We start from the raw sequence: 133226 nt of genomic DNA, 5'->3' as shown, positions 1-133226 counted from the left end.
ATGATCTAAAGTAGAAAGTGAATAAGCAGGGGTTTGTCCACAGGGACTTGGAGGGAGCTATTGTTGTTTTCCTAGAGATTTTTGTGTTTTGTTAAAACACAACTGAGATGTTTTGGTGTAACTGAATTAGTGACAGAAAGTAAAGTAAATGTGATAGTGAAGCAAAGGTAACTGGAAACAAAACCAAATAAACCAAGGCTGTTAGCCAAGGGCAGGGAGGAGAAGAAGTAACAAAACAGTTAAAAAAAAAAGGAAAGAAAAGCAAAGCCAAGGCAATGGCTTTAGGCATTCATCTAGAGTGGGAAGAGAACTAGCTTGCTCATTGTCACTAGTGAGCACTAGTTTCTCCCCACTACTCAATCAACACAATGCACTGAGATTTCTAGCCTAACATTCCACTAAACTAACATTACATGGAACACCAACATTTAACAGGAACAACACATATTAACAGGACATATGTAAACAACATTTAACATTAACAGGAACATATGTAAACAACATTTAACATTAACAGGAACATCACACATTGAACAGGATCAACACAACATGTAAACTACTAAACAGGGAATGAAAATTGCAAAACAAGAACCCTAAAAATTAACAGTGAAATTAAAATTGAAATTAAACCTAATTGGTAACTTGGCTAGTCCAAGAACACCCTTCACTCGTTCTACACCATGAGCTATTTATACTACAAAAGCCCCAATAATTTCCAAACCCTAAAATTAAAATTAGGTATTTAAATTCCGAAATTGCTCACCAAATCCGCTGAATTGGTGGTGACCCATGCCTCTTTTCTTCTCTCTCGGTCCTTCTCTGCCTCCAATTGCGTCAATTTCTCCCTAATTCGAGATGTTTTATCAACCCTCACCTAGGTCAGTTGGTGAGAGGAGTTAAAGCAACTCGGCTAGGGGGATGGTGTGGTGTCGGGTGATGATGGTGAAGAAGTGATGGCGCTGCAGAGGTGAGGTGGTAGAGATGGTGGAGCAGGTGGTTTGTGGGAGAAGATGGTGGAGTGATTTGGGGGGAGCGTCACTGTTGCAGAAGAGGGGAAGAAGATGGATTCGATGGTTTTGGGAGAAGGGTGTGTTTGGCTAATGGGTGTAGGGTTCGGTCCCTATGGTGTGTAGCGGGATCATCGAGTTAGATGTTTGGCGAATCTCGACCGTGGGATATGGAGATGAAAGATCAATCTGACGGTGAGATGAAGTGGATCCTGTAGCGACCGTTGGATTATACAATACAACAAAATTAACGACACCAGATGGAGTTAGGTGTTGTAGTGTTTTGCAGGGACTTCAGATTTTGATGCACGATGAAGAAGCGACCATTGGATGATGAGATGGATCCAATCTAACGGCTGAGAATGGAGGCGGGTATGGATATAGAAAATGGGTTTGGGTAAGGGTTTTGGGCCTTGGGTATGCCAAGCCCATATCTTCCTTAAGAACAATTCTTCCTTCTTGAGCCCATTTCCAGCTTTTTGGACGTGCGCTCCATTCTTTGCGGCTTCCTTGCGTAATTCCTCCCGGCTTTTCACTACTTTTCTGCTCTTTTTGCTCCGCAAGTCATCCGAACTTTATTTATTACCTAAAAATGCAAAATTAAGTAAGAAAAATATTTATTCTCGAAAACAATGAAAATACAGAATATGGGATAAAATGTAGAATTAATGCACAAAAGATGAGTTAAATGCCAACAAAAAGGGATAGATATACAATATTTGGCACTCATCAAATACCCCCAAACCTGAATTTTACTTGTCCTCAAGTAAAGCAAAACTAAGGAAATCCTAACTATACCACTGTCGCTGGTCTCTCGAATGCATTTAGCGTATGCACTAAGCCTTTTAAACCACTAAGTGTCCCTAGTGGACGAGTGAAGTCTCGTGAAGGTTTACCAGAGGTGTGCCTACAAAACCTAAGGACAAAAATAAGCTCATATTCCATCAAATGTGACATGTGCAAAAACAGTTAAGCTCACAGCAAAATGGAGATGTCAATCTAGCTATCGAAGGCACAATCCTAGCACTGATAACAAAAAAAGACATGTGATAAGAGTGTAAAGTGTATCTACACATGTGTAAAGAAAGATCTGAAGTTATGACTACTATCACCAAGAGATAGTTTCTCATGCTAAGAACCGAGGTCGAAATCTAGCTAGCTGTCCGGACTTTACGAGAATTGTGAATGAGTTGGAGGTATTTCACAATTACTCGCGTTGTACATCAATGGCATACACCCTCCTTGCTTATTATAATGAAACAACAAAATGACTATTTACATGACTCTTATTTACATTGACTATTCTCTTTTTATTTTTGGAACAAGAGATGATGGAATTGATAAATACTTGATTTTTTTTTTATTTTTTTATTTTTTGTATTTTTCTGATTTTTTTTTTTTCTGATTTTTTTTTTTTTTTCTGAATATATACATCGTTTTTGTTTTTTTTTTTTTTTTTATGCAAAGGAAACACTTTTGATACAAATACAAAAGGAAAAAAAAGATTACATGACACTTTGCAAGAGGTAGCCCTTTTTGATGCACCCAGTTAAATTCGATGGTTGTCTTTCTTAATGTAACCTCCACCTTCTATCCCAACCAACCAAAGAACAAGCTAGTCAAGTTTCGTTCAGTATTCTAAAGTGATTGGCAATCGTAACTTCCTATCAAACACCTTGAAGATCGAGGCCATACATGTATTGGTAGATCGTGCGCGTGCAAATTTCTTATCACTATGTGAATTGTGCTAGAATCAGGGTGCCTAAATATCTAGACTAAGACTCCTAATAAAAAACATATTTGCACAAGAGTCAACATTTCAAGGTAAATGAGCTCCATTTTTTATGTTTTTTTTTTTTTTTTTAATTTTTAATTTTGATTTTTCAATTTTGGAAATTTTTCAATTTTTCAAAAGATGGGTGTTTTGTTCAATATATAGTATCGGGTATCTACTCTACACCCCCCAAACCTAAACTAAACATTGTCCTCAATGTTTCAAAATATGGAAAGAATTAAAATGCAACATATGGAAAGGGACATGCTGAGTAGAGTAAAAGGAGAGAATACCCGATTTCGGCGAAACAGAATTAAAACTCCGTTATTCAAGGCAAAAATCCAACATATTTCAGCCGAGATCATATTGGATTAGCAATATATACAAAAGGAACAAAAGGATTTTTTTAAAATTTTTATCTACTGGATTATATACAAAAAATTCACCATACACTAACAATCTAAAGAGTTGAGGATCAACCCAAAAGACAAAGTGTTGAAACATAGACAGTTTCAAAACACTAAAATTGGACTGAAATGAGAGCGAGAGTGAAAAACCGGATGAATCACCCCTAAACCTAAATTTTTCAACAGGTTTACTTTTAAGCACAAAATCTAACAATTTTAGGGGTGCAGGATTCACAAGGTCTAACTGAAAATGGACTTTGTTTGGGATGGACAAACATGCATATTCCAACTGTGGCTCCTTAAAAGTATTGTATTTAGATGCAAAATATTCCAAGAGGACTTGAGAGGCACACAGTTCCAATCCTAGGTTGGGAATCTTCAGAAAAGTTGGTTTAAAATTTTTGTTACAAACCAAATCTAGGTTGGGTGGAATAATCTCAATTTGTGACTTAGGCAAGAAGGTGACATCTAAGTTTCTCACATGCATGAGATCAAAAGTACCAATATTATCAGTCACATCAGCATTTTCTAAATCATAATCAAGTTGTGTAGCATGCTCATCATCACAACACAATTTCACAAGTCCAAATTCAGAATCATGGTTATCCGAAATATCCAAATTAACATCAAAAGAAGCAATATATTGTGGCTTAAGTATGGAATCAGACACATCAACTATATTTTCATGCATAGGATCATTAGTGTCAACAGGAGATTCAACATTACCTAAGTCATGCTCTTCACAGGATAACTGCACAATATCTAAATCAGTAGCCTCATCACATGTATATGGAATACTAGAAGAAACATCATTCATGAAGGTCGGGGCAGAAAAGCCTAATGTATTTGAACCCAAAGGTTCCATAACATTTTCAGCATAGACATGTTCTTCTAATATAACATCATCATAATCATCATCATCACAAATACATGAAAATCCTACTTTGTCAAAACCATTAGTGTTTTTCGTCCATACATCTGCCTCTAAAATAGGTGAATATGGATTGACATTTTCAGCAATAGGGTATGAAACACTATATCCAGAATTAAGCTCATTGGGAAAATCAACATCTGACTCATGGTGATTACCCATATCATGTGGCATGGTCCTAGTTTCCCTATAGGTTTCCCACTGATGGGTTTTCTCTGCAACTTCAGCTAGAAATAACCATGCATCGTCCACAGTTTTATCAATGAATTCACCATTACACATAGATTCAACCAAGGCTCGAGACTTAAAGTCTAGTCCCTCATAAAGAATGGCGACCAGTCTCCACTTCTCGAGGCCATGATGAGGACACTCAAACAACAAATCATTAAATCGTTCAAAATAATGAAAAAGTGTTTCTCCATCTAACTGGACAAAACAATTAATACTTCGACGAATAGAGATGGTCCTATGATGTGGAAAGAACTTTCTGACAAATTGATTTGTGAGTTGGTCCCAAGTGGTGATTGACTGCGGTCTCAAACCGTAAAACCATGTTTTGGCCTTTTCCTTTAAAGAAAAAGTAAACAAACGCAATTTCAAAGAGTCTTCGGATATATGGTCAGGTTGTAAAGCCCGGACAATTTGTTCAAACTCTCTTACATGGTTATAGGGATTCTCGAATCATAACCCTCGAAATATAGGAAGTATTTGTATCATGCTTGCGTTTAGTTCAAATGGGCCATCATCTGGGGTAAGACGATACATGATAACTGGCTTATTATATTAGGGTACATGTATTCATGGAGACTACGGAGTTTATTCACACACTCGCCCATTTAAAAAAAATTTGGTTTTAATGGGTTTTCAAAATTTGGTTTTTTTATGGGAAAATTTTGGTTTTGATGGGAATGAAAAACATTTGGTTTTTAAGGAGGGAGAAAAATTTTGGTTTTTGAAATTAGGAGCAATTATTTATTTTTATTTTATTTTTTTTTTTTTTTTTTGTGTTGGGTTTTGAAGCCCAAATTTTAGTTTAAAAGAAACTACAAACCTAACAAACAACTAAATTACAAGCCCAAATAAAGAAAAAAATAAAAATAAAACTAATTATTACAAACCCACAAAAAAAAAAGAAAATAAAAATAAAACTAAAATTATTACAATCCCAAATAAAGAAAGAAATAAAATTAAAATAAAAAAAAATTATTACAAGCCCACAGATTAAAAATGGAAGCCCACAGGTTGGGTTCTCTTAATGGGTTTAGGCTTACCTTTTTAGCACAGCCCAGCTGCTCTGATATTGTTGCAAAAACCCAGTTGGGTTTTGGTTCTTTTCCTTGGTGGCGTCCCAGCAGAGGAAAAACAGGTTCAGAACAGCAGGTCCAACAGCAAATGAAGTGAAGCAGATGCAGATGCAAATGCTATGCAGTGAAATGCAAAAATAGCTAATAAAACAACAAGAAAAACACAGCACCAATCCCCGGCAACGGCGCCAAAAAACTTGATAGCTAAGGAATTAAACCTAAAACTATGGTTATATTTACACCTGCAAGTGCACAGGATCTAAAGTAGAAAGTGAATAAGCAGGGGTTTGTCCACAGGGACTTGGAGGGAGCTATTGTTGTTTTCCTAAAGATTTTTGTGTTGTGTTAAAACACAACTGAGCTGTTTTGGTGTAACTGAATTAGTGACAGAAAGTAAAGTAAATGTGATAGTGAAGCAAAGGTAACTGGAAACAAAACCAAATAAACCAAGGCTGTTAGCCAAGGGCAGGGAGGAGAAGAAGTAACAAAACAGTTAAAAAAAAAAGGAAAGAAAAGCAAAGCCAAGGCAATGGCTTTAGGCATTCATCTAGAGTGGGAAGAGAACTAGCTTGCTCATTGTCACTAGTGAGCACTAGTTTCTCCCCACTACTCAATCAACACAATGCACTGAGATTTCTAGCCTAACATTCCACTAAACTAACATTACATGGAACACCAACATTTAACAGGAACAACACATATTAACAGGACATATGTAAACAACATTTAACATTAACAGGAACATATGTAAACAACATTTAACATTAACAGGAACATCACACATTGAACAGGATCAACACAACATGTAAACTACTAAACAGGGAATGAAAATTGCAAAACAAGAACCCTAAAAATTAACAGTGAAATTAAAATTGAAATTAAACCTAATTGGTAACTTGGCTAGTCCAAGAACACCTTCTATTCGACACCCTTGTGTTCAATTTATACAAAAAGGGACCTATGAACCCTAAATTAAAAAACCTAATTTTACAGACCTAGGGTTTGATTTTTTTTTTTACCTAATTTGATTGACAGGTCTTCACCACATCGTCGAGCCATGCTTTATCTCTTTTCTTTCTCTCTCGGTCCTTCTCTGCCTCCAATTGCGTCAATTGCTCCCTAATTCGAGGTGTTTTATCAACCCTCACCTAGGTCAGTTGGTGAGAGGAGTTAAAGAAACTCGGCTAGGGGGATGGTGTGGTGTCGGGTGATGATGGTGAAGAAGTGATGGCGCTGCAGAGGTGAGGTGGTAGAGATGGTGGAGCAGGTGGTTTGTGGGAGAAGATGGTGGAGTGATTTGGGGGGAGCGTCACTGTTGCAGAAGAGGGGAAGAAGATGGATTCGATGGTTTTGGGAGAAGGGTGTGTTTGGCTAATGGGTGTAGGGTTCGGTCCCTATGGTGTGTAGCGGGATCATCGAGTTAGATGTTTGGCGAATCTCGACCGTGGGATATGGAGATGAAAGATCAATCTGACGGTGAGATGAAGTGGATCCTGTAGCGACCGTTGGATTATACAATACAACAAAATTAACGACACCAGATGGAGTTAGGTGTTGTAGTGTTTTGCAGGGACTTCAGATTTTGATGCACGATGAAGAAGCGACCATTAGATGATGAGATGGATCCAATCTAACGGCTGAGAATGGAGGCGGGTATGGATATAGAAAATGGGTTTGGGTAAGGGTTTTGGGCCTTGGGTATGCCAAGCCCATATCTTCCTTAAGAACAATTCTTCCTTCTTGAGCCCATTTCCAGCTTTTTGGACGTGCGCTCCATTCTTTGCGGCTTCCTTGCGTAATTCCTCCCGGCTTTTCACTACTTTTCTGCTCTTTTTGCTCCGCAAGTCATCCGAACTTTATTTATTACCTAAAAATGCAAAATTAAGTAAGAAAAATATTTATTCTCGAAAACAATGAAAATACAGAATATGGGATAAAATGTAGAATTAATGCACAAAAGATGAGTTAAATGCCAACAAAAAGGGATAGATATATACAATATTTGGCACTCATCATTAGCATCATCTTCTCAAATCACAATTGCAGGAAGTGCAACTGATTCCTTATGTCACTCTTGTCAGTTGGAAAACAGCAATAGGTTACCTTTTCAAGATTCAAACAAGACAACTACATCACCATTTGAAGTTGTTCATTCTGATGTGTGGGGACAGAACCAATTGTCTCTAATTTGGGGTACAAATATTGTATACTCTTTGTGGATGACTTCAGTAAGTTTCACTGGATATATCTCATGACCAAAAGAGATGAAAGTGTTATATTCCTTCAACACTTTAAGAAGTTGAATGAGAATCTCTTTTCTACAACAATCAAATAATTTCAGACAGATAATGCCTGTGAGTTAGTAAAAGGGAAGATGAAATCCTTTCTTGATGACTCAGGCATAGCACTTTGTGCCTCATGTCCCAACACTCCTCAACAGAATGGGTTAGATAAGAGGAAGCACAGATATAAAATGGAGATGGGCAACATAATGATATTTCAAGCCTGAATTCCTAAGCAGTTCTGGTATGATTCCTTCCTTGCTGCAACTTTCATCATCAACATAACCCCTTCAAAGCTGCTTGAGTATAAAACACCTTATGAGATCTTGTTTCAAAAAGTCCCAGATTTTTCTATCCTCAAGGTGTTTGGGTGCACTTGCTATCCTTTTCTTAGGCCAAATAGACATGATAAATTAAGTCCAAAATCATCCAACTGCACTTTTATTTGATACAGCCCCATGCCTAAAGGGTACAAATGTTATGAAAATGCTACCAAGAAGATATTCATCTCTAGGCATGTGATTTTTGAGGAAAATATTTTTTCTTTTTGTCATTGCACATCTACATCACCTACAGATGTTGTGGAAATGGTCACTTTGTCATTGTATAACTACCCAATGCCTCGTGCAGACTCAACACCACCCTATGACTTTGAATCCTTAGTGTCTGAGCCACCAAAAGACCCATCTTTACCTATCATTACACCTGAGCCTGCACACCCACCTGTACATCATATGACCACCAGATCTCAACTTGGCATTGTAAAACCCAAGTACCTATCGGAATTTGTCATTCATTACACTATCACTTGGTAGGCTTCTAAAAGAGTATAGAAATTATCCCCGGCAACGGCGCCAAAAACTTGGTAGGCTTCTAAAAGAGTATAGAAATTATCCCCGGCAACGGCGCCAAAAACTTGGTAGTCCCCGAAAAGGGTATAGAAATTATCCCCGGCCAAAAACTTGGTGGGCCCGGAGATATGTATAAAATTAAGCGTAATAAAAACGGGGGCCTACAGTAATACCGCAAGTGCACGGTCGTCGGTTGTAGCTCGTGCAAGTACGGGTCGATCCACAGAGACTGGGTGTGTTTTGGAGTTTCTAGCTATTTTGGGTTCTAAATTTGCTAATGGGCTTTGAATACCAAAGGGGTCTTGAATATCAATGGGCTTTGAATACCCTTTGGAACTGTTGGGCTGAACTGAGCTTGGGCTCAGAAATGTGGACTATGGGCTTTAGGTCTTAAACAACTGGGCTTTGGTTAAGCCTGAATTGGATTGGGCTCAGCTTTTGAAGTGAGCTTTGGGATCAGTTGGTTTTTGCCTTTGCTTGGCTGCAGGAAGCAGCAGCAACAACAACAACAGCAGCTGCAGGAGGGCAAGAGCAACAGCAGCTACAGGAGAAAGAAGTGGCAGCAACAGCTGCAGCAGTGCAAAGAAAGAAGACTGCAGCACAAAAGAAACAGCAACAGCAACTGCAGCAGAACAAGTGACAGAGAAGGCAATGTAGCAGCAGAAGTGGCAGAGCACAACAGCACAAGGCCAAGAAGAAGGAAAAGCAGTTAACAGGAAAAGGAGTAGCAGCAGGGGAAGCAAATAGTATAAGGCAGCAGTGCAATGCAGCAAGGCAAAGGCAAGTGCACAGCAAGGCCAAGGAAGGCAGCAGCAACAGAGTTGCAGCAAGCCAAGTGCAGTAACAAGAAAAGAAGTAGCACAAGCAAGGAATAAAATGCAAACAAAATGAACATGGAAGTAAAACAGTGACAGAAACAAAGAACAAAGCAACTACAAGCATAAAACAGTGCAAGATGAACCAAGGCCTAAGCCAAGGGCAGGGGTGATAAAGAAACTGAAATGAAGCAAGGCTAAGCTAAGGCAAGATTATAGGCAAACAAATAGAATGGGAAGAAAACTAGCTTGCTATGAGCACTAGTTTCTCCCAATGCTCAATCACAGTACAACCTAAGCATACAACAAGAATGGCAAGAAAATCATCTTGCTATGAGCACTGATTTCTTGCCATTGCACAATTAGTTCAAAGCTTCACAGATGTATCTAGCCTAGCATTCCTTCAAATTAACAGTGACAAAGCAATGAGGATAACATGTAAACAAGAACATCACACATTAACAGTAAACAACACTAACAGGAATTGAAAACAAGAAATTGAAACATATACATTTAACATGAGCACACTAACAGGAAAATAACACTTTTAACATATGCAGTGAAACTAAAATGGAACATTAACATGAAAACCTTAACAGAACATAATGAACATGAAATTAAATTGAGCTGAAATTGAACATTTAACAGGACATGAAAATTAACAGAACTTAGCAGTTCTGGATGCAGGCTAATCCCAACATAACTATTACAACACACACATAAGGCTATTTATAGTCACAGACCCAAACTTCTCAAAATTATAAAATTAGGGTTTATAGAAAAATCCCCAAATTTCAACAGTGAAATTAGCTCACCTAAACGTCAAATTGACGCCGACCCATCCCTTCTCTGACTCCCCTGTATCACTCCATGCCTTCAATTTCAACTCTATTTCACCTAATTTGTCAATTTCACCTCTAGGGTTCCTGACATGGGAGAGGCGTGAATTGAAAGTGATTAGGAGGACATAGAGTGTGGTGAAAGTGGAAATAATGATGTGGGTTAGGGTTGTTGTGGAGAGCTGGTGGTGTTTGGTGGCGTCAGGGAGTGGTGGTGATGATGGTGGTGCGGCAGTTGCAGGAGGTGGCTCTGCAGAGGGGTACGGTGGAGAAGAAAGTGGCTCGACTGGTTGGGAGAGAAGGGTGTTTGGTTAGGTGGATGGGTTCGGTCGCTAGGGTGTTAGGCAGGTTCATCGAGTTCGATGTTTCGTGAGATGGGCCGCGAGATGCGAAGCTGGTAGGTGAATCAGACGGTGATGCGGAGTGAAGCTTGTAGCGACCGTCAGATTTTTTGATACAACGAAATCAACGATGCCAGATGGAGTTAGGTGTTGTAGTGTTAGGCGGAGATATCAAACTTTGATGAACAGCAAGGGAGCGACCGTTGGATTCAACTACCATCTAATCTGAAGGCTTGGAAGTTCAGCGCTGTGGTGCTCGGCAGAGACATCAGATTTTGATGCTCTATGAAGGAGCGACCGTCGGATGATTCTGAGAACTGATCTGATGGCTGAGAACGGAGGCGCTTTTGTGTGTAGAAAATGAGGTTGTGCGCACCATTCTTCGCGGCTTCCTTGCGTAATTTCTTCCGGCTTTTCACTACTTTTCTGCTCTTTTCGCTCCGTGACTCATCCGAACTTTATTTATTACCTAAAAATGCAAAATTAATTAATAAAAATATTTATTCTTGAAAACAATGAAAATACAGAATGTGGGATAAAATGTAGAATTAATGCATAAAAGATGAGTTAAAATGCCAACAAAAAGGGATAAATATATACAATATTTGGCACTCATCAAATACCCCCAAACCTGAATTTTACTTGTCCTCAAGTAAAACAAAACTAAGGAAATCCTAACTATACCACTGTCGCTGGTCTCTCGAATGCATTTAGCGTATGCACTAAGCCTTTTAAACCACTAAGTGTCCCTAGTGGACGAGTTGAAGTCTCGTGAAGGTTTACCAGAGGTGTGCCTACAAAACCTAAGGACAAAATATAAGCTCATATTCCATCAAATGTGACATGTGCAAAACAGTTAAGCTCACAGCAAAATGGAGATGTCAATCTAGCTATCGAAGGCACAATCCTAGCACTGATAACAAAAAAAGACATGTGATAAGAGTGTAAAGTGTATCTACACATGTGTAAAGAAAGATTTGAAGTTATGACTACTAATCACCAAGAGATAGTTTCTCAGGCTAAGAACTGAGGTCGAAATCTAGCTAGCTGTCCGGACTTTACGAGAATTGTGAATGAGTTAGAGGTATTTCACAATTGCTCGCGTTGTACATCAATGGCATACACCCTCCTTGCTTATTACAAAAAACAACAAAATAACTCTTTACATGACTCTTATTTACATTGACTATTCTCTTTTTATTTTTGGAACAAGAGATGATGGAATTGATAAATACTTGATTTTTTGTATTTTTCTGATTTTTTTTTTTTTTCTGAATATATACATCGTTTTTTTTTTTTTTTTTTTTTTTTTTGAAGGAAACACTTTTGATACATATACAAAAGGAAACAAAAATTACATGACACTTTGCAAGAGGTAGCCCTTTTTGATGCACCCAGTTAAATTCGATGGTTGTTTTTTCTTAATGTAACCTCCACCTTCTATCCCAACCAACCAAAGAACAAGCTAGTCAAGTTTCGTTCAGTATTCTAAAGTGATTGGCAATCGTAACTTCCTATCAAACACCTTGAAGATCGAGGCCATACATGTATTGGTAGATCGTGCGCGTGCAAATTTCTTATCACTATGTGAATTGTGCTAGAATCAGGGTGCCTAAATATCTAGACTAAGACTCCTAATAAAAATACATATTTGCACAAGAGTCAACATTTCAAGGTAAATGAGCTCCATTTTTATGATTTTTCATTTTTTAATTAATTTTTTTTTTAATTTTTATTTTTTGGAATTTTTCAATTTTTTCAAAAAGATGGAGTTTTGTTTTCAATTATGGCAAATTATCATGGTATCTACTCTATACCCCCAAACCTAAACTAAACATTGTCCTCAATGTTTCAAAATATGGAAAGGATTATAATGCAACATATGGAAAGGGACATGCTGAGTAGAGTAAAAGGAGAGAGAATACCCGATTTCGGCGAAAGCAGAATTAAAACTCCGTTATTCAAGGCAAAACTCCAACATATTCGGAGTCACAATGGATGAGCACAAAATATATACAAAAGGAATTTTAACTAAGAAAATTTGGTTTTTAATGGGATTGGACTTTTTGGGAAAAATTTGGTTTTGTCGGGAGACATTTGGAAAACTTTGGTTTTTATGGGAGAAATTTTTGGTTTTTGAAATTGGGAGCAAAAGAAAATTTTGGTGTATTTTTTTTTTTTTTTTTTTTTTTTTTTTTTTGAAGAAAGAAAGAAAATAAAGAAAATAAAATTTGGTTTTTGAAATGGGAGCACGCCCACTGTTGGTCCTCTAATGGAATGGAAGCTGCGGCCTACGAAAATCCAAGTTTTAATTTTGAAAGTTTAATTTGGCCCAGTTGGTTAAGGCCCGACGTTTGTTTTAAAACTTTGGTTTCGAGGTCCACTCTTGAGTGGAAACAAGCCCACAATCGGTTATAAGCTCAGCTGGGTTTAAACCCAGAATCCAAAATACAAGTCCAATGGAAGAATTTAAACAAGCCCACAAAAATAAATACAAGCCCAAAAATTAAACAACAAGCCCAAAAATAAATTATTACAAACCCAAAATAGAAATAAAAAGCCCAAAATTGGGTTAATTATTACAAGCCCCAATTAAAATTTGGAAGCCCACAGGTGGGTTCTCTTAATGAAATGGGTTTAGGCTTACCTTTTTAGCACAGCCCAGCTGCTCTGATATTGTTGCAAAACCCAGTTGGGTTTTGGTTCTTTTCCTTGGTGGCGTCCCAGCAGAAGAAAAACAGGTTCAGAATAGCAGGTCCAACAGCAAATGAAGTGAAGCAGATGCAGATGCAAATGCTATGAAATGCAAAAATAGCTAAGAAAAACACAGATAAAACACAGCACCAATCCCCGGCAACGGCGCCAAAAACTTGGTAGGCTTCTAAAAGAGTATAGAAATTATCCCCGGCCAAAAACTTGGTGGGCCCGGAGATATGTATAAAATTAAGCGTAATAAAAACGGGGGCCTACAGTAATACCGCAAGTGCACGGTCGTCGGTTGTAGCTCGTGCAAGTACGGGTCGATCCACAGAGACTGGGTGTGTTTTGGAGTTTCTAGCTATTTTGGGTTCTAAATTTGCTAATGGGCTTTGAATACCAAAGGGGTCTTGAATATCAATGGGCTTTGAATACCCTTTGGAACTGTTGGGCTGAACTGAGCTTGGGCTCAGAAATGTGGACTATGGGCTTTAGGTCTTAAACAACTGGGCTTTGGTTAAGCCTGAATTGGATTCGGCTCAGCTTTTGAAGTGAGCTTTGGGCTCAGTTGGTTTTTGCCTTTGCTTGGCTGCAGGAAGCAGCAACAACAACAGCAACAGCAGCTGCAGGAGGGCAACAGAAACAGCAGCTACAGGAGAAAGAAGTGGCAGCAACAGCTGCAGCAGTGCAAAGAAAGAAGACTGCAGCACAAAAGAAACAGCAACAGCAACTGCAGCAGAACAAGTGACAGAGAAGGCAATGTAGCAGCAGAAGTGGCAGAGCACAACAGCACAAGGCCAAGAAGAAGGAAAAGCAGTTAACAAAGGAGAGAAAGGAGTAGCAGCAGGGAAGCAAATAGTATAAGGCAGCAGTGCAATGCAGCAAGGCAAAGGCAAGTGCACAGCAAGGCCAAGGAAGGCAGCAGCAACAGAGTTGCAGCAAGCCAAGTGCAGTAACAAGAAAAGAAGTAGCACAAGCAAGGAATAAAATGCAAACAAAATGAACATGGAAGTAAAACAGTGACAGAAACAAAGAACAAAGCAACTACAAGCATAAAACAGTGCAAGATGAACCAAGGCCTAAGCCAAGGGCAGGGGTGATAAAGAAACTGAAATGAAGCAAGGCTAAGCTAAGGCAAGATTATAGGCAAACAAATAGAATGGGAAGAAGAAAACTAGCTTGCTATGAGCACTAGTTTCTCCCAATGCTCAATCACAGTACAACCTAAGCATACAACAAGAATGGCAAGAAAATCGCTTGCTATGAGCACTGATTTCTTGCCATTGCACAATTAGTTCAAAGCTTCAAGATGTATCTAGCCTAGCATTCCTTCAAATTAACAGTGACAAAGCAATGAGGATAACATGTAAACAAGAACATCACACATTAACAGTAAACAACACTAACAGGAATTGAAAACAAGAAATTGAAACATATACATTTAACATGAGCACACTAACAGGAAAATAACACTTTTAACATATGCAGTGAAACTAAAATGGAACATTAACATGAAAACCTTAACAGAACATAATGAACATGAAATTAAATTGAGCTGAAATTGAACATTTAACAGGACATGAAAATTAACAGAACTTAGCAGTTCTGGATGCAGGCTAATCCCAACATAACTATTACAACACACACATAAGGCTATTTATAGTCACAGACCCAAACTTCTCAAAATTATAAAATTAGGGTTTATAGAAAAATCCCCAAATTTCAACAGTGAAATTAGCTCACCTAAACGTCAAATTGACGCCGACCCATCCCTTCTCTGACTCCCTGTATCACTCCATGCCTTCAATTTCAACTCTATTTCACCTAATTTGTCAATTTCACCTCTAGGGTTCCTGACATGGGAGAGGCGTGAAATTGAGTGATTAGGAGGACATAGAGTTGGTGAAAGTGGAAATAATGATGTGGTTAGGGTTGTTGTGGAGAGCTGGTGGTGTTTGGTGGCGTCAGGGAGTGGTGGTGATGATGGTGGTGCGGCAGTTGCAGGAGGTGGCTCTGCAGAGGGGTACGGTGGAGAAGAAAGTGGCTCGACTGGTTGGGAGAAGGGTGTTTGGTTAGGTGGATGGGTTCGGTCGCTAGGGTGTTAGGCAGGTTCATCGAGTTCGATGTTTCGTGAGATGGGCCGCGAGATGCGAAGCTGGTAGGTGAATCAGACGGTGATGCGGAGTGAAGCTTGTAGCGACCGTCAGATTTTTTGATACAACGAAATCAACGATGCCAGATGGAGTTAGGTGTTGTAGTGTTAGGCGGAGATATCAAACTTTGATGAACAGCAAGGGAGCGACCGTTGGATTCAACTACCATCTAATCTGAAGGCTTGGAAGTTCAGCGCTGTGGTGCTCGGCAGAGACATCAGATTTGATGCTCTATGAAGGAGCGACCGTCGGATGATTCTGAGAACTGATCTGATGGCTGAGAACGGAGGCGCTTTTGTGTGTAGAAAATGAGGTTGTGCGCACCATTCTTCGCGGCTTCCTTGCGTAATTTCTTCCGGCTTTTCACTACTTTTGCTCTTTTCGCTCCGTGACTCATCCGAACTTTTTATTACCTAAAAATGCAAAATTAATTAATAAAAATATTTATTCTTGAAAACAATGAAAATACAGAATGTGGGATAAAATGTAGAATTAATGCATAAAAGATGAGTTAAATGCCAACAAAAAGGGATAAATATATACAATATTTGGCACTCATCAAATACCCCCAAACCTGAATTTTACTTGTCCTCAAGTAAAACAAAACTAAGGAAATCCTAACTATACCACTGTCGCTGGTCTCTCGAATGCATTTAGCGTATGCACTAAGCCTTTTAAACCACTAAGTGTCCCTAGTGGACGAGTTGAAGTCTCGTGAAGGTTTACCAGAGGTGTGCCTACAAAACCTAAGGACAAAATATAAGCTCATATTCCATCAAATGTGACATGTGCAAAACAGTTTAAGCTCACAGCAAAATGGAGATGTCAATCTAGCTATCGAAGGCACAATCCTAGCACTGATAACAAAAAAAGACATGTGATAAGAGTGTAAAGTGTATCTACACATGTGTAAAGAAAGATTGAAGTTATGACTACTAATCACCAAGAGATAGTTTCTCAGGCTAAGAACGAGGTCGAAATCTAGCTAGCTGTCCGGACTTTACGAGAATTGTGAATGAGTTGGAGGTATTTCACAACTCGCGTTGTACATCAATGGCATACACCCTCCTTGCTTATTAAAAAACAACAAATAATCTTTACATGACTCTTATTTACATTGACTATTCTTTTTATTTTTGGAACAAGAGATGATGGAATTGATAAATACTTGATTTTTTGTATTTTTCTGATTTTTTTTTTTTTTTTTGAATATACATCGTTTTTTTTTTTTTTTTTTTTTTTTTTTTTGAAGGAAACACTTTTGATACATATACAAAAGGAAACAAAAATTACATGACACTTTGCAAGAGGTAGCCCTTTTTGATGCACCCAGTTAAATTCGATGGTTGTTTTCTTAATGTAACCTCCACCTTCTATCCCAACCAACCAAAGAACAAGCTAGTCAAGTTTCGTTCAGTATTCTAAAGTGATTGGCAATCGTAACTTCCTATCAAACACCTTGAAGATCGAGGCCATACATGTATTGGTAGATCGTGCGCGTGCAAATTTCTTATCACTATGTGAATTGTGCTAGAATCAGGGTGCCTAAATATCTAGACTAAGACTCCTAATAAAATACATATTTGCACAAGAGTCAACATTTCAAGGTAAATGAGCTCCATTTTTATGTTTTTCATTTTTTAAATTTTTTTTTTTAATTTTTATTTTTTTGGAATTTTTCAATTTTTTCAAAAAGATGGAGTTTTGTTTTCAATTATGGCAAATTATCATGGTATCTACTCTATACCCCCAAACCTAAACTAAACATTGTCCTCAATGTTTCAAAATATGGAAAGATTATATGCAACATATGGAAAGGGACATGCTGAGTAGAGTAAAAGGAGAGAGAATACCCGATTTCGGCGAAAGCAGAATTAAAACTCCGTTATTCAAGGCAAAACTCCAACATATTCGGAGTCACAATGGATGAGCACAAAATATATACAAAAGGAATTTTAACTAAGAAAATTTGGTTTTTAATGGGATTGGACTTTTTGGGAAAAATTTGGTTTTGTCGGGAGACATTTGGAAAACTTTGGTTTTTATGGGAGAAATTTTTGGTTTTTGAAATTGGGAGCAAAAGAAAATTTTGGTTGTTTTTTTTTTTTTTTTTTTTTTTTTTTTTTTTTTTTAAGAAGAAAGAAAATAAAGAAAATAAAATTTGGTTTTTGAAATGGGAGCACGCCCACTGTTGGTCCTCTAATGGAATGGAAGCTGCGGCCTACGAAAATCCAAGTTTTAATTTTGAAAGTTTAATTTGGCCCAGTTGGTTAAGGCCCGACGTTTGTTTTAAAACTTTGGTTTCGAGGTCCACTCTTGAGTGGAAACAAGCCCACAATCGGTTATAAGCTCAGCTGGGTTTAAACCCAGAATCCAAAATACAAGTCCAATGGAAGAATTTAAACAAGCCCACACAAAATAAATACAAGCCCAAAAATTAAACAACAAGCCCAAAAATAAATTATTACAAACCCAAAATAGAAAAATAAAAAGCCCAAAAAATTGGGTTAATTATTACAAGCCCACAATTAAAAATTTGGAAGCCCACAGGTTGGGTTCTCTTAATGAAATGGGTTTAGGCTTACCTTTTTAGCACAGCCCAGCTGCTCTGATATTGTTGCAAAAACCCAGTTGGGTTTTGGTTCTTTTCCTTGGTGGCGTCCCAGCAGAAGAAAAACAGGTTCAGAATAGCAGGTCCAACAGCAAATGAAGTGAAGCAGATGCAGATGCAAATGCTATGAAATGCAAAAATAGCTAAGAAAAACACAGATAAAACACAGCACCAATCCCCGGCAACGGCGCCAAAAACTTGGTAGGCTTCTAAAAGAGTATAGAAATTATCCCCGGCCAAAAACTTGGTGGGCCCGGAGATATGTATAAAATTAAGCGTAATAAAAACGGGGGCCTACAGTAATACCGCAAGTGCACGGTCGTCGGTTGTAGCTCGTGCAAGTACGGGTCGATCCACAGAGACGGGGTGTGTTTTGGAGTTTCTAGCTATTTTGGGTTCTAAATTTGCTAATGGGCTTTGAATACCAAAGGGGTCTTGAATATCAATGGGCTTTGAATACCCTTTGGAACTGTTGGGCTGAACTGAGCTTGGGCTCAGAATGTGGACTATGGGCTTTAGGTCTTAAACAACTGGGCTTTGGTTAAGCCTGAATTGGATTCGGCTCAGCTTTTGAAGTGAGCTTTGGGCTCAGTTGGTTTTTGCCTTTGCTTGGCTGCAGGAGCAGCAAGCAGCAGCAACAACAGCAACAGCCTGCAGGAGGGCAACAGCAACAGCAGCTACAGGAGAAAGAAGTGGCAGCAACAGCTGCAGCAGTGCAAAGAAAGAAGACTGCAGCACAAAAGAAACAGCAACGCAACTGCAGCAGAACAAGTGACAGAGAAGGCAATGTAGCAGCAGAAGTGGCAGAGCACAACAGCACAAGGCCAAGAAGAAGGAAAAGCAGTTAACAAAAAGTAGAGTAGCGCAGGAAGCAAATAGTATAAGGCAGCAGTGCAATGCAGCAAGGCAAAGGCAAGTGCACAGCAAGGCCAAGGAAGGCAGCAGCAACAGAGTTGCAGCAAGCCAAGTGCAGTAACAAGAAAAGAAGTAGCACAAGCAAGGAATAAAATGCAAACAAAATGAACATGGAAGTAAAACAGTGACAGAAACAAAGAACAAAGCAACTACAAGCATAAAACAGTGCAAGATGAACCAAGGCCTAAGCCAAGGGCAGGGGTGATAAAGAAACTGAAATGAAGCAAGGCTAAGCTAAGGCAAGATTATAGGCAAACAAATAGAATGGGAAGAAAACTAGCTTGCTATGAGCACTAGTTTCTCCCAATGCTCAATCACAGTACAACCTAAGCATACAACAAGAATGGCAAGAAAATCAGCTTGCTATGAGCACTGATTTCTTGCCATTGCACAATTAGTTCAAAGCTTCAAAGATGTATCTAGCCTAGCATTCCTTCAAATTAACAGTGACAAAGCAATGAGGATAACATGTAAACAAGAACATCACACATTAACAGTAAACAACACTAACAGGAATTGAAAACAAGAAATTGAAACATATACATTTAACATGAGCACACTAACAGGAAAATAACACTTTTAACATATGCAGTGAAACTAAAATGGAACATTAACATGAAAACCTTAACAGAACATAATGAACATGAAATTAAATTGAGCTGAAATTGAACATTTAACAGGACATGAAAATTAACAGAACTTAGCAGTTCTGGATGCAGGCTAATCCCAACATAACTATTACAACACACACATAAGGCTATTTATAGTCACAGACCCAAACTTCTCAAAATTATAAAATTAGGGTTTATAGAAAAATCCCCAAATTTCAACAGTGAAATTAGCTCACCTAAACGTCAAATTGACGCCGACCCGTCCCTTCTCTGACTCCCCTGTATCACTCCATGCCTTCAATTTCAACTCTATTTCACCTAATTTGTCAATTTCACCTCTAGGGTTCCTGACATGGGAGAGGCGTGAAATTGAGTGATTAGGAGGACATAGAGTTGGTGAAAGTGGAAATAATGATGTGGGTTAGGGTTGTTGTGGAGAGCTGGTGGTGTTTGGTGGCGTCAGGGAGTGGTGGTGATGATGGTGGTGCGGCAGTTGCAGGAGGTGGCTCTGCAGAGGGGTACGGTGGAGAAGAAAGTGGCTCGACTGGTTGGGAGAGAAGGGTGTTTGGTTAGGTGGATGGGTTCGGTCGCTAGGGTGTTAGGCAGGTTCATCGAGTTCGATGTTTCGTGAGATGGGCCGCGAGATGCGAAGCTGGTAGGTGAATCAGACGGTGATGCGGAGTGAAGCTTGTAGCGACCGTCAGATTTTTTGATACAACGAAATCAACGATGCCAGATGGAGTTAGGTGTTGTAGTGTTAGGCGGAGATATCAAACTTTGATGCACAGCAAGGGAGCGACCGTTGGATTCAACTACCATCTAATCTGAAGGCTTGGAATTTCAGCGCTGTGGTGCTCGTCAGAGACATCAGATTTTGATGCTCTATGAAGGAGCGACCGTCGGATGATTCTGAGAACTGATCTGATGGCTGAGAACGGAGGCGCTTTTGTGTGTAGAAAATGAGGTTGTGCGCACCATTCTTCGCGGCTTCCTTGCGTAATTTCTTCCGGCTTTTCACTACTTTTCTGCTCTTTTCGCTCCGTGACTCATCCGAACTTTATTTATTACCTAAAAATGCAAAATTAATTAATAAAAATATTTATTCTTGAAAACAATGAAAATACAGAATGTGGGATAAAATGTAGAATTAATGCATAAAAGATGAGTTAAAATGCCAACAAAAAGGGATAAATATATACAATATTTGGCACTCATCATCACTCATCCTCTACATTTTGCATTTACCTCAAATATTATCAATACTTATGAACCCAAAACCTTTAAGACGGCTGCTACCAAAACCTGAGTGGGTTACAACAATGGAGAATGAGTATGGTGCTTTAGCGAAGAACAACACTTGGGTACCTATTCCATATGATCCGTCAATGAATATACTTGGTAACAAATGGGTGTACAAGGTAAAACTCAGGTCAGATGGGACTCTAAAAAGGGTCAAAGCCAGGATTGTTTCAAAAGGGTACCATCTGCTGGATGGTATTGACTATCATGAAACCTTCAGCATTGTCATCAAGTTTAAAACTGTCAGAACCATTCTTACTATTGGAATGACAAATGGGTGGTATATCAACCAACTTGATGTTTCAAATTCTGTTCTTCATGGTGAATTAAATGAAGTTGTATACATGCAACAACCAAAAGGGTTTGTAAATGCAGATAATCCAGATTATGTTTGAAACCTCAGAAAATTACTATATGGGTTGAAACAAGCACCTATGGCTTGGTTTGAGAAGTTTAGTGGATTTCTAATCTCATATGGGTTCATCATGAGTGATTCAGACCACTCTTTGTTCACTTATTTCTCTGGCATTGATATTCTGCTTCTTCTTTTATATGTTGATGACATCCTTCTTATAGAAAATACAAAACCATTGATAGACAGATTCAAGTCAAGGTTGAGCTCAGATTTTTCACTGAAAGACTTGGGAGATATTCACTATTTCTTGCTTATTGAAGTTGTCAAGTCCCCAAGCAACAGCTCCTTACTACTCAGTCAGACTAAGTACACACTTGAGTTGCTTGAGAAGACAAACATGCTGGATTCCAAACCTTGTTATACTCCAGTCACAAGTTGTACAAGATTATCTTGTCATGATGGTGAACCTCTCTCCAATCCAGCAGAGTATAAAAGCATTGTGGGTGGACTTCAATACTTGACTCACACAAGGCCTGATATTACTTTTGTTGTCAACTATGCTTCCCAATTCATGCACTCTCCAACTTCTAAGCACATGATGGTGGTTAAACGTATTCTCAGGTACCTGAAATCCTCCATTGGGTCTGGCATCACTATCACTTCAGGGGGACATCACACAAATTTTAGGCTACTCTGACTCAGATTGGGCTGGATATCCATATACCAGGAGATCCCCCACTGGTTTCTGTGTTTTTCTGGGCTCTACATTGGTGCCTTGACAATCTAAGAAATAACCTACCGTTTCCAAATCATCCACATAAGCAGAATACAAAGATCTCTCCATTGTTGCTTCCGAAGTCATGTGGCTAGTTGGGCTTCATGGGGAACTGAACATTGCAGTCACCACTCCTCATCGCTTGTTCTGGGATAATATTGGTGCTCGTGCTTTGGCCGTGAACCATGTCTTCCATGATCGAGAAAAAAATACATTGTGATGTCCTATCACTATGTCAGAGACTTGGTTCAAGCTACAACAATAGATGTTGAGTTCATAGCTTCTTCTCTACAACTTGCATATATTCTTACCAAGGGACTCACTTATCAAGCCTTTGACAATCTCCGTGACAAACTAACGCATTTCTGCAAGAAACTTGCTTCAGTTTGAGGGGGAGTATTAGAGATAATCACTGTGTCTTTTACTTACCTACTGTAAAGAGGAAGTCTTGTTCACTCCTCTCTATCTGTTACTTTTTTTACTTTTCGTTAGTTGTTTTCTAGCTAACATGATACTCGATGATTTATCCTTTATGATTTCTAGTCTAGCAGAGTCATATTTAATCTTTCCTTGTAAGGTCATTTTCATCATCTCTGAATAATAATTATTACAACTTATCATCTTATCATTAATACTTCTTACAAGATCGATGTATTTTGTTGCTTAAACTTTGACTCGATCTGAAAACTTTTTTCTCAAACTTTTCTGCAAACGCATCTATCGTTTTATGGACAAAGTTGCAAAGTGCATGCATGATCATGTACAAGACATAAAGGATCCATGTCAAAAACAAAATGGGATGAATATACAAGAATGAACTCGTGATCATCGAACCATAATTTGAGAATAATGAATAGTCTTTTAGTTGAACAAGGATCAGTTCGTATCTTTAAAAACCTATTTATAGATGAGGTCCTGGACTCCGTTGATTGAGAAGAATGCTTTCGAGATTAAGGAATGCGTTTTCTTTTGGGGTTTTAAAGATGTTTTTTGGTTTTTGATCTACTGGGTTCCTTAAAACCTTTATTTGGCTATGTTTTGATCTACTGGGATTTGAGTTTCCTTGTAAAACCTTTATTGAGCGATGATTAATTGACATAGATTTTGATAATAACCTTGCGGGATCTTTAGTTTTCCATGTAATGTAGGACTAATCTCAACACACCTCCAAAAAATTATTAAGGTTATGTGACATCCTCCTCTTTAAGGATGGTTTAGTCGGTCGTTGTTCTCATCTCTTGTAGGTTGTGGTGTTGTTGGTAGTAGAGGTGTAAATTGGGTTATGCCAACACGAGCACAGCCCAGCCCAACACGTTAAAATTTGAGCACAGCCCAGCACAACACGTGATTAGCTCAGCACGTCCCATCATGTTAGTTTCGTGGGCTGTACTGGGTTAGCCTAATTGGCACAGTGGCACAGCACAGCATGCGGCACGGATAAGCGCGTGGCACAGCACGACACAACACGTTAAGAAAGCACGTCATAATATGCATAAAACACTACAAATTACATCACATTTTGTGTATATTTCATAAGAGAGTGTTTATTCTAGTCAATTTTTGACATTTGATCATCGTTATATTGACTTATTTTTATAACAACTCATAGAATACCTAAATATTCGAAAAACATAAAATAAATGTGCCCGACCCAGCACAGCACGGCAAGTCGTTCTCTGCGGCACAGCACAACACGACACACATCACGCTAAGCACGTGGCTTTGTGGGCTGGGTTGTGTTGTGCTGGGCCGACACGTTTTACACCTGTAGTTGGTAGAGACAATAATGAGCTTGTGGTGGGTGGTCTTGCTCAATCCTACAATGATGGAATTTTGGGGTGTTACCTATGCGTTTTGGATCGCTCAACTTAGGGGATGACCAAAATTTGGTTAGAGTGTGATCATAGTCCTTGAAACTTGATTCTTATTATATTTCATTTTTTTCTCGACTTCTCTTAAATATAGGTCACATTTTTATTAACTATAACCCAAAAAGTTAAAAATTAAATGACACTGAGGCCAACTGTCAGCCTTCCGAATTCCTTAAAAAAAATCCAATAAAAGGAACGCCAACTGCATTTCAAACTTAAAGTCGATAGAGTCCAAGTACCCTCCAAATTTTATACTATATAAACTTCCCCCACTCCTGTCATCCGTACCTATCCCCTGCACAACTGTGTAACTCTTTCTAGTCCGGAGATACTCGCACAAAAACACTAAAAAAATGACTTCTTCATGTTCTAAAACGATGATAATCTCGAAATGCACAATAAAACCAGATGAAACATCAACCATGAAAGATCTTAAACTCTCTGTTTCTGATCTTCCTATGCTTTCATGTCATTACGTTCAAAAAGGAGTTTTATTATCTCGTCCAAGTAACATTCCTTTGGATTCTGCTCTAATTCCTCTTCTCAAACTTTCACTCTCTAAGACTCTCTCTCTCATTTCCCTGCTCTTGCCGGTCGTATGAAAACGGATTCTTCGGGTTTCTTATACATCGATTGTAATGATCAAGGTGTCGATTTCATCGAAGCTAATGCAACACATTTATCAATTCGTGATATTTTACCACCAGCATCAGATACTAAGAATAATGATGTACCTCAAGTTGTTAAAGAAGAATTGTTTACTTATAATGGAGTTGTGAGTTATGATGGTCATTTCTGTTGAGATTATTAGTCCCACATTGTATGGGCAATTAAGATCATGCGGTTTATAATCTCTTAGGACCTCTCCACTCATTGCCAATTGGTTTTGAGTTGGATGCCCGTATACTAACATGAGATTATTAGTCCCACATTGTATGGACAATTAAGATCATGCGGTTTATAATCTCTTAAGACCTCTCCACTCATTGCCAATTTGTTGTGAGTTGGATGCCCGTATCACAGCCAAGCCCTGTATGAGACGTGAGACCCAGTAAGATCCAAGAAGGCAGGGAAACCATACAGCGGTCCATATAAGTGTGCAGCTACTCCACTTGTTGCCAATTGATTTTGAGTTGGATGCCCGTATTCTAACATGGTATCAGAGCAGGCTATTTGTGTCGTGTCAGTTGACCGCACCTTTACTCCGCGTCACCCGATTTATTGTCCACGTGTTAGACCCGACGAGGCTACACGTGAGGGGGCGTGTTGAGATTATTAGTCCCACATTGTATGGGCAATTAAGATCCTGCGGTTTATAATCTCTTAGGACCTCTCCACTCATTACCAATTGGTTGTGAGTTGGATGCCCGTATCACAGCCAAGCCCGCACCTTTACTCCGCGTCACCCGATTTATTGTCCACATGTTAGACCCAACGAGGCTACACGTGAGGGGACGTGTTGAGATTGTTAGTCCCACATTATATGGGCAATTAAGATCCTGCGGTTTATAATCTCTTAGGACCTCTCCACCAATTGCCAATTGGTTGTGAGTTGGATGCCCGTATCACAGTCAAGCCCTGTATGAGATGTGAGACCCAGTAAGATCCAAAAAGGCAGGGCAACCATACAGCGGTCCATATAAGTGTGCAGCTACTCCACTTGTTGCCAATTGGTTTTGAGTTGGATGCCCGTATTCTAACAATTTCAAACCTTTAGTTGTTGTGCAAGTAACCGAATTGTGTGATGGTGTTTTTATTGGTTGTGCCCTTAATCATGCCGTTGCAGATGGTACATCTTTCTGGAATTTCTTTAATACTTTTGCTGAGATTACCAAAGGTGTTAATAAAATTCCGAAACAGCCTGATTTTACTCGAAACTATGTGAAAGATTCTAAAGCTGTTCTTCAGTTTCCTGATGGAAATCCAATGGTAACATTTGATGCTATGCTCCAATAAGAGAAAGAATTTTCCATTTCAGTAGAGAATCAATTCTGAAATTGAAATCAAAAGCCAATGATTTCAAGAATGGGTATGAGAACGGGAAGACGGCGGCAAATAATCCGACAGTGGAGATTTCATCGTTTCAATCATTAAGTGCTCAATTGTGGAGATCAGTGACACGAGCAAGAAAATTTCCAACATCAAAACTAACGACATTCCGAATGGCAGTTAATTGCCGTCACCGGTTAGAACCACGTATCGATCCGTTATATTTTGGTAATGCTATACAGAGTTTCCCAACCACTGTTCCTATCGGTGAATTGTTATCAAGAGATTTATGGTGGAATGCTGAAATATTGAATAAAAATGTGAGGTCACATAATCATGATGCAGTGGTACACGGAGTAGAAGAATGGGAGAAGAACCCATGTTGTTTCCCACTAGGAAACTTTGATGGTGCATCAATAACCATGGGAAGTTCACCAAGATTTCCAATGTATGATAATGATTTTGGTTGGGGTCGACCATTGGCTGCACGTAGTGGTAAAGCTAATAAATTTGACGGAAAAATATCGGCTTTTCCAGGAAGAGATGGTGGTGGAAGTGTTGACCTTGAAGTTATTTTATCACCTGATACTATGTCAGGTCTTGAAAATGATATTGAGTTCATGCAGTATGTAACAACAGATGATATGCTTTGATTTTGCATTTCGCTTTTAATTGTTCTTGTTCTCGTTAGACAAGAAAATTTAAAAAATAAATTTAATATATTCTTTAAACAATTTCTTTTTCCTTGTCATATATATCATGTCTATCTAAAGACTTAAAGACCTAGATAAATAAAGCTCCCACATTAATCGTGAGAAAACCCTCTATTCCTATTGGCCGAAATAAGGTTTTTTTGAGTTTTGTGAGAGAATTTTGGTGAGGACATTTGACAACATATGATTGGTTAATTAACAAAGTAAACAAAGGAAAACGTTGTAAAAGATTGGATTTGGAAGTCGATGACCTACCGTATTAGGACTCAATGTTACGTTAGGAACCAAAAACTTTACCGGGAAAGTGTAGAAAACCTAACTAAAAACGGAATTTTGAAACTCTATAATACTAAAGCGTATTAGATACCAAGATTTAACTTCAGCGTATGAATACCTCCTCTTTTAAGTTCTTTATTTCTCTTTTTAAGATCAGAAACAAACTACTTCGCCGGACAGAATTCAAAAATATGCTACATATTCATTTAAAAACGAATAAAAGAGTTTTCAAAAAGAAACATGTAGAATTGCTAGGAGCTTGAGACTATATCAACAAGCCCTTTTATGTGGCATTAAGATCAAGATCGACAATGGAGAAACACCGATAAGAAAGGCTGAAAGGGTGAAAAAAGTGCTGTCATGGCAACAGAGCCTTGCATAAAAGGTTTGTATTTTTCAGTGTTGCAGTATGGAAATAATTAGTGAAAGAAAACAAATATAAGTACGGTGTATTGGTATTCTGAGTATAAAATCATACTCATGGTGTACCTGGGATATGCTGGAAAATACAGATGCAATTTGTAATTCTTAACATACGGATATCGAGTCTCTAAGCATGATTGAGGATATTTAAATCTACAAGCAGCTGAGTACTTCTACATGGGTCCCAAAGATTACGACAGTAAACAACAACAAAAGGGGAACTTACTGGTATGTACAGCTCCAATAGTTTGCATTCATAGTGTACCTAGAATTTGCTGGAAAAGACAGGTGCATGTGTAATTCTGAACACACTAATCTCAACTCTCTAACCTTGATTAAGGATATTTAAATCTACAAATAGTTGAGTACTACTACATAGGTCCCAAAAATTACGATAGTAAACTGCAACAAATGGGAAACTCATTGGTACGTAGAGGTCTAATAGTTTGCATTCTATGCAGTTGTCCTCATGAAAATGCTTTGAGAAATCGTTTGCGTTGAATACAATTTCCTTGATCTACATTCCATGTTAACTTTGACTGATTTTTTCATGAGCTAGACGATTAAGGACTGCCTAAAAAAGTTTATTTGCAGACTTCAAAGAGGATATATGAAGGATTATCAGTGGTAGAGCAAGCAGAAATTTGGAAAGTAACCCAACACGCAGGGACGGAATTGGGGTGGCTTAGGGGTGCTGCAGCCACCCCATAATTCTAAATACAACCCAATTTTCATTTTTTCAAAGGCAATACTTGTGGGGAAAAAATTTAGCCCACCCTAAATTTTGATTTTTAGGCTAATATATTTGATTTAGCCCACATAGATCTTCAATCCTGCTTCCGTCCCTGCCAACACGTACCAAGAATATAATTGTGTGTTTTTCTATTTGAAGTAAAACGCAACAAGACATGTTTAGAAAATGAGCTAATTTTATTTGCAAAGCTGAGCCTAGCAACAGGCATCTGCAGCCAACCATATATCGATTGCATCAATATTCCTGCCATGTCATGAGGCACACTCTCAAACACAGCTTCCCACAACGGACTGACCAAGCACAAACTGGAATTGCGCCTGCTTATCAGGCACACTTGCAAACAAGCACACTTGCAAACTTCAGTCAATATTAGCGCCCATTTTTATCTGCACTTGACTATAGGTACGCCAAAAAACTAAAGCTAAAGAGTATAGGTTAGTTTTTTCAGCTATGAATGCTATCGTTGAGTGTTTTGTGCAGGACAATGAGAGTAGTATCTATGGAGATGCTTAGAAACACTTTTGAATGGATTAATTACATACAACTAAAAAAAATGGTACACTTTGGTACTTGGTCGGTAATACATCTAGAAAAGATTGACGTTAGGCATTTGTAATGGGATTTCAAATGTGTGGGAAGTATCTCTTTCGTGATGTTTTGAATTTTTGTATTTTCCTTGAATAGGATCACATGTGCTGAGCCAGGGATTCGAATACTTCTATTATCAAGCTCACCACTACTCTAAAAATTAGCATCAGTCTTTCAATTTAGGACATGAAGAAGAAGAAGAAGAAGAAGAAGAAGAAGAAGAAGAAGAAGAAGAAGAAGAAGAAGAAGAAGAAGAAGAAGAAGAAGAAGAAGAAGAAGAAGAAGAAGAAGAAGAAGAAGAAGAAGAAGAAGAAGAAGAAGAAGAAGAAGAAGAAGAAGAAGAAGAAGAAGAAGAAGAAGAAGAAGAAGAAGAAGAAGAAGAAGAAGAAGAAGAAGAAGAAGAAGAAGAAGAAGAAGAAGAAGAAGAAGAAGAAGAAGAAGAAGAAGAAGAAAGAAATCTACGGGTGGTGATGATCTTGTGTTGCTTCTGAAGCATTTTAAGGTGAACATAGTAGTACGAGATACCGCTGCATTCTTTTGTTAGTCTTTTTTTGTTCATTTTCTGAATATCAGAAGTCAAAACTAATGTGGTTATTTCAGTACGGACAAAGAAAAACATGATTGTGTTTACTTATCAGGTATATTATTGGTGCTAAAAGAAACGTATCTTTCAATTTCACACTGCATATATCGTCATTAGAGTTCTTAAAATACTTTTGCATGCTTGATAATCTCTCATGTGCTGAAGATTGTTTGTTGGCAATAGGCTTTTTTGAGAATGTATAACGAGCTTTTTTGGCGAGGACATTTGGTAACGTATGATTGGTTTAAAAAGAATAGAAAAAGAGTAAAACAAAGGAAACCAAATTCTTAGGTGAGGACGCCAGGCAACATATAATTGGCTTCAAGATTACCAACTTAAAAGAAAAACCTAACTTACCGTGTTTGGAATTCTATGAAAGTCCAAATTCAACTTGGAAATCGAGTAACTACTACGTTAGGACACTTTTTTCCAAATTAATATGTAAGGAGGAGAAAATTCACACATATTTTGCGAAAATAAAAAGAAAAAATAAATAAAATCTGCACATATTCTTCCTATTTAATGTATTTTCCTCGCCACACCAAATCAAAAATACATCCCTTCAGGGCGGGGCACACCAAACCAAAAAATACATCGTCACGGGGCGGGGCGAAGCCCCGTGCACATCAAATCAAACAATGCATCGCCACAGGGCGGAGCGAAGCCCCGCACACACCAAATCAAAAATGCATTGCCACGGGACGGGGAAAAGCCCCGCTCACACCAAGTTAAAAGAAAAGAAAGAAAAAGAAATCTCCACATATTCTCCACCTATTTAATGTTTTGACCCGCCACATCAAATTAAAAATACTTCTTTAATCGTCCTACACCAAATCAAAAATGCATTATCATAGGGCGGCAGGGCAGAGCAAAACCCCGCGTACAACAAAAATTAAAAGAAAATATATTTCCGGTGCGTAGCACGAGCAAAAATTTAGTATATATTTAAAGATGAATTTTTTTTTTTTTACTCGGTAAATAAAGAGATATATTAAGAGGAAGGCAAAGAGTACACGGCTGCAACGCAGCTAAGCCACCAAACAAGGGGGAAAACACAACAAGAAAAAGAAAACCCAAACAGAACAACGCTAAGGAGGATCAAAAAACATCATTTTCCAATTACAGATAGCTTCGTGAAGATTAATACCAGACATGGAAGGGAGTCATCTTCTAAAAAAATCAATATAAATACAAAAAGAATAATGAATATTAATCGACCAATATTTAGTTCATGTTTCTTTGATAAGTTTCCATGAATCTGTAAATTCTCTTCAATACTACTTGTAACGTTTCTTCGCTCATGTTAGCAAAACAAACTCTAAACCAACCAGGTTCATCACAATGACAAGATGAACCAGGAGATATATTCAACTTAACTTCCTTCACCATTGAATTCCAAAGCATCAATTCACTTTCTTTTGTTAAATCCTTCAAAAATGGACTCAAATTCATCCAACAAAATAATCCAGCATTTCCTTCTAAACACTCGATTCCAGCTTTTCTTAGTCCCTCAATAATTAACCCGTATCTTTTCTTCAATCTTTCTCTATTAATCTTAATATAATTTTCCGTAAACTCCGTGTCCGATAGCATGGCAGCTAAGAGATTTTGTGTTTGTGATGAGACTAAACTAAAACTTGACATCCTTCTTGCAGTTGTCACAACTTTATCATTGTATGAATAAATAGTTCCGACTCTAAACCCTGGTAACCCTAAATCTTTTGATAAACTGTAAACAATATGAACCCTTTCCGCATCTTTATAGTTTCTTTCTTCTAGTATTTCTGCAACACTTACGAATTCGGTAGAAGAAAAAACTGAACCTGAGTATATTTCATCTGACACAAGATGAATGTTTTTACGTGTAACGAAGTCCAGGATCTCTTCGAGAACTTTACGCTCCATTGCTATACCTAATGGGTTTGATGGGTTTGTAATCAGAAGTCCTCTAACTTTGAGGTTCATTGATTCAGCTTCTTTATATGAATCTTCTAATGATTGGGGAGTAACTTGAAAGTTATTCGAGCTGTTGCAATGAACCGGAACAATTTTCACCCCAGTTCTCCATCTTAAATCCCTGTCGAATCTGTCAATCGAGCAAAACATATACTTAATACATTTTATAAGCATCCCGATATAGATCATTAAATCAAATTATGCAATTACATATTGATTCTATTTGGCAAATGTAATCATTTACTTACCCTGGGTAGTATGGAGTTGGAACCAACAAAGCATCGCCAGGGTTAGCTAAAATGAAAGTTAGGAGTTCATTTGCAGCTGTTGCACCGGCAGTAAGAACAACTCTTTCGGGATCGAATTTCACTTTGTCGCCTCTGATTTTCCCCATGAAACTTGTCATTGCTTTTCTAAAACTCTGTAGACCATGATAATCTTGGTATAGAGCGTTCTCTCTGAAGCTTGAAACCCCACTACTGTTCCTAGTAATTGGTTGTTTTTCTGCATTGTTTTCCAAGTATTCTTCTAGTAAATCAAACGAAACCTGCTCAAAACAAAGAAATTAATATATTAGAATATCCATTATTGGTAAAGACATCAATGTACAAGAATTTTGAGCTGATAAATTCTTACTTGATTTTCGGCTAAACCCATTTGAATAACACCAGACGGATTAGTAATCTCATCATAAGGGTTCTCATCATAAGCTTTCCATCCAGCAAAATATGGAGAATCTTCTCCATGAGTATCAGAGTTTGCAATGTTTGATAACTCAACACAACTACTACTAGTAGTACAAACTTGTTGGTCAATCTCAATAGCCATTAGCTAATCTAGCTAGCTAGAAAGATATACGGATATCAAAAAGAATTTGAATTCAGAATTTCAAATAATTTAGGTTTTTGATCGTGAAAAGATTTTAAAGAAGAATAAACAAATAGCTAGTATTCTCTTCCAAAGAATAATAGATGTAGAGAGATGGAGATAGAGAAGAATGAAGAATGAAGAGTGAATTGAGTGATGAGAAAACTATGAGAGAAAGAGTCTATATATAATGGGAAGCAAAAGTAAGGTCTAACCCCTTTTACTTGGAAAACGATAAGAATTTAATTTAGTTTCAACAAAGAAGTACCAATGACTGATGAGGTCATGAGCAAAACCATACCTCAACTTTACAGATAGTACTAGAACTAGTGTTAGTTTTATTATTTTATCTCAATTTCTTAATTTCTATGACAGCTATCTGGGTATGTAATCTTGTCATCACAATTCTGACTCCCAAAGTATTTAAATTTGTCTTAATCTCAAATCTACATCCCGGAAATATGGTGGTTGTTGTTGTTGATATATTATAGATAATGACGAGATACAAATATGTTTAAACTAATTTATCTATCTATCAAATTGTGTTTTCCATTAAGAGTTTCTACCACCGGTTTGCTTTTTTTTGTTTTTCCTTTCTTTCTTGTGGATATTTAAGAGTGAAGGGTCCATGGGAGCATGACACTATGTGCCAAACCTCAACAGCATGATGATTTCTCCATTCAACACAATCATATAAGAAGAAAATTTGATTTTATCACCTATCATAATCTGAGAATAACTGAAGTCACCCCAATAATTCAATCAATCAATCAGGAAAAATATTTATGGAGAGCCATTGGTGCATGGGATTCACCACTACCAGCTGCTTACTGTCTGAATCAAGTAACCAAGAATACAATTATGTTCCTAGTTCTCTCCTCAGCACATGAATTCCTCCTAGTTTGCTGGAATCAGATACCACATTATAAATTAAAGAGGATAATATCTAATAATTAGGGTATAATCTAAATGCCAAACCCAGATAAATGTAAATATCACCCTATAGCTATATATATAACCATTAACGGCAACCAAAATGCAAATTGAGCCATTCACACCGTCAAATTTTGAACTCACCGTCAAATTTTGAGCGTTTTTGCATGCATGGATCCACCATTATTATGGGGCGGCACAGACCACAATTAACCTTCAGGTGTGTGTTTTGGTGGATATATGTCATGGAGTTGTACGTATGAAATGACTTTAAAGAATCTTGACTTATAGAAGCTCAATTATGTGCATTTGCATTAATGCAGTGCCCGTATACAACCTGCCAACACTCGTACACACAAGAAATATAAACTCTACAAAAGCTAATGAAGGGGTGTAATGAGCTAAGCATTATCGATAAACAGTAGTACTTTAGTAAGTCTGAGGTACTACCTAATAATTCTTAGCCAGTTCTCAGCAATGTACACAACAGCGTGTATTTAGTATAAACACAAGCTGTGAACCCCAACTTCTATGGATAACTCACTGACTTTTTAAGCGAGAGTTTATCTAATGATTACTTATTTAAGGTTCTGGGAAAAAAAATAATTGGTCGGTCCGACCCTTGATTAAAGATCATAATTGCACACGAATACGTGCTAATTTATGGGGGTCAACCATATTAATATATCAAGCTGTACCTTTACGTACTGTACCTATACGTACGAAAGACCAGGCTCACACGGATACAAGTACTACCTATCAATTATTTGGAATCTATATTACTGTCAGTATGGTGGTTAACATTATTATCACTTTGTCTTTTGGATCAAGATAAAGGTCATAAACCATAACCATATAGCAACAGCCTACCGACGAAATGAGGTTCAAACACAAAGAGTAACTATACACTCGAATTGTTTAGATCAAAAGGGATAAATCGAGGAATCATATAATTAACATCGAAGATTATGTCATTTTGGGTTTGAATTAATGGAAAATGGGTCATTTGTCCAAATATTTTTAAATCACGGTTTAAATGGACGAGTAAAAAATAGTTTGGGTGAGATGGCCAAAAAAAAAATAGTAAGGATGAAACTGGTTTCAACCTAGCTTAAATTTAAAAAATAGCAAGGATGAAGCTGGATACATCCTGTGTAAATTAAAAATAAGAAAAAATATTTGAAAATGGGCACTATGAAACTGGTTACATCCTGCATATTTTTACATTTTTGTCCATTTAAACAGTATCAAAATCTAACTGTCCATTTCACCCAGGAATTGTTGATTTTGATTTTGTTAACCAATTTTGTGTTGAATTAATTATTTTATGTTTTGATGTTGGGAGATTAGAGATCATAGTTTACAACTAGACTGATTTTGACAAACATTTGCTGGCTTTAAAGCTACTAAGGAACTTTCTTATTAGATCTTAGAAAACCGTAGTTTGATTAAGATTTTTTTTCCAAACTATTTAATTAGATTGACTTCCACACCAAATGGTCCAAATCAATGAAATCATGATCACAAAATTGGTTAAAAAGACCAAAATCAACAATTTCTGGGTGAAATATGGACAGTTAGATTTTGATACTGTTTAAATGGACAAAAATGTAAAAATAGGCGGGATGTAACCAGTTTCATCGTGGCTAGAGCTGTCAATTTATAACCCGGCTTGCGGGTTGACCCTAACCCGGCTTGTTTCAACCCGGCCCGGCTTGGCTTGTTGTCTAAACGGGCCGGGTTAGGGTTTACATATACAACCCTACTAGAAAACAAGCTGGGCTAGGGCCAATCCGCGGGTTACCCGTCAACCCGTCAAAATTAATAAATATATCCCTCAATTCCACCAACTCTTTAAAATCCATGATTTGCAAATATATATTAGAATTAGTTAATTTCAAATCAATAAATAAAGATAATTTTGGATCTACCCAAACAAATATAACAATTTTTAGATTTTAAATAATCAATCAATAAATTAAATTACAACTTAGATTCATCAATCACATATTTATTCGGGATGTCCTAAATTGATAAAAGGACTAGCATAATTTAAACAGTGAGTTAGTCTTACTCACATTAATTTAAACTTATAAAATGATTAAAAAAAAAGTAAAATGCTTAGTTGATGTTAGGGTTCTCTGCCTAAAAAAACTAAAGCGCTGTAACCGGCTATATCGTTGATTAAGTGGCAATAAAAACGTCCACTTTACAACTCAGTGGTGGGGCTTCTAGTTAAACACCAAATTGACCTAGGTTCGACCTTTACTAAATGAATAATCCTAAACAATCCTAAATTTTAAATTTAATTTTTAAATTGATAACATTAACAAGCCAACCCGCCAACCCGTCAGGGTTGACCCGTCTAGGGCTAGGGTTGGGGTTTTGAGCTTGTTCGTGAATAGTACTAGGGCTAGGGTTGACCCTAACCCTAATACGGGTTGGCAAGCTAGGGCCGGGTTGACCCTAGCTTGCCCGTTTGACAGCTCTAATCGTGGCCATTTTCAAAAAATTTTTCTTATTTTTAATTTACACAGGATGTATCCAGTTTCATCCTTTCTATTTTTTAAATTTAAGATAGGATGAAACCAGTTTCATCCTTATTATTTTATTTTTTGGCCATTTCACCCAATTTTTTTTACTCGTTCATTTGAACCGTGATTTAAAAATATTTGGACAAATGACTCATTTTTCGAATCACGATATTTAGTTAGGTCAAAAGGAACGAACTATGCTACTTGCTTGCCAGTGGTACTTGCTTGGTCTCCTTTTGTGAGTGTCTCGAGCGTTTTCTCGTGGATTATCAAAAATGAAAATCATAAAATAAATCGTACAGTGCGGTGGTCTATAAACCGTACAGTGCAGGTGCAGTGTAGGCCTCTATTGTTATGTAGAGAACTCCTTAGTCGAAATTTCTTGGAATTCATCTAACTAGGGAGACATTAATTCTTGAGAGAAGACTACATCTACGACCCATCTATTCAATCCCACAGGCCACCGCCATAACACATGAAGAATTAATATCACACGGACAACCACGTAAGAGTGATCGCCTACCTTATCTAATACTAGTAACTATTGCCATGAGCCAGTCAAATAGTGATACTAATTGAAGGTGGTTGTGAAACATTAGCTGTATGACATGAATGATCACCTAACTAAATTTGGATGGAGTAGGACAACCTAAGTTTCTCTGGATCTTGATATTTCACGTGCAACGACATTGTTTACGTGTTTAGAATCTGGGTGTCGATGGTCAGTTGTCTGATTAGATTGATAGTACCGTGTGGGGACTGACTCAATGTATCCTCCTCCTTCGACACCACCAAATTTGGACTTGATCATCCTGCATTATTGTTCATTTATTAGTAACTTTAGCAAAAAAGAAGCTGGATAATTACGTCTCGCGCGAACACATAAACATTTATATGCAGATAGATGCCTACGATTAAAAAAAAAACAGATGAAGAAGAAGAAAATGGTATTTTATGGGTTTAGGTGCAGAGTAGCTTTTAGTTGAGTTTACCCACTTAATAAGTGTGAGAGGCTTAATTAGTTTTAAAAAATCATCCTCTTGGTAACAACTTTTGTAAGAAAATTCCCCAGAAGTGCGCAGTTTATCTAAGAAACATAATGGTGGTAACTTTTTTCGGCTTTGCTACACACAACCATGCGGTGTGCACCGAGAGGGATCTGACGGTCCCTAATGCAGTGTTCTCAGCATCAGAAGGGTGGTGGGCAGACGTGGGCCCCACCCTCTCTCACACGGTGCCCACCACGGTTCTAAAAATTCGGTGCATCTATCAGTTTCCAACTTTTTTATACTTCCTTCATTTTTTGAAAAAGAAATACTATCATTTTTTTTAATTTAGCCTAAAAATAAACCAAATCGAAAAAGTGATAATATCTTTTCCCAAAATCGAAAAAAAATATATCTTAACGAGGTAATTTTAATATCTTACAGTCAACGAGCAAGATACAGCGTAGGGGTTCTGCACTGAATGTAAGTTAGATAATCATTTCCAAGCATTTCAATCCCTACAAAACCGTACAAGCTACAATACCTCATGTAGTTGCAGGAAATCCTACAAGCCACACCCAAATCTCCAATTTCTAGATCTAGACATATTTCACATAAAAATGAAGATGAAAGTGTTAGAGATGCAAATAAAACACAAAATTTTTTACATGGTTCGATCCATAATGGAACATATATCCATGATTCTTCACTAAAATATATTTGTGTTACATAAGACTCCAGTAATAAGTGTTTGTGGAGCTCTAGATCCAAGTTGACGAAGGATTAAAGAGAAGAAGAAGATAATAATGTGTATCCTCCTTTCTCTCTTTTGGACATTTTCCTTATGTACTAGGGTAGTGAGGTGTAAATTCAATTCATAGCCTTTGCTTTCAACCTAAGCAAACTAAGTGAAATAAATGTGTGGGTGATTCTGTACTACTAAGTTGCTACTATCTAAGATGACGCCACGTGTAGAGTGAGATGTTCACCCCTAAACTACTATATATATAGTAAAAAAAATTAGACTTTATGATTGCACAAAATTGGTTAAAAAGACCAAAATCAACAATTTTTGGGTGAAATGGACAGTTAGATTTTGATACTGTTTAAATGAACAAAAATGTAAAAATAGGCAGGATGTAACCAGTTTCATCGTGCCCATTTTCAATTTTTTTTCTTATATTTAATTTACACAGGATGTATCCAGTTTCATCCTTGCTATTTTTTAAATTTAAGCTAGGATGAAACCAGTTTCATCCTTACTATTATTTTTTTTGTCCTTTTCATCCAAATTATTTTTTACTCGTCATTGAACCGTGATTTAAAAATATTTGGACAAATGACCCATTTTCCGTTATGATTGTTCCGCGATGGAGATGATAAATTGGAGGAGGATTAACCCCTAGGATTCATTCAAAATGAACTTTTTAGCATGTTGGAAACTACGCGCATCATTAGTATCATCATAAAATTGGTTAAAAATACCAAAATCAACAATTTCTGGATGAAAAGGACATTTAGATTTTGATACTGTTTAAATGGACAAAAATGTCAAAATAGTAAGGATGTAAACAGTTTCATCCTACCCATTTTCAAATATTATTTTTATTTTTAATTTACATCACATCCAGTTTCATCCTTACTATTTTTTAAGTTTAAGTCAAGATGAATCCAGTTTCATCCTTGCTATTTTTTTGGTGTCCATTTCACCAATTCTAATTTTTACTCGTCCATTTGAACCATGTTTTAAAATTATTTGGACAAATGACCCATTTTCCGTGGTATCATAGATTAGAAGACCTTTCAACATGAAAATATTTAAGACTCCTAACATACTCCAACAACTTACTAATATCCCGAAGGAGATTGTGGTCTTGCCATTTAAAATAACAAAATTAGAGGTGGCAACCTTTTTATATAGAAAGGCTTACAATCTCCTTTGATTATTATCTTCCTTAACCTTTTGTTCTTAATGCATTCAGCCCCAGGAAGAAAAGCCAAAACTTCTGCCTGTTTAGCATCTCTGGCTTTCAACAATCAACAACACCCTTGCCTCTTTTTCTTGCTTACACTCATAAATTGGTACACGTGAACGATGCACGGACTACACCACAACTGCAATAGATGGGCTTATTTTTGTAATCCTAACATGACTTATCTAGAAGCCCGGATATGGCTTATCTTAGAATGGTTTTTTGGAGACCATGGTTATTTTGGGGACCATGGTTTTATTTTGGGTAAAGACATTAGAAGTAAATCTATGTCACCCCTTATTTAGATATTTATATTAATACCTAAATTACCCTCTTGATTAATTTTTTGGTAATGATTAGTTAGTGTTAATAATAGTTAGCATAGTGATTAGTAAAATGATTAAGTTAAAGATAATTAATGAGATTAAAAAATCAGATGGCTTTTTTTTTAAAAAGAAGCAGAATTATTGAGAGAGTAAAGTGGGAGAAGATGAAGAAGGAAAACATGAAAAACAAAGGATTTTACCAACCACAACCGAAGGAAGAGTATTTGGTTACCCAGGTATGTTTCCAACTTAGATAATGTTGGTTGAATTGCTCCAAATTTTCAAAAAACTGTAAATTTTTAGGGTAGATTTGGGCTTGTTTGATTATCCTATGTGAAGCATAGGTTACCGAACTCATCTGAAAGTGTAGTTCGGTTACCTTTTCCATATACGCAGGTTACCGAACTCGTTCTTTAATGGAGGTTTTTAGTTGTTCGGTTACCTTTTCCATACACGCAGGTTACCGAACTTTGTTTATAGGACTTACAGAGTAATGTTCGGTTGGTTTGCAAACTTTAACCCAACAACATATCTAACTGAACTCCACATGTATGCAATTAGTGAAGAGTTCGGTTTGTCAAGATTTTTTGCGAACAAACCGAACATAGTGGAACAAGTTCGGTTAAATTGAAACTCAACATAGTAGGAAAAATAACACAGTTCGGTTACATTGGAAAAAAAAATTATTTTTGGAATATAAGTAGAGTTCGGTTACTAGATACTTTTAGAAATTTTTGCGAACCAACCGAACAAGGTAGGTAAAGTTCGGTTATATCATAAATCAACATAGTAGGAAAAATAACACAGTTCGGTTACATTTTATTTATTTTTTGTATTATGGGTAGAGTTCGGTTACTAACTAGTTTTAGAATTTTTTGCGAACCAACCGAACTCGGAGTTCGGTTATGAAAAATTAAATTCGTGATAACCGAAGTGTTCTTCGTGTTCTTGGTTTCAGAATGTTCGGTTACAAAACTAGTTTTTTTAAAACTATTCCTAACCGAACATGCCACTTTAACATCCATTTAAACCATATTTCGATGATTTCTACTCAATTTTCCTATCCAAAAACGAATTAAAAAGATTGATGGGTTTTTCAATCGAACGAGGAACGTCAAGGAAAGAGAGAAGAAGAAGATAATAAAAAAAATTTCAAAACTAAAAAAAATTTATTGCTCTTTTGATTTTGATTTGATTTTGATTTTGGTTAATAAATTCATTTAGATTAGATGTAGGAATATATCATTAGATTTATATAGTTATTAAGTTAGTTTTAATTTAAATTAAAGTAAAGGGTAAATGGGTATTTACCTAATTATGGGACACCCCTTATAAGTATAGGGAGGATGGCCTAATAAGACCATGGTCCCCCAAAAAAAAACAACATGGTCCCTAAAATATCGTTCTTATCTTAAAAGTCCAAATATGTCTTACCATATAAGCTCAAACATAGCTTATCTTAGAAGTCCAAAATGGCTTATCGTAGAAGTCTAAATATGAATCCTGTGTTAGGGCATACCGATGATAGACGCATTTTTGTGTTTATTTTGTTCTCAATGTTCTGTACTGTTAGTGCTCGATTATGTATTAATTATGGTATTTTATGTCCTTGTAGGTATTTTTGGCCAATAAACACTTATGTGGAAAAAGTTGCTCGAAAGTGGTTTTTGCACCACGGAGGACACGTGTTATTCGAACTCTCAGTGTTGGTTAAGAGGCACCTCAGTTACTAAGGAGCACCCTATGTACTATGCACACCCCATGGATATTCGCACCCCATTTCTGTTAGGGGGAGAACCATCTTCTTCTCCACGGAATGAACAGAATTTGGCGGGAAAGTTTTGGCTTCAACAGCGTATTTTTTGGTTATAATTTTATGAGACTTTTTTTTGGAGATTCGTGGCACGGATTGGTTGGTGATGAGCTGTAACAGTAAAACAGGGGCAATAATTGCCTTTGCTTCGTAAAAGGAAGGATATATTCTTGGTTTGAAGAAAACAGTTGTGAAGATATTTTCAAGGTTTTGTTCATGAAGATACGTGCTGATTTGGAGAGTTTTGCATGGGAATGAGTTGGCATTACCATGTTTGACTGAAACAGGAAAGGTAACATATTCAGATTCGGATAAAAAGGAAAATCTCCATTTATTGTCGACAAAACAAGAATGGGAAGTACGTATATGTTGTGTTTATTATGGGAGATACTTGACTAAAACAAGAAGATTTTATTCTCTGGATTATATTATATTGATTAAAAGAAATTTCTTTGCCAACTCAGAATCGCGTGAGAATAAAGAAAATATTCTCGAATTTAATGTCATTACTGAGGAGATTATGAGCATTTATTCAAAATATTTCTTGATTGTTGGGTATATAAATGATTCCTGGGAGCCAGAGAGGGGACATCGAGAGTCTGGGGAAGAAAATAGAGAGACAGCGTTGCAGATTCATTGTATTATTAGTTTTCTTTAATAAAAACACCATTTGAGCTATAAATTATATTTTTAAGTGTGTATTTATCATGAGAAGCTAAACCCCAACACTTGGACAACGGAGGAAGCAACTTTTCATGATTGTGGTAAATGAATTAATTCTTTTATTGACTTTTTGCATAGATTTAATTGCTTTATGATTTCTATTAATTATTTGTTATTTTGTTAGATGTCGCATGCTTAGTTCTAAATACTTTAGATGCGTCATGCTTTTAACTTACAAATAATATTTTATGAAATCTATTTTTGGCAAAGAACTAGAGTCACAACTTCTTTTGTTTGAGCTATATTGTCTAGAGTTAATGACTGAACCATAACAATATGAAAAGTAGTGGAATCCCGCGTCTCAGCGTCTCTTCATCTTGTGACAAATTGTGTATATATATATTTCTCCTTATTTTCTTTATTAAGTCTTAAAACAAATTCTCAACAAATCTGAGTGAACGAATCATCTTAGTACAACATCATTGAAAAATACCACCAATTTTTGGCGCCGCCGACGCGGATTTGTTTATAGATTTGTTTTTAGGTTTTCTTTTTATTATTTCTGTTCTTTTCTATGCGTTTTGGTATTCCTTATTTTCTTTCAGGTTTGGAGCTAAGCTAAAGAAAAAGAAAAAGTGTTGAAAAGAAAAGCGAAGCTAAAGAAGGAAACAAAGAAGGGATCCAAAAGAAGTAAAGAATAAGATTTTGTATATAGTTAATTTATTTTTATTTTATTTTTAGAAACTGTATATAGGATTTTGTTTTTGTAATTTTTAATTTATTTTTGGACATTTTAATTTTTGGACATTTTTTTGGACATTGGACATTTTTTTTAAAAACCCTACGGAAGGGTAGTTTTAAATAAACTGTGTGCAGAGAAGGGCGGTGATTACGATATCGTCTCGGCCCCTCGGGTTCGTACATGACATAGGAGTCGTGGCCTGAGTCGACTGGAACGGGAGGTAAGAATTCTAAACACCCGCGAATCTCCTGTCAGCGGGTGTACTGGATGATTTTGTATGCATATATGTTGAGGAATCGAATACGGCTGTTTTAATTTCCTAGTAAAGGGCAAGGCCTGGCCATACAAGATAAGGGTTCGGATTTCATAACCATTCCCTTCTTGCCCGCCTTAGGAAAACGAAACCAAACGCGAACCTAAGCCTAAAATTTTGACTAGAACGAGACCGATAGGGTAACGAGCTTAATAGAAAAGTCATTCGAGAAATATTGGTTACTCTTTTAAGCATACTTCGAAGTTCATAATGGTTTTTGTGAGTTGAATGCGTGACTGCGCCGCCTTGTAATAGCGGTGAGGCCTTGGGTATCAAAGCTCCACTGAGCTTCCCTCGCCTCTATTCAACTTACTTTGACTCGGATTGATTCCAGAGGGGTTTGCTTAAATTGTAACGAATTACCTTTCGAAGGATTAGAAGCTGGTCTAGAAAAAATCTAAGTGGAGCCATCATACTTTTTGTTTGCTAGATAAAATAGGCTTATTGTGGTCGAGTCAGCGTTCTTTGTGCTTGTTTAGAATTCCTTTGCAGTTAGGATGTCGAACTGATATTATAATAGCCAATACAATGAGTATCCGACTGAGCAGCTTGGACATTATCCTTTTTATGACCATAGTGTGAATAGTGATTGGGAACGCGAAACTTTTGAAGGTTATGGGTTATACCATGGTGAGCCCAATTACTATCCACATGCGCACCGGTCATACGAGCAAGAAGACTGTAGCACTAGTTCCTCGTCTTTGGAGGATGCAATGAAACTATTGAAAAGTAGTCCTTTTTATGATCCTTCTGATAATTACTCTTTACTAGAGTCAACACGTAAATTAGCTGAGTCAACACGTAAGTTAGCATAAATGAATAACTTAGTTTTTGACGAAAGAGAACTTTCTATAGAGGAATCCCTCAAGTTGATGGCTGAGACGAACGAAAGACTTGCTCGAAATAATCTTACTTTCCAATATAGTGTTTCCAATAATACCCTTAAAAATGAGGATAGTTATTGGCATAATCAAGATGACAAGGTTAGAATTGGTAACACTACTTGTTTTGTTGAGGTTCGATCATTTTCATGTTATTATAATGATGATTATGATGAGGATAGTATCGATGAAGAACATGAAATATGTAGGCATAGTGATCAGGAATTTGTTACACCGATTGAGATTTATAATGATAGTACTGTTTCTAGTACAAATCCAAATAATTTTACTAATTATTCACCTATTCAAAAGGACGAGGATTTGACTAGAGATACCCCCGTTTTAGATGATGTAGTATTTCCTGTCTACGAAGCCGATGATAGTTTTGAGGAACGAGTTTATTCGGAGAATATTGTTTTAGAGTCTAGAAATTTAGAAACATTAGACTTAGAAGAAAAAAAATGAACTCGTAGAAATGAGTGAGGATGAACCCGACTTAGAAGAATCAATTGACCATTTTCAGGAATCCGATGACCTAGAAATTAGCGAAGTTGTGACTAGTCTTTCTAGAGACACATAAAACTCTAAGTTTGGGGGTGATTATCAGTCTCCGTGTGCTTTAACTCTTATAAAGTTCCCTCGTGTAGGACTTGACATTTGTGCCTCAACCATCTTACAAGATTATCTTCGTACAGTTTTTCCTGAACCTAATGATGTCCAGAGAGAAGCTCAGTTGTTGGAAACCCATCATATGGTTGATGTGGTTAACCCAGGATATGATACCAAGATTGACTTTGTTTTCCCTCCAAATACTTTTCTTCCAATTGTGGGAACATTTGATTTTAAGATGTGTCGGTTATTAAGTTTTGAGACTAAACCTAATTACTTTAGGAGAATAGGGTCGACACATTTGCTTAAGGAAGACCAACTCTTTCATTGTGGTCAGTTTTGTGAGTCAAGTCTAATTGACTTTAAGGATCCGAAGTTGTTCAGGTTATTGTTATGTGCTTCTAAGTTCCTACTTGAGTATTTCCAGACTCTACAACCTGATCTTAAGAATCCTTCTTTTGAGGAAGTCATGTCTATGAAAACATTTTATTTAGACCCTTTTATAGAGCCTGAACCTGAGCCACAACTAGAGATAGTTGTCTTAAACAAAAAGTTAAATAAGGGTATGTTCGGTATCTTCTTGGTCTGTTGCAGTTTCCTCTTCTTGTGGTTAGCACTTTTTGATCCAGATGACCCACAATTATTCCGGCTACTTCTATATGATTCTATGAGGTGACTAATTCCTTCCGATGTCTGGCTGAAGACTTTAAACTTAGCACTTCTTGGGAGGTAACCCAATCTCATGCAACACGGTAATATCTTTCCTTAACTCTTTTGCTTCAAATGGTAACAGTTTCTCCTTGTTCATATGCTTTTAATTTTATCTTTAGAACATTGATGACAATGTTAGATTTAAGTTTGGGGGTATGGGAGAAACTTTTTAGTTGCACTTTTGAAACTTCTAGCGTCACATGGTATCCGGTTAGCTAAGTTTACATACTGTTTCTCACCGAAAAGATAGAAATTGGAATGCTAGGGATAACAACTTATTGAGACATTAGAGAAAAAGACATTGAGATCTTTGAAATTCAGGAGAGAACTTGTTCCTTTTAGAGGGTAACCACGATGGACCTAACCATCCATGATGGAAAGGCAAGTAGGTCAGGAAATGACAGAAAGACAAAGCAACCTCACAATGTAATCATAGTTACTGGATTACGACTCTCTCTCAGTAGAAACTTATCATCATCAAAAAGCGGAGCGACATCAAAATCTATGAAGAAAGTTGAAGACGTTTAAGGTTTAGAAGCAACAATAGAAAAGAATAATTCAAAAATCAAAATTGAAGACTCAGAAGTTATAAGATCAAATGATATAAGTTGTTGGAATTCATGATACCAAGACATGACAAGTTGCGAAGATCCAAGTTCTAAAGTCCTTCTCTCATGGCCATGTAAATTTTTGTCTTGTAAATTTTTTGTTTTCAAAAAAATAATAATAATAATAATAATAAAAAAATGAAAAAAAAAAATGAAAAACGAAAAAAAAAATATAAAAAAAATATAAAAAAAATATAAAAAAAATCCAAGTTTTAAAGTCATTACGTTCTTTTTGTTCAATAAGGCCATAGGGAAGTAGAAATTTATAAGTCAAGCAAGAAATCGAAGAGAAGAGTTAACTGTCAAGGTTCTATGAGGTTCGAGAGTTTATCATCAACAGTTGAGGACCGAAGAAGACGTTATTTCTACTGAGCACTATGAGAGAGTCGAAGAAAGATGCATTTTGGTTGCTTTGTTAGTCCGCTTTCAATATGGCACAAGATCTTTCTAGCACTGGTTTAACTCATCACACCTAACTAGTCCAGTTGTGAAGCAGATGTCCCTCTCATCTTTATCTCTCTCCTAACCTTATCCAGCTTTAAAGCAGCGGACGCATCTTACAATGTTTATCTAGCTGTGTAGCGGATATCTCTTTATCTAGCAGTGTTGCGGATATGTCTCCCCTTTTCTTCAGTCAGCTTTAGAGCTGACACCTTTAATTTCCATGGCATTCCAGTTACTTGGAGATGGGTTGAGAATATGTATGTCCTCTTAGATCTTTGGATACTTGTGACCAATTAGAAGTCATGGTTTTTGTGGGTACACCTCTGATAAACCCACCCGAGATTAACTCGGTTTTATTTTTTAGTCTTGCTCGAGGACTAGCAAATAATAAGTTTGGGGGTATTTGATAGACGCATTTTTGTGTTTATTTTGTTCTCAATGTTCTGTACTGTTAGTGCTCGATTATGTATTAATTATGGTATTTTATGTCCTTGTAGGTATTTTTTGCCAATAAACACTTATGTGGAAAAAGTTGCTCGAAAAGTGGTTTTTGCACCCCGGAGGACACGTGTTATTCGAACTCTCAGTGTTGGTTAAGGAGCACCTCAGTTACTAAGGGGCACCCTATGTACTATGCACACCCCATGGATATTCGCACCCCATTTCTGTTAGGGGGAGAACCATCTTCTTCTCCACGGAATGAACAGAATTTTGCGGGAAAGTTTTGGCTTCAACAGCGTATTTTTGGTTTTAATTTTATGAGACTTTTTCTTGGAGATTTGTGGCACGGATTGGTTGGTGATGAGCTGTAACAGTAAAACAGGGGCAATAATTTCCTTTGCTTCGTAAAAGGAAGGATATATTCTTGGTTTGAAAAAAACAGTTGTGAAGATATTTTCAAGGTTTTGTTCATGAAGATACGTGCTGATTTGGAGAGTTTTGCATGGGAATGAGTTGGCATTACCCTGTTTGACTGAAACAGGAAGGGTAACATATTCAGATTCGGATAAAAAGGAAAATCTCCATTTATTGTCGACAAAACAAGAATGGGAAGTACGTATATGTTGTGTTTATTATGGGAGATACTTGACTAAAACAAGAAGATTTTATTCTCTGGATTATATTATATTGATTAAAAGAAATTTCTTTGCCAACTCAGAATCGCGTGAGAATAAAGAAAATATTCTCCAATTTAATGTCATTACTGAGGAGATTATGAGCATTTATTCAAAATATTTCTTGATTGTTGGGTATATAAATGATTCCTGGGAGCCAGAGAGGGGACATCGAGAGTCTGGGGAAGAAAATAGAGAGACAGCGTTGCAGATTCATTGTATTATTAGTTTTCTTTAATAAAAACACCATTTGAGCTATAAATTATATTTTTGAGTGTGTATTTATCATGAGAAGCTAAACCCCAACACTGGGACAACGGAGGAAGCAACTTTTCATGATTGTGGTAAATGAATTAATTCTTTTATTGACTTTTTGCATAGATTTAATTGCTTTATGATTTCTATTAATTATTTGTTATTTTGTTAGATGCCGCATGCTTAGTTCTAAATACTTTATATGCGTCATGCTTTTAACTTACAAATAATATTTTACGAAATCTATTTTTGGCAAAGAAGTAGAGTCACAACTTCTTTTGTTTGAGCTATATTGTCTAGAGTGAATGACTGGACCATAACAATATGAAAAGTAGTGGAATCCTGCGTCTCAGCGTCTCTTCATCTTGTGACAAATTGTATATATATATTTCTCTTTATTTTCTTTATTAAGTCTTAAAACAAATTCTCAACAAATCTTAGTGAACAAATCATCTTACTACAACATCATTGAAAAATACCATCAACCGACAGAGCCGGGTCTGAGGGGGTGCAGGAGGTGCGACGCAAAGGGCCCATCTCAGACCAAGGCATTTTTTTCATGCACAAAACTAAGCCCAGTTATGAAAAAAAAAAAATTGGTATGCAAGCGCAGGTATAACTTATTTCTATTAGCCACGTCTTCTTTCTCTTCTTACTTCTTCCACGGTCCACGTCTTCTATTGATCTGTGATGGGAAGATTTCTTAAGAATTCCCAAATTTCTCTCAAAACAAAACCAAACCACCCCGCTCTTCTCTTATCTTTAATCACTCTTATTTAGTGAAGTAGGCTAATAATTAACACTCTTATTTGGTTAACTAACTCACAGATGGGAGAAGTTGAAGTCATTTACAAAGATACGGATGGTAAATACTAGGAAAACAAGACGACAATCTTTTTCTGGACCCTTTTTTTTTTGTGTTGAACTAGACAATATGTATAAAAGCAATGCTTATAACCGTAAAGAACTTGTTATGTTTATCCTAGCTATATATGTATATGAATCATCTTAGTTTCGTATTCTCATTGCTATTCGAAATTGTCGGGGAGAAAAAAATAATTGAACGTAAAGAGGCCCTGCGATTAAGTTCGCACCAGACCCCTAATACGCACAGGATCGGCTCTGCATACCGAAACCTTTTAGGACATACAAAATAGTTTTCCCATCAGGGTGTGATAAGGGGTGCCTAATAGGCATGTAATGACATATATGCCCTTAAATGGTTTATATTACTAAATTATCCTTACCCTTAATTTAAAAACCAACAATAATAATCAGTTTTAAACTGAGATATCTTCTCTTTTTCTCCAGTCGATCCTCTCTCGCGGAACCATCTTTTTGTTTTTCATCCTGACAGTTAATTGTTGTCTCGTGAAAATTTGATCGTCGATCAAACACAACTATAAAATGACTCGTACAACAAAACCAGCAGTAAGTAGTCACTCTAAATCTTCTCCTAATCCGTCAATTGAAGAACAAGAAGAAGTTGAAGGATTTGAAATAGAAATTGAAGCAAAAATTCAACCGAATGAAGAACCAACTCCTGAAATGAGGATTATAATGTATTTCCTATACGCCCATATCTAATTTTATTGTTTTTGATTGATAGAATAGGATTAATTCATAAAAAACTATAGCTTTTTGCGGTTAAGTAATGAAGTTCGGCAGATAAGTAAGACAAATTTTATGCCGAACTATTCATTGTTCTTAGTTCTGAACGTGCTCATGAACAGTTCGGTTGATAATTAGTTTCTAAATAATAGCCGAACTTTGTATTATTTATATAAAAATTATTGAAGTTGTGAAGTTCGACTGATTCTAAAGTTGAATTATTAGCCGAACCTGATATTATTCTCCAAGTTCTATAAATAAGTCAGATTCGGCTGATTCGATATTTAGTTTATAAGCCAAACTTGTAATTCAAAATGGTTCGACTAGCTCGTTATAAGCTGAACCTATAACTTGATTTTTCTTCTCAAAATTGATGTATGTCGTTTTAGGGATTTGGATGTCTTCTTTATGATATTGAAGATAATATGAATTATAGGCTTTAGAATCGTTCCGGGCCGTGTCTGTTTGAGATAGAAGTCAATTTCGCATCCAAATAAGGCCTAGACCAGTGTTAGGTTCGGCTAATATCTTACCAACGGAAAGAATGTGTAAATGACTACTACTTTTTCTACTTTTTCCTTCTTCATTCCATCTTCCCCCAAATTAAACATTTCATTGTCTGTTATAATTTCGCTAGTTTAACTTTTAGCGAATCAAACCATGCGTTTGATCTCTATAAAGAAGTGAAAGTGACGAATAAAAAAGAACGATCAAGAATATAATAAATGAAGAATAGATCGTCCAAGTGGTGGGCGTATAAAACTAATAAATATGATACAAATTCTTGCACAAAAATCTAAATCCTTATAGTATAAAAGGTACTGGGTGGGTATGGGGCTGGGACCTTGAATCCTTTCCCCACCCATCTCATAACTTAGGTTCCATGTATTACTAATACCCAACCCCATCTCCGTTTGTGCGGGCGAAACCTTACCCAAACGAACCGGGTACCTACAGGGATGGGTCTGGACGGGGCAAATGGCCATCCCTAGCCACATCCAATAATTGCATTGCTCTACAAGGAGCTGAATCAGTAGTTAATGTTTGTTACCAAAATATGAACAATTTTGTCATCCTTGGACTTGGAGCGTTGTTAATTTGGAGAACCAAAATTGTACCCCGCAAGAAGTGCTTTGTGATATTATCAATTTCTATAACAAATTAACAATTTCCTATTGAACTCCCTAGAGTCTGTATGATTTTGTTATGTAGCCGAGTCCATGCCATGAAATTTCAACTAATCATGAGGCCCTTAGCTAATCTAGGACTGTCACCAAACGAGTCTGGTCTGTCAGTTATGAAAAATGAAATTAATATATCAGAATACAGTATTTCTTTTTCTTTACAATATTTTGAGATGAAAGATTTCATCTAAAGAATCAATAAATATAAATACAAACAATAAATTAATATTTACTTGTTAGGTTTGGGTTTCAATTCTTCATGCTTCTTTTTGATAAGTTTCCATGAATTTGTAAATTCTCTTCAGTACTACTTGTAATGTTTCTTCACTCATGTTAGCAAAAGAAACTCTAAACCAACCAGGTTCATCACAGTGACAAGATGAGCCAGGAGATATATTCAACTTCACTTCATTCACCATCGAATTCCAAAGAATCAATTCGCTTTCTTTTGTGGAGCTCTTCAAAAATGGACTTAAATTCATCCAGCAAAATAATCCAGCATTTCCTTCTAAACACTCAATTCCAGCTTTTCTTAGTCCATCAATGATTAGCTGATATCTTTTCTTCAATCTTTCTCTATTAATCTTAATATAATTTTCGGTAAACTTCGTATCCGATAACATGGCAGCTAAGAGATTTTGTGTTTGGGATGAGACTAAACTAAAACTTGACATCCTTCTTGCAGTTGTCACAACTTTATCATTGTATGAATAAATTGTTCCAACTCTAAACCCTGGCAATCCTAAATCTTTTGACAAACTGTAAACAATATGAACCCTTTCCGCATCTTTATAGTTTCTTTCTTCTAGTATTTCTGCAACGCTTACAAATTCTGTCGAAGAAAAGACTGACCCCGAGTATATTTCATCCGATACGAGATGAATGTTTTTACGTGTAACGAAGTCGAGGATCTCTTCGACCACTTTCCTTTCCATTGCTATGCCTAATGGGTTTGATGGGTTTGTAATTAGAAGTCCTCTTACTTTGATGTTCTTTGATTCAGCTTCTTTGTATGCATCTTCTAATGCTTGTGGAGTAACTTGGAAGTTATTCAAGCTGTTGCAGTGAACCGGAACGATTTTTACACCAGTCCTCCATCTTAAATCTCTATCAAATCTGTTAACCAAATAAAAAAATACCAATTAATACACTTTAAAAACAATTATAAGAAAAGGAAGAAAAAAAAATCTAATAGCAAAATTATGAGATTCATGAAGTTGTTGAATTACTCACCCTGGGTAATATGGAGTTGGAACCAATAAAGCATCACCAGGATTTGCTAAAATGAAAGTTAAGAGTTCATTTGCAGCTGTTGCACCGGCAGTAAGAACAACTCTTTCAGGATCGAATTTCACTTTGTCGCTTCGGATTTTCCCCATGAAACTTGCCATTGCTTTTCTAAAACTTTGCAGACCATGATAATCTTGAAATAAAGCGTTCTCTCTGAAGCTTGAAATCCCGCTACTTTTCCTAGTTGTTGGTTGTTTGTCTGCATTGTTTTCCAAGTACTCTTCAAGTAAATCAAATGAAACCTGTTCAACACAACACAATGTTAGGAACTAGTCTCCTTCAATAGAAAAGACATGAATATACAAGAATTTTGAGGTGATGAAATCTTACTTGATTTTCAGCTAATCCCATCTGAATAACACCGGATGGGTTAGTAATCTCATCATAAGGGTTTTCATCATAAGCTTTCCATCCAGCAAAATATGGAGAATCTTCTCCATGAGTATCAGAATTTGCAACATTTGATAACTCAACACAACTACTACCTGTAGTAGAAACTTGTTGATCAATCTCTATAGCCATTAATAAAAGATATATAGTATATAAATATGAATTCAGATAATCAAATATTTGTGTTTTCTTTTGACAAATCCAAGAAATGGAGATAGAGAAGAGAAATGGAGGGAGAGAGAGATTGTGGAAAATGAAGAGTGATTTGAGTGATGAGAAGATAATCAGAGAAGAGTTTATATATATATATATAGTCGAATGTTCTAAGCCCTTTTTCTTGGAAATGAGAAGAATTTAATTAAGTTTCTCTCAGTAAGTGTTTACCAATGATTGATGAGGTCATATGAGCAAAACCAAACCTCAGCTTTACAGATAATTGCTGGTGAAGTGACAGTAGTAGTAGTTTTTAGTTTATCTTAGAATTTTCTATGACAGCTAGCTGGGTATGTGATCTTGTCATAGTAATTTTCTCCTTCCAAGTATTTAAATTTGTCTCCACCCCCAACAAATAAAAAAATCTACATCAAGGAAATATGGTGGTTGAGATATACATGGTGATTGAAATTTAAGAGCATCTCCAACGGTAGGTCAAAAAATCTTATGTGGATGTCATTGCTAGATCCCATTTATTTAGATTTTATCCCTGGATCTTAACAATATCCTTTTTACTAAAACTCATTTCCAGCAATTAAGGTTATACAATGAATTTTAGATTTAGATAAATATTAAAAAAAAAATATTTAGCTTGATTCCATATTAAAAAATATTTTTTAAAAATAAAATTGATGACATGGAATTAGTTAAGGGTCATCCCGAAGGTATAGTTAAGACTTTCTTTAACACCTTGGTATTTAGTATTTGATCCCTCCTAGTTTGTAGGACCTAACCATTGAAGATGCTTTTATACTAAATGGGGTCTAAAATCCTATGTGTCATTTAAAAAAAATATTATCACCCTTTTTTGGAGATGCTCTAAACATGTACCGTTGGATTTTCGTTGATATACCAGTGGATGGACCCAAAAATAATTAATAATTATCTTTCATCTAATTTGACAGACATTGTTTACATTACCAAAGTATATCAAATTGGCATTTTTAGTTTATTGAATATACTCCCCATCAGATGGAAATTGTTGCTTTAAGCATTTTCTCTGAAAACATTGTCGCTCAAACTTTTCAATACATGCATCTATCATTTCATGGACAACTAGCACATGCATTTATAATGTACATAAAATGATCATACTTCCGTTAAAAAGAGAGTTAAGTGGTGACCCACAGTTAAATATGTTAATGATTTTACCTATATGTTCTTCATATTATCCTTCCACACACAATTATAATTTTTTTTTAACGGTGGTGCTATTTGTAGGTGGTGGTGATGCCGCTTACATATCGTTACACCGCATTCAGAATCGTAAAACCACATTCAGGTTCGTTACACCGCATTCAGGATTGTTACACCGCATTCACCCAAAGGGTTCACCGCTTCCCCTTCGGGGTTTAGCAGGTATTCTTAAGCTTCCACCACCACCACCACCACTTCATCACCACCACTTCAACCAATTAGTTAACTAGAAAAGGTATTTTGAGGGAGGGTATATTTGGAAAAGATAACACCGTTTTATTCAAAAGTGTTAAATCGGATGGAAAAGGACCATTTTGTAAATGAATTATAAAAATATGATCATTTTGTGATCGAATTACAAAAAAGTATGACCATTATGTAATTGGCCCTATAAAAGAATCCATGTGCAAAAGACTGATCAGTACAACATAATGAGATGAATGGAGAAGAATGAATTCATAAAAATCAATCAGATTAATTTGAGGATAACCAGTAATCATTCCATCATATCAATCAACCAATGATTAGTAAAGATATATTTTCCAAGTGACAAATCGATGGTATCCATCACTAGATGTTACTGTCCTCTTTTGAAGATGTGAGTTCTTTGTTACAGTTTTATCAAGATACTTTTTTTTTTCTTTTTGGCTGGTGATCTTTCTTGTTTTCAATTGAATTTCCAACTTAAGTGGTTATCTATTACGACTACTGGTGTTTTTTCCTTTTTCTTTTTTTTTTAAATTTACACAAGTAATATTTTATTCTTTTAGTTCGTGGAATAGCCAGTGTTATTGTATTACAGCCGTAAAATCATCGAGTGATGATATCAATGACGTGCAGTTATATGTTGTTAAGGAACCTTAAGCTCAAATTGGACCCTTACCCCGATTACCAGTTTGTTATCGAAGTGAATATGCAAATTAAGTTTGCAGTTTACTCCTGTTGTGATAGTATAATGTGAGAAATAGTGCATGGCAGCATGGGAATCACCACAGCCAGCTGCGTACTATCCAAATCAAGTTTAATTCAAGCCCAAAGGCAGGAACTGAAAGTTTACACTTTATCTCTGCATGTTTTTCCTCTCCACTTGAATTAATGCCAATCACATGTTACGTACACCTTTTTAGAAATCACAGATCATGTAAAAAGATAATGTTGATTAAGATGTTCGTTGAGTTTGTAAAAAGAATCAGATAATACTAATTACATGTCAAGTCACTCTTACACCCTCTCTGGGTAAAACCCAGCTGTTTTTGAAGCGTCATGATCCATGAGAAGGGGTATGATCATTCGTATGAAGCTCAGTCCCCTACTACTCCATTTATGTTATCAAAGTCGTATATCATTACGTGGGATACCAAGACACGCTATTCTTCCAACGAAAATTCACATTGACACCGCCAATGTTGTGCATTTTTGCATGCATGGCTCCGCCATTGTTATTGGGGCCGGCAGGACTGTGCAGTATCCGTGTATCTTCATGTATAAACACAAGCTGTGAACCCCAACTTCTATGGATTAGTCACTGACTTATAAGTGGAATTTCTATCAATCAATAGTTAATTTAAGATCTTAATTAAAATAAGTTCGTGGTCCAACTATTTGAAGATCGTGATTGCACACGAATACGCGCCAATTACCCTCATAATTGTTCCATAATAATTGTATATGGAGGTGTCAACTGAGTACGGTACGTACATGGCCAGACTCATACGGACTCGAGGATCTTTCCTTTTCTATGTGGCAAATCTTCTTCGGATGTTCAAATAATTTAACGACAAAACCACGACGTAACCACTGATTATCTGAAATTGATACAGTAACCTTTTCAGATACAATAACTTACCGACGAAATCATTTTTCATCATCCATGATTAAGGCGACGATAGGCAACGAATAAAATTCATTTTAATAATGTAATTAAAAGTGAATTTTGTTTTTATTTAACCACATTTCTTTGTTTTCTTTTTGGATGTTTTGTGGAAAAACATTTCCGGGTGGTTGTTCGGTACATGATGTGAACCACGATGAGCCACATACCACACCAAGTAAGACCCAAAATCTCAACTTTGTTCTCATAATTTTGGACATTTTTGATTAGCAATAAATTAATTTCTAATATTCTTTAAAAAAAATCCAGCACCACGACAACCCACACACACAGGCTCATATGCTGCTTCATTAATCAATAACCTTGGAACTCGTGAAAATTTGCATTTTTTTAATAAATTGAAATGAAAAATAATAAATTGGTGAGATTGCCGCATAAAATCAAACAGATATAGAGCGACTACACACTCATATTTTAATAATAATAATAATTCAGGAATCAAGCATGAAAAGTGATGTTAGGCTTTTATTTTATATTTTCATGTTGGCAGATTGAGATAGTTTACAACTATACTGATTTTGACAAACGTTCGAACTTTGAAGCTGCTTAGAAACTTTCTTATTAGAGCTAAAAAGTACTAGTTTAATTAAGGTTTATCATCATCTAGTTATTGTTTTTAGATTGACTTCCACAATTCAAATCATGAGTTTTGTCATAGTTTGGTTCAAATGAATATACTAGCCTGTAGTGCTTGCTTGGTCAACTCACTCGTGATGGTTGATAGGTTTTGAACTTGAGTGGATCAAGTGTTAATTGGCTTTGAGGTGCAGTGGTTCAGTTTTTGCTTGATGGTTGAGAATTCAACTATCTTTGGTACTCGGTAATAAAAATATCACTTATTGGAAAACGCAGAAGTATGTTTGAACAGTGATTCTCCTTTGTAGCACAATTGAGTTTCCTTCTTCTCTTCCTTTGGGCCATGTGGGCATCTTTTTCCTTCTTCTCTTCCTTATCCTAGTTCGCTGTTGGTAATAAATTTCTTCTTTGCCAACCAAAAAAAACAATTGAGTTTCCTTCTAGGAAAATAAAATTCCAACTCGAAGTTTCCTCGAACATCATTTAGGAAGACTATATCCATAATCCTCATATCCAATTCCGCCATAAAGAAGCAGTATCAAAATCATACGGCTACACACATCACGGTGACAACACTATGAATCAGTCAAATAGTGACACTAATTGGTGGTGGTTGTGAAACATTAGCTGTATGACATGAATGAAATACCTAATTTAATTTAGTAGGACACAACCTAAGTATCTCTTGATCTCGCGTACGTGCAACGACATTATGTACGTGTTCAGGATTAGGGTTTGGTGGTGGTCTGATTAGCTATATTGATAGTACCGTGTGGGGACTTAATCAATGTCTCCTTCTTCATCACTACAAACTTTGAACTTTGATCATTTTGTATTATTCATCATCATTTGTTAAAGCAAAAGTAGCTTAATGAGACATACACACGAAGTCAGGAACACATATTTGTAAAAAAAAAAAAAAATTGAGAAAGGCAAAATTTTATTGCGGGTATAAATTCATCAAAGAGATGAAGATACCAAATCAGAAGAGATAGCTTGAGCTACCTGTTAATTTGTAATATTTATTATATGCATATTTACTGAAAAAATAAAATGGTACTGTAGGTTAGCTGTAAACTTGTTTCTTGATGTTGCAGGGTTTTGAATTTGTAGCTTTTGTCAGCTCTAGAATGAGAAGACCAAAAAATAAGAAATTAACATGTAAAACGGAAGTAGAGATTCAACGCTAACAAAAGTTACAACGTGATCATCAAATACAAAAAAAAAAAATGATCTCCCAACCAATTCAGATCCCAGAAAACAAAACAAACTAAAAAAAAAGTAATGAAAATCTAAGAAAATGATTACAAGATTAGACCAGACCTTCAACTTTGAGGTAATGCCTTTGCCGGCCCTTTGCCGCTCCGCTCTGCTGGTAGTGTGACGGTTTGGGACCCGGAAACTAGGACCCATTACTCAGTATTCGTTCCCTAACCTTTCCGGAGCGGTAGTATCCTGATGAGCGGGCTGCGGGATACCTAGTTTCCGCTCGTCAAACCTTGCTATCTAGTGGAATGTTGAGAAATAGGTCACCATAGTGATTGCTTTCTCTACATTCATAAACAGTTGATACACATGTTTTGAATTCGTAACTTCTAATGCCTGCAAATCCACCTCCATGCATTGGCCAAGAATCTGAAACTTCTTCCATGTTTCTTACATTCAGGCCATTGCTCTACATTGTCTGCAAACTAAATCAGTACTTAATGTTAGTTACCAAAACATGAACAAGTTTATCATCCTTGGAGCTGTTAATTTTTATCCATTGTTCAGTTTAGATATTCTCACATATCGTGAAGGTAATGCTGTAGCGGAGTTATTGTCTAAGAGGGGAGCTTCTACAGGTTCACCTAGTCCCCTCATTCTTTTTTCCTGCTTTTTAATAAATGCTCCTTGTGAGTTTGCAAGAAAAAGGAAAAAAAAAAGGAGCTGTTAATTTGGAGAGCCAAAATTGTTCCACAGAGGAAGTGGTCAGTTAGTGATATTGCTTCTGCTCAGCTAATATCAAATTGTAGGTTCTGATTTTGTTATACGTAGCCAAGTCCATGCCATGAAATGACGACTAATCAGTGGTCCTTAATCAAGCTTAGACTGTCAGTAATGGGTCTGATCTGTCACTTATGAAGAATAAATTTAATAGTTTAATTTATATAACAATCAAAATACATCTTTACAATATTTGGAGATGAAAAATTTTCATCTAAAGAATCAATATAAATACAAAAGAATAAATGAATATTTCTCGGGTAAGTTGGGGTTTTCATTTTTCATGCCTCTTTTTGATAAGTTTCCATGAATTTGTAAATCCTCTTCAATACTACTTGTAATGTTTCTTCACTCATGTTTGCAAAACAAACTCTAAACCAGCCAGGCTCATCACAATGACAAGATGAGCCAGGCGATACATTCAACTTAACTTCATTCACCATTGAATTCCAAAGTACCAACTCGCTCTGCTTTGTCGAATCCTTCAAAAATGGACTTAAATTCATCCAACAAAATAATCCAGCATTTCCTTCTAAACATTCTATTCCAACTTTCCGCAATCCATTGATAATTAACTCGTATCTTTTCTTCAATCTTTCTCTGTTAATCTTTATATAATTTTCGGTAAACTTCGTATCCGATAACATGGCTGCTAAGAGATTTTGTGTTTGTGATGAAACTAAACTAAAACTTGACATCCTTCTTGCAGTTGTCACAACTTTATCATTGTATGAATAAATTGTTCCAACTCTAAATCCTGGTAATCCTAGATCTTTTGATAAACTATAAACAATATGAACCCTTTCTGCATCCTTATAGTTTCGTGCTTCCAGTATTTCTGCAATGCTTACGAATTCTGTCGAAGAAAAAACTGACCCTGAGTATATTTCATCCGATACTAGATGAATGTTTTTACGTGTAACGAAGTCGAATATCTCTTCGAGTACTTTACGTTCCATAGCTATGCCTAGTGGGTTTGATGGGTTAGTTATCAGAATTCCTCTAACTTTCATGTGCATTGATTCAGCTTCCTTATATGCATCTTCTAGGGCTTGTGGAGTGACCTGAAAATTGTTCGAGCTGTTGCAATGAACCGGAACAATTTTTACACCAGTTCTCCATCTTAAATCTCTATCAAATCTGTTAATCGAAAAAGAAAAATTAATACATTTTAAACAAACATATAAACATGAATTTGCGTAGCAAATAATGTGAATAATTGAGTAGTTAAATTACTCACCCTGGGTAGTATGGAGTTGGAACTAACAAAGCATCACCCGGATTTGCTAGAATGAAAGTTAAGAGTTCATTTGCGGCTGTTGCACCGGCGGTGAGAACTATTCTTTCAGGATCGAATTTCACTTTATCGCCTCGGATTTTCCCCATGAAACTAGCCATTGCTTTTCTGAAACTTTGTAAACCATGATAATCTTGGAATAGAGCATTTTCTCTAAAGCTTGAAATCCCACTACTTTTCCTAGTAGTTGGTAGTTTTTCTGCATTTTTTTCCAAGTATTCTTCCAGTAAATCAAATGAAACCTGCTCAAAACAACAAAATGAATGTATTAGAAACTAGTACATGAATATACAAGAATTTTTATCAGCTGATGAAATCTCAAATCTTACTTGATTTTCAGCTAAACCCATTTGAATAACACCGGATGGATTAGCAATCTCATCATAAGGGTTTTCATCATAAGCTTTCCATCCAGCAAAATATGGAGAATCTTCTCCATGAGTATCAGAATTTGCAACATTTGATAACTCAATACAACTACTACCAGTAGTAGAAACTTGTTGATCAATCTCTATAGCCATTAATAAAAGATATATAGTATATGAATATGATTTCAGATAATCAAATATTAGTGTTTTCTTTTCTGGAATAATAAATGAGTGATATATGGTGAAGATAAAAGAATGAAGAATGAAGAACGAAGAGTGAGTTGAGTGATGAGAAAACAATGAGAAAAAGAGTCTATATATAATGGGAAGTTAAGTAATTAATTAAGGTCTAATCCCTTTTTCTTGGAAATGATCAGAATTTATTTTTTTTTCTCTCACTAAGTCTCATCAAAGAAGGACCAATGATTGATGAAGTTGAGCAAAACCAAACCTCAACTTGGTGAAGTGATAGCAGTAGTTTTTAGTTTATCTTAGAATTTTCTATGACAGCTAGTTGAGGATGTGATCTTGTCATAATAATTCTCTCTTTCAAAGTATTTAAATTTGTCTCAATCCTCAACAAATAAAAAATATCTACATCAAGGAATTATGGTGGTTGGGATAGCATATTTCAGTGATGACCCCTTTAATCACTTTATATTGTTTATTTTGACATATTACGATTCATTAAAACTGTGAAAATCATATTGCCGGTCATTAGTCAGATCTTGGGTCATCAACAGATTATGGCAGGGTCACAGTGCCAAGTCAAATTTTGATTATTGGGCATAATTTGGCAACTTAATAAGCAGAGTTTTACGAGTGTTTCTTGCGGGATAATGTTGATTGATTAGAAACTACTCAAGAAAAATCTGAGTAATTTTTTTATCAAATTTAATGTTGATAATGAGAAATTGGCATGTGTAGTTTCTCGAATAATCCTCCTCAGATACAAATTGTTGCCGTAAACCATTTTCTCTGAAAATTTTGTTGCTCAAACTTTTCTACACATGCATCTATCATTTCATGGACAACTTGCACATGCATACACTCATAGACATTTGCATATTTATACGGTTATCATATATAACTATGGTTGGATAAGACTCAAAAATGCATGATCATATGTTCAAGATATAAAGGATCCATGTGCAAAGACACAGAATAAGATGAAAGGAGAAGAATGAACTCTATCAACCAATCATAATTTGAGAATAACCAATAATCATTCAATCATATCAATCAACCGAAAAGGTGAAGATATATTTGTCAACTGAGTAACGTTAGTCTCCATCACTAGATGTTAGTGAACTCTTTTGAAGATTGGAGTTCTCTATTACACTTTTGTCAAGATATTTTTGTTTTTCTCCTGTCCATGTAATCTTTTTTGCTTTTAATCCCACGAGTTTCGGATTCAAATCATTTTGTATTATAACGATGGTTATATTTTTGTTCTTTTATTTTCACAGCACATGTAACTTCGTTTTTTAATTGTTAAAACGAAATTTAAGCTCATATTAGGCGGCTTACTCCAATTTTCAATTTGTTAACGAAGTGAAATATACAAATTAAGTTTGTAATTTATCCTTTTGTGTATAATGTGAGAAATAGTGCTTTGGAATCACCACAACTAGCTGCGTACTGTCTAAATCAAGTTTAACCTAAGCCCAAAGTATAGGAACTGAAAGTTTAAACTCTATCTTTGCATGTTTTTCCTCTCCACCTTGAATAAATGCAAATTACTTTTTAAGTATACCCTTTTAAATGATAATGTTAATTAAGCTGTTCATTGAGTATTAGTTAAATTATGTTAATGGCAACTACATGTGATATCTAACCTCCCAAGGTAGAACCAAACTGCTTTTGAGTTACGCCATGAGAAGGGGTATGATCATTCGTATGAAGCTCACTTCCCTAGCTACTAGCATTTATGTTGTCATTTATTGATATTCATTATGTGGGATAGCGAGACACGGTATTCCTCCAACCATAATTCACATTGACACCAAATGCATGAGCATTTTTGCATGCATGGCTCTGCCATTGTTATTTAGGGCGGCAGGACGGTAGCATTATCGGAACTATTTGTGTATAAACACAAGCTGTGAACCCCAACTTTTATGGATTAGTCACTGACTCTTAAGTGGAAGTTCTATCAATAGTTATTTAAAGATCTTAATTAAATTAAGATCCAAGTCCAACTATGTTAAGATCGTGATTGCACACGAATACACGCTAATTATCCTCATAATTGTACCATAATAATTGTATATGGAGGTGTCAACTGTGTACGGGTACGTACATGGCCAGACTCATACGGATTTAAGTATCTTTAGATTAAATTATAACTGATACTATTTGTTGTTACAATCTCTTCTTAATTTTAGTAATTAATTAGAATGATTGTGGTTTGTGGATGCCAAAACTGAACAACTTTTCTGTTCTACTGACTAATTTTCTTCAAATATTGAAATAAACTAAAATCAACATAATGATTTATCAACAAAACCACCTATCATCTGAAAATCCATACATTGTCTTCATTTAACCATATTTCTTTTGGATGTTTTGTGAAATACAACATTAGGTGGTTTGTACAGTGCAAGATGTGAACCACGGTGAGCCACATATATGGAACGGTATCATAGGCACACCAAAGAAGACCCAAGATTTCAACTTTAGTTAGATAATTTTTGATTAAATAATAAATTAATTTTTAATATTTTTTAAAAAATGAATACAAATTCCAGCAGCATGACAACCCACACACACACGCTCATATGCCGTTTCATTTAATCAATAACCTTGGAACTCATGAAAATTATAATTTTCTATTAAACTGAAAAGAAAAATATTAAATTGATCAGATTGCCGCACAAAATCAAACAGATATAGAGTGACTACACATTCTTATTTTAATCATTCTGGAATCAAGTATAAGTGCATCAAAGGTGATGTAATCCTTTTATTCTATGTTCTGATGTTGGCAGATTAAGATAGTTTACAACTATACTCTGATTATGACAAACTTTTGTTTGAAGCTACTTAGGAAGTTTCTCATTAGAGCTAAGACAACATTAGTTTAATATCATCAAATTATTATCTTTTGATTGACTTCTGCTCATCAACTCATGAGTTTGTCATAGTTTTGGTCCAAAAGAATATGCTTGCAAATAGTGCTTTGCTTGGTCCACTCACTCTTGATGGGTGATACGGTTTGAGCATGAATGGATCAAGTGTTAGATGCAGCGGTTCCGTTCCAGTTGTCGCTGAGGGGTTGAAGTTGAACTCCCTTTGGATGAAAGTATTGCTTTTTGAAAGATGAAAGTATATTTTCCGTCATAATTTTTGATACCGTCCCCCTTACAATGCGGGACAGCTTTGTAGCCTCTAGGAAAAGAGAACTCTGCTCGAAGTTTCCTGGAACATGTTCAAGGAAAGACTGAATCCATAACCCTATTACTTAATTCCACCATAAAGAAGCAGAATCAATATAACACGGATGCGCCATGAGTTAGTCAAATAGGGTATAGGGACACTAATTGAGGACTAGCTGTAAGACATGAACGCTTATAATTTAGCTGGTTGGAGAACGCTTGATACTGATCTCACGTGCAACGACATAGTGTACGTGTTTAGGATTAGGGTTTGGTGGTGGTCTGATTAAATTGATACTAATACTACCGTGTGGGGACTTAATCAATGTCTTCGTCATCAATGCGGAGTACCGACTTTGAACTTTGATCAAATGGTATTATTAATGAGAATCCTCGCCTCGCACACACACATGTATTAAAAAAAGGTTAGGTATTTGGTGTAAAAGTTGTTTCTTGATGTTTTAGGGTTTCGAGTTTTTGAAGCCCTAATCTTTTCAGGGTTGTAACTAAAAAAAAACTAGTTATACTTTTATCAGTCCTGGGGTGAGAAGACAAAAGGAGTAAAACCAAAATGCAGAATACAGTGCTAACAAAAGCCACAAGAATAATCATCAAATACCTCGACGAGTGACATCCATGGCTGAAACATATCATTACAAAAATCTCCCAACCAATTCATATCCAGGAAAACAAAACAAGCCAAAAACAAAACAAAAAGAACTAATGAAAATCTAAGAAAGAACTTACAAGATTAGACCAGACCTTCAACTTTGAGGTGCGGCCTTTGCAACTCCGCTCTGTGGTGCAGGTGGGGCACCTCTAGGTGCTGAAGATTCATAGGACCCGTGACCATTACCGGTGCTACTATCGGTTGGATATGCAGGGGCAGGCTGTGAATAACCCCCATAAGCCTCTCCATAGGCCTGCTGTTGTGCTCCATAACCTGCCTGTGGGGTTCCAGCTGGTGCACCATAATATCCTGGCTGAGCAGTAGTTGGAGGCTGTGTATATCCCGTTTGCGCAGGAGTCTGAGCATAGGCACCTCCTTGGCCACTTGAAGGTGGCTGGGACTGACCATAAGCTGCTTGACCAGGTGGTAGTGGCTTTTGTCCTACAGGTGATGGTCCATAGCTAGGCTGAGCATATCCAGTTTGTGCTGGTGGCTGACCTCCATAACCTGGTTGGGATGTTGGGGGTGCTCCATAACCTGGCTGAGATGGGTAGCTTACTGCAGTAGTGCTGCTAGACTGTTGACCAGCATAGCCTGCTCCTGCCGCTGGTGGGGCTTGCTGAGCTGGAGTAGGGGCACCCTGGGCTGCTCCATATGCAGCTGCAGGTGCAGCTGCAGGTGCAGCTGCATCTTGAGCTGAAGTTCCATAAGCAGGTGCTGAACCATAACCTTGCTGATCATACGCTGGTTGTTGACCATACCCTGGTTGAGAGGCTGGAGCATGATAACCACCACTATTATAATCCTCCTGTTGATATCCTTGCTGACCACCAGCTGGTTGAGCGTATCCAGATTCCCCGTAAGACGCTTGTTGTTGCCCATAAGTAGGAGCTGCTGGCTGACCATAATTATAACCAGAGTTATCAGCAGTAGCAGGTGGCTGCTGAGATTGCTGATTGTAGTAGTCGTATCCACTGCCTTGTGCTGTTTGTTGACTTGGTGGAGCAGAATTTTGGTCCCATCCTGAAGATGCTTGGGGGGGATACCCACCATAACCCGACTGAGAATAAGGAGGTGGGGCACCAGGATATGCTCCAGGCTGCATGTAGCCGTATCCGGGTTGTTGAGACTGAGTGCCAGGTGGACCACCCCAACTTGATTGAGGTCGAGGAGGGCGGTAACCTTGCTGAGAGTACCCTCCACCCATTGAAGAATTCCTAACACGGTTCTGCAAAGATTTTTTTAAGCATATGAACATTTAAGCATAGGAATACTTTACCTGGAGAGGACAACAAATAACAAACAGCACACAGCATATATATACACAGCCACAACAAGCACATTTATGTAATTGATATTAACAACAGTCATTATGTTTTCTCGAGACAAAAGCTGATAATGGAATATTAAAAAGAAGAGATAAGTATAGTAGGCATAAAGAAACTTGGACAATGTGAATAGGGATGTCCAGATGAGGATTTTCACAGTATATATATTCATATCGAGAGGGTAAAGCGCCTACATACCGCACTGGAGTGAATTATTCGATTTACGCCTGCAGATGCTCATCCCTTCCCTACTAGAAGCGAATGGGTACCAAAGAATAGTGGCAAGAGCTATCCAAGCACTTTAAAAAGAGAAGGTATACAAAAACCATTGCAGACTGAAGCAAAGGAATTCTGAGCCAGCATATCATATCACATTTTATTGACACATGTTCTATTCATAATTCCAATTGGAGACTATACAAGATTTACCGAGAAAAGAAAGTAATAGTAAATAAGAAGCTTGGGTGGTGTAATTAGTTAATATAGCCAAGTTCCATCAGAGAATGGTGCAGGACAACGGACCAAATAAGTCAACAACCGCAATGGAAATATTGTAATACATTAATAAACTCCTAAAACCAACCCAACTTCAACACCATAAAATTGCACAAGCAACTAAGAAAAAGACCAATATGTAGCAGAAAGGAAAAATCATACTGCAATACGAATATAACAAAAACTACCCTTTCTGCCAAATCCTAGAAGAACCTGAAAAAATCTAGAGTTTCCCAAGTCTTACAAGTCCCGATTAACACCTTCGCATTAGATTCAAGTTAGTAGACACAATAAATTGTGATAATATTCGTCGACTAAACCTAAAGGCTTATTTCAAACATAAATATCAAACCCATGAATTGCTAACCAATTATAAATCTTGCAACATCTTCCGAGAACCTGAAGATTACACATATCTAACTTACGATATGGCCATCAAAATAACATCTTTCCTTTTCCCTCCACAAACAGATAGCAGTTAGCGGGATTCATCCATCATAGCGACATTGTGAGTTGCTGGTACACCTGTTTGAAGGATCTACCAAATATTCTAGCAACCAATATTGTATGTACACATAACATTTCATCTGTATAATATCCAGCAGTACTATATGTGATATATGACTTTTCCACCAGGTGATACTGAGTTAAAAGAAATTAGACGAGTAAGCACAGAGGTACCGGAATCTATCGAGATAAATTCATACTATAGAAGCTCATGTATACTTCCTCCATACACAGTTAAATGGAGATAAAGAACTGCAACCTCCCAAGATTAACTACACTTAGATTAGATTTAGATACTAATGAAACGAATTAACAAGCATAATCCAGATATATGAATATCTGAATTGACAGATCAGATCCTGTCCACTAATAAGTATGAGTTTCCTTGAATTTCTGAAACACAACATCCTCCCTAACAAGCAACAAATATTTGTCAATAACCAAACAAAGATAGCAATTTGAACATTAAGAACAAGCTTGATATAGTGCTTAAATAGTATATGTTAAGGTGATTGAAGAAGGAGAATTTGGTTGAGTTTTTCAAAAGATTTAAGAATGACTGAAGTAGAAGCATAGAAAGAAAGAAATAGTATAATGAGAGTCATGAAAATCATAGATTAGTAATAACTCAGAAGCGGCAACAAACCTTCTTGAGGACTCAGAGTGATGTTAGTTGAAAACTCAGAAAACCTGTAGTACCAGAAAGTGCAAATATCCGACGAATACTAGAATATATTTCTTTAGACGAAAATCCTAGAGGTTGACATATTGTACAGACAGGATATATTTTACTACAAATGCATTCATAAAACTAACTGACCACTCCTAAACACATCCATCAATCATGTTATCATGGCGTATCTAAAAACTGATACAATCAGTTGAGCTGCAACAGAATTAAAATCATACGTGCACTCCATGCGAATTAGGAGTTCAAAACATACCTCGCTTATCACTTCATTGACCAATTGTTTTGCAGCTTCAATCTGTTCTTCTGTACCATCAATGTACACAGTCCTTTCTGTTGATGTGTCACCAGGAGGTGGATGCAATGGAATCAGCTGGAACAAGAAAAGGCAACATAAAATTCAGTAAAATAATCATATGCAAATACTGCAGACCATATAGTAAAGACACAAGATCAGACCAGTACTATGCAAATCAGCATTTCAGAAGCACGATAAGCACAATTGATTAATATATCTCACCTGAATACGAGCTCCTGAATTCAGTTGCATACCCTTTATCGTCTCTCCTCCTTTGCCAATGACCAAACCAACCTGTAAATCAAGCCTTGTTATGACATCTAGAGAGATCTACCTAAAGTGCATTATCTCAGCGCAACGCAGAGCGCTAACTTGCCTTGTTGCTTGGAACTTTCATTTGAAATTGGCCTGCCCCGGCTGCAGGTGGTCCAGTGAATCTCCTTGATGCTAGACCAGAACCTCCCGCTTCGGCCTGCTTGATTGGTTGAATACACACAAAGAAGTAATAAAATCCATAAGCATACAATGGTACACAAAAAAAAAAAAAAAGAACAACGAATAACGAATAACAACCAAGTTATTGTATTACCTCAGACAGAACATCAGTAATCAACTGCTCAGCCTTAGCAATCTGTTCGGAATTCCCCATAAGTTCAACAAGTCTAGTCTGCGAATGTGGATCAGAATCCATATCTCTAGTTACTTGAATCTTAGCTCCAGACTGTAACTGAAGATACTTAATGGTTTCACCACCTTTACCAATAATAACACCAACTCTCCCATTAGGTATCTCAATCTTCTTACTCGAACTCTGAAATCCATACGAAACCGGTATCGACCCAGGCGAAGACATTCTTCCTACTTGTGAAGCTGAATTACTAAATCCACTACTCTTATACGACGAATGATCTGAAAAAACAAAAACAAGTAAAGTCGAGTCAAAATCAGGTCAACAAAAGTCAAAATCAGGCCAACAAAACCCTAAAAAAATCGAAAAAGTGAGAAATCAAATCAAACCTGATGGTGGAAGAGGAGAAGAGAAACCGGATTTACTAGGAGGAACATCATTAGGATCATCAATTGGAGTACCGTTTTCGTTCCTTGGACGTTTAGCTTCAGCGCTGTTGAAGAGACGAGCAGCGATTTCCTGAGCTCTTTGTTTAGCTATTTGGATTTCATCAGCAGGTGGTGGAACATTGTTGTAAGAAGGTGGATTGTTGTTAGGGTTTGTGGAATCTGGTGGTGAGACGGAGGAGATAATTGGTGCTGAGAAACCAGTTGGACGGCGTGGACCTGTGGAAGTTGGTACTGGTGGTGATGAGTCTTCATACTTTCGTTTGTTGTTGTCGGAGGAAGGCCTGGTGGAGGCGAATTGAGGTTCTTCCGCCATTGTGGTGGTGGTGGTGGCGGAGCTGAGGTTTGGAGGAGATGGAGAGAAAGTAGAGGAAGAGAGAGTGAAAGAGAGAGAATTGAGAGGAGGTAGAGACGTTAATAAAGTAACCCTAGAAAAAAAGGATATGGATGGAATTTTGAGATTTTTTACAGCGGCTCTGACATTTATATAGGCACGCTCGTATTATGTTTGGGGGGCGGGCCTGATCTTTGTTGCGGACCGCCTGCGCTAGGCTACATGACACTTTGGGATATGATATGGCCTGTTACCAAGATGGTGAAGCTTTTCGGGTAGAACTTGGAAAGCCATGATCTATGAATTATTAGGACTGTACATCAGCATCAGCGGGGAACGGATACTAGTAAGGAGTGTGCATTTTTGTTTGAATGATTGATAGTAATTGAAGAAGAGAAAATAAGGTAACTAGTGCTCAGGTTGTACTAGAACAGAATCCGGTGCTCTGATGGACGAGATTGGAATCGTTAACTCCGGCAATAATACAAGATTTGCAACCTAGATAGCATTGGGTGTTTAGCTTCAGACTTCTGTGCTAGTGCTACTAGGCAGTATGGCAAGATTAGCAGACCGAACAGCAATCCGGCAACCTGTACCGCATTCACTGATGATGACAGTATCTCATTCTCCAGAATTCCAAGGCTACACATTCACCAAAATTCAGGCATCGAGCTCACAGCGCAACTGCATCATTTTATATTACCAAATTCTAATGCTTTGCTAGTTATAGGCTCAGTGGCATTGAAGGTTTCGAACAAATCCTGATCTGACAATTTCTGTTGGAATGCTCCACAAAAAATCAAGCCTGCCAGTGCTAAAATTGAATGGTTCACACACCATCAACATAAGAACTACACTTTGTTATTAAATGATAGAAATCCAGTAAAATGAACACATGCAGAGATAAAAGATGAGGGGAGGTAACAAGAATATTGACACAAGCATAAGAACAGTCACAAAATTATACATAAAACAACATCTTATGAAATCCCAGAGCTTATAATTTACAAGACCCTGATTTTTTTTAACAAATTCAAACAAACAGGATATCCAAAGTTCTTCCAAAGAAAGATTTTATTTCGTCAACAACAAGCATAAACAAACCCTCTTGTACGACATGTTCTGATTGGCAGCGACGGAGTTGTCACCCACCAACTGGTTGTAGCGACCGATACACCTACTTGTTCCACCACAACTGGAAATCCTTCCTCCTGTTGATTTTCTTCTGCAACTGCAGGATTCCATAAAGCAGAGCCTCGGCTGTTGGAGGGCAACCTGGGACGTATATGTCAACTGGCACAATCCTGTCACAACCACGAACTACAGAGTAGGAGTAATGGTAGTAGCCACCACCATTGGCACAGCTTCCCATGGAGATAACCCAACGAGGCTCAGGCATTTGATCATAAACCCTGCAGAAACTCAAAGCATGTTATATTAATATCCTCCAAGTGATTTTGTTTTGATTGCATATATGTCTTAGATGAACTACAAGGAGTGGATATGATTTGAGCTATGGTAAAATTGTACCACACCAAGCTTCTTGCCTGCATACATTCAACTAGCTTGCTATTCAGCTGACACTCAAATTTCATAATAAACAAGCCAACAGTACATCTATGTACATAATCCAAAATAAGTCTAGAATATTAGAATCTTAATGGATACTTGCACAGTAGGTAAAACATTAGCCACAGACTGTCTCTTTGTGCACACCATACACATTTATACTGTCTTTCCATTGTCTAAAGAAACATTAACACATCTCTCAAAAATCTAAGTCCACCATCAGTAAGGTGGTTGTTTGTTTGTCTGACAGAATATACAATCTCAACAACCATCATATACTATCACACGCAAATAAAATAAGCTAAAGTTACTGAAATATGTTGATACGTACAGATGAAGTAGTGACAGATAAAGAGATAAAAGAGATAGAGAGAGATAAAGAGGATTTCTAAACTGCTGATATTGGTAAAAAAAAAACCTAGAGAGTGGCCTCAAAGGAGCTACTTATACTAGCTTGGGAGGATGATTATCATGGTTAACAAGCAACAGTTGGCATGCCTCTGGACATCTCGTGTGTGCACCCTTCATCTTTGCAAGAGTAGTTTAAATACCCACAAGGGGTTGAAGAATGGAAACAGACACAAGATGTACATGGTTCGGCCATTAATAAGACCTATGCCCATGGATCTTGGGTTCTCCTTAATGACCGAACCACGTAAATCATGTGTCTCTTTGCATTCTTTCTGCATCTAATATATGGTGCAGATGATGACCAAGTTAGTCATCTTCAGGGTACAACTCGAGTAGTGTACCAATATCTAAGGTGGGAATTGAATAAATACCCCTACTTCTCATGGGCTTCACAAATACCCTTATTTCTATTTCTACGGGGTTAGAAATAAGGGTACTTGTGAAGCCCATGAAAAGTAGGGGTATTTGTTCAAATTCCACATTTCCTAGTGAATAAGAAATTATCTATTTCAACAGCAACTCTCCTAATTTAGTTATGCTAGTATAACCCATAAGGGGTGTACAAGTATACCTCTCAAAACAACTTCCTAACTCAAGAAGCCAGCTATAATCTACAAAGAAGCTTCCTACAGTACTCATAGTTGTCCAGTCAAACTATGCATACTTAACGGTTTGTCTTTTCATAATTAGCTCAGAATGTTCTGTTCTGCAGCGCCTAGACTCATAAAGTGAATGAACTAGCAAACCTTGAATTTATCATGAACAGCTAACTTCCAAACCCTAATTCTTTAATTACATTCAATCGACACAAATAAAAAGCCACTAGTTATCATGCAGAGTCTTCAAACCTCAAATTCCCTGATAAAAAAGATAGATATATTCAATTATGATACAGTGCACCTCCCTATACCTCAAGCCTTTAATTTCCACATATCCTCATTCCAAATAATTATAAGAACCACAGCTGCGGTGAAGTAATGACATTTCCATATTAGGTATACAATCAGCGACACATTTTTTATCACTGTGCACACTAAACCAACACATATACTCTCTCCAAATTATCTAAACTTCCTCTAGAGCGTTCGTAATTTTTTCTTTTATCTTTCACAGAAATTTGTTGGTAGATATGGTGGCAAGAAGCATGTGATGCTGATGATAGGTAGTGGTGGTGGTTACGGTAACTAATGGTGACTGCAACAACAACAGACATGGCAGCAGTGGCGCCATTAAGAGATGTTATTAGATTATTGAAACAAAACAAACATCAATTGTGAATCAACTACTAGTGAATCTGCTACATTTCCAACATTTGAGATGCAAACTTTGAGACTCTCTGTCGTACAAATGTAAGATCAAATCGACTTCTAAAGATATTTCTAAGGTGGAAATTGAATAAATACCTCTATTTTTCATGGGCCTTCACAAATACCCTTATTTCTAAGGGTTAAAAATAAGGGTATTTGTGAAGGCCCATGAAAAGTAGGGGTATTTATTCAATTCCACATTTCTTAGTGAATAAGAAATTATTCACTTCAACTTCAACTCTCCTAATTTAGTTATGTTAACATAACCCATAAGGGGTCTAAAACGCATTCTAAATCTGTGTATACCTCTCTAAACAACTTTCTAACTCAATAAGCCAGCCATAACTTACAAAGAAGCTTCCTATAGTAATCACAGTTGTGCGGTCAAACTGCACATACTTAGCCGCTTGGCATTTCATAATTAGCTCAGAATGTTCTGTTCTGCAGCTTGTGCGCCTAGACTCATAAAGTGGATGAACTATCAAACCTTGAATTTATCATGGACAGCTAACTTCCAAAGCCCTAATTCTCTAATTACATTCAGTTGCCACAGATAAAAAGCCATTACTTCTCATGCAAGGTCTTCCAACCCTCAAATTCCCTGATCAAAAAGACAGATATATTCAATTATGATACGGAGCACCTCCATATACCTCTAGCCTTTAACTTCCACATATCCTCATTCCAAATAATTCTAAGAACCATACTGCGGCAGTAAAGTAATGACATTTCAAACCAACACATTTACTCTCCAATTTATCTAAACTTCCTCTATTAGAGCGTTCGTAAAAATTTGTTGGTAGATATGGTGGCAGGAAGCATGTGATGCTGATGACAGGTAGTGGTGGTGGTTATGGTAATTATGGTGACTGCAACAACGACAGACATGGCAGCAGTGGCACCATTAAGAGATGTTATTAGATTATTGAAACAAAGTGAATCAACTACAAGCTAACATTTGAGAAGCAGACTTTGAGATTCCGCATCTTACAAATGTAAGATAAAATGGAGGTCTAACTGGGAACTTTTTTTGCTCGCGCGCTGCTTGAGCACTTTTGATCTAGCAACATCACAACCAACCATTGGACGTATGGACGCTTATGATGATGCTTGCCCAATGGTTAGTTGTGATGCTGCTAGATCAAAAATGCTCGAGCAGCGTGCGAGCAAAATTACTCCATCCAGGTCTGTCTTTTGGAGAAGCATGCCCGTCATTCATTTCTGTGCAGTGTGCATAGAATACACATGCTGCAAATGCACCAGAAGTCAAAATGATTCAGCAGATACTTCACTTAGCACTAATCAACAATGCAACAAATACCTAACTTAGCACTAATTAACAATTCAACACATACTTCAATATGCTTCAATCATTTCAACAAGGAATGGAACCCTACTTTACCCTATATTTAGCTTTACTAACACTAATTCCTTGGAGGGATTAGTCTGAAACAGATTTCAGACACTATTAGAAACACTGCCACACTCTAACAACATTAATAACCAAACTGAGAAACACGATCTTCATTAACTTCTCCGAACAACTTCCCAGACTCTAATAGCACCTCAAGACTTATGTAGCATACCCAATAAGCAAAGCAATAGAAATCATCAAATCAGGAAAACCCATATCTCAAAACTACAAAAATAATTAACAAACAAATACCTGCACTTAAATTCCCTCTCCTAATCATGATTTTGCCTTCAAACTACACAAACTTGTCCCTTCGTGTTTCCTAAATCAGCTCAACAATTTTTCAGTTCCGCTTCATATGAGCTTAACCGCTAACCAGTCCCATTTGAATCATTTACTTCTTTCATAAATATAAACCTATTTACAATATCAAATTCAATAAACAAGTAAACCCTAGATTCATCCAGCACAAAAATTCCTCCAAATCCCCAATCAGAAAACACTAAACAAATAAACCCCAAATTTCGTTCAAACAAAACAATCAAAACCCTAGATTCATCTTCCCCTAAAACTCATCCAAACCCCCAAATTCCCAAATCAAACCCTAATTTCAATCAAACAGAATATTTAAAATACAGAAATGAATGAGGTAAAGAGGGAATACATACTTTCTGAGAGCAGGAGCCATCTTATTGGTCAAAGTCCCAGCAACAATCATACAATCAGATTGCCTTGGTGAAGGTCTAAAAATAATCCCAAATCTATCAAAATCATAACGAGCAGCACCAGCATGCATCATTTCAACAGCACAACAAGCTAAACCAAAAGTCATTGGCCATATAGATCCACGTCTTGCCCAATTCATTAGATCATCTACTTTTGAAATTACAAACTCTGCTGCTTTTCCACCAGTTCCGATTGCTGGTGCTGTTGGTTTTTGATATGTCGCTGGTGATGTGGATGATGTTGATGCGTAGAGTGATGGTAATGTTGTGTGAAAACCAGCTGATCTTTGAGCTAATCGGATTGTTTTTGGAAGAAGCGCCATTGGAGAGATTTCGAGGAAATGGAGAGCGAGAAAGATTTTGAGTTTTGGTTTATAGGAAGACGAAGTAATGGGGAGATGTTAGTTATGGTCTAATAATAAGAGTCTAGTATAGGAACCACGAATCGTCTATAACCGCCACAAAATGTAAATTGTTGGGTTTGGGGATTACTTGTTCTTCTGGGCTTCGTGTTAGTTTGCCCCAACATTATGTGCGCATTTGGATACCACACACAGAAGTGGCTCTCTCACAAGCTAAAGCAAAACTATTTTGACTCACAAAAAGTTAACTTTTGGATTTCTAAAAGTCGTTTGAAATACTTTATCCAAATTGGCTTATTGATTTTTGGATTTCTAGAAGTCAAAAAGTTATTTCAGGATGCGCATCCAAACGCGCTAGTACCACATCCCAAAGGAACTTTCTGTTTGATTTTTGTGTAATTTTTTCATTTTTTCATTTTTTTAGTCAAAGGCCTTGAAGAAAGTTAACGGTATGTCTAAGAAGGCATGAGCCAGATTGGAGGTCTGGACCAAAACATAAATAGAGAGTTAACTTTAGCATAATGGGCCAAAGTATGAGCTACGCCATTACAATTACGAGGTTGAAATGTATATTTATAAGCTTTGAGACTGGAAGAGGACCTAGAGGCATTTCCAAGCTAAGGTAATGGAACTGAGGAATGGTCTCCTTGCTATATAGGTTCTCTGTGGTTGATGTGCATCAAGGAGAAATTTATCTCTAAGCTACATTTATTAACCGGAAAAGTATATTTCATGTGAAAGAACAATTAAGTCGTGTTGCTTACTCGAGAAAGTTTCATGGTGTGTAAGCATCATAGTTTCAGTTGCTAAACCGAGAATGCATCATTTGATGTACTGCGAAGCAAGGTACCTTACCTACACTAGGCTTTATTTGGCATTTGGAAATTCAAGACGATCTGGTTTTAGTTTCTAGACCCGACGCTGATGAACTACAATCTTTGCTTGATCACTTCATGGTACTAGTTGGGGGCATCCGCAATGCACAGAATTTGTGGTCCAACAACTTGTTGTTTATATCATTTAATTAGGAGATAATTGATACATATTAGATGAGGTTATGTACCCTTAACAGAACAAGAGTAATTTGGAATGGTGCGGAGCTACGTACGGAAACTACGTTTGAAGCATCAAGCTTGCAAAGTATGTCAAGCATAGGAAAATCAATTTTCCAAACAAACATGGTGTGTTTCATCCAATCGAGCATAACACTGGAGACAAGATTTACCGATTCATCAAAGTCAGGCTCCATATCACCTGGTCTTCCTATTAAAAGTTATAAGGTGTGCTTAGGATGGCACTGCAAAAATCTTGAACAATTCCTTCCGATTTTTAATGTCTTGTGTACCATTATTAGTGAAAACTAATTGACCAGAGTCCGATCAATTGGGAAGTTAGGAGGTTTGGATAGAGTAATGTTGCAATATTTTATCCATTTGTCCTTCAGAATATTAACCTATTTCCATATCTTATCCTCTATCTGTTGTTTCCTGAGTATCGGATATATGCCTAAAACTATTCTCCAGGTCCAAGAGTAAGTGCACCTAGGTTTGAGCTTATTTGTAAGACAAGTTTATCCCTGAAGTAATATGATTACATTAGGGTAGACTATAGAGAGTCTTTGTCCTAGATTAATCTCCAGACAATCTTGACAATTAAAGCATTAATAAATAATACCACGCTAATGAATACTATATATGCGAAACTCTTACGCTTGCAAACAGAAGTCCAAGTCTTTTAATAGATACTTTTGGTTAATCATGATATTTTCCTCAGAAGAAGTCCCCTTAAACTTTAATAAGTTCATTTCAGGTGTGTTTTGGGAATGAAGTAGTTCACCTGGTAAATATTTTAGGTGGAAGTAACAGTTGTAATCATAGTAGCTAGTTTTTCCTGCATGGGATAGAGTATTGCTTTCCCATCCAGCAAGTTTGAAATGGATGTGTCAACACAATGCTTGAAGTTATTAACGAAAGGGATCTAAGATATGTATCTTTAGTATCAATTATTTGCACACTCATAGAAGTTCTTATATCACAAACTACCATTTGATAAGTATTCTTACTGAGAATATTGAAGATTTATTAAAGTTGATTAGCCACTATAAGGAGCACTGATGTTTTTAAAATGCTTAACCAAATTGGTGCATTCCTCTATGATAGCTTTACAAAACACCGTGTAGTCATTCACAAATAGGAGATGGCTGCTATGATGGGTCTTTTTGCACATTGTAATACCATGTAATAATTCCAAAAGATTCAACATTTGAGATACTTATAGAAAGAGCTTTCATACAAAAATGAAAGTTAACGGGATAATAAGATCCATTTGCTTTAACCCTCTGGAAGATATGAAATATTATCTAGGAACACCATAAAAAAAACGTAAAGATTGGTAGTGATTGTATATTAATAGAGAAAGTTGCACCATCTTTCACGGAAATCCATCTTTTGCATCACAACTTGAAAAACTTCCAACAGACTATATGAAAAGCTTTTGCCCTGTAAAGTTTTCTACTTTCCTTCCCAAGTTTTTATGTTATGGATAACCTCATGAGCAATAGCCATATTTTCAGAAATTTGCCTCCCAAAGATTGAACCATATTGGAATTGGGATATGTGTTTGAAAAGGAAAATATTAATTCTTTGAGAAAAGAGTTCCGATATGGTTTTATAGATGATATTACAGTGAGATATAGGCCTAAAATGAGCTAGAGTGGTATAGGAGCCTCAATTTTGGATATGAGAGACAAAAGGTGGAGTTCATCTCTTTTAAGGCATCCAGAAGAGAGAATTTTTGAACCATGACAAAAAGGTCATCCCCAACAACATATTAATTAGCAAGGAAAAATTTTGGGGGAAAATGATTAGGACCAGGAGCTTTATCACCTTTCATGTTGAACAAAATATTGTTGGTGTCCATAGGCTCAGTGATAGCAAGAATGAGAGTGATGCTGTCAGAATATATTATAAAAGAAAGAATAAAGATTAAATAATTAGAGAATTCAATCTTTGATTATAAGTTTTTCGAATCTTCGAATACGATGAAATGATTTCAATTGAAAAAAAAAAAGGAAGGATTTACAATTGATGAAGGAGAAGAAGTTAATAAGAATAACTGATTTGAATTAGGTTTTGATTTTAGTTTTAAGGTTTCGATTTTATATGGAGGGTAGCTTAGAAGTTTGTTGTTACATCAAGACACCCCATTATCAAATCATTTCATTTCCTTCTCCCTCTTCTTACCATAATGACCACTTATTCTCTCCATGCTTTTCAAAGGAAAAATAGTCGAAAAAACTCGTTGATTAATCGTCAATAATTTCGTATAATTGAAGATTTACATAATTGATTAATCCTTCCAAACATGAATCAGTACAAAACAAACTGGTAGAAAACCTAATTATTGTTACCCTGAAATTGGAAAGAAATTGCAACACTACATACGAGAACAAAAATTAGTTGTTGAAGAAGAAATCGTTGGAAGTGAAAAAACCGAAGAAATGGTGAGGATGAGAAAGTAAGTGATGGCATAATCTGAGCTACTACTTTTTTTTTTCATTAGAAAATTATATTAGAAAAGTTGAAAATATGTTGTTGCCGTAATATGGTCATCTTGGTATTTCTTTAACTACCGTGACTAGTTTTTATATTTAGTTATGGTCTTCATGTTCAAAGGATGATAACATACAAATGTCTAATTAGTCAAACTATTGAGTTACCACCATGTTTGTTTGGATCCGACTTGCGATATGGATTTGACTTGGAATTTTACTCGAACATTTATTAGTTTCCTTTTAATTTTTCAAATGTGTGACTTGACGTCTGACTCGGTTCATACACCTAACTCAGAGCTATTTGAGTCAGTATCATTTTGTACCTGACACGCTGACCACATATCTGAGTGCAATAAAGAAAAAAATCTATAAATCTATTATTAGTTTTGAGTTACGTGTAGTGAGTCAGATTCAGATATAATGAATTATATTTAGATAAGTCATATATCCAGACGAGTCAATTGATTCATGAAAAAATAACTTAATCAGATACTCGGTGGTCGTACTTGAACTCCAGATTCCATTTACATTGGAATTAGATTCTCTAAATATAAAGAAGTTCATAGGTCCAAAACTAATTTTATAACCAATGCAATCAAACAGTTCAAATATTATATGGAAGTAAATAAATTAATACGTCTCCACTACAACTTAGAAAAACTTTGTCATTTTAGTGGATGACTAAAGTGAAAGGATATTATTTTCTATTTACGATGCGCTCGAAACCTTGAACCTAAAACCAATAACTGATGTTCCACAATTATTGGAAATTGTATGACTTAAGCATACACAAGTTTATAAATTAGTCAAGCCGACATTGCTAGATTAAGTTAAAATTGAGTAGCTCGAAAACTAAAGCATTAAAACAAACATAGTGTAACTCAACTTCAGGTGAAGATTTTTCCATAATAGAAACATGTATAATGAAATCCGACGTAAAGATATCCCAGCTGAAAGGGTTTACACCTTTTGGGGAAGGGTGTATATCTGTTACAGATATGGTCAATGGCGTTCCATGATGACACAAAATTGCATAGCCAGGTATACACAGGAAAGCGCAATGACGCTATCATGCATAGTTAGTGAAGCACAATGATGGGGATACACTGCAGTGCTAGTGAAGCGCAATTATAATGCAACACTGCAAAGTCACTATCACATGAATGAGGCATATTTTCTGATGTAATGAAGCTTCATTCAAAAAGGCAAGGCAATGGCAAACGACAAATGTGACATGCCATGTTGTATTGATGCATATTTGTGGAATTAAGTTGTCCATCTCAAGGATGATACAAGAACATAAAATAAGTTGGGAGTTGGCCTATGCATTATTCAATCTGGCCAAAGCTTTCACGGTGCGTGCAAGTTAATGGTGGAAGTGTATGCATCAATATTGTATAGCAACTGGCTAAGTAAAGCAAATGATGCATATGATACATGCTGCGTTATTGGCCTCAGTTGAAAGATATTTTTGCATGAGTTTGGATTAGAGTAGGTGTCCAAGAACATTCATCTCAAGATGGCATAGTAATGCGCAATTATGGTGATACATGGCTCAATGACATTACAAGTTGGCTTAACAAGCATGCGATTTTTCTTTTTCATTAGAAAATTAGATTAGAAAACTTGAAAATATTTTGTTGCGGTCATATGGTCGTCATGGTATATCTTTAACTACCATGACGACTTTTTATGTTTAGTTATAGTCATCATGTTCGTTGGATAATAACCGACAAATGTATAATTAGTCAAACTATTGATTTACCACCATGTTTGTTTGGATATGACTTGCGATATGAATCTGACTTGGCATTTGACTCGAACATCAGATCGGTTTACACACCTAACTCGGAGCTATTTGAGTATGTTATTATTTTGTACCTAACATGTTGACCACATATCTGAGTGGAATAAAAAAAATCTATAACTCTATTATTAGTTTTGAGTTATATGTAATGAGTATATTCAGGCATAATGAATTATATTTAGATGAGTCAGATATATCCAGAAGAATCAGTTGATTCAGGAAAGAAATAACTTGTTTATCAGATACTCGGTGGTCGTACTTGAAATCCATAATCCATTTACATTGGAATTAGATTCGCTGAATATGAAAAAGTTCATAGATTCAAAACTGATTTTTTAACCAATGCCGTCAAATCTGTTCATATATTATATTGGAGTAAATAAATTAATACATATCCACTACAACTTAGAAACACTTTGTTATTTTAGCAGATGACTTAAGTGAAAGGATAGTATTTTCTATATACGATGCGCTCGAAATCTTGAACCTAGAACCAATAAATGATGTTCCACAACTATTGGAAAGTGTATGACTTAAACATTTACAAGATTATAAATTAGTCAAGCCATCATTGCTGGATTAAGTTAAAATTGAGTTGCTCGAAAACTAAAGCATTAAAACAAACATTTTGTAACTGAACTTCAGTTGAAGATTTCCCTTTAATAAAAACATGTATAATGAAATCCGACATAAAGGTATCCTAGTTGAAAGGGTTTAAACCTTTAGATAAAGGGTGTATATCTATTACCGGTATTGTCAATGACGTTCCATGATGACGCAATATCCACACAGCCAGATATACACTGTAAAGCGCAATGACGCTACCATGCATAGTTAGTGAAGTACAATGATGGAGCTACACTGCAGTGCTAAAGAAGCGCAATTATGATGATACACTGCAAAGAACTGGCAAATGAATGAGGCATATTTTACGAAGCAATGAATCTTCATTCAGAAAGGCCTGGCAAGGCCAAATGACAAATGCAACATGACTACTTTTTAGGATTAGAAACGTTGAAAATATTTTGTTGTCGTAATATGGTCGTCATGATATATCTTTAAGTACCATGACTGATTTTTATGTTTAGTTATAATCATCATGTTCGAGGGATGATAACCTACAAATGTATGATTAGTCAAACTATTGAGTTACCACCATGTTCGTTTGGATCTGACTTGCGATGTGAATTTGACTTGGAATTTGATTTGAACATCAGATCGGGTGCCTTTTAATTTTTCAAATGTGTGACACGAAGTCTGACTCGGTCCATACTGACCACATATCTGAGTGCAGTAAAGAAAAAAAATCTATAACCCTTTTATTAGTTTTGAGTTAAATGTAGTGAGTGAGATTCAGATATAATGAATTATATTTAGATGAGTCAGATATCCAGACGAGTCAATTGATACAGGAAAAAAATAACTTAATCAGATACTCGGTGGTCGTACTTGAAATCCAGTTTCCATTTACATTGGTATTAGCTTCGCTAAATATTAAGAAGTTCATAGGTCCAAAACTGATTTTATAACCAATGCACTCAAACAGTTCGAATATTATTTGGAAGTAAATAAATTAATACGTCTCTACTACAATTTAGAAACACTTTGTCATTTAGTGGATGACTTAAGTGAAAGGATAGTATTTTCTATTTACGATACGCTCGAAATCTTGAACATAAAACCAATAACCGATGTTCCAAAATTATTGGAAACTGTATGACTTAAGCATATACAAATTTATAAATTAGTCAATTCGACATTTCTGGATTAAGTTAAAATTGAGTAGCTCAAAAACTAAAACATTAAAACAAACATAGTGCAACTCAATTTCAGTTGAAGATTTTGTCATAATAGAAAGATGTATAATGGAATCCGACGTAAACATATCCCAGCTGAAAGGGTTTAAACCTTTTAAGGAATGGTGTATATCTATTACTAGTATGGTCAATCTCGTTCCATGTTGACGCAACATTGTATGACTTAAGCATATACAAGTTTATAAATTATTCAAGCCGACATTGCTGAATTAAATTAAAATTGAGTAGCTCGAAACCTAAAGCATTAAAACAAACATAGTGTAACTGAACTTCAGCTGAAGATTTTTCCATAATAGAAACATGTATAATGGAATCCGACGTAAAGATATCCCAGCTGAAAGGGTTTAAACCTTTTGGGAAGGGTGTATATCTATTACTGGTATTGTCAATATCGTTCCATGTTGATGCAACATTGCACAGCCAGGTATACACAGGAAAGCGCAATGACGCTACCATGCATAGTTAGTGAAGTACGATGATGGAGCTACATTGGAGTGTCAGTGAAGCGCAATTATGATGCTACACTGCAAAGTCACTGGCACATGAATGAGGAATATTTTACGACGCAATAAATCTTCATTCAGAAAGGCATGGCAAGGCCGAATGACAAATACGATGCGATGTTGCATTGATGCATATATGTGGATTTAAGTTGGCCTAATTCAAGGATGATGCAAGAACATGAAATATGCTGAGAGTTGGCCTATGCATTATTACAAGGCTGGCCAAAGCTTGGACAGTCCATGCAAGTTAATGGTACAAGTGTATGCATCAATATTGTATAGAACTGGCTCAGTAAAAAAAATGACGCATATGATTCATGCAGCATTATTGGCATCGGTTGGAAGGTATTTTGTCATGAGTTTGGTTTAGCGTAGGTGTCCAAGGACGTTCATCTCAAGATGGCATAGTGGTGCGCAATTGTGGCGATACGTGGCTCAATGACATTACAAGTTGTCTTAACAAGCATGCCATTTTGTTTTTCATAAGAAAATTAGATTACAAAACTTGAAAAATGTTTTGTTGTAGTCATATGGTCGTCATCGTATACCTTTAACCACCATGAAGACTTTTTATGCTTAGTTATAGTCGTCATATATGTTCGTTGGATGATAACCTACAGATGTCTAATTAGTCAAACTATTGAGTTATCACCATATTTGTTTGGATATGACTTGCGACATGAATTTGACTCGAACATCAGATCGGTGCATATACCTAACTCGAAGTCTGACTCGGTTCATACACCTAACTCAAAGTTATTTGAGTATGTTATCATTTTGTACCTGACATTCTGACCACATATATGAGTGGAATAAAAAAAAAATCTATAACTCTATTATTAGTTTTGAGTTAGATGTAGTGAGTACGATTCAGATATAATAAATTATATTTAGATGAGTCAGATATCCAGACAAGTCAATTGATTCAGGAAAGAAATAACTTTTATATCAGATACTCTGTGGTCGTACTTGAAATCCAGATTCCATTTACATTGGAATTATCTTCGCTAAATATGAAAAAGTTCATAGGTCCAAAACTGATTTTTTAACCAATATATGCAGTCAATCGGTTCAAATCTAATATGGGAGTAAATAAATTAATACATCTCCACTACACTTAGAAACACTTTGTTATTTTATTGGATGACTTAAGTGAAAGGATAGTATATTATATTTACGGTGCGCTCGAAATCTTGAACCTAGAACCAATAACTGATATTCCACAACTATTGGAAACTGTATGACTTAAACATCTACAAGTTTATAAATTAGTCAAGCCGCCATTATTGGAGTAAGTTAAAATTGACTTGCTCGAAAACTAAAGCATAAAAACAAGCATAGTGTAACTCAACTTTAGTTGAAGATTTTGCCATAATAAAAAGATGTATAATGAAATCCGACGTAAAGGTATCCCATCTGACAGGGTTTAAACCTTTCGGGGAAGGGTGTATATCTATTACCGGTATGGTCAATGGCGTTCCATGATGACGCAACATTGCACAGCCATGTATACACAGGAAAGCGCAATGACGCTACCATGCATAGTTAGTGAAGTACAATGATGAAGCTACACTGCAGTGCCAGTGAAGCGCAATTGTGATGCTACACTGCAAAGTCACTGGAAGATGAATGGGGCATATTTTCCAACGCAACGGATCGTCATTGAGAAAGGCATGGAAAGGCCAAATGACAAATGCGACATGCGATGTTGCCTTGGTGCATATATGTGGAATTAAGTTTTCCTAATTCATGGATGATGCAAGAACATGAAATATGTTGAGAGTTGGCCTATGCATTATTACAAGGCGGGCCAAAACTTGGATAGCGCACGCAAGTTAGTGGTGCAAGCATATGCATCAATATTGAATAGAAAATGGCTAAGTAAAGCAAGTGACGCATATGATTCATGCTGCATTATTGGTATCATTTCGGAGGTATTTTGGCATGAGTTTGGTTTAGAGTAGGTGTCCAAGAACGTTTATCTCAATATGGCATAGTGATTGCGCAATGGTGGCTCAATGACATTACAAGTTGGCTTAACAAGAATGCCATTTTGTTTTTCCATTAGAAAATTAGATTAAAAACTTGAAAATATTTTGTTGTAGTCATATGGTCGTCATGGTATATCTTTAACCACCATTACGACTTTTTGCGCTTAGTTATAGTCGTCATGTTTGTTGGATGATAACCTACAAATGTATAAATAGTCAAACTATTGAGTTACCACCATGTTTGTTTGGGTCTGACTTGCGATATGAATATATTCTGGCATTTGACTCAAACATCATATCGGTTCATACACCTAACTCGAAGTCTGACTCGGTTCATACACCTAACTCGGTGATATTTGAGTATGTTATCATTTTGTACCTGACATGCTGACCACATATCTGAGTGGAATAAAAAAAAAATCTATAACTCTATTATTAGTTTTGAGTTAGATGTAGTGAGTAGTATTAGAATATAATGAATTATATTTAGATGAGCCAGATATCCAGACGAGTCAATTGATTCAGGAAAAAAATAACTTAATCAGATACTCGGCGGTCGTACTTGAAATTCAGATTCCATTTACATTGGAATTAGCTTCGCTAAATATGAAAAAGTTCATAGATCCAAAACTGATTTTTTAACCAATGCAGTCAAATCGGTTCAAATAGTATATGGGAGTAAATAAATTAATACATCTCCACTACTACTTAGAAACACTTTGTTATTTTAGTGGATGACTTAAGTGAAAGGATAGTATATTCTATTTACGATGCGCTCGAAATCTTGAGCAAGAACCAATAACTGATGTTCCACAACTATTTGAAACTGTATGACTTAAACATCTACAAGTTTATAAATTAGTCTAGTCGACGTTGCTGGATTAAGTTAAAATTGAGTTGCTCGAAAATTAAAGCATTAAAACGAACATAGTGTAACTCAACTTTAGTTGAAGATTTTGGCACAATAAAAACATGTATAATGAAACCCGACGTAAAGATATCCCAGCTGAAAGGGTTTAAACCTTTCGGGGAAGGGTGTATATCTATTACCGGTATGGTCAATGGCGTTCCATGATGACGCCACATTTCACAGCCAAGTATACACAGGAAAGCGCAATGATGCTACCATGCATAGTTACTGAAGTACAATGATGGAGCTACACTGCAGTGCTAGTGAAGAGCAATTATGATGCTACACTGTAAAGTCACTGGCAGATAAATGAGGCATATTTTCCAACGCAATGAATCTTCATTCAGAAAAGCATGGCAAGGCCAAATGACAAATGTGACATGCGATGTTGCATTGATGCATATATGTGGAATTAAGTTTTCCCAATTCAAGGATGATGCAAGAACATGAAATATGCAGAGAGTTGGCCTATGCATTATTACAAGGCTAGCCAAAACTTGAACAGTGCATGCAAGTTAGTGGTGCAAGCATATGCATCAATATTGTATAGAAATTGGCTCAGTAAAGCAAATAACACATATAATTCATAATGCATTATTGGCATCAGTTGTAAGGTATTTTGGCATGAATTTGGTTTAGCGTAGGTGCCCAAGAACGTTCATCTCAAGATGGCATAGTAATGTTCAATGGTGGTGATACGTGGCTCAATGACATTGCGTACAAGTTGGCTTAACAAGCATGCCATTTTGTTGTTTCATTAGCAACTTAGATTAGAAAACTTGAAAATATTTTGTTGCAGTCATATGGTCGTCATGGTATATTTTTAACTACCATGAAGAATTTTTATCTTTAGTTATGGTCGTCCTGTTCGTAGGATGATAACTTACAAATGTCTAATTAGTCAAACTATTGAGTTATGTTTGTTTGGATCTGACTTGCGATATGAATTTGACTAGGCATTTGCCTCCAATATCAGATCGGTTGTCTATTTATATTTCTACTGTGTGACACGAAGTCTGACTCGGTTCATTCACCTAACTCGCAACTATTTGATTCTGGTATCATTTTGTACCTGACACTCTGATATAACTCTACTACTAGTTTTGAGTTAGATGTAGTGAGTTAGATTCAAATATAATGAATTATATTTATATGAGTCAAATATCCGGACGAGTCAATTGATTTAGGAAAGAAATAACTTGTTTATCATATACTCGGTGGTCGTACTAGAAATCCATATTACATTTACTTTGGAATTATCTTCGTGGAATATGAAAAAGTTCATAGGTCCAAAATTGATTTTATAACCAATGCAGTCAAATCGGTTCAAATATCATATGGAAGTAAATAAATTAATACATCTACAACTTAGAAACACTTTGTCATTTTAGTGGATGACTTAAGTGAAAGGGTAGTATTTTCTATTTACGATGCGCTTGAAATCTTGAACCTAGAACCAATAACTGATGTTCCACAACTATTGGAAACTGTATGACTTAAGCATCTACAAGTTTATAAATTAGCCAAATCGACATTGCTGGATTAAGTTAAAATTGAGTAGCTCGAAAACTAAAGCATTAAAACAAACATGGTGTAACTCAACTTCAGTTGAATATTTTGCCATATTAAAAACATGTGTAATGAAATCCGACGTAAAGATATCCCAGCTGAAAGAGTTGAAACCTTTTGGGAAAGGGTGTATATCTATTACCGGTATGGTCAATGGCGTTCCATATGACGCAATATTGCATAGCCAGGTATACATTGGAAAGCACAATGACGTTACCATGCATAGTTAGTGAAGTACAATAATGGAGCTACACTAGAGTGCTAGTGAAGCGCAATTACGCGATGCAACACTGCAAAGTCACTGTCAGATAAATGAGGCATATTTTTCGATGTAATGAAGTTTCATTCAAAAAGGCAAGGCAATGCCAAACGATAAATGTGACATGCCATGTTGCATTGATGCATATCTGTGGAATTAAGTTGTCCCAACTAAAGGATGATACAAGAACATAAAATAGGTTGGGAGTTGGCCTATGCATTATTCAATCCGGTTAAAGCTTGCAAAATGCATGCACGTTAGTGGTGCAAGCGTATGCATCAATATTGTATAATAAATGGCTAAGTAAAGCAAATGTCGCATATGATTCATGTTGCATTATTTGGCATCAGTTGGAAGGTAGTTTGGCATGAGTTTGGATTAGCGTAGGTGTCCAAGAACGTTCATCTCAAGATGGCATAGTGATGCGTAATGGTGGCGATACGTGGCTCAATGACATTACAAGTTGGCTTAACAAACATGCCAATGATGCGAGACAAGGAAGAACAGTTATAAAACGATTTTATAGCCTAGTGGGAGTATCCATAACTGTTTATGAATATGTGTTGAAGGCATGGCTCGAATTAGCAAAGAAATTGGACAATATGCTCAGTTATTCACGTTTATGGAACTGCCATATTGGACATGATTATCTAATGCGTGTGCGTCATTTGTGCACATAATCGGCCATTGTAACTACTATATAAATAATTTAAGGGGATTAAATCGTGGGACTCAAGTTGTGAGAGTTTTGGTAAGCCATAGGTATAGGGCCTATAGGCCCATCTTAATTATGAGAACAATTGGTTAGTATCAGCATTACAATAGTTAAAGATCAAGATCCAGCCTGGTGTAAATTTACCGATTTAGTATTTGTCGGACGGAACAATTGTTATGACAAAAACAAATGTCGCAAGTTCTAGTTCTGATCACAGGTGTCGGCAATTCTTGGATGTAAAACATTAACCAGCAATGCTTAATGTGCACAGTTTTCTTTTTAGAGTACCACAATGCAGAGGAAAATGAACTTAGGGATCAAAGTGCGAACTTCAATTAAGAGAGCAAGACTGGCGGCTAAAAATAACTGGAACTACTGAAGCTTGCAAAATCTGAAAGAGAATTGAAATAATCTTAATTAAAAAAGAATTCAACAGAAGGCCTTAAAATTGTTGGTTCAATAATACAATTCCCACAACGGAAGTATATTTCGACGAAAATGGATGTTAAATTAATAACAGTCACTCTTTTCTTTGTTTTCTTAGATTTGAGAATAAGACCCTATATCTTAGTCAGATGATGGTATATGATTGAGAACAATGTAACTTAAAACACAATATAAGCTGCTTCTACCCGCATTGATCTCAAACCCTACCAGTATGGAACAGTTTTTTTTGTTCCGGTTGTAGGAGGACAACAACTACAATCACACTTTTCTTCGACGATCACAATTTAAGAACAGAAACTACATTTTTTTCATAGAGAAAAAAAAATTAAGAACAAAAAAAATCAGAAATAATCTGCTCGCCTGGGAACAAAAGATAAGTTACTTCCTCGTGGATTTGTTTCGCAACTGCCATCTTTGAATCCCTCGATATGAGAAACGTGCCACGGTTCTGAGGGTCTCGTTGAGCAGAGGATTTTGTTGCAGACTAAGTTCTAACTCTTCCATGCAGAAGAGAAAGCCTCAGCAACAAAAAGAGAAAGCACAGCAACAAAAAAAATTCTTTCTACGATCGTCACTATCTTTATTATGCATAATACATGTACAGACTATTCGCAGCAGCACAAGCAAGTGAGTTTTCTGTTGGGTGCCAAGCTAGGTGAAGCAATTTTGTTGAGAAATCAAATGAATTTCCATTTGCATCCGAACCTGGACTATCTCCTCCTATTACAGTCACAAGAGGAAAGATCGAGAGAATATGTAAGACACGGAATAAACACTGAAGATCAGTAATCTGTTAAGCGAAACGAAAATTACACTAACCTCGTCGAACAACACGGGTAAGACTACCCAGAGATCTTGAAGGTCTCGCAGGAGTTTGGACATGTCTCCTGAACAAAGATTTAATAGCATGACAAGAAATGAGAGTTACTAAAAGCGATAAGGTCATGAAAACAAAAGATCAAATGACAGATGTCACTCCTGCTGTTGTTAATAGACTGACTCGAGTACACACCTCATGGGGTTCTTGCTGGCTTCAAGGGTTGTTGCCTCACTGCTACCGTTACCACAACCAAATACACGAAACAGATTGCTGGGATTCCAGAGAGTGTGTTAGAATCACGTGTCACAGCTTGTTGGACACATTACGCTCAGTTTAAGAAAATTATAGCAATTAAAAAGATGTATACCTATAGGAACCTGTTGCAACACGCGATCCATCTCCACTCAAACAACATTCGAATTTGTCGAAAATTGAATCATTTTCATATAAATCACAGAGCTGTTAACAACCAGGGCTATTACGTTATAATAATGAAAACAAGTAATAACGAAGTCCAATCATGCCACATACAAATTATGTTCATATATAACTGAAAAGGTTTTAAATAAAGGACAGTCACCTTGGGCCTTAAATATTCATGAACCTGGAAAGTTGCAACTGGACCAGAATCCATATTTATGTCCCATAGCTGGAAAACATAAAAGTAGAATTGAATTAGTAAAAGAAGACAGATTACACAAACCATGTTAATCCACATAATCTAAAAACCATGAATAGGGTTTTGCTCTGTAGTAGTAGGCATGACAAAAACCGTTTGATATTTGACGTATTGAGACAAAAATAAATTGCCAAAGGACATAAAGTGGACCAGAAAATGCTGATTCGAAACTGCACCAGGGACACAGAGAAAAGTACCCTAGAATGACATATCCTCAAATAGTCAGGATATTCAAATCTATTAAGGTCAAGGACACTTCAGCGAAACCCTATTAGTGGAAGTATCATTTCTTCTTCAAGCATAGAGCAAAACTGGGAACCATAAGTAACAACAGCCATAAATTGCCTTCCACTATATAAATAAAATTAGGATCCCATAAGTAACAACTGCCACGAATTGCCTTCCACAATATAAATAAAAAGATTGTACAAATTGAAGAGCCGCAATTCGCAAGTCATGAAATGCTCTACCTAGTCCTTCTGCCAGACATCCAATACCTTTAAAAGAAAAACATATTTGAAAAGCAGACTAACAACATCTCTACATCAGAGTAGGCAAGACATTTAGCGATCTAGTCTCACAACCCATCAGCAACCACTTCAAGCCTTATACTCTGTTCCAGTGAATCTATTCCTCAATCTGACTAAATGGACAGAGTCATCATCAATCAATACTATCACCAGTAGGGGAACTTCCCATTTCAAGTAAATATGTTAAAAAGTAAGATGGCCATAAAAAAAGATAACAGTAACAATCATGCATTTTTAACATCCATAAAAAGTAAGACGGCCATAAAAAAAGGTAACAACAACAAGCATAAGATGTAAAGATTTGAACCTTAAGAGTCATATAATCACGACTAAGTATATGCCTTCCATCCTTTCCAAACTTGATATCTGAAATTGATGCAATAATCTCGGTGAAAAATGATCTCGAACCAGGTGCCTCCTGCTCCTCAAACCTGTAAGAAAAAAAAAGTATTTAAAAATAACAGCATGGTTTGCAGATTATGTTTGCGTAAATAAAACTCTGCTTTGGATAAGCAAAGAAGCCTGCAGACGTTGCTGAGTAAACTAGACCTTCTATTATACCTTGCAACATAAAGTGTTTCAGAAATTAGGGGAAAATTAAAAGGCCACTCACAATTTGCTATGAGTATCACATAGAGCAGACTGTCGCAGATCAATAAGCCGGATAGAGCCCTTCGAGCTACTATATGCTAACGTATTACAATGAGTAGGGTGGAACTCAGCTGATGTTATAACCTCTGCAAATACAAAGCTGGTAAAAGTTAAGCAAGCAATAACAAACCAACTGCGGCCTAACATAATAGAAAAATGTCTAAGGATGGGTTATAGATGTACGCAAAAGTACAGGAATAGACTGCACAAGTTAGTCGGCTCATACAGGAGAATGATGCTTATATCCTGATCACAGTGATACTTCAGAAAAGTATACTAAAGCATAGGACTAATATAATGAGTGTCTTCTAGAACACAGCAGCATTTTGAAAAGGATTCACACTAAATCATACTACTTTTCGGCCTTGCCCTGTGTTGAAGGTTCAGCCCAATAACATTCTCCTATATGAAAGCAAATTTCTTTACGAACTCTTATGTGAACATACTCAGAAAATCCAACGCCTACAATTTTTCATGCAGAAACACAACATCTAATGCGATGGGGTGACCAGATAAGTACAAGGATATCTACTTCCAACCTGATGTCCATTTCTACTAGACAACGTCCTTCATTCTTCTGACATATTCAAGAAACAGTGGCAAGGCTAATAAAAAAATACAATATACTGCTGCAGTGCTACTGGACTACAACTTGTAGATACATTCTCAGAGCGTCCACAATGGTGCGATCAAAACCAAAGATCAAAGATCAAAAACCACGATCAAATTTGAGTTTAGTCAGTAGTGTGACGCAACGATAAACGAGTATATTTAGTCGAGCGAAGATATAATCAACGTCTGATAGTGGAGCGTTGATATAGTAAACGCCGGTTTGGGGCGTTGATATAGCAAACGTTTTATGTGGGGCGTTTATATAGTTTACGCCTGGAATAGGGGCGTTGATATAATCCACGCCGGATGGGGCGTTTATATAATGCACACCGGGACAGGGGCGTTGATATAATCTCCGCACTCCCATCTATCGTTTTGCAGTTAGTCAAAATTGTTAAAAGTTAAATCGAATCAAGACCAGCAAGTTAGTAATTGGCTAGTCTGTACTTTAACTACTAGTGGAGCTATTGTATACAGTGATACAATTGTATACAGTGATACAATTGTATACAGTGATACAATTGTACGGGTTTTAGTACTTCTAAACTAGACGTGGTATATACTAAAGTCAATTAACTACTAACTAGCTATATTCTTTAGCTTGAGCACATGTATAAAGCATTAACAAAAATGTACTTAAGGTATAATGCATGCCTTAATGGGACGAACATTATACTCACGCCTGTTATCAGGCGGACATTATACTAATGCCCGATCGGGCGTACATTATAGGTTCGCCTAGCTACGGCGTATATTATACAACCGCCTGATCTTGGGACGAGAATTATACCACCGCTTCAGATGAAGCGTGCATTATATAAACGCCTGTTAACGGACGAAGATTATAACTTCGCTCGACCAAATTTGGTTTTGGTCGTTGCTCCAGACCAAATATAGTCTCAAATTTGGGTTTAGTCTGGTATATGATCTTTACTCTGTTCGACTGTGTCACGTATCTGGACCATATATTTGGGTTTAGTCTCCCATTGCAGTTGCTCTCAGAACCTTTATAATACAAGATTATTCACAAATCAAAGTTTTAACAATTTTTACCAGTTAGATCCTCCATATTTGCGGGCTTCACATCAACAATGTTGAAACTTTGGTTGCTTATTTCCAGATTCCAAAGATTTATACGCAGATCGTCGGCAGATATAAAAGTCTCGCCATCACTGTGAAAAGAACAAATAGAGGTACATGCATGAAAACATAATCCTTAAGCAGCTACCTAACCAGCTAAAAGCCAAGAAGCCACAGTTACAGATTTTCATAATGTGTGAATAATATGACTTGGAAAGTAAATAATAACAAGTTGCGAAACAGTCACTCCCATTTAATAAAGCAAGAACTCTACATGCAAGAATATTAATATACACCCCATATGAAGTTTTTTAGGAGTGCCTGCTACAGATTTGAGAAATTTAGAATGAAGGGAGCTGCTAAGAAGAAAAATACTACCGCCAGTAATGAGTAAAAGAAAAAAGGCATCCGCAGTCAAATCCATAAAGAAGCTTACATGGAGAAAACAAAAAAGTTCTAGTATAAGCCTGGTCTCAAGACTCTACATTCTGTCTGCTGAAGCGAATTACAGCAGAATGCCAGCTGAAGCTAGCCTCAGCAACTAGTTCGACTTAGCAAAGAATTGGTGCTGTGTCCCTTCTATGTTATGTAGAGCCGTATCTTCCATAAGAGGTATTAAGGTAGTGCTTTCCCAAAAGTGAACATTAATGAGTAAAAGACACTAACAAACATATATGAAGAATAGTTATAACAAGGTCACGCACTATGCTAACACATTAGGGTGAGCCACAGTCTTCAATAGAGGATTAGTTTCCAGGTATGAAAAAAGAAAGTCATAAATAAAAGGTAACCAAGAAAAAGGATTTTAGCAACAAACAAGTTGAGATTGAAGAAACAATAAGACAAAATTATATTATATTAAAACTACTCACCTGTTATTTGAAATTGAGTTAATGTGATAGTCATGCGCATGAGCATATATTCTCCGGCATCTAGCCACAAGGCTTGTCTCTTGGCTAGAAACCTACATATTATGGAACGCTACAAATGTCAGTAATGCAAAACAGATAGTTCAAAAGCTATAGACTCCTTAATAACACTCGATTAGATATGGCATAGACGTTTGGACACACAGCACCAATGCGAGTAAAAGTTTGACTATTCATCAAGTTTATACAATAATGATAATGATGGAGGGAAAATTATTTTTTCTTTTCACATCAATTTGACAAATTATGACTCGTATAAAGTTGCTGCTTAAATCACCAAGCTAGGTTAGGTACAACTACCACGGGCAAACGTAGCGAGGGAATTCCTCCTGGGGGGAAAGCGAGGTCGTTACTCAAATTACTGTATGATGACTTTTCTGGAGATCCTCCATTTGCAAGAAATGGCTTTGGGCTAGTGGGTATACTTGGACCAGCAGTGCTGCCATTTCCCATAGTTTTTGAGGGGTCTATATTCATCTCACTAATTTTTTTAACCTTCTTTTCCTGAACCTGTACAAGAATGAAACAGAGCGGGTCAGCTCTACAAGTTAGAAAACATATATAGTGAAACAAGAACGTTTCAGTAAGCGAGAACCTAACAATGAGTTAACGGAAATAATATATGTAAATTATTTGACCCATGCTATAGGGTAACAACACACCCACTGATGGATCTATGAGAGGGCTAAACCAGGCTATAACCCAAGTTTTCCCTCTAGCACTAATTAGTTGATAACTTATGGGTGAATTATAGGCTTGAATTAAGATTTTAGCCCAGGCAACAATTTTATTTTAAGGTTCTAGGATCCATCCTGAGCACCCTAAGTAGTGCTAACGCTGCCAAAACAATAACATCTAGGATGGAACTATCAAACACGATATGCAGATAATAAGAAAGTTATGAAGATGCAACCATAGCATTGTTTATCAAGGGATAGAGAAAGCATGATTAAGTGAACATAGTTGGAAAACAAATGCTTGTTACCTTCCAGTACTTTATTGTTTTGTCATTGGTTGAGAGAAGAAATAATGCACCATTCGCTGTCTGGCACCATTTTATCTTGTTGATTTTCTCCTCAATTTCCAAACTCTTCAGATAGTCAAACTGAATTGCAGAAGAATGCAGTTAGTAGACAGTAGTATGAACCCAGAAAACTCTAGGGAGAGAAACCCGATATTGATTTACCTCAGGCTCGTGACTTTGAAACTCTGTCTTGTAACGGAATTCAGGATGTCTGATTTGGTAATCCATCCTTTCTAAATCTCTTCGATTTCCATTCTACACATTAAACAAAAGAATGTGTGAGCAGATACAACGAAACAAATACTACACAACAGGAGAATGAAAAAGAACGTAGTAAACAAGACAAGGTGTTGACAAAAAATTACGTTATCTCTGGAGTCGGTCCTTTCGAATAGGACGACCCTCCCCCCTCTATCACCAGTGGCAAGGTGATCCCCAGTTTTATCAAACTCAATTGCTGAAATAATATCGACTGCAACAGGTAATGTGACAGTCAGCCAAGGAAGTTAATCAAGAAAACATGCATCACAGGAAGTTAAGTGTGAACCAACTATCAGTATGAAATAAAATCTGCACCAGAAGAGACAGCGGAAGGCAACACCACCGCCAACAACCTATACAACAAGCTTAAATAAGATATACGCACATTAATTGCAAACAAATGAGCACACAATTCCCTCTAATCCCATATGTGAACTGGTGGGCCTATCTAGTAATTCACTGAACCACCTCCAAGCACACAATACATACAAACTAAATAAAACTTCCAACATTAGCTCCATATATCCTCCCACTCAAAAATCTCTTTAAACTGCATTGTCTCGAACCAAGCCTAAAATCTACCGGGTGTCAGTTAGCCATGTATGTCGCCTATCCATCAACCTCTACATAATTTTAGAATCTCAAATCAATTGATGCTTCCTTTATCCCAGTAATTGTATAACTATGTTTGGTTTTGTTAGCATCTCATAAATAGATTCCTCAATATGTTTGCTTCTGTTATCCTTTGAATACAGTCATTGATCATGTTTGATTTCCCAACAACAATATCAATATTTCTGTGCATCTTCCCATCAAATCTTCCACATTTAAGTACTTCATTTCCCATTAACATGCAAGTCCTCAGTTACTGATAAAACAACACCACAGCGCCACAACAAACTCGACCTAATGAGTATAATCAACTTGAGAGCATCTCATACTAACTGCTAAACATAACAAGAGTCAGAGAACTAAGACCTATTTCCCCTTAGCTCACGTAGATGTTGATATCGCCATTAACAAAAACCAATTTCATTGTTCATCTACTAATAACAAATTCATAACAAACCAAAACTCAGCTGAACTAAACTAAAACTACCCTAATAACTAACTCAAAATGAGATGTTGTTAATTGCTTCTGTTACCTAAATTAGTTGCATGTACTGTTTTAAAAAAAAAATGAAAACTAAAACCCCCATTCATTTCTACTCTTAATTGAACAAAATCAGTTCCAAAGTGCCAAATCTATATAAATCACTAATCAAAATTCCACATAAAAATCTCATCTTTCATTTTCCCCCAAATAAAACCAGATCCAAAAACCAATACCAAAAAACCTAATTTACAAAATCCAAATCAAACCCAAATTTGTAATCTAATACTGAATTCGGATCCAATAAGCAAAAAACAATTTATTTACCTTCTTGTACTTCTTCACCAGCCGTTCGTTCCCCAAAAACTTGAGAGAATTTCCAGTCAAGTGGTTGTGTTGGACCAACTGGATTTGGCACTTCATCATTTCTATCTCCGTTCATTCTCTGTAGTAATTTTACCCTAACCCTATAATAACTTAACCCAAATCAAATTCCTATTCTTCGATCTATAAATTTAACTTGAGAATTTAGAGAAAATCAATCAATTCATTAATCAAATTTCAACCAAATTAGCCAAATCGATCTTGTGTTTGTGATAATCAGATGAAGAAGATTATAGATTTGAATCCAGCACCGTATATAATAACTCCATGAAAATGCAGGGTTTTTTTTCTTTCGATCTCTTTCATTAATATAAAAAGGGGGAATCAACAATTTTTCTCTCTCTCTCCCTCGTTTTTTTTTTCTCTTTTTTATTTGTTTTGATATTTTAAGAAGAAAATAATTGGGAGAGGAAAATGTAAATAGAACTCATAAGCTCGTGGAAAGGGGTAAAGAGAGTGTATTTTTTGCAAAATGATAGAGTGGGATAGATTTTTCTGTGTACACGTGATACTCGAATCTGTATAATTATTTTGAGATTTCGTAAAGAGATATATCTTGAGATTATTAGTCCTTTGTAGTATGGAAGATTAAGATCGCGCAGTTTATATGTTTTGGACAATTCTGCTTTGGACAATTCTACCTTTGTAAGTCATGTTTCGAGGTCGATTAGGCCTATAAATTTCAATTTGATATTAGAGCAGATATTTGTGATGATTTTTTTAATGGATGTCTACTTCATGTCACCGGGTTTAATGTTCACGTATTAGTCTTAATGAGTCTACACGTGAGGGGGCGTGCCACCTCTACTTCGTGTCACCTGCTTTAATGTTCACGTGTTAGATCCAACGAGACTACACTTGGGTGGGTGTAGTCCCATATAATACGGAAGTTATTATGCAGTGTATAAGCCTTTGGCAACCTTGGGAATGTTTAGATTATTAGTCCCATATAATACAAAAGTTATCATATAGTGTATAAGCCTTTGGCAACCTTAACCTTGCAAGTCGGTTTTCGAGGTTAGTGAGGCACACAGACTTCAACATCAAGTCGGTTTTCGAGGTTAGTTAGTCCCATGGACTTCAACGTGGTATCAACGGATGTAATATTTGTGACGAGTCTAATATGACCGCAATCCGGTTTTCGAGATTAACTTGGTATCAAATCTAGGTTCGTGTGTGAGTAAGCCCAACAACTACCCATACAATGAAGGTCCACATGTTGGAGGCACCTCATATAAGTGAGGGAGTGTATGAAGGATAACAGTGCCACATTGCTAACCTTAATGAACACTAAATATAATATGAAAAGTCCACACCACTCATTGCCATATGGTTTTGAGTTCGTTACGCACACAATTAGGTGTCAATTGTTATTTGACTTTTGACACACATATTTTAGCATAGCAATACACATAAAGCCTATCCGTGAGTTTGGATTTTCCGAATGGTGAATCTTTTAGAGTGAATGATATAAACTATCGTAAGCACGTGAGAAAGAGATGATTCCACAGTTAAGTGGGTGTTTGGATATACATTAAGAAGAAACTTTGAGACTTCTTGAAGCAAAAATAAAATAAAAGGTTAGATGAGGAAAAAATTTGAAGATGACTTTTAGAATAAAAAAAAGTTAACTTTTTGTGATTCCAGGCGGTTGGACAACTGGAGAAGAAGTCAAACCAAAAAATTAACCGTTTTCTTTCCATAAGTCATTTTAGAATTTTTCGCCCAACCTAACTTCTGACTTTTTTGTTACAAGAAATCGAAACTTCTCATTGTGTATCCAAACAAGCTTTAATCTGAAGCAGGTTTTGTTTGATTCTGACTTTTGGGATTGATGCTTCTTCCGGTATCCAAACACCCTTTAAGTGTTTGGTGTGCGAATTAAAATTATGTTGATTATGTTTTAAAGCACATTATTTAGTTGCATGTCACACGCTCTTTGATATGACATTGTTTGCATATGAAATTTATCTAGAAACCTTATTTTTTGAGATGGTGAATTATTATTTTTTTGGAGTGAATGACATAATCTAATGAGAATCAGTCTTTGTGTCATAAGTGAAGTGCATTTTATCGTTTTCATTATGTTATTGGAGTAAGGAAATAGTTGGATTAGGACAAAGTACGTCGTGCAAATATACTTGAGAATTGTATTGGGTTGGTTATTTGACTTTCACACGAAGTAGTTCCACAACTATTATTTTTTTCAGTGTTACCCAAAAATAATATAATGATCACAAAGTTAATAATAATATGCCATTACATTAGTAAAGTTTTAGGCTGATGATACTAATGATCTAAGATCAAAACTCATCGACACCAAATATTTTACTCACTAAAAGAAATAGTGATATGAAAAGGAAAGGAAACGCTTGTTAGCAACCAAAGTGGGAAGTTAGCAAGAACAAAAGTACTTATGTGGTTCAATATTAGAATTTAACGTCCACGGAGGTTGAGAGATGATTTCGCTATAGTTGATTAAAGGTTGCGGGAATTAGTCGGCGTTAGCTATCAAAACAAGATTAGGTGAGAATATGACACAAAAATCTCTCTACCATATTCTTAAGAATAATTTTCAAACCTTTATTTCAGTAAATAAGTTGTCCATTTATAGCCTAAAATTGTACATAACATTCACATTTGTTTCCCTCGAACTCATCCTCAGAGTTGATTGATCGTTAATCTGACCATCAAGCTTGATGTTCTTCGACAAGAGATTTTGTTCGTTTTATGATCCGTTGCTCGATCACAACATCTTCGGCGAGCATTTAATTTTATGAACCCTCCTCGAATGCAACTGTCTAAACTATTTCTCTTTTCCACGTGGCATCATCTTGGCGTGGTGAGCAGTCATCTTGAACCAGAGAAGAATATTAAGGATTCTGGAGGACCCATGAAAAATCTTATATGGACACTATCTTACAAGATTTGTTCCAATCTTTCTTTAGAATTCAGACGACTATGAATTTGAAACCAGGACTTTGATGATACGTTCTTCTTGTGAAACTCGACAATCCTACAAAAATGAGCACAATCCGAGACGTAAAACACCATCTTCTACCACTTTAAAAATCAACCATTGAAAATTAACAGTCGAAATTAAAATCGTTAGATGGCGAGTTGATATCTCAAATTGTACTCGTTTTTTTGTCGGAATCCATAGTTTAGTAAAAGGAACGTATCATCAAAATATTACCTTCAATTTCACTGTCGTTTGGACTCTAAAGAACAATTAGTGTGAAAATTAATGTGAATTTTGTAAGATAGTATCCAATATATCCCCCCTCTATTTATTCTTTTTATTAACGCTCCTTCCTTTCCTTGTGATGCCTCCACGTGGAAAATATGCACAGTAGAACCTATATATAAGAATATTCTAGGGACTATAAAAAATTATTCTTATATGAAGGTTATTCTTATATGGAGGTTTACCTTGAAAAGATAAAAAAAAATGTTATACATGTACCTAGAAAAAATATATGTAAACGCATGTTCAACACCAAAATGTAATACAAATGTTGTTATTTACAAATATGGATATATGAAGTTTGGTACTGAGCCTAGTCCACACAAAACTCAACCACGACACATAAAATGTGCAAAACAAAGCATCAGATCCACTTAGAAGTAAAAGGATCTTGGAAAATGGTTACCAGAGTCTCCTCATTTTAAAATGTGATGGATAACAAGACCTATATAATTTATATTATGATGTCAATTATTCTTATATGGAGGTAAGTTCCTTAAGATGTGACTAGAAAAAAATATAATTTACTCCAATATTGAGTTTATTTTTAAATATAACTGGCCCCGACCATAAAATTTTATTCTTACATGGAGGTTATTCTTATATAGAGGTTCTACTGTATTTTGCCTTCACAAACAGCGACAAAAAGACCCCACTTAATTTTGGATTTGATTAGAAATAGGTTTAGGTTTACGGATTAAGTTTTATCAAAATTCCTCGGCAAACATACCGAAAAAAACTCCATATAAAATTGACACTTATGAACATGTGGTAACCAACCCCAAATCTGAGCCCTGCTAATCATAGAGAGGAGTGACAGGTTCCACCCTATTTGTGAGTGCGTCGGTTTATTGGGTCGACCGAGCGAAGCAAGAGAGGATCCTATATATGGTGACTTTGTGTCAATGTGGAGTATGACTTTTTTTTTCAATTTGACACAAAAAGATTTGATTTGTTTGGTGTTGGTGACAAAAGTTTAGTGATCGTTTTTTCACTTCCAAAAATACCCTCCAGTGTTTTCTTTCAATTTGACACAAAAAGACCAGTACACCCTTATACTTAAAAACCATTTCCTTTATAGTTCTCACTCCTCACCTCTATTTCTTTTCACCCCGTTTCAGGAAAAATGATATTCCCCCGTTTCACGAAAAATGATATCTTTGCCCCGTTTCAGGAAAAGTGATATTTTCGCCCCGTTTCAAAAAAAAAATGATAGTTTCACCACCCCCGTTTCAGAAAAAGTGATACTTTCGCTCTGTTTCAGAAAAAGTGATATTTTGCTGCGTTTCAGAAAAATGATACTTTCGCCCTGTTTCAAAAATAATGATACTTTCACCCCGACACTTTCGCTCTGTTTTAGGAAAAATGATACTTTCACTTTTTCAATTTGGCCTATTCTAGATAAAAATGAAACCGTGAAAGTATCACTTTTTCTGAAACGGAGGAAGTATATGCCTAAAAATTTCATTCCAATAAAAAAAGAAAAGATACATGACGAATTATGGAGCCACCACAAACGATGTATAATCGTTTATACCGTCGTATTTTGGTTCATGCATTCATTAATTTGGTCATGCAACCATTAAAACGATGTATATGCCTCAAAAATAACATTCCAACAAAAAAGAATATATAACGTTGTTTCCTTATTTTTCGGTCAGCCATCCCACAGTGACAGCGGTCATCTCATAAATAGTTTTTCCTTTGTTGTGTAGAATTATCCTTCTTTTTCTGCAAGTAAAGTTAGTTTTTACTGTGTAGAGCAGAACTGAATTTTGCGTCGCTAACGAGGTACAAAAAAAAAAAGAAAATCAATGTCAAAAGTTTTTGTTTGACCTAAAGACTGAATTGCCATGGCTCCATACTACTCACAAGATATGTTGAAAAGAGAGGTAGAGCTAACAAGATGTCGAGTATTTGTTGATCAGGATGTCGATAAATGTCCTTTAGATGTGTCTCCCCAAAATTGCATTATGCACCGAACATTTTGAATGTATAATGAGTTCTTGAACTGGTCTGGGATAAGGCTAAGGTGGAGCCTAATTTAGAATAACGGATGAAGTAATAATGTGACAGTGACTAACAAGAATTCTAGTGTAAACATGACAATATATCATAGTGCAAGATACAATCTTAAACGCGTGAAGCAAAAATAACAATGATCAAAAGTTTGCAAAATTTAATAAAATGACAAATCTGAATCTGAAGTAAGTTTCGTGTACACTTGCCTAATACGCGTCATGGAACTTTGAGTTCATGGAAATGATGTCAAGTGTTTGGATTAAATACGTCGTAATATGAACTTCAAATTTACATGCATGCCTTCTAAAACTAAGGTTTAGAGTAGCTAGGCAAATGCACATTACGTTATTTGCAGCATTGGAATCCATTTCTCGACTGCAGCTGCGGTGGAGTTCTATTGAGATCCTCTGAAAACTTGCATGCGCTTGGTGCTCGCTCGCCTTTAAGAAGGAAGAAAATAAAGTTCCACTGGCAGCGCTGCTACATGGTGATCTGATGCACGGCTGCGAACATCAGGGAAAAGAAAGATAATCATTACACGATCGACCAAAAACCACGAGGCAACAGAGCACTCACTAGGGCCAGGATCGAGAAGATTCTTTGGATTTCCAAAAGTTGATAGAAATCCAAAAGCTATGGGTCAAAAAAATAAAGTGCAGCTACAGGTCTTTGCTGAAAATCTCCATCTGACGAAAGATTTATTGTCGGATGAACGAAGAAGTCATGGGAGTTCATCACTTTCGGGATCAAATAAAAAAGAGTTTTCTGCAATAAATTTTTGATCAATTATTATGTACTCCAGACGCCCCAAAAATACGTCGCAAACAAGGCCAAAAAAAAGTCAACTCGGATTTACAGCAGAAGAAAAAAAAAAAAAAGGAATGGAGCTGCGGGGAATCGAACCCCGTGCCTCTCGAATGCGAATCGAGCGCTCTACCATATGAGCTACAACCCCTTCGTTGAGTTATTAACAGAGATAATTTTACTTAACCTTAAACATCAAAATTATGTAATCCGGCACTGTTATGAATAAGAAAAAGATTTAGTAATCAGCTGGTATGATACATGAATTTCTTTTGTAACGGACATCAAATCTTTAGAGATTAAAAAAAAAATCTATGATAGATGATTTTTACCTCCAACTTAAATAATATCACACTTTAATGCAGTTCATGCATGTGAGAATTTGAGATTTCTCTTGATGGGCGTACAAATTATTACTCTAGGCAGAACCCCTTTTTTCCTTTTTTTCTCTTTTTGATATGGTGATCGATCAAGTATAGTGTAGTTGGTCTTATTCATGCATCTTCTTTATCTATTACATCTCATTTTTAACAGTATTCTTGTGTAAAGGCAAAATCTTTGTTTTCACTCGATTTGTTTGTTTATGGAGGTGTCAAAATGAAGTAAAATTTCTTGTTTCAACATCTTCTTGCTGTTTTTCTTTTTCAAAGGTGGGGTTGGTATACGCGTAAGAAAAAACTATCTTAAAGATGTGGACATGAAGCATGGTGATTGATGAGTGAAAACAGAAAGAGAGTCTTATCCATTTACACACCCAACAACAACAACAGCAACGGACCAGATTACCATAACCAGACGTGATGATAGTGAAAGGAATAGCCAATCTTGGTGTGTCGAGTTGGCCAGGTATGGGCTTAGTTGAACTCATATATGTCAGATAATGGTAGAGGAATCAACTTCAAGTCAACATCTCCCTATGTCTTCTCTACATTGCAACTGCTTGCGAGAGCTTAAAGCCCAAGAGTAAATGTTGTTCAAGTGAACATGACAGCCCCCTTGCAGTATGAATTGATCGATGAAATAAAACCAAATTTCATTGGAGTAATTGCTAAACAAGCATTTTTCATTGTTTTTTTGTGTGTGGCAAAGCCAAGATCGAAAGTAAGAGACATACCAAAATCTTGCTGTGTAGACTAGAAGCAAACAGTGGATAAGAAAGTTGGAATTTAAGATAGACATTAGAAGTCCGTTGCCTGTACATGCATGGCTCTGCTCCTGCTCACTGGAACGGCTGTGTGAGCAAGCATATCGATCCAACGTTTGCCATAACAAGCTAGCATGCGTTAGTTTTACTTTACTTTATTCCGCTTGGGCTCATTGAATGACTGGGTTTGACAATTAATTGTTGGAGAATAGCCCATGTTTAGGATTGGAGTTTCAGAGTGGCTCTACATGTCTCGGTTTGAAAATAGTTTTTCATTTGGGAAAATTAGGCTAAGGCCCGACCCATGGATAACCCATAATATGAGACCCTTAATTAAAAGAAGTTTAAATCGAAGCCCCGAGTTCTTAAAAGACATTCATGCCCTTTTATTTATTGCCAAGCCCCAAATTAAATAAAATTTAAATTTAAGTCCAAAATTATTAAATCTTGGCCCAAATTTATTAAACTATAGCGCGAGAAGGCTGTTTTTAAGCATACCTAAATCTTTCTAGGCATACTGAATAAAGACAAAAAAAGGATGTCAAATAACAAAATCAGAAACCCCTTAACCAAAAATTTCATAATGGCAAATCTGCCCTTTCTGTATTAGTGTTAGTAATCTGGATTAGTGATTAAAACTTTTGTTTAGTGATTAAGATAATTCAGAATTATAAAGTTTTGGGTAGATGAAAAAATTTGGGGAAAAAAATCAAGTTTTTATTGAGAAGGAGAGAAGGAAAAGGAGAAAGTGAGAAAAAAATTCTTGATTCAATGGAGGATGAGGAGGGTCATTCTTCATCTAAAAAACCTAGAAAAATACATATCAACTACAACAATGATCCAGAAATGGCTGATTTCTTAGATTATGAGAATGATTTTACACAAACTCAAACTCAAGATGATGATTTTTATGAGCCAAATCCAGATGATGAATACATAGATGAGGAACCCAATGCTTCTAACACACATGTACACTTCTATTTTATGTTTAATCTCACTTTTGTAGCTTGAAATCATCAAAAAATTGTATTTTTCATCATGGTTCAGCGAACTAGGACTGTGTTCGGCTTGAAAATATAAGCCGAACCCACTAAATTGATGAACAACTCGGCTACCTGAATTTGTTAACGTTATACGCCGAACCTTCATTTTCCAACTTCCAACCTATTTGAAAGAACCTAGTTCGGCTTATATTAAAGTCTAATAACAAGCCGAACCTATTCCTGAGAGGTAAGTTCGGTTTTCACTCTAAATATCGTATCAGCCGAACTATATATTTTTCCAAGTTCGGCTCATATTCAAAAAATCACATCAGCCGAACATGATATTTATTTTCCATGAAACACTTATATTCATACACGTTTAGGGGTTAGGCTTTTTATTACATATGTTTTCTATTGTGCAGTCTTTTCATAGGATGAACCAAACAAAAAAAGTGGAAATTACTAAAAGTGTTAAGAAAGTGAAGTCTAATGATGGAGAATACCAAGGTCCATATTAAACTCATTAAAATCAATGAGATCTTATCTTCAACTTCAATAGAATGAAAATACAAACACAACACAAAAAGATTGAGGTCATTCCGACATCGGACGAAAAAGTTATGGCCAAAACAAGATCAAAAAACTTGAGTGTGCAAAGAGAAGGTTCGGCTGATAACTCAACAACACGAGCTAGCCGAACCTAGAGCCTGCAAATCATTATTTTCGAGGTGTTTACAGAGAGAGTTTCGGCTTGAAAGTGATCTAATCGAGTCAGCCGAACCTGACGACCACCTGGGGTAAATTTCACTTCTCAGGTTCGGCCGGGAAGGTTCGCAAGGTATTAGACGAACCTGACACTGTTATGGGACGTATTTAATACACATTTTGGGGTTCGGCTAAAAATTGACATTTATGGTTAAGCCGAACTGTTCATAGACACTTTCAGGGCGAAATTTCAAGAACAGTTCAGTTCAAAACTCAACTCAAATATCAGCCGAACCCGCTACTGTAACCGTCAAAAATCCTAAGTTTTTAGCAATTTAACCCATTCAATCCATGAAAAACAACAAATAAAAGATTGGGTTTGTAGGGAATACCTTCTTATCCTCATTTCAGTATTTGGAGCTTCAAATGGTTGAATTTCCGATTCAATTTCTTGTTCAATTATAGTTTTTACACCTTCATCTTCAATTGGTTCTTCTTCTTTAATTCATGGATTGGAAGAGGATTTATAACACCTGATGTTTGCTTTTTTCTTTGTACGATCCATTATATAGTTCAATTTAACCGATGATCGAATTTTCACGAATCGATAATTAATTACGGTAATGAAAAAAAAATCTGAGAGAAAAGGAAGGTGGTTTGGCTGGAGGAAGAAGAAGAGATGTTTAGGATAGTTTATTTTTTGATTTTAGGTTCAAGGGTATATAGGTAATTGAACTACCCAATAGACACCTCTTATAAGGTCACCTAGGATGGGAAAACTATTTTATATGCCTTGAAAGTTTTAGGTATGCCTAAAAACAGCATTCTAGTGTGAATGTGTAAACAGAAGTTACACATGCATATTGCATGTGTAATCCACAAGTTACACATCCATATGACATGTGTAATGCAAAGTTACACATAAAAAAATAGACAACTTTAATATTCATTTACAACAATTTTTTAGCGTGTGTAACTAGAATTTACACACGCATCTGTCTAGTGTAATTGAGAGTTACAAATGCGTCTATCTAATGTAACTGAGAGTTACACATGCATCTGACTTGTGTATTCAGCATCAACTCCAGTTCCAGCGAGACCTAAGATATAAAAACAAGCAATTAGTTTTTATAAGATTAAATGAAAAACAATGTATATTCAATTTCAAATACATCTAAGTAGTGACACTAGCAGTTACCCATGAACTGACTAGTGTAACTATGAGTTACACATCCATAATGGAATTCAACACCAGAATCAATAAAGGCAAGAACATAAGCATGATTACCAAGTGTATAATGTTTAAACAACTGATTTCTGCAGTAAAGCTATGAGTTAAATTAAGGTTCAACATTTCATGGCAAACAAAGAATAAGAAACAAAATATGGACTGAGGCATGCTGGACTAACCTTGTAGTAGCATCAAGCGCAATTTTCATTAAGTTCTCTTGTTTTAGTTAAGTTGCATTGTTCATGATGAGCTGACCTGGTAACATAATGCAAAGTATGAGTTAGCAACAAAAGCACTAGCCATTTTTGTATATAGTTTTCGAAAATTTAAGAACCTGGACTAAGGGTTGACTCTCACGAAGACCAGTTTTACTTGATACTTGAATAAGTAATATTTTGGGGCTCAGCCAATTTATGATCCAGTCCAGTGCCAGTGGGATGACTGTTTGAGCATGTTAGGATTCTAAGGGGCACATAGTAGGGTTCATGACGTAGTTATAAAAGCCACTACCAGAAAGAAAGAGTTTCTCTTTATTTCACAGAAGAAAAACGAGATAAATATATTTTCAACTTTTACACATTCAACTAGAATGTGTAATTGGCAGTTACACATCCAACTAGCTTGTGTAACTGGCATACGTAACTTTTGGCATGTGTAATTAGAAGTTACTCATGCATATGTCTAGTGTAATTCAGAGTTACACATGCATCCTACTTGTGTAATTAGGAGTTACACAAGCATATAACATGTGTAACTAGAAATTACAGATATAAATAGCATGAGTTACACATATAAATAACTTGTGTATATCACAAGGTATACTAGGAAACATTTAAATCGAATACAGATAAAAATGTTGCCTAATTACTAAGGAAAGCATACGATCTAAATACAATGGACTTCATTTAAGACAGGATACAGAAAGCAAAGTAGAAAGGAGGAAGGTCGCGAGATTTACCGGAGAGACAACAACACCGACAAAACGTGTCACCTGAAATCCACGACCATAGGTAGTCAAGATGTGATCCCATTTTTCGTACATCACTGCTAATACGGCAATGTTATGCGGGTGTATATATTACGAAATTTGATAACCTCGGCCTGATAGATGATATTTCATTAACACTTGGCCAGCAACATGCAGTTTCACGCCCTTCCCTGCTAACAGCTAGACCAAAAACAACATCTTTGATTCGAATCTGCCGCAACAGCCAATATAAGTTAATGACATTCACCAATCATATCCTTCAGTAGCACAATTAGGTTATATCACTTGAAAGGAACTCTTAATAACAAATTAAGTTATCTCAGGCGATAACACAAAATGTACATATATGTTGAAACATTGATCTGATATCTAAGATGGCAACGTTATAAAATGCCCAAACAATATCCTGAAGGTGTTAAACTGACTCCATCTTCTATGAGTTTTCAATGTAACCATCACAAGTAGAAAAATGGCGTGAAATCGTACCAGCACTCATGAGATAAATATTTTCCTGGCACGAAAGTTTACCAGATGACAACTTCAGAAACTCAAATATAACGAAAAAATGAATGTGTATCAACAAGTTACACTAATAATTAGCATGTGTAACCAATAGATACACATCCATTTAGATTGTGTAACTGATAGCTACACATCTAATTAGCATGTGTAACTATATACACATTCATTCAGATGTAAGAAAATGTATATACTAATGGATACTTACTGATTTGGAATTTGAAAAAAGACAGCAAGAAGAATCAAAGGATAAAACAGTCACCACTAGATGCAATGAGTTATCATGGCCTGCCAATTTCTACTTTATACCTTCAACTGAATGAGAACACGAGAACATCAATAAATTAGACAAACAAGACAACACCTCGATAAAAAACTCAAATACCTTCCTCATTTAATAAACTGAAATAATGAAATCATTAAGATGGACTACATTTTCAGTTCCAAAGAGAACAACATATTTTTTTCCTAATCTGATTCACTACATGTCTAATAACTATTCTAAATTTTTCCTAATGTGACTGTCTGACTCAGAGGAGGTAAACATTTACTTACTATCCAATGCGCACTCTTGTATTTGCTTCTTTACTTGCATGATGTCGCCCTGTATGGATTCAAGGACCATCCCATGACGATTCTGCGTAGTCTCAATCTGTCAAATCATGTGTTCCAGTTCATCACTAACCTGACTTGTTCTAATCAGACCAAACACCCAAAATCCTGCCAAATGAGCTATAAATCATGTCTCATGCTTTGGTATATGAACAAGCAAAGTATGAAATTTTTCTTCTGAGTCAGTTGACTCAAATCCAGAAATGAAAACAAACAAAACATCCTGCCAAATGAGCTAATCAGTAATCCCCTTCATATATTCCCATAAAAATGGTTAGTAACAGTTTCAATTCTTCATTGTTTTATTGCTTGAGAACCTCACCAAAACTTCACCTGCAACCTGAGCTTTAACCTTCTTTGTTCAACCACTTTCCCTTGCTGGATGTCGTTTCCCAGCATCAAAAGCAAGAAAAACTTCCATTTCATATCTACCAAGAACATATGCAATCAAAAATTAAAAACGAACGAAATTCAAATTAAATCTACGGGTAATAGAGATGATAAGTCATTGATATCGAATCTCTAATCAGAAACTACACATCTAATTAGCATGTGTATATTTTAGTTACACATTTAATTAGCATGTGTAACTAAAAGCTACACATCTGATTAGCATGTGTAACTAAAAGCTACACATCTAAAGCGAGTGAAACTAATAGATACAGTAATCTTGTATAAAAGTAGGAAAAGTACACCAAATAATAAAAATTCCATGCTTCAAAAAAACACATGTCAACAAAAAATTGTCCACTACTAACCAGCCTTCAGAATTTTATGAATCCAAATACCACAACTATGCGAAAAGCTAAAGGAGCCAATAAATAGCCTGAGTTAAATGATATGTTTAGTCAGTAGATACACATTACACATGCATTACAATCTAAAAACGAGCCAGCACAACTAAATTGGCTCACAGCATCTTCCCGGCCCACTAAATTTGTTCATTTTATAATGTGTAACTAGGGGTTACACATGCATTCTACTAGTGTAACTAGGGGTTACACATGCATATGGGCAGATGTAATTAGGAGTTACACATGCATATGAAACGTGTAATTACTAATTAGGAGTTACACATGCATAAGACTTAACGGCCACGGTGAATCTGGGTTTAATTAAACATTTTTTCATATGGGGAATATCTAATTATTAAGGAACTTTTCACACCCATCTGATACAGCTAGATCACATATAGTAGGAAGAGTGAAAACAACCTAAAAGAGCAGCAAATAAACTTTAAATCAAGACTATTTTGATGGAAGACAAAAGCTCACTAGTCCATGAGAAAATATCATCAAAACATAGGGCTCGTTAGGTACTTCACTAGAAACGAGTAGCCTTTCTAACGATTGGACCAAACAATTATTTTTCTGCAAAAATAAATTGAAAACATAAATAATCCAACAGAAAAATGACCAAAAAATTGATAAATTTGCTCAAATGCAACTTGAAAGATGGCCTGCTGGAAATCATTTGCAATCTGCAACTTTGTACCCCTCGAGTTCCTTTTAAAATCATCAAATGACCTATTCATCAGGAAAGGTTCATGTGAGACCAACAAACAACAATGTTGTGAAAAAAAACTAAAAAAACACAATCCATGAAAGAACTGTAAAGAAGACCACAAGCATTAACCAAAATGAAACATATGTAAAGTAGAATATGGACTTGTCACCCCCAGCAGGAGGTAGAACTTGTTCCAAAATAACTAATGCCTTTTGAATGCACACCAAGTAATATGAAATAATACGATATAATATGTTATGAACGAGATAGAGCTAAATTCTACATTATATAACACCTATCCAATACATCAGGCTCAAACTGTTACGTAAAACTTATTATACAACTTATCACACCCATCTGATACATATTTCTCCACTAACTGCAATACCACCACCATCATCACCACCACCACTGGCTCCATTGTCCTTCTTTAAAACCTGCACCTCCACCACCACCACCTCTTTCTACTAGGTAAAATGACCCGTACAGTAATCAAACAACTACAATTTTATAAGTTTCATTAGCATTGCATTAAAACACAAGTTAGACAAACAAATACCATGGCTAGTAGCCAACAAAAACCTTTTTTTTTTCAAGGTTCTGCCAACATAATGATACAACAATAGAAGATTGAACTGCAGACGAAATTGAAGGCATAGTTTTCAATGAGGTACATAGTTCAGCGTCAGATACGAAATTGCATATGTTGTTACTATTTAAACGCCGTATAACAAACTCCATGAAATCTGTCAAGAGTAAAATTAATGACCGATGAAATTCAAATCAAATCCAAGGGTAATAGAGATGATGACTCGCTGATACTGGTGGACCCCGGAGAAGCGTGAAAATTAAGCGTAATAAAAACGCGGGCCTACAGTAATACCGCAAGTGCACGGTCGTCGGTTGTAGCTCGTGCAAGTACGGGTCGATCCACAGAGACTGGGTGTGTTTTGGAGTGTGTAGCTATTTTGGGTTCTAGTTGCTATTGTTGGGCTTTGGGTACCAATGGATTTTGGTAACCAATGGGTTATGATTGTGCTTTGGGCCTTTGAGTTCTTTGGGAATGAACTGGGCTTTAGCTTTAGCCTATCAGTACACTAGGCTTTTGGAGAGAACTGTGGACTGGGCTTAACAGTTCACTTGTGAACTGGGCTTGGTAGTGAACTAGGCTTTGGTCTCTGAATTAGGCTTTTGACTTAAACCTGAATTGGATTGGGCCTTTAATTGAGTTCAGGCTTTTGGATTAAGCCCACAGTTGACTGAATTGGGCTTTGAGCCTTAATGAACTGGGCTTCAGTTTGTACAAACAATGGACAGTGGGCTTCAACTTTTGGTTCAAACCTGGGCTTGGTCTTGAACTGAGAACTGAGCTTGGGCTTTTGGATTGCTGTGAGCCAAGCTCAGTTGCAGCAGCAGCAGCAGTGGAAGGAAAGCAGCAGCAGCAGGGTTGCACAGCAGCTGCACAAGCAGTGGAAGGGAGGCAGCAAGCCAAGGGGAAGAAAACAGCAGTAGGGGGAGACAAGGCAGCAGAACAAGGCAAGGAAGAAAGAAGAGATGGCAGTGAACAAAACAGTGTGAACAAGATAATGAGTAACAAAACAGTGAACAAAAACAAAACAAAATGGAACAAAGTGAAAGTGACACAAAGGCAATTAGCCTAAGGCAAAGAGTGAAGAAAGAACAGGGCACAAAAATGACATGGCAAGATCCTAGGGACAATTAGAGTGGGAAGAGAACCAGTTTGCTCACAGTCACTAGTGAGCACTAGTTTCTCCCCACTGCTCAATCAAAACAATGCCTCAAAAGGTTTTAGCCTAACATTCACACAAAACAGTAAACATGAGTGATGAAAGAACACTAGGATGTTGAATCCACCATTAACCTAGGGGATATTCTACTCACAGCTAAAAAAATTACCAAAGTGCTAATTGTCTGATTAAAGCACAACTAGTCTAAGGGCTTAGCAACACTGAACATGAGCTGCACATGATGAAGACTATCTTATTGATTCATGGTTTCATCTAGTCCTAGCATTTGAGGTTTAGAACATACATAACAAGAACATTAGAGAACAGGAAAACATAAATAATGAACAACAGATGAACAGTGAAGGAACAAACATCACATTAACAGCAGCTTAACATGAACAACAAATTGAACAGAACACATACATGATTAAACAGGAGCAGTGCATGAAACAACACAAATTGAAGAGAAAAAAACATTAACAGAACATAACAGTTCTGGACACTGGCTATTCCAGCATAACTTTTACAACAACACCCACAACCCATATTTATAGTTACAAGCACAATTAGGGTTCTACCCAAAAAATCCCCAAATTGACAGTAGACTAGGGTTTGTGAAAAAAATTACAATTAAACCCAAAATTGGTTCACCTAACCTTCTGATAACAACCCAATCAACCAACCCATGCTTCAATTAGACGTACAATCATGTTCCCCCAATTATCCCCAAATTATGAAATTAGGGTTTATAAGAAATAGAAATTAGGTTTACCTAATCACTGCAAACTCTTGATAGCTCTCACCCATGCTTCCTTACGGTCTTCTGATGCTTCCCACGCCTCCAATTGCTCTCCTAACTCACCTAATTTACCAATTTTTCACACGTTAGGGTTTTGAGAAAAACGTGTATAAAAATGGGTAATTAGGTGGCTAGATAGGTTGTAATGATGTTAGTGGAGATGGGTTATGGTGTTTGGTTGATTTGAGAGGAGATGGTGGTGGTTGAGGTGGTGGTTGAGCGGGGCAGGGTAAGGTGGCGGACATGGCGGGAGCAGAGCTCGACTGCTCGAAGGAGGAAGATGAGAATTTGGGTAAGGTCTGTTTGGTTTGATGGGTATAGGGTTAGGTTGTTCGAGTGTGAGGCGGGCTCATCAGATTTCGATGTCTTGCGATGCTTAGCCGTGGGGTGTGGAGATGAAGATTGATCTAACGGATAAAAGTGAAGATGCTGGCAGCGACCATTGGATACAGATATACAACGAAACTAACGGCGCTAGATGAAGTTAGGTGTTGTAGTGTTAAGCGGAAGTATCTGGGTTTGATGCACAAGCCTAGAAGCGATCGTTGGATTCAACTACAATCTAATCTGAAGGCTTGGAATTTAGGCGCTGTGGTGTTTGGCAGAGACTTCAGATTTTGATGCTCTATGAATGAGCGACCGTAGGATGATGAGTTGGATCCAATCTGACGGCTGAGAATGGAGGCGGTTTTGGTTATAGAAAATGGATTTGGGTAAGGGTTTTGGGCCTTGGGTATGCCAAGCCCATATCTTCTTTAAGAACAATTCTTCCTTCTTGAGCCCATTCCTAGCTTTTTGGACGTGCGCTCCATTCTTTGCGGCTTCCTTGCGTAATTTCTTCCGGCTTTTCACCACTCTTCAGCTCTTTTCCGCTCCGCAAGTCATCCAGACTTTATTTATTACCTAAAAATGCAAAATTAAGTAAGAAAAATATTTATTCTTGAAAACAATGAAAATACAGAATATGGGATAAAATGTAGAATTACTGCACAAAAGATGAGTTAAATGCCAACAAAAAGGGATAAATATATACATTATTTGGCACTCATCAAATACCCCCAAACCTGAATTTTACTTGTCCTCAAGTAAAACAAAACTAAGGAAATCCTAATTATACCACTGTCGCTGGTCTCTCGAATGCATTTAGCGTATGCACTAAGCCTTTTAAACCACTAAGTGTCCCTAGTGGACGAGTTGAAGTCTCGTGAAGGTTTGCTTAGAATGTACCTACAAAGTTCTAGGTCAAAATATAAGCTCAGATTCCATCAAATGTGACATGTGCAAAACAGTTTAGCTCACAACAAAATGGAGATGTCAATCTAGCTATCGAAGGCACAATCCTAGCACTGATAACAAAAAAAAGACATATGATAAGAGTGTAAAGTGTATATACACATGTGTAAAGAAAGATCTGAAGTTATGACTACTAATCACCAAGAGATAGTTTCTCAGGCTAAGAACCAAGGTCGAAATCTAGCTAGCTGTCCGGACTTTACGAGAATTGTGAATGAGTTGGAGGTATTTCACAATTACTCGCGTTGTACATCAATGGCATACACCCTCCTTGCTTATTACAATGAAACAACAAAATGACTATTTACATGAATCTTATTTACATTGACTACTCTCTTTTTATTTTTGGAACAAGAGATGATGGAATTGATAAATACTTGATTTTTTTTGTATTTTTCTGATTTTTTTTTTTTTTTTTTTAGAACAAGGAAACACTTTTGATACATATACAAAATCAAACAAAATATTACATGACACTTTGCAAGAGGTAGCCCTTTTTGATGCACCCAGTTAAATTCGATGGTTGTCTTTCTTAATGTAACCTCCACCTTCTATCCCAACCAACCAAAGAACAAGCTAGTCAAGTTTCGTTCAGTATTCTAAAGTGATTGGCAATCGTAACTTCCTATCAAACACCTTGAAGATCGAGGCCATACATGTATTGGTAGATCGTGCGCGTGCAAATTTCTTATCACTATGTGAATTGTGCTAGAATCAGGGTGCCTAAATATCTAGACTAAGACTCCTAATAATTACATATTTGCACAAGAGTCAACATTTCAAGGTAAATGAGCTCCATTTTTATGATTTTTTAATTTTTTTGGAATTTTTCAATTTTTTCAAAAAGAAGAAGGAGTTCGTTTTCAATTATGGCAAATTATCATGGTATCTACTCTATACCCCCAAACCTAAACTAAACATTGTCCTCAATGTTTCAAAATATGGAAAGAATTAAAATGCAACATATGGAAAGGGACATGCTGAGTAGAGTAAAAGGAGAGAGAATACCCGATTTCGGCGAAAGCAGAATTAAAACTCCGTTATTCAAGGCAAAAATCCAACATATTTCAGCCGAGATCATATTGGATTAGCAAAATATATACAAAAGGAACAAAAGGGTTTTTAAGAAATTTTATCTACTGGATTATATACAAAAAATTCACCATACACCAAAAGTCTAAAGAGTTGAGGATCAACCCAAAAGAAAAAATGTAGAGACATAGAAAGTTTCAAAACACTAAAATTGGACTTAAATGGGAGTGAGAGTGAAAAACCGAATGAATCACCCCTAAACCAAAATTGTTCAACAGGTTCACTTTTAAGCACAAAATCTAACAATTTTAGGGGTGCAGGATTCACAAGGTCTAACTGAAAATGGACTTTGTTCGGGATGGGCAAAGAAATGCATTCCAATTGTGGCTCTTTAAAAGTGTTATATTTTGAAACAAAATAGTCCAAGAGGACTTGGGAGGCACACACTTCCAAACCTAGGTTGGGCATTCTCAGAAAAATTGGTTTTACAATATTGGTACAAACCAAATCTAGGTTGGGTGGAAGGACATCAGATTGTGACTTAGGTAGAAGAATAGGCATATCATTATCAATCAAATCAAAATCTCCTAACTCATCTACACATGTCACATCATGCTCACAATCATCAATCAAATTGGCAAGATCACAATCAGAATCATCAACATCATCAACAGATTGATTCTCGTGTATCGGCACATCAGGGGAAATATCACATGGAATACTAGAAGAAATATCATGCATTAAGGTCGGGGCAGAGAAGCCTAATGTATTTGAACCCAAAGGTTCCATAACATTTTCAGTATAGACATGTTCTTCTAACATAACATCATAATCATCATCATCATCATGATAGGGATTTTGCAATCTAGGATAATTTTCAATCCTAAGGTCGGAGCTATTACAAGAATAAAACTCTAATTCATGGGGGTGACTGATATCATGTGGTGTTGTTCCTGTTTTCCTAACGGATTCCCATTGATGGGTTTTCTCTGCAATCTCGGCTAAAAAATTCCATGCATCATCCACAGATTTATCAATAAACTCACCATTACACATAGACTCAACCATGGTTCGAGATTTAAAGTCTAGTCCCTCATAGAGGATGACGACAAGTCTCCACTTCTCAAATCCATGGTGCGGACATTCGCTCAACAAATCATTAAAACGTTCAAAATAGTGAAAAACAGTTTCCTCATCCAATTGGACAAAACAATTGATACTTTGACGAATAGCGATGGTCCTATGATGTGGAAAGAATTTTTTGAAAAATAGATCTGTGAGTTGGTCCCAAGTGTTGATTGATTGTGGTCTCAAACCGTAAAACCATGTTTTGGCCCTTTCCTTTAAAGAAAATGTAAACAAACGCAATTTCAGAGAGTCTTCGGACATATGATCAGGTTGCATAGTCCGACAAATTTGTTCAAACTCTCTTACATGAGTATAGGGGTTCTCAGAATTGAACCCTCGAAATATAGGAAGTATTTGTATCATGCTTGCATTTATTTTAAAATGGTTATTGGTTTGAGGTAATACAATACATGATAATGGAATTTTTATTGACGGATACATGTATTCATGGAGAGCACGAGGTTGGCCCATATTGAAAAGACACAAAGCCCACTATTTGGTTTTAATGGGTTTTCAAAAATTTGGTTTTTTATGGGAAAATTTTGGTTTTGATGGGATATATTTGAAAAAGAAAATTTGGTTTAAAAATGGGAGCAAAGTAGAAATTTGGTTTTAAAATTGGGAACAAAAGAAAATTTTGTTTTTTTGTTTTTTTTTTTTTTTTTTTTTTTTTTTTTAAAGAAAATAAAATTTGGTTTTTGAATGGGAGCAAGCCCACTGTTGGTTTTGTGTTTGCTTTGGCTCCGTTTGGTTGAAAACTTTTGGTGGAACTGAGTCCAAAATCTCGGCCTAGAATTTGGGTACTCGGCCCACTAACGAGTTCAACTAGCGTGATCGGTCACAAGCTCAGCTGGGTTTAAACCCAGAATACAAGATACAAGTCCAATTTAAACAAGCTCACAAAAATTAAATACAGAAGCCCACAAATAAATTATTACAAACCCAACAGAAAATAAGAGAAGCCCAAAAATTGGCTTTAATATTACAAGCCCACAATTAAAAAAATTGGAAGCCCACAATTCAGGTTCTCTTAAATGGGTTACCTTTTAAGCACAGCCCAGCTGCTCTGATATTGTTGCAAAAACCCAGTTGGGCTTTGGTTCTTTTCCTTGGTGGCGTCCCAGCAGAGGAAAAACAGGTTCAGAACAGCAGGTCCAACAGCAAATGAAGTGAAGCAGATGCTGATGCAAATGTTATGCAGTGAAATGCAAAAATAGCTAATAAAACAACAAGAAAAACACAGCACCAATCCCCGGCAGCGGCGCCAAAAACTTGGTGGGCCTCAAAGATATTATATTTAAATGCAAAATGGTCCCCGACAACGGCGCCAAAAACTTGGTGGGCCTCAAAGATATTATATTTAAATGCAAAATGGTCCCCGGCAGCGGCGCCAAAAACTTGGTGGACCCCGGAGAAGCGTGAAAATTAAGCGTAATAAAAACGCGGGCCTACAGTAATACCGCAAGTGCACGGTCGTCGGTTGTAGCTCGTGCAAGTACGGGTCGATCCACAGAGACTGGGTGTGTTTTGGAGTGTGTAGCTATTTTGGGTTCTAGTTGCTATTGTTGGGCTTTGGGTACCAATGGATTTTGGTAACCAATGGGTTATGATTGTGCTTTGGGCCTTTGAGTTCTTTGGGAATGAACTGGGCTTTAGCTTTAGCCTATCAGTACACTAGGCTTTTGGAGAGAACTGTGGACTGGGCTTAACAGTTCACTTGTGAACTGGGCTTGGTAGTGAACTAGGCTTTGGTCTCTGAATTAGGCTTTTGCCTTAAACCTGAATTGGATTGGGCCTTTAATTGAGTTCAGACTTTTGGATTAAGCCCACAGTTGACTGAATTGGGCTTTGAGCCTTAATGAACTGGGCTTCAGTTTGTACAAACAATGGACAGTGGGCTTCAACTTTTGGTTCAAACCTGGGCTTGGTCTTGAACTGAGAACTGAGCTTGGGCTTTTGGATTGCTGTGAGCCAAGCTCAGTTGCAGCAGCAGCAGCAGTGGAAGGAAAGCAGCAGCAGCAGGGTTGCACAGCAGCTGCACAAGCAGTGGAAGGGAGGCAGCAAGCCAAGGGGAAGAAAACAGCAGTAGGGGGAGACAAGGCAGCAGAACAAGGCAAGGAAGAAAGAAGAGATGGCAGTGAACAAAACAGTGTGAACAAGATAATGAGTAACAAAACAGTGAACAAAAACAAAACAAAATGGAACAAAGTGAAAGTGACACAAAGGCAATTAGCCTAAGGCAAAGAGTGAAGAAAGAACAGGGCACAAAAATGACATGGCAAGATCCTAGGCACAATTAGAGTGGGAAGAGAACCAGTTTGCTCACAGTCACTAGTGAGCACTAGTTTCTCCCCACTGCTCAATCAAAACAATGCCTCAAAAGGTTTTAGCCTAACATTCACACAAAACAGTAAACATGAGTGATGAAAGAACACTAGGATGTTGAATCCACCATTAACCTAGGGGATATTCTACTCACAGCTAAAAAAATTACCAAAGTGCTAATTGTATGATTAAAGCACAACTAGTCTAAGGGCTTAGCAACACTGAACATGAGCTGCACATGATGAAGACTATCTTATTGATTCATGGTTTCACCTAGTCCTAGCATTTGAGGTTTAGAACATACATAACAAGAACATTAGAGAACAGGAAAACATAAATAATGAACAACAGATGAACAATGAAGGAACAAACATCACAAACATCACATTAACAGCAGCTTAACATGAACAACAAATTGAACAGAACACATACATGATTAAACAGGAGCAGTGCATGAAACAGCACAAATTGAAGAGAAAAAAAACATTAACAGAACATAACAGTTCTGGACACTGGCTATTCCAGCATAACTTTTACAACAACACCCACAACCCATATTTATAGTTACAAGCACAATTAGGGTTCTACCCAAAAAATCCCCAAATTGACAGTAGACTAGGGTTTGTGAAAAAAATTACAATTAAACCCAAAATTGGTTCACCTAACCTTCTGATAACAACCCAATCAACCAACCCATGCTTCAATTAGACGTACAATCATGTTCCCCCAATTATCCCCAAATTATGAAATTAGGGTTTATAAGAAATAGAAATTAGGTTTACCTAATCACTGCAAACTCTTGATAGCTCTCACCCATGCTTCCTTACGGTCTTCTGATGCTTCCCACGCCTCCAATTTCTCTCCTAACTCACCTAATTTACCAATTTTTCACACGTTAGGGTTTTGAGAAAAACGTGTATAAAAATGGGTAATTAGGTGGCTAGATAGGTTGTAATGATGGTAGTGGAGATGGGTTATGGTGTTTGGTTGATTTGAGAGGAGATGGTGGTGGTTGAGGTGGTGGTTGAGCGGGGCAGGGTAAGGTGGCGGACATGGCAGGAGCAGAGCTCGACTGCTCGAAGGAGGAAGATGAGAATTTGGGTAAGGTCTGTTTGGTTTGATGTCTTGCGATGCTTAGCCGTGGGGTGTGGAGATGAAGATTGATCTAACGGATAAAAGTGAAGATGCTGGCAGCGACCGTTGGATACAGATATACAGCGAAACTAACGGCGCTAGATGGAGTTAGGTGTTGTAGTGTTAAGCGGAAGTATCTGGGTTTGATGCACAGGCCTAGAAGCGATCGTTGGATTCAACTACAATCTAATCTGAAGGCTTGGAATTTAGGCGCTGTGGTGTTTGGCAGAGACTTCAGATTTTGATGCTCTATGAATGAGCGACCGTAGGATGATGAGTTGGATCCAATCTGACGGCTGAGAATGGAGGCGGTTTTGGTTATAGAAAATGGGTTTGGGTAAGGGTTTTGGGCCTTGGGTATGCCAAGCCCATATCTTCTTTAAGAACAATTCTTCCTTCTTGAGCCCATTCCTAGCTTTTTGGACGTGCGCTCCATTCTTTGCGGCTTCCTTGCGTAATTTCTTCCGGCTTTTCACCACTCTTCAGCTCTTTTCCGCTCCGCAAGTCATCCAGACTTTATTTATTACCTAAAAATGCAAAATTAAGTAAGAAAAATATTTATTCTTGAAAACAATGAAAATACAGAATATGGGATAAAATGTAGAATTACTGCACAAAAGATGAGTTAAATGCCAACAAAAAGGGATAAATATATACATTATTTGGCACTCATCAGATACCGCATCTCAAATCAGTTTTTGGATTTCAGCTAGAAATTGAGAGCTAGGACGATTTAGACGAAGAACATATCTAAAATTTTTATTCATAATTCTTCAAAAAAATTTTGAAATCAATCAAATAAAATCTCTCAATTCAAGCATGATGACAAAAAGAAGATGATACTTATCTCTGTATACTTATATCGCTGATGAATTAGTGTCGAATCTGCAGATCTGATAATTGAAATTTGTTTCTTGGATTGTAATTTCTACTGCAACTGATGCTCCTCCGTCCTCTGGTGCTGGATTTGTGATATTTATCATCGCCACCAACGTTCAAACCTTTGGATCTTTCCTATTTCAGAGAATAGACCAGGGACAAATGGTTACAATAGCAGCAACAAAATCATACTTCGAAAATTGAAGAAACATTGAAAATTAATCGATTCAAACCTAGATTTAATCAAACCGGAAAATAAAAATCGACTTTTCTCTGGCTCAAAATCAATCGATTTTCTCTTCTTGAATAAATTTAAAACCCTAGATTGTGTTTCTATAAGAATTGGAGAGAGAAAATTAAATTAGAAATGAAAATATCTAATGGGTTTCTGTGATATAAATAGGAAAGGATAATTTTATCATTATCAAAATATATAATATAAAATCATGGGCCATATCTGAAGAAAATTTGATTTTTTTGGCCTAGTAATACCATTTTCTTAAAGTATGGAGTTGATAGTGGATGATCCATTTAGTGGGGCTTCTATATATTGAACCCATATAATAGGGGGGTTCTAGTATTTTTCACTTTTCTTTTTCTTGTATTCAGCTTAGGGGTGAGCATGGGCCGGTATGGGCCAGTTTTTACCTCATCCGCATCCAATCCAATTCCTTACGGATTTGAAATTTGGCATCTCCATCCAACGGCTTTGCATCCAATGGGTGCACGGATGAACGAATTGGATATGGATAATCCAATGGATTTATTTTAGTTAAAATATACAATGAAGAAATAAAACAAACATAGATAACTTCTTATAAAAACCTAACCATTATATATATGTATGCAAATATTAAAGTGTCATGGAAAACACTCCAAGGAAACACCTTAAGAATTCCTAAACTATATACATATTTTCTAAAAACTATATAAATGCCCTTAATCTAACGGGTATTGATGTCCAACGGATTTTCTGCATCCGGCCCAATCCATAATGCTTTGGATTTCAAAAATCCCATCCGCATCCAACCCATTAGTGAATGGTCCGGGCATTTATCCGGAAAAATACGGTTGGTCCCGGTTAAATCCGCGGGTTACGGGCGAAATGCTCACCCCAATGCACCATGCATGTCAGTACAAACTAGTACGACAGTATATCGTCAAAAATAAATAAAAAATAAATGGCCGAACCTTATGTAATCCAGCAGCCAAAACATTTAACTTTTTTTTCTTTTTTTTTGGATAAATCTCATAAAATTTCATTGATGATAGAATAAAGATTACATGCTCTTCAAGAACATCAAGATCAAAGTTCTAAACACAATTGAAAGGTACTAACAAAGAGTAATTCGTGAAGGGAAGTAACGAACTACCAACACGAGAGTACCAAGAAATCCGAAGATTGAAAGAATGGTTTTGGGATTGTAATCCAACCATTTTGATAGGTTTTCCTTCTTGAAAAAGGGATCTTCTCTATAAAAAATATGAGAGTAATATGCCCAAAGTTTTGAATATTGATCACTACACTTGAACTTCCACAAAACATATCCATTGAAATCACAAAGAAACGCCATGAGAACGTATAGAGAATCTCCATAAAAGAGAAGACATACACAGAAAGGGCAAAAAACCCACAAGAACACCATAAAATCTCCTAAAAATAATGGAGATTGAAACAAAAACTTAAACAAATCTAATGTAAAGTACTAATTATCTAAAAAACAAGAAAAATGAAAGAAACCTGCTCAGATCTAGTCCATTTCTAAGCTTTAATGGTGATGAGTTTTTTTTTTTTTTTTTTTTTTTTTTTTTTTTTTTTTTGAGAGAAGGAGCTAGAGAGAATAGTTAATCACTATATCAACGGAGGACCTAAGATTTTAAGGAGTTTATTTTTATGCACACTCCTTTCATGGTAAATATTCAATACATAGATTCTCACTTTCAAGCATTTTAAAAATGTCGTCCCTTCTTATATAACTCCTAAAATCAAATCAAAAGATGATATTGAATTGTCACGCATATATTCGTTAGAGAGTCTACATAAAATCTGGCTTTATTTATAAGAAAGAGGAGGCCAGAAAAAATATCAGTCTTATGAAAATAATTGAATAGTCAATAACGGGTTTGTTGTCAACCTACATGATGCACAAATTATCTCACCGATACAAGGATAAAAGCGACATGTTATTTTGTAATATAAAGTTTTTTTCTTCTCCTAGAGAAATTCAATCTTAGTGAATTTTTCATGTGAATTTCCTAGATTATCTTTGACTTATGGATTTATTTAGGTTTTAATGGATCTGGGTAGTGATAATTGTAAATTTCCTGATTTTTTTGTTGGATTTTGAGATTCAATTTTATAGAAATTAATCTAAATTACAAAAGAGAAACTCGATGCCGGTGGAAGAATAATTTTAGTATGGTTTGGCAACTTTTTAGATATAGATGTTCAAAAGGCAGGTTCCTTTACACCTAGCATTCAGTGAAATTTGCCACTTTTGCACCCACTATGGGGATCTCAAATTAGCAAAGGTATCTAGCTAAGTGGTATCTTACCAGTTAGCCAGTTGTGATAGACACTATCCCGATCTCTAGAAACTCCGTCGCTCGGTGGTGTCTTCATCGCTCTTGGTCAAAATTGTGCCACCTGTAAAAAGATTATTTCTCGGCTCTATCATCATCGATCAGTGGTTCATCATCCAACGGTCAGAAATCCACTTATATAAATACTCAATTTCAAATTTATTTCAACTCACACCAGAATTACTGTATTTATCTGGAATTTTTCTATCTCCCACTCAAAATTTTCAAACCTAAAAAAAATAAGCTAATCACACATTGCTGGTGCAGCTCCATAATTTCTTAGTTTTCATTTTAACATGGATGGTGCTCTTCATCGACAACGCTAGTGCACGCTTCATTCTTAAAGAAGATACTTCCCTTGTTCGCTCTTGTATCATAGGCAAGCAATGTAAACTTCTATTAACCACTTTTAATTTGTGGGATAGTGTGTTTCATAGGTTTGTGGAATTTTCCGGTAACGAAAATTCATGAATAACAAATACTAGCCTTCAACATAGATTTTTCTTCATTAATAAGGGTGTGAAAAAGTATGCGGAAATTTTGTGGATTATAAAGGGGGATTATCCTGGATTGTCCATCGATGAACTAGTGAGCATCTTACTAATTTTTTTTTCTTTTTTATAAAGACTCAATTTATTGAATCAAAATCATATTAACTTATTATTTTTCAGTTTTTTTCCGAAAACTAGAGCTCAACCCAAATTTTTTGAAGCCAACAGAAGATGGCTTAAGCATGATGAAATATGAATTCTATGAACTCTACAAGATTCATGTGCAAGATTTAATTTTGATTAAGTTTTATGTAATGATGTAGATGGTGAAATATCAATAGAGGGTAAAATAGTCATTTCAATACCAAGAGTAAACTCGCCATTTTACAACTATGAGTGAATCATTATTCTTGCCATATTCCGAGCCAGTAATGTCTAAGAGGAGCATCGAAATTAAAATTGAAGATGTCAAAAGATTGAACGTAAAAAGAAAGTTTTGAAGATGAAGTCCAACCCTCCTTGACAAAAGATAAGCTCGGCCCTATCTCATTTATCCCTCATTGCCAAAAGGCGAGTTCAATCCTAGGTCACTTATCCCTCGTCACCAAAGGACAACCTCATATTTAGCACTATCCCTCATTAGAAAAAGTTCAATCCTTTTAGGTTAACACTCAACTCTCACGAGAGAAATTATGCCATTCGTTTTCAGTGCACTTATATCCATGATTTTTAATAAACCTACCGCGAGACACTGCTGGCCGTGATGCCATGATTCGTAGCATATATCTGCGAAGAGATAATGTTGGCCATGGAGGCCCAATAGCCCTATGGAACATCCCTAGTTGACTCATGAGTGAGAATGAGCGTCCATGATTTCATCACGTTATCTTGAGAAACATATGGACATGATTCCTAGTATACGTCCTCGATGAGACACTGCTGGTCATAGAGGTTCTGTACACTCATAAAAACATCCCCAACTGACATATGAGCATGAGCGAACACATCCGTCTCGTATAATCATGACTTTCCCTTATTTAGGATCAGAGACTGATTCCTAGTACATCATCGTGAGATACTAACTGGCCATGTTTACTCTAGGCTTCGACTCGACTTACTGATACCTCTTGGATAATTCCTATAACATCCTCGAGAAATTCAACTAGTTATCCTTCATGCAGGCCCTATGACAGAGTCATATATAACATTCTTTCAAGATACAACTGGTCATGTTGGCCCTACCATGCGGACGCAGTCGTACTGACTCCTAACACATCGTTGCAACATACACTAGTCAAGCACAAGTGATCCATAGTTTCACATAGACATTATTAGAAATACAAGCCTCTCTTTTCGTCTCAAAAACGTCTCAACGGACTCTGAAGATGTTTAATCTCATGAGCTAATCCCTTACAGGCCTCATGAATAATCTGAGATGGACCAACTCATATGAAGAGGGTGTATATACATAAGACTCGGCCACAAGACTCATCTAGGATGCAAACCTCTTTTCAGCTCTTCAAACACACTCACGGCTAGTAAATTAAGCCTGAAATATACATGTCAATCCAAAAACGTGGATAAACTCTCACGAGCTCCCCATGCTCAATAAAGGGCCCACATACAAGAATCTTGCCTCCACATGACATATATGACCGGCCATAAAGAGGTAGAGCCTAATCTCATCTCATCTCACACTCTACACGCGATTACTGAGGCATGCGTTGTCTTTTCATGCGACTAATCCTAGTCATGCTCACAAATCATAGTGTTAGAGCACTGCTCGATCGAACTCGCAAGCGTTGTTATCTCAAGCTTGTTGTCAAGTTTAGTTGCCAAAACTATAAGTCTTAATTTCTATTCTACTTATAGCTAAGTCTCGGATTAGGATAGAAAGTGTAGTTGAGCATTAAACTTCACGGCGTTCATCGATTGAAGACGAAGAACTACTAAGGGGAGATTGTGGAACTTCATCAACAAAAGGTATATGGAGACTTGAACTCATCTATAAACCAAAAGTCTATCTACTATATATCCTATTTGAGACAAAAGTCGTACAACTATATAAACTTTGATTATACACATTTGATATTTCGAGCTGAGTTTAACTCGCTTACATATTTATCGAAATATGTGTTGGTAAGCTTTCGCTTTAACCAAGTTAATCTTATATTCTTGACGAAAGTCAAAAGATGATCATGTGAAAATCACTTGGTAACATCTTACATGATTTGTGTGAGACAGTCATTTGATGTAGACTCGGAATGTTTCGTATTGATCATCGATCACTTGAAAATTGCTTTGAAGCTAATAGTTTGTGTGAGACACTATTGTCGTCTTCCAAAAATATTTCAATGATTGAAATTGGAGTTTAGAACACTTAACCATAATTGGACTTAAGCACAGTATGCGTACTTGTTGCATATGTGTTGTTCCAAGACCGGAATGCAGTATGATACCCGTATGCGTATTGTCGAGGTCAGGTAAAGTCCGGGATCTAGAGTATGCGTAATTGTACGCGTACTGACAAAGTCAGTTGAAGTCCGTGTACTATAGTATGCGTACCAGTATGCTTTCTGGAATCAACTGAAACTTGGAAATGTACGACAGTATGTGTACCCGTTTGCATACTGGCGAACACAATCAATATCCGTCTACTTAGGTATGTGTACCTGTTTGCATACTTGAGTGGGTTATGTTCTAAAATAGGTTTGTTCATGAACTAATACATTTATATAATGAGAAATGCAATCTTTTGCAAACCGTGTCTATAATGTTCATGGATTGATTCGAATGAATCAAAATCGATTTTGCTTCAATTGTGTCTTGTATACTTCTATGAGAATTTAAACAATTGAACAACTCTAGAACTAGTTTCATTTGAGTCATTTGAACTAGTTATGGTTAAGATGAATAAGGTTGATATGAAAGCATTCATATGGCTAACTTCGGTTAACTATTGTTGAGCCAACAAAGGTGTGCACGTTTAGGTACGGTTACTCATATTTAAATGAAGTCACTTTGTGTAACAAGCTAAGTTCGATCTAACGGTTGAAAGATATTAGCTTGAGTCTAATCAGGTTTTCATCTAACGGTGAATATTGAATACTTTGTACCAAGGTAACATTGATTGCGAACCCTGATTTGAAGACTATATAAAGGAGAACTATAGCAACTGGGAAACCTAATATCCACACCTCCTGTGTGATACTAGTTGCGACTAGAGTCGATTTTCCTTTAACCTTAGGTTTTTCTTAAACCTAGTAGGTTAACGACTGGAAGACTTCATTGGGATTGTGAAGCCAGACCCAACTATTTTCACTGCAGTTGCGTGTTCCGATCTTGTTGTTTTCTATCGTGATTGAGTACTATCTTCTCTAAGATTTGCTCGAGATTTAATCTCCGATAGGCAAGATAAAAAGTAGTCACAAACATCTTCGTCTCATCGTTTGTGATTCCACAATATCTTGTTTCGCTACCATACGATTAAGATTATTGTGAGGTGATTGATATTTCTAGCCTGTTCTTCGGGAATATAAGTCTGGTATATCAATTGGTTCATGTTCACCTTAATTTATCAAAAGACGGAACAAAACTCATAGGTATACCTGTGGGAGACAGATTTATCTATTCAATAGACTTTTCTGTGTGAGACAAATTGGTTTATCAAGTCTTCGACTTTGGGTTGTAGCAACTCTTAGTTGTGGGTGAGATCAGCTAAGGGAATCAAGTGCGCATAATCTGGCGTGGTGTTAGAGGCGTAAGGAACGCGATTGTACCTTGATCAGTGTGAGATTATTTAGGGGTCAACTGCATTCCAATCCGAAGTTAACTTGGAGTAGGCTAGTGTCTGTAGCGGCTTAATACAGTGTGGTGTTCAAATCTGGACTAGGTCCCGGGGTTTTTCTGTATTTGCGGTTTCCTCGTTAACAAAATTTCTGGTGTCTGTGTTATTTCTTGTCCACATTATATTTGTTTATATAATTGAAATATCACATGTTGTGCGTAAGTTCAATCAATTGTGAATCCAACCCTTAGTTGTTGATTAAATTGATTGACACTTGGATATTGGTTTTTGATACCTTCTAAGTTATTTCTTATATTCAATCGTGCTCGAAAATTTCTATTCTTTTGATTGCAGATGGAATTGAGAAATAGAGATATAACTCTTTGATATACTTTTCTTAAGGTTGAGTCTGACTGTCTAGTTGATTCACTTGAAAGTATGTTGGAGTTAGTCCATACAGACTGCTAAGCGAAATATTGGGTGTGGTTGTTAGACCCCCGCTTTTTTACATAGAATTTTTCTCTATCTTGCACCAACGTCACATATAAAAAAAATATTTCTCTCTCAACACATTATCACAAAGGATGACTCGGTCATACACAAATGAGTGGATGTCAATTAGGATTTTGGTCTGGTGATCTACGACATGTATCAGAAATACCCGACATATTTATCACCGTAAAAGAGATTAAAGACGACGGAATAAGGAAATAAAATCAGCCACGCTATCCCTCTCAGAGTTATTATCCGTTCTCTGATCTCTTTCTTCTCTGCTTCACTCTATAAGATCGGCCCTAAACGTATCAATGCAGTAGCCTTTCAAAGGCCAATGTGCATGGTTTAGGCGAAGAATATTCGTGCTAAAACGCCCGCAACTCATATTTAAAATCCTAGAGTCCCTATTTTAGCCTCTCACCAACTTTAGGTAACTACAAATGCAATTATGTTTTTTTAATTAAAAATTGGTTGAATCAAATTTTAATGAAATGTAAAACCAATTTGGATTTGAACATTAATTTTAAGTTAATTTTAATCGATAAAGACAAAATATTTACACTATAAAGATTGAAATTAAATTACATTCATAAACTACCGATTTTCCTGACCATTATGCTGACCATTAAAGATCCAATTGGTCAGGTTTTCTGGATCAAGATTGTTGTTCAAATTAGCAGAGATCTCACTGGTTTGAGAGTCACTTAGTGGTTGAGTCTTATCAGAATCGTCAAAACCTTAAAAAGTAACAGGATCATTAGGGCATAGGGGAACATGATAATAATCTGTGAACGGGTGAGCTTGAAATGGGTGAAATGCTGATGTGATTGAGGCATATATGGGTATAGAAAATAAATTGCGTAACTGCTTCAATGTTCAAGACACCACCAGGAATCATAGTGTCAGTTGTCAATTGGTTGAACAAACCCCCAAGGGTTGTTTCCATGTCAATAACTTCATCACCTGCTCGTACTTGAGTATCTAGCACCACATTTGGAATAAAACTATCTACCGCTACATTTGGAGTAAAACGACTTATCAAACATCTTTGACTTCTATGACTTCTCAAAATTTATTGACTTTCACCACCAGGACTTGAGCGTACACCACCATGAATTAGACCTGCACCACCAGGACTTGTTCTCGTACCACTATGACTGGAATATGCCGCAGTAGGGGCGACAAATATCATGATATCCCTAACATTTTGCATCTCATGCACTCAAGTGTATCTGAAATCCATGCAGTAGATTGTTACGATCGTTCAATTGATTTTAATACTTCTCTAATGTAGCTTATACCCCTAATACGGATAAGATCGTTCGAGACCACTAAGAGGAATAATTGGAATAGTCTTAATACACCCAAATGGAAAAGTAATCTTTATGTTTCAAGAAAATGGCGGCATAGCTGACGATGAACGCCGTGCATATGAGCCCACGTTTAAACTAAAATCCATTGAAAATACGACTAATCAAGGCCGAATAAGACTGCAACCGTGATTATTCAAGAGAAACAAAATCTAAACTCCAACTAAGTAGCACTGTTGGATTGTATTCCTACAAAGAAAACAAAAACTCCATTATTTCTTCACAACATGACATTGAATACGAAATTCCTTGTATGAGTACAAATTTGGTGGGAGTATCTCAAAGACTGGAATAGTTAACGAGCAAACACTCAAGGGGAGCCCAAAAGACGCAACATCAAACTTGTTGGACCACAAAAACATGAATTTGATTTTGACATGTAAATTGTTGACATGACATTTCCCACGTAATACCAATCAATAGTCTCTGACCGACACCTCTTGTGAAAACTAGTTTAACTGCTTATACTGACAGTGAAAAAGTGATACTAATCATAGGTAGGCAGTTAAAATTCTGCTGGGTCTGAAATAGAAACAAATCATTAAAGGAAGCATCGTACATGGTGAGGGAAACTTTCCATCCGATGCATGTTTATATATCATACTATCTCTGTTTCAAAATAACAGTCAAGTTTATGTGTAATTTACTTTGATCTCGATATGAAACGGAGGAAATAGAAATTTTGCCTATTATTTTAAAACGGGGAAATAGAAATTTTACCAGACATGAAAAGCAACCATTATGGAGATATCTGTACTTTGATCTCGATATGAATACAGGATATTCTGCTAGAGATTTTACAGATGTCTAAAGCCAAAAATGGATGGACAATTTCCACTAAGAATACCGCATTGTCTTGATTTTCACTGCCACGATACTCGACATTTTCATACTTAAGACTTGTATAGAGTGAGAAGTATCTCTCCATAATGGTTGCTCTTATTCGGTTATCTTGATTTTCACCGCTCATAATGGTTGATTTTCTTGATAGGTTCCATTAAACTTGTAGAGTACAACTATAGAGTGGACAATCAAGTAGTGATTAAAATAATGGGTTACAAGATATGTTAATGAGATATTATTAAATTGAGAATTTTCAAACCAATCAAGTAGATTTTGCATAAACTTTGCTTTTCTCTTTTTGATGTTCCCAAAAAGATGTTTTTCTCATCTTTCAGGTTTCAACACTAAAACACTCAACTCAAGTTTCGTACTAAGATACTTACTTCTCAGTACGAGTGGGTAATGTTTTTTTTTTCTTTTTCTTTTGTCTGCAACAAAAATTCTGTCTTCCAATATTATGTTCACATTTTCAAAATGAACTCGGAGGTTTTGTTCTGGGGAAAATAAAATTCAAGGTTGAATAGAGCTGCCGTTTACCAAAACAGACAAATGAGAAGAAGTAACGCACCAATTGATCTATTAAATCCATTTAGAACCAAAATCATGTTTGTGTAGAATTGTAAATAGAGATTGCCAGTTGACATTGTCGAAAGTTTTTTCCATATCAATCTTACAAAGAATACCAGACTTCTTATCCTTTAGGCTACTGTCCACACATTCATTAGCAATAAAAACTCCATCTAAGATTTTCTTGTCATGAATAGACACTCCTTGAAAATCAGGAATAAGATCTGGCATCACTTTCTTCAACCTTCCCGCAAGCAATTTGGACAAAATCTTGTATACACTACCAATAAGACTTGAAGGACTGAAGTCTTTTGGAGTGCAAGAGTCCTCCTTCTTTGGAATTAAAGTAATAAAAGAACAATTGAAACGCCAATCAGTGGATCCATACCTGTGAAAGTCCCTAACAAGCTTTATAAAATAGTCTTTTATAACACCCCAACAATTCCTGAAAATTCAACTGTGAAGCTATCCGGACCCGTTGCCTTGTTGCTTCGCATCTCCTGAAAAATTCAAGGTTAAATAGAGCTCCTATGATGGCATTGGAAACACAAGCGTCAAGCGGCGCAAAATCCGATTCATTCCGCTAGTTTTCCATCGCTCCTTTCAGTTCAGGAAAAGTGTTTTTCAATTTAGCATGTTTCTGGGCAAAAAAAAAAAAAGAGAAAAAATCACTTTTCTAAACCAGTACTTATTTGCCTGATTTTGTGCACACTTTCGAAAGAGTGTTTACGAAACATCTAAAAATCTCGTATTCGTAATTTTATAGTTATGAAATGAGAAATGTAATAACACGTAGGCACAACATTATGCTTGGTTTTCCCACAATATTGTATAGAACTCAAATTGGACTCTTGATTTTTCACAATATTGTATGAAAATCAAAATTTCCGTCCAAAGGAGTACAATTTTGGTTGGAACATCTCAAGTTTAAACAATGAAATGAGCAAAGCCAAGACTGAAATTGTGGCGTGTGATCATTCAAAAAGGCCCATAAATAGACATGAGTCCCTCTGGACCACAAAATCTTGAAATTGACGTCTCAAATGCTGACGGGACGACCTCCACATAAGCAATCTAAAGTATCTTCTTGCCGACACCTCATGTAGATCAAGGTTGCACTTTTTCTACCGACAGTTAAAAGTTGTTAAGTAATCATATGTGACGGTTAAAACACTGTTCTGATTAAAACGGCAGTCAGTAGGTATAATTATTGTTTTGCCCCTAAAATACAAAGAGCTCTACCAGTGGCTGAGGAAAATAGAAATAAAACCCAAAATTACTTAACCATAGACTCCCAACTTGAAATTAAGATACACTCTTTTTTTGCTAGCAGCTGTAACCCTGGATAAAATTATGATTTTAGTATTTGTGCCAGAGTCACTATCAGTCCTAAAGCTACAATTTTCTTCGATACTTGACAAATTGTTTCCATCCGTAGATTCTAAAATATTACTGCACGATGAAGTCCTAGATCACCTTAGTTGAGCTTGTCAGGTATGATTAATTCTAAAAGTATATCCACTCCAAGGGTCATAATTATCATGGGTGGAGGTTTTATTAACACATTTTTTTTTTTGCGTCATTGCTAAATGACAAAAAAAATAAAGATAAAACATTTACCTAAAGTTCATCTCCAATTCCCAAGATCAAATTTAACAAACTTCATTTAAACCTAGAGACAAATGATGATGTGGATTTAAGACTCTGAGTATCAAAGTCTAATATAGATTTTCTCCTTTACTCCCACTTAGCCATGTCATCTTTCTTTATGATCTTTACCCATCGTATTGGAATGGAAATTTGGTGAGAAAGATCTTAAATCCTTGGTGTCATGCTATTTTAAGACCTTCACTCCTTGTGTTGGAGATGCTCTAAGAGTGAGCTAAGTTCTCTATGGAGTTGGGAAACACCCATGCCCACTTGTCTTCAGGAACAAGAAAATATCGTGTGCTTTATGGGTTGTATTCCAACAAAGAAATAAATGGTCATGTGTTGATTCTTTCCCACACGATTAACCATGCTAGAGAGTTTAGCTGACCTATTATTGGAGGAGTGGAGTCAATGCGCATCAGTTACTTAGAAAATTGATCCGTCTCTTTACTAGAAAGAGTTCTTTTAAAATCAAAGATCCAGCGGCCATCAGAAGTAATATGTTCAGCCACTTTACTTAGTTTGTCTGATGCCAAGTTGAAAAATCCAGAGAAAATGACTAATAAAGAATCAACATTGTACCAATTTTCACAAATCAAATGTTTAGTTTAACGATTGATCTTCAGCAGAAAACACCGTAAGGACTTTTTTTATTCTTCTCGGGAACCCATTGCGAGGAACCCGATCCATATTTATCTACAATGATTCCGCGTCAAAATTAAGATCTATCAACACCAAATCTTCTGCAACATTTAGCTAACATAACCCCAAGACCTCTCCCTTTATTTGGTTGCACAAACCATCTTCCACTTGGTTAGATGTGAACTCTTCGTTCCTGTCTTATATATGCTCCCAAAGGAATCCCTCATTTTCTTTTCCAACTGCTTGATAACTGAAGCATGATCCTCAAAGAGAGAAAAGTACTACAAAGGCAATGAGCTTAGAACACATTTAAGAAAATTTAAATTATTACCACCTGTAGAAAGATAATTTCTCTTCAAATTAGAAAGTCTAGCATCAAATCTTTCAATGACTGCAGTCCAAATAGACTTGGAACCAGATTTATCTAGCTCTTGGAGGAATTTTTAAGTATCTGACAGGTAAGCTGATCTGTAGCATAACCAAAATTAGTTGTCCAACTATTCAAATTTGGAACATCTCCAATTGTTATTAATCTGGTCTTAAGGGTATTGATTTTCAAGCCAGCAATGTACTCAAGACAACAAAGAGATGAGAAGAGATATTAATCAACTCCTCTTGTCAGCAAGAATACTGTATTAGTGCGTTATGAAACTGATTAACCTCCATGCTTGAACTTGAAACAAAATATCCAGTAAAAAAAATTCAAATGGACAACTCTATCAGAAACCTTTCCATTGCAATGTAAAAGAAAAGTTGGTCCGAACTGCATTTTTAGCCCTCCAAAATCTGTCCCTGGTTTGGCTAATTACACCGTTATTCGATAGTGTTGTTCTAATCACACAGTTACTCTCCGTGTGTCAAATTCTATTTCACTGGATGGATATGTTATAATGTACTCCCATGTCTATGTTATATAGGCAGAGTTCTAGTTTTTGATTGTCCATCTTCATGGGCATGGTTCTAGTTCCTAAATAACTTTTCATATACATTACCCTTATTTATGCTAATAGTTACACTAAAACTAATCTAATGTTTCTAGTTTTCCGCAAGGGATGATGCAGGAAAGAACTGAATTTTATAAAATCCATGCTTTTCGTTTTTGATTTAAGGTATTTGATTTCTTTGTCTATATAACTTGGACGGAGGTAGTAATCTTGGATGTATTACCTTTGAATCTATTTTCTTGATCCTGCGGAGGACGACTCCCGTAAATAACTTATCTATTTTTAATTTATACAATCTTTTCAACTCGACAAAAGAAGAAGTAGGTGCTGCACGTAAATGATATCAACCTTTTCATCCCAAGTTAGAAAGAATCATTTTTTACTGTCATGCCAGCTAGAGAGGTATCTAAATATTCTCTAAGAAGCTAGATACATATTCTCTATTTTGTTTCACCAAATACATACGATACCCCATGGAAGTGAAGTGATTGACATTCACTTTCATTCTCTACTGAATACGTTTCCAAAGAAGCGACACAAGACAAGACATAGATAGATATGTAATTGAATTTTATAATAGGTAGGTGAAGTTTCCACTTTGCTTATTTTGGTATTACCTAAAATATTTTCCAATTTATATTTCATTTTTCATTTACGTGGTTGGTT

At 36.4% G+C, this 133226-nt stretch overlaps 6 protein-coding genes, 1 non-coding gene and 1 pseudogene across 8 annotated transcripts; 1 reads left to right on the top strand and 7 right to left on the bottom strand.

The window, feature by feature from the left end:
- The first annotated feature begins 24215 nt into the window (after nucleotides 1-24215).
- LOC113316307 lies at nucleotides 24216-26480 on the top strand (annotated as a pseudogene).
- A 2697-nt stretch (nucleotides 26481-29177) lies between these two features.
- Nucleotides 29178-31948, bottom strand: LOC113316306 (1-aminocyclopropane-1-carboxylate synthase 7-like). Its single transcript, XM_026564519.1, has 4 exons — nucleotides 31757-31948; nucleotides 31369-31667; nucleotides 30412-31250; nucleotides 29178-29365 (listed from the first exon to the last, which is right to left on the bottom strand). Exons 1-4 carry the CDS (start codon nucleotides 31946-31948, stop codon nucleotides 29178-29180), a joined length of 1518 nt encoding a protein of 505 aa, XP_026420304.1.
- A 17990-nt stretch (nucleotides 31949-49938) lies between these two features.
- LOC113319394 (1-aminocyclopropane-1-carboxylate synthase 7-like) lies at nucleotides 49939-51606 on the bottom strand. Its single transcript, XM_026567652.1, has 3 exons — nucleotides 51309-51606; nucleotides 50922-51220; nucleotides 49939-50804 (listed from the first exon to the last, which is right to left on the bottom strand). The coding sequence occupies exons 1-3, from the start codon at nucleotides 51498-51500 to the stop codon at nucleotides 49946-49948; spliced, it is 1350 nt and encodes a 449-aa protein (XP_026423437.1). The 5' UTR covers nucleotides 51501-51606; the 3' UTR covers nucleotides 49939-49945.
- Nucleotides 51607-57494: 5888 nt separating this feature from the next.
- LOC113319170 (1-aminocyclopropane-1-carboxylate synthase 7-like) lies at nucleotides 57495-59158 on the bottom strand. Its single transcript, XM_026567449.1, has 3 exons — nucleotides 58858-59158; nucleotides 58472-58770; nucleotides 57495-58371 (listed from the first exon to the last, which is right to left on the bottom strand). Exons 1-3 carry the CDS (start codon nucleotides 59047-59049, stop codon nucleotides 57513-57515), a joined length of 1350 nt encoding a protein of 449 aa, XP_026423234.1. The 5' UTR covers nucleotides 59050-59158; the 3' UTR covers nucleotides 57495-57512.
- A 3702-nt stretch (nucleotides 59159-62860) lies between these two features.
- On the bottom strand, nucleotides 62861-67735 carry LOC113319484 (far upstream element-binding protein 1-like). Of its 2 annotated transcripts, none has more exons than XM_026567733.1 (6): nucleotides 67277-67735; nucleotides 66849-67168; nucleotides 66636-66734; nucleotides 66482-66553; nucleotides 66218-66334; nucleotides 62861-64171 (listed from the first exon to the last, which is right to left on the bottom strand). In XM_026567733.1, exons 1-6 carry the CDS (start codon nucleotides 67647-67649, stop codon nucleotides 63038-63040), a joined length of 2115 nt encoding a protein of 704 aa, XP_026423518.1. In that variant the 5' UTR covers nucleotides 67650-67735; the 3' UTR covers nucleotides 62861-63037. The 2 variants fall into 2 exon arrangements, with proteins under 2 accessions (XP_026423518.1, XP_026423519.1); XM_026567734.1 differs by having other exon boundaries at nucleotides 66636-66731.
- An 843-nt stretch (nucleotides 67736-68578) lies between these two features.
- On the bottom strand, nucleotides 68579-73498 carry LOC113318386 (NADH-quinone oxidoreductase subunit B 1-like). The gene is made up of 2 exons (XM_026566544.1): nucleotides 73037-73498; nucleotides 68579-69079 (listed from the first exon to the last, which is right to left on the bottom strand). The coding sequence occupies exons 1-2, from the start codon at nucleotides 73414-73416 to the stop codon at nucleotides 68845-68847; spliced, it is 615 nt and encodes a 204-aa protein (XP_026422329.1). The 5' UTR covers nucleotides 73417-73498; the 3' UTR covers nucleotides 68579-68844.
- Nucleotides 73499-87007: 13509 nt separating this feature from the next.
- On the bottom strand, nucleotides 87008-95477 carry LOC113317801 (serine/threonine protein phosphatase 2A 55 kDa regulatory subunit B beta isoform-like). The gene is made up of 14 exons (XM_026565930.1): nucleotides 95033-95477; nucleotides 93717-93823; nucleotides 93514-93606; nucleotides 93313-93432; nucleotides 92625-92837; nucleotides 92271-92362; nucleotides 91372-91490; nucleotides 89669-89792; nucleotides 89363-89486; nucleotides 88427-88495; nucleotides 88214-88305; nucleotides 88039-88116; nucleotides 87846-87913; nucleotides 87008-87746 (listed from the first exon to the last, which is right to left on the bottom strand). Exons 1-14 carry the CDS (start codon nucleotides 95145-95147, stop codon nucleotides 87610-87612), a joined length of 1551 nt encoding a protein of 516 aa, XP_026421715.1. The 5' UTR covers nucleotides 95148-95477; the 3' UTR covers nucleotides 87008-87609.
- Nucleotides 95478-101240: 5763 nt separating this feature from the next.
- Nucleotides 101241-101313, bottom strand: TRNAA-CGC. The gene has a single exon. It is a non-coding gene; the product is annotated as a tRNA-Ala (tRNA).
- Between the last annotated feature and the right edge of the window lie 31913 nt (nucleotides 101314-133226).

The sequence above is a fragment of the Papaver somniferum genome, chromosome 10 (assembly GCF_003573695.1).
Source record: "Papaver somniferum cultivar HN1 chromosome 10, ASM357369v1, whole genome shotgun sequence".
NCBI classification, from domain to species: Eukaryota; Viridiplantae; Streptophyta; class Magnoliopsida; order Ranunculales; family Papaveraceae; genus Papaver; species Papaver somniferum.
This window is presented reverse-complemented; position numbering and strand designations above follow the sequence as displayed.

Bases quoted from the DNA above. Each gene is read 5' to 3' on its own strand.
- LOC113316306 (XM_026564519.1), bottom strand. From the start codon at position 31,948: ATGGCTATTGAGATTGACCAACAAGTTTGTACTACTAGTAGTAGTTGT. The intron at 31,668-31,756 runs GTAAGAATTTAT...TGTTTTGAGCAG, and splicing joins TGGGTTTAGCCGAAAATCAA to GTTTCGTTTGATTTACTAGA. The intron at 31,251-31,368 runs GTAAGTAAATGA...CTCGATTGACAG, and splicing joins CCAACTCCATACTACCCAGG to ATTCGACAGGGATTTAAGAT.
- LOC113319394 (XM_026567652.1), bottom strand. From the start codon at position 51,500: ATGGCTATAGAGATTGATCAACAAGTTTCTACTACAGGTAGTAGTTGT. The intron at 51,221-51,308 runs GTAAGATTTCAT...TGTGTTGAACAG, and splicing joins TGGGATTAGCTGAAAATCAA to GTTTCATTTGATTTACTTGA. The intron at 50,805-50,921 runs GTGAGTAATTCA...TTTGGTTAACAG, and splicing joins CCAACTCCATATTACCCAGG to ATTTGATAGAGATTTAAGAT.
- LOC113319170 (XM_026567449.1), bottom strand. From the start codon at position 59,049: ATGGCTATAGAGATTGATCAACAAGTTTCTACTACTGGTAGTAGTTGT. The intron at 58,771-58,857 runs GTAAGATTTGAG...TGTTTTGAGCAG, and splicing joins TGGGTTTAGCTGAAAATCAA to GTTTCATTTGATTTACTGGA. The intron at 58,372-58,471 runs GTGAGTAATTTA...TTCGATTAACAG, and splicing joins CCAACTCCATACTACCCAGG to ATTTGATAGAGATTTAAGAT.
- LOC113319484 (XM_026567733.1), bottom strand. From the start codon at position 67,649: ATGGCGGAAGAACCTCAATTCGCCTCCACCAGGCCTTCCTCCGACAAC. The intron at 67,169-67,276 runs GTTTGATTTGAT...TTGTTTTTTCAG, and splicing joins TTCTCCTCTTCCACCATCAG to ATCATTCGTCGTATAAGAGT. The intron at 66,335-66,481 runs GTGAGATATATT...TTCTTGTTCCAG, and splicing joins ATTCAGGAGCTCGTATTCAG to CTGATTCCATTGCATCCACC.
- LOC113318386 (XM_026566544.1), bottom strand. From the start codon at position 73,416: ATGGCGCTTCTTCCAAAAACAATCCGATTAGCTCAAAGATCAGCTGGT. The intron at 69,080-73,036 runs GTATGTATTCCC...GAGTTTCTGCAG, and splicing joins ATGGCTCCTGCTCTCAGAAA to GGTTTATGATCAAATGCCTG.
- LOC113317801 (XM_026565930.1), bottom strand. From the start codon at position 95,147: ATGAACGGAGATAGAAATGATGAAGTGCCAAATCCAGTTGGTCCAACA. The intron at 93,607-93,716 runs GTAATTTTTTGT...TTTAATGTGTAG, and splicing joins GGACCGACTCCAGAGATAAC to AATGGAAATCGAAGAGATTT. The intron at 89,487-89,668 runs GTGAGTGGCCTT...TTTTTCTTACAG, and splicing joins TGTGATACTCATAGCAAATT to GTTTGAGGAGCAGGAGGCAC.